Source organism: Mustela lutreola, chromosome X (genome assembly GCF_030435805.1).
Source record: "Mustela lutreola isolate mMusLut2 chromosome X, mMusLut2.pri, whole genome shotgun sequence".
Lineage (NCBI taxonomy): Eukaryota > Metazoa > Chordata > Mammalia > Carnivora > Mustelidae > Mustela > Mustela lutreola.
The window spans coordinates 54,834,902-54,938,419 of record NC_081308.1 but is presented as its reverse complement, the minus strand read 5'-3'; the positions used below and the strand labels follow the sequence as shown (position 1 = coordinate 54,938,419).

General features: G+C 41.1%; 1 protein-coding gene across 1 annotated transcript; it reads right to left on the bottom strand.

The window, feature by feature from the left end:
- Nucleotides 1-27,487: 27,487 nt before the first annotated feature.
- Nucleotides 27,488-68,208, bottom strand: LOC131820967 (conserved oligomeric Golgi complex subunit 2-like). Its single transcript, XM_059156799.1, has 5 exons — nt 67,984-68,208; nt 37,157-37,318; nt 35,962-36,024; nt 28,557-28,760; nt 27,488-27,520 (listed from the first exon to the last, which is right to left on the bottom strand). Exons 1-5 carry the CDS (start codon nt 68,053-68,055, stop codon nt 27,488-27,490), a joined length of 534 nt encoding a protein of 177 aa, XP_059012782.1. The 5' UTR covers nt 68,056-68,208.
- Between the last annotated feature and the right edge of the window lie 35,310 nt (nt 68,209-103,518).

The following is a 103,518-nucleotide window of genomic DNA, read 5'->3' as shown; positions in this document are numbered from 1 at the left end:
GACTGTTTTAATCTCCGTACTGGTTATGGGTCAGTTCAGGATTTCTATTTCTTCCTGGTTCAGTTGTGGTAGTTTATATGTTTCTAGGAATGCATCCATTTCTTCCAGTTTGTCAAATTTGTTGGCATAGAGTTGCTCATAGTGTGCTCTTATAATAGTTTGTATTTCTTTGGTGTTAGTTGTGATCTATCCTCTTTCATTCATGATTTTATTTATTCGAGTCCTTTCTCTTTTCTTTTTGATAAGTCTGGCCAGGGGCTTATCAACTTTATTAATTCTTTCAAAGAACCAGCTCCTAGTTTCGTTGATTTCTGCTCTGATCATTACGATTTCTCTTCTCCTGCTGGGCTTAGGGTTTCTTTGAAGTGTGTAAACCTGGCGATTCCTAGACCTGTACCCCTTGGGATAAAAATATATGTTTATAAAAAATAAAAAATTTTAAAAAAAGAATTATATAGGGCATCTCTTCTAGAAGCAAAATTTTCAAATGTCAAACATCTGAAAGCATATAAGGAGAAGTAAAATGTGAATTGTACTTCAATGCTCTTTTCTTTATATTCAGCAAACAGCTACCTTCACACCTTTCCAATTTTTTCAACTCTTTTGACAAAGCCTTCAGAGGAGTTACTGCTGATGACAATCATCACAGCCTAACAGGAGAAATTTTATAAAGAAAAATAATAGCATGTTTTTCCCAAATTGTTAAGGATATGGTGAAACTCTGTTGGATTCAAAGGAGGAATGTGCAATTCCATGCTCTATATAATAATAACTTATTTTAATAGTGGCTTTGCTATTTTTCAGATATATCCATTTACTGAAACCACTAACAAGTAATCAAAAACAAACAAATTAACAGGGGTTTGAGACAGGAATTATCTAATCTAAAATTAGCACATGTTCACAGATTACACAACACATATCCCAAGTACTACTATAGGTTTCAAGTAATAGTCAAAACAATAGTAAAAATTCTTCAGACCCTACCAGTCAAATCATAAATGGGACCTTAACTGTAAATCCTTATCTTTAGATCAAAGCGGGTAATTGGGTGCTGAAGATACATTATAGAACTAATATGTTATAGAACTCTGAAATGAGTCATTTATTCCACCACTTTTCCTGCACAGCTGCTGACCCATGTTTTGGTTCCTGGAAATAGCTGCTACCCTGTCATACTTCTTAAAAGCACATATATTGATAACTCGACTCATTCCTCCATTCCTCTGTGACTGTCACTGTGTTAAAATGTGGAGCCAGCTGACTCACTTGTGGTGGTAACTTGTAGAAATAATAAAGTAGAGGAGTTTGCAAAGTATTTTGTTATTTCTAAAAATGCAAAAACCAAGTTACATTGAAATCATAAGGGGTGTTTCAGGGAGAGCTGTAGGATGTGGTTTCTTGTGTAATCCACAGAGATTAGCTCCAACACATATTTAAACTCTCCTCTAGGAACAACCTTAATGGTAAAGCAAGAAGATAAACAGATGTATACACACCCTGGCACAAAATTTTCACTTATGTTTGGCTTCCTAGTCTCCTCATGTTACTTATTTATCTTAACTTCTCTCTGAAATCAGGGAACACAGAATCTCAATCAGTTGACATTTTTCTACTGAATTACCCAATAGTCTGATCACACCCCTAAGACTTTTTTAAATTAGTTCACTCATAATCCCAAATCTGCTTTGCCTCCTCAGCTCAGTACACTGTAATTTGATTTCAAAATGAGGACAGTTGTGAGTAATGCCACATTCATTAATCTATTTTACAATTCCATGTACTTAGAACTATGAAAATATGTTAATAACATCCATTCCAATAAGCCACCCTAAATTTATTATCATGAAACAAGACCTCAAGAAAGAGAATTCAAAATCATCCATGTATTTGCAATGTATTGCAATAAAGCCTTTATCAATAGACTTCCCTGTGCACATGGTGGTCAAATTGCTGGTGAAAGCCAGCCAGATCTATTACAAGCTTTCTCATGGCTTCTAGGTACCCCAAGTGAGCCTTTATTGATACTGGGAAGGAATAAAGCAGAGAAGGGATAAACAGTGATGTAAGAATTGGCTAGACAAAAGTAATGACCCTCGTTACAAAGTGAGTATTTTAAAGCAAAAGAGCCTGTTGGGAATATTGTTTTATAAAATAGTGGTATTTTTTTTACTAACTTTTTAAAATTCAATTAGTTAACATATAGTGTACCATTAGTTTCAAATGTAGATTTCAGTTATTCATCCATAGCATATAATAGCTAATGCTCAGTACTTACTCTTATAGCTTCTTGAAAGCAGAATTTTAACCCACTGAGCCACCCAGGCGCCCTTGAAAGCAGAATTTTAGATCATATTTTCTGATTACTTCCATGTAGTACAACACTTTTCTGCTAGCAACCTTCAACACATACTGTTTGTTAGAGGAATTTCTTTAATTATATATAAATAGGAATTTATTGAAATTTATAAATATATAAAGTAAATAGGAATTTATTTAAATTGATTTAAATATTGCATGCTGTTTCATTGTTCATAAATAAGGTGATGATAGTATAGCCATTAGTTGGTAGCACTGATATATCACTTTCTTTTTACTTCTCAGTGCATTCTCTTTACACAAAATAGATACATATTTTAAAAGAATCTGAATCTGTGGCAAACTTTTAAAAAAACCCTAAACAATAAAGTTTATCATTTTAAGTAATCTCAATTATCTTCCTCAATTGTGATAGTATATCCTTCTATCTAGGCCAGATATTGTATGAGGGATTTGAAGAGACATTTCCAAATTTCATTTTTCTCATCTGCAAAATGCTGATCATGATCCTACAATAAAATACACTTACAATTTTTTTATGAGAATTTATTTATTTATTTATTTATTTATTTTAAGATTTAAATTATTTATCAGAGGGAGTGGGCGAGAGCGCAAGCACAGGCAGACAGAATGGCAGGCAGAGGCAGAGGGAGAAGCAGGCTCCCGGCCGAGCAAGGAGCCCGATGCGGGACTCAATCCCAGGACGCTGGGATCATGACCTGAGCCAAAGGCAGCTGCTTAACCAACTGAGCCACCCAGGAATCCCTTTTGATGAAAATTTAATCTGTATAAACAACATATTTGCTGTAATGCGTGGTTCATGGAAAACATCTTATTTAATTATAAGCAACAACAGTATTAGAAATTAAGTAAATGTGTCTATAATATTTCAAGTTTTAACACATGATTCCAGTGCTTTGCCTTATTTTCTCAAATCCCTTTACCATTTTCACTGACAGAGTCAAATGTACTTTTTCTACTAGTAGCCAGCTCTTTGTGTTTTGTCAGATAAATGCCCTTGTGAATTATTTATAATAGAAATATTAGCAATAATAATAATAATAAATAGCAATGAAAATGTTAAAAAAAAGTATTCTTAACTAATTAGGGTTCTTAGACATCAATTAGAGGAACCACCTCTGGCAAGCAAATTAATCTGCAAAACATTCCCAGAATTAACAAGTCAATCAGATACAGGGTTGTCCGCAGACTGAAAGGTGAAGCAAAAGGACTAGGTTTGGAAAATAGGTTAGGACAGTGAAAACAATGATCAAATTTTTGGGCAAAATTAATTCTTAGGTGTCCTTTCAATGGAGTCCTGGGCATTATGTAGCAGAAACTCTGGAGATTATCTCAATCCTTTGGAGTCACACCGTTTATTAGCTTGCTATTGACAAATTATTTACAAACTGTAGAGCAACAGGTTTTAATATAGAAAACTGATGGTAATGCACAAGATTCTTGTTAACAATAATGCAAGTTAATGATTTTTCATTAGAAAACATAAATTCTATAACCCAAATTATGGGCCCAGAGCACTTTTGCTGCACAACTCTGCTTATATCCCAAAGTACCATGTGAACTAGTTTTAATATCTGATTCTCTTATTAATTTTTGAATAAAAATTCTTGACACAAGTATTTTATAATTGTGTGATAATCATGCATTTAATTTCTTGGAGAAAAAAACACACTTTAGCATAACTATGTTCATTCACAGAACCAGCCTTGATAACACACTTCTATATGTTAGAAATGATATAATAAATGTAGAATATTGGGCACTTGTTTGGTATTCTTTGCCAGGTTTTGCACTATCTAAAAAGAGATCAGTGAACTTGGACTGGAGTTAGTAGACATGGAAGAAAATAAAATATTACAGAGAAGAATACTCTGTGGTCCACAACCTAAACGGGCTGGGATTCCCATCATTTGGATCCCTGTAGCTTTACAAAAGTCAATTAAATTTTTGTATCTCCCATTAAAGTTGATTCCCCAGTACTTTTTCAAACATCTCTTGTAAAGTATTGTTTCCCAGAAAAAAGGGATTTTGCACATGTACCTGCCTTTGTCTCTGGTCATGATCTCAGTCAGGATCCTGGGATCAAGCCCCATATCGGGCTTCCTGCTCATTAGGGAGTATACTTCTCAGTCTCTCTCTGCAGCTACCTCCCCCTGCCCCACTCATGCTCTCTCTCTCTCAAATAAATAAATACAATCTTTAATTTTTTAATTAAAAATAAGATAAATAAAATAAAATAAAAAGTCTGGTCTTACTGCCCCATTTAGCTCCCTTTTTTTGAGTTGTATTTAAAGCAGCATGAGAGAACATGAGGCTCTCAAACTTAAAAAAAAAAAGGAAAAATTTGAGTTTTGTTAGGATTTAAGATCTTGTCTGCTATACAAAAACGTTAGCTTTGTTAACATGTGAAAATTAACAAAAGAGAATAAGGTAGAATTCTAATAATTTTTGTAGAAATTAAAAATTTCCTCCAACCCAATTACATACAGACCCATTAAGTAAATTCATTCCAATGTCCCAAACCAACCTTTTCTGATAGTAATGCATCTGTGTAAACAGGGTCAACCCAAGGAATGTATAAATATTATTATTTGTTTCCTGTATCTTCCACAGTCACATCTGGGTATATTGGTAGCAATATCCATCTTATAAGACATGATATCATAAGGAAGGGTATTCTGTCCATTTGGAATGACTGAAAATCATTGTAATTTTATCTTGGTGCAGTAGCTTGAGATGGCACAGTGTGGGTTATGAATATATATATATTTTTTTACTGGGAAGAAGAGATTATAGAGATATTGGTTATCCAAGAGAGACTGACAGGTGTTGATAGTTGCCAGGTCAATATCCATCTACTTTTTCCTTTAATATCAGAAAGCACTGAGGGACTGACAACAGGAAACTTAAAACAACATCAAATATTTTATTGTCTCTTTTCTAGTTACATTGTAACCATATGACAAAGTATCAGTCTTACAAGATATCATTCTCTTTTACCTCTATCTTTCTGCCAGAAATGTGGGCTTAATAGTGAGAACTCCAACAGCAATTTTTGCAACCGTGAATAAAAAGCCATGAAAACCTTTAAGACAGTTCACTGGACTTTCTTAAGACTCTGAACCAACACCAGAAAACACTCTCTGTAGTCCTCTTGTTAAATGAAAAACTATGGTTAAACCACTTTTGACAGTCTACTACATACAGCAAAATGTAAATCTTAATTGAAATATGTTCTCTCAGCTGTGCTTAAGCAACTGAGTCCTGAGCTTTTCAGGTTTTCAGTCTGAAAGAGTACACCTCTGGTGCTCTTAAAGGGAAGAGAAAGGATGCCCTGTTCTCCATATAAATTAAAGAAGAGAAATCTGTGCATTTAAGTGGGCCATATAAAATTTATCAAGCAATTATCTCCTAACTACTTCCTATCCAAATTACCTGATATGCTCTCCCTACTCCTTTATTCAATGTTACTGCCTTTTCCAGGATTCTGTATCACATCACAACATGTCTTCTGTTATTTCCTTCTTGCAAGCTAGATTTGTTTTCTCCATCTGAAAAAATCAATAATCATTGTGTATTTCAATTCCCATTTTCCTCAAATGCATTGATTCTTCTTATCTATTACTCGTTTCTCATACTCTGTGTCTTTGTCTTTATGGGGTTTGTGCTTTGCTTTTCCCCATCCTTTACTGCCATTATATAATCAAATCTAATAGCTTCTTAGAGAAAGTTAAAAATTCCTGCATAGCCACAAGTGAACACAAAGTCACTGATTTTTAGCAAACCTAAGAGATAGTCAGACATCCATTCAATTTCTTTTTTTTAAAGATTTTTTTTATTTATTTGACACAGAGAGATGACAAGCAGGCAAAGAGGCAGGCAGAGAGAGAGGAGGAAGCAGGCTCCCTGCTGAGCAGAGAGCCCGATTTGGGGCTCGATCCCAGGACCCTGGGATCATGACCTGAGTGGAAGACAGCGGCTTAACCCACTGAGGCACCCAGGCGTCCCTCCATTCAATTTCTTAACTGAGTCTCAAATGCATCCTGAGTTCTAACCTAAACCTAAGTTCTACTTCTTACACGTTGTTATATGACCAAACTCTTTCAGTTCAGTATTTTGTAACATTTAAATATTAATCAATTGATGCTTTTCTGTGAATTTCTATGAAAATAATTTGAATACAGTAGATTTATTGTTATATTTGTAGATTTATAATCAAATTTTCATCAGTTTAAGTTTTTGGAAATTTCAGATATAGTGATTAACCTAAAATGATACTGCCTCAAATACCTCTGATATCAAGGCCCAACACCTGATTATAGCCACACCTGTGGTGGATAGTTCCATGGGAAATCACAGTTATGTAACACTGATAGCATCTCATGTTCTCTCTCTCATTTTAGAATGTCTCCAACACAACCCAAAAGTGTAGGAGAATTAATGTCCTCTGAGGACAGCTCTCAGTGAAGTGGAAATAAGAACCATAGATAAAATTGTCAGTTTTCAGGTCTTCATGAGGACAACTTAAAGAAGTTTCTCAGGAACTTTCAGTAAAAGCAAGCCTTCATTTTCTATCCACAACAATTATATCAACAATGTACCTTTTTGACAAAGTTGCTTCTTCACTGTCTCACTTTCCCATTCTTTTCTACCTTGGATAATCCCCCAGATAAACTAACAGTACTCAAATCCTTTGTCCTACACTTTGCTCTCAGGATAAATGGAGCCAAAAGACTTAGATTAATATCAAGTTCTGAATGGGATCTTAGAGCTATTTCTGTCCACATTTTCATAAACATAGGGACCTTTGAATTATCAGGCTATAAATAAGTTCCAAATGGAGGGGGCAAAAGCAAAAAGTAGAAATTTTTATGTTTGATTTTTTAATCATGATTAAAATATTAACATTAAAAAGTGTGGATATTTGTAAAACAATGTCATAATGTAAGAAATAAGTTGCATAGTCCTTTTGAGAATATTAAACCAAGTGTTCAGGTGCCATCTAATTTCTTGTTTAATCCAGAACTTTGGTGTGCATTATCTTGAGGAATAGGATTTTGAAGTCCGGACAGACTAACAGAAAACTGATCCAAATGTGTGTGTTTATATTTCTGCTTTTGTTGTAAAAATCAAAGTCTGATTGCTGGTTTAAAATGGTAAAACTAATAATGTTCATGGACTCTATTATAAATTTTCTAATTGTATGGGAAGAATCCAAGAAAAATATAATTAGTTGATTTGCAAATCCTCAAAGAGCTACAGATTCAGGTAGTGGTATGTTCTGATTCAACAGCATCATAATGCTGCATTTTATATGTGTGGCTAATGGATATTTTCATGAATGTTTGCTAGCTAGTCAGCCAATACAGAGAAATATTAGGTAGGGTAATTACTCACAGTTGTGTTTAATAAAATGAGAGAAAATTATCAAATGACTCTAATAATAATAATCCTAGAGCAGGCTAAATAATTCAATGATAATTACAAGTATTAATCTAGCTTTCTTCCCTGATTATGACTCTTCTCTCCTTTATCATAATGGGAGTAGCAGATTGTCTGCAATGAGTTGTGAAAAGCCAGCAGTGACTTTGGCAGTGAAGGCCTCCCATCAATTTTGATAGGTTAAAATGATTCTGGTTGGTCTTGAGTAAATGTGTCAATTTTTTTTTCTGTGTGTGTCATAAAAGAAAGAAGCAATAGTAAATTCTTGCTGTTATTCCATCGAGCCAATAAAATCATACTGCCAACAAGAGGCTGTTGACACCGTAAGTGTAGTTAACTTTCTTGAAATACTAGGCCTGGAAATAAAATTCCAATATTTCACATAACCTCTTTTTTTTTTTAAAGAAAAAAACAAAACAACTATACTGCTTACATTTAGGGCCCCGCTGTTGTGTAACTATTTTTGAACATGGCTACTGTCAATGTGTATATATATATTTTTTTCTGTGCAATAAATTCATTTAGAGATAAATTTGGATTGCAAATTATTTTGGGGGAGGCATGGTATTTGTGGCTAGTTTTACAAGTTAAAAGGACTAAAAGAAAGAAGAAAAACATTTTTCATTACAGCATATTTACATCTGTCCAAAGTACTTATTTACTATAACACTGACTAATGTATAATACTGTACACAAAGAAAGAAGTTAAATGAGTTATAATTCATTCGAAGTATAGCTGGCCATTTTAAAACTTACCACTGCATCTTTCTGGTATGAAATGTGATATCTGGCAATCTGGTCCAGTTCATTACATCAGGTCATTTGTATGTTCTTATTACCATTTTGATAGCATAGCACATTTTGATAGCATAGACATTTTACAATGGAACTATGATGCATATATTTTCAAAAGTATAGACATACATGAAGCTATGAGGTCAAAAAAGATGAATGTCCGTAGTACCATATAGACTCAACAAATAAAAGTATCCAAGGCTCTGAATGAGATTTATGAATATTGTATAAGATTAGGCCAACATGTGGTTTTGATATAAATAATCTGTTCTTAAATTAGAATTACAATCGTTGAGTACAGTGTTGAAAATGGCAGATAGATTTTAGCACTCTTTGCTCACTAAGGGAAATGGAAAAATGTTTAGTTTGGTCAGATTTTCACTTAACTTCTGAAAAGAGAGAACCCTTCTGAAATAAGAATCCTTAAAGATATAACCCCATTGGCACAAGTTTTCAAGAAACTTGTTTGATGTTGTAGACAATTATATGGCACATGTACTGTTCTAGATGCTTCATGCCAATAATATGTAAGCCATACCAAGGCTTCATATTCATATAGAGATGTTCCTCAGCTTACAAGGGAGCTATGTACAGAGAAACACGTAAAAAATTGAAAATGCATTTAATACCCCTAAACTATGAAATATCATAGCTTACCTTAACCTTATTTAAACATACTCAGAACACTTACATTTCCCTGCATTTGGGCAAAATCATCTTAAGCAAAGCCTACTTTATAACAAGGTATCAAATATCACATGCAATTTATTAAATATTACACTTAAGAAAAGAAGAATGTTTATATATAGAATGGTTGTAAGTATATCAGGTGTTCACCCCTGTAATCTTCTAGCTGACTGGGAGCTGTGGCTCACTGCCCCTGCCCAGCATCACAAGACGGCACCATACCACATGCCACTGGCCCATAAAAAGACCCAAATTCAAAATTCAAAGTACAGTTTCTACTGAATCACTTTCACTTTCACATCATTGCAAAATATATCATAAGTTGCATCATTGTAAATCAGGAGCCATCTTATTTGAAAGTTAAATCACAGTCACCCATATACACACCAAAAAAAGGCCTTCATGTAGGGCCATCTATGTATCTCTAAACAACATAGCATGACATATCAACAGCAAAAAATGGATGTGAAGGGGACAATTGCTTTGCGTCAGTACTCTGAGCAGTAACATACATGGCCTTACTCACCTAGCAGAACTCCAGAGCTAGCTGTCGGCAAGGAATTTTACAAATGTTTGCTGAACAGATTAAGCACTATTATTTTTAAATTAGTGTGCATGTCTGTTTTCTAAAGATATGTTAATTTATTCTATTGACTTATTACAAAACCCAATAATTTCCTCTTATTTAAGTGGCAGGAAAATAGAATTCTTTTTAATTTAAATCGAATGGCTTTTTAGGGAAAATATACCGAAAATTCTGAAACTTGTATTGCTTATGAATCTTTTATTGGAATCCTTATCAAGTTGTATTTTTCAAGATTTTCCTAAATAATCTTCAATGAATTGAAAATATTTTGGGGATTTTATTGAAGGCTATTAACACACAATTTCACTTTGTTAAATATAGTGCTAAAGTTTCAACCAAAACGTTGTGTCTTTTTTTTTTTCCACTACCACATCCTCCATCTACTGACTGGATTCTCTCCCCAACTAGCACATATATACCATTGTCTATATTTAGGATAAGTAAGGGTCATCTTTTATCTTTATTCTACTCGTCGTATGCTTCTGAACTTGTTGAATTTTAATATAGTCACACCATAAGCATCACATATTTGATTCCCCTTTAAGTAGTAAACAGTGCCCAACCAGAGCATACCTTCAAAGCTATCAATATACTTACTCTGATATATTATTTTTGTAATATAGATGTCCATCAACAAATGAATGGTATATATATATATTGTATATATATATATATATATATATATATATATATATAATATATATACACACAATGGAATACTATGCAGCCATCAAAAGAAATGAAATCTAGAGGGTATTATGCTTAGCAACATAAGTCAATCAGAGAAAGACACTATCATATGATCTCTCTGATATGAGGAAATGGAGGTGCAATGTGGGGGGTTTGGGGGACAGGAAAAGAGTAAATGAAACAAGATGGGATCGGGAGGGAGACAAACCATAAGAGACTCTTATTCTCATAAAACAAATTGAGAGTTGCCGGGGTGGTGAGGAGGGTAGGGAGAGGGTGGTGGGGTTATGAACATTGAGGAGGGTATGTGCTGTGGTGAGTGCTGTGAAGTGTGTAAACCTGGCGATTCACAGACCTGTACCCTTGGGGCTAATAACACATTATATGTTAATTTAAAAAGAAGAAGAAGAAGAAGAAGAAGAAGAAGAAGAAGAAGAAGAAGAAGAAAAGACTACTATAAATCCAATGCTATCGTTTTCAGCGAAGACTGTGTAATCAGGCATATTTTATTAAAGGAACCAAGTAAAATGATGGTCGAAAATTGGAATAACAGAAAACATAAAAATCAGAGATTTAAAAAGAGATATGGGACAGTGTAGAAAATATAGTCAATGATATTATAATAGTGTTATATGGTGACAGATGGTGGCTATATTTGTAGTGATCATAGAATAATATATGGAGATATTGAAAACCTGAAACCAATGTAACACTGAATATAAACTATACTCAAATAAAAAAATAGTAAAAATAAAACATTTTAATTTAAAAAGATAAAAAGAGGGACAAGAATTTGAAAAGTGAATTTCAAAAAGAGTAAAGATGAGTCTAAGACATACTCTGAACCTTGAGGAAAACACCATTTTGAAAATTCTTCCCATTTTGAGAAAACTCAAATGAATCAATACCATAAAAGAACCCATTATAACTGAGAGACGTAATGAATTCTCAAGAAATAATTTTATGACAGGATAATTCTTCCCTATGAAACAGCATACAGAAAACAGGGGAAACACCTGGAAGCAAAATAAACTATACTGAAAATAAGAATTAGGAAAAAGATAAATGATGAAAGATAAGAAAATTAGACCTGTGACAGAGACCAAGTGAAGAGAATTTTTAGCTTGTGGTTTAATGATTTTGAGGATAATCTAGAGTTCATAACTGCCTTTAGACAGGCTGGTTGTAGGCAGTTTAGGCAGACCCCTAAGACAGGCCTACTTTGGGCAGGTGGTGTTGGAGGAGGCCATTGGGCTGGACAAAGACAAATCCAACCATTTGACTAAAGTGTCTGTGAAGATGTTGAAGTCAGATGCAACAGAGAAAGACCTGTCAAACCTAATCTCAGAAATGGAGATGATGAAGATGATTGGGAAGCACAAGGACACCATCAACCTGCTGAGTCCTGCACACAGGATGGTCCTTTGTACATTATCATGGAGTATGCCTCCAAAGACAACATACAGGAGTACCTGGAGGCCCAGAGGCCTCCTGACCTGGAGTACTGTTACAATATCAGCCACAATGCAGCAGAGCAACTCTCCTCCAAGGACCTGGTATCCTGTGCCTATCAGGTAGCCTGAGGCACGGAGTACCTTGCCTCCAAGAAGTGCATACACCAAGACCTGGCCACCAGGGAAGTGCTGGTGACAAAGGACAACATGATGAAGATCTCAGACTTCAGCCTTGCCAGAGATATCACTACATCAATTACTATAAAAAGACAACCAAAAGTGGACTGCCTGTGAAGTGGATGGTCCCTAAGGCCATGTTTGACCAGATCTACATCCACCAGAGTGACTTCTGGTCTTTTGGTGTGATCCTGTGCGAAATATTCACTCTGGAAGCCTCCCATATCCTGGAGTACCTGTGGAGGTGGTTTTCAAGCTGCTGAAGGAGTCATTTGATGGATAAGCCAATAACTGCACCAGAGAGTTATACACAATAATGAGGGGTGGCTGGCATGTGGTACCTTCAAGCTGCTGGTAGAAGACCTGGATCATCCTGTGGCCTTGACCTCCAACCAGGAGTACCTGGACCTGTCCTTGGCCCTGGAACAATACTGTCTATGCTTTCCCAACACCCAAAGCTCCACCTGATCCTCAGGGAAGAATTCCACCTTCTCTCATGAGCCGTTGTCCAGGGAGGCCTATCTGCCCTGACACCCAGCCCCGCTTGCCAATGGTCGACTCAAATGACTAGTATCCCTATTACTCCTGTCCAGATTCCGTCATAAGCCATAACCCTTACCCCCCACCCTCCATGCAAGACTCACTGCCTTCTCATTTGTCCCTTTCCTACTGGCAGGAGCCAGCTGCCTACCTGACGCCTTAACCCCTTGAATTTCACCTCTCTTCCCTTTCCTCTTCCTCCTCCTTACAACCTGCTCATGAAAGAAAGGAACAGAGAGGCAGGTACTTGCTCGTGGCTACTTCCTTCCCTCCCATATGTTGGACCAAGGCCCCTCCCTGTCATCTGGTACTGCCTGGACGTCGAGGGAGTGGGGGTGAGTCATGCCAGTGAACGCTGTTGGAGCTCTCCTGTTTTGGTTTTGTCTGCTTAGCATAACATGTAAGACTGAGTTCTGGTGGCAGGGTCCTAGTCCTTGGGGCTATAGCACTAACGAGGGGAGGTCAACTGCTCTGGGCCTGAGATGGTTGGTAGGCTGAGATGTATTTGTAACCTTTGAGGGAAACATCCTTTGGAATGATCAAAGAGAGCTTCTATGTAATACCATACATCCACAATTAAACCCCAAGGCTTTCTAATTTGGAATTTGGCTGTTTTGTGCTTGGTGGCAACCAAAACCAGCCTAGGGCTTTTCTTTTGTTTTGGCAGAAAAGTAGGAGGCAGAGGACTTGAGCATTTAGACATCTTGCTGCTCTTTGGTTTAATCATACTCTACTGAGTTGCCCGAAACTAATTAAGCTCTTGGCTCTGTAGAGGAGAGATGATGTTCATTACATGTCATTGGCCACAATGTTCCTTTTTAAAATTGTTGTTAACATTTGTGTTATTTTTCAGCATAAGAGACAAGCTTTATCTTAGTTTGGGCTGATGTAACAAGAGCACCATAAACTAGGTGCTTTAAAGACATACTTATTTCTCTCAGTTCTGGAAGCTGGGAAGTCTACGGTCAAGACCCTGGAAGATTCCGTGTCTGTTCAAGTGCCCACTTCCTGGGTCACAGATGACCATCTTCTCCCTATAACCTCCAAGGTGGAGGGGGCGAGGGATCTCTGTGGGGTCTCTCTCATGGAGACACTAATCTCGCCCATGAGGACTCCACCCTCATGACCTAAACATCTCCCAAGGACCCCATCTCCTAGTTATGTCCCTTTGGACATTGAGTTTTCAACTTATGAATCCGGGAGGGATACACTGTCTACAGTGAGCTTCATCAAACATCTTTTATGTTCAAGGCACTGTTTTTTGGCAAAATTAATCATTTCCTACACATCCTTTGAAGCAAGAGTATTTCTGCACTTTGCCTTCCTTTAGAACCTTTCTTTAGAGAGGATCCTAAAATGTTCAGAAAAGACGCAGAAGAAACCTGCTGGTTAGCTCGTTTCTCACAGTAGAGCAGAATTCATTTTGAAGCAGGTTAATCTTAGAAATCCAGGCGAAGACAATTCGCTTGAAAATCATCTCAAATGATCAGTTTTGTTAGTATGAGTAATAGTAACTATAAGATCAATAAAACAACTTTTTGTTCTACTGTGGGCCTACTGTACCTCAGAGCACCTGAGTCGAACCATCTCATGATCCTTTCAACATCCCACTGAGGGTCACAGTGTCTTCTCCTCCACGTTATGGATGAGCATGAAGTCTAGGCCAGAAATGACACAACTTTCCCAAAGCCATATTGCTACTGAGGGGCCAGCTGGGATCTACGCCCACTCTGGTGCCAGAGCCTGTGATTGCAAACGTGGGCTGCACTAGCTGTTCAGAACAAAGGACTATTCATGGGGGTGACACAGCAAACCCGTGAGACCCACCACCCTTTTCCCTAAGGTCATCCCAGTACAGCCTGCAGTGATGGCCCGAGTTAAGCATTCGAACTTGGTACTGCAGAAGGCATGTTTTAGGGACAAGATTGGTGTTAAGGGGGTCTAATGAAGCCCAGAGGGAATGGAAGGAAACAGGACTTGGGGAAATATCTGGGTCCCTGGAGCAGTGATCTCCTTTTATTACTGTGCACCTCTCTTTCACATAAATAAATACATACATACATACATACATACATACAAAAATATTTGCAGACATACCACCAATTTAAGCAAATTTTTGATAAATTATAGACTCTACTACTCTACTAAATTATTATGCACATTATAAATGACATGCAAAAGCTAAACAGTTAAATGGATGACAGGAAATATGAATAAAACTTATAATATTTTCTTCCAGCCCCTTACTGGACTATTTCTCAAACTCCCTTTGGAGAAGACTTTTTAAATTTGTTTATTTATTTATTGAGAGAGGGAGAGAGACAACACGTGTGTGCACATGTGAGTAGGGGGGTGGGGCAAAGGGAAAAGGAGAGAGGCAGACTCCCCATTGAGCGCAGAGGCCTCAGTAGGGCTCAATCCCATGACCCTGAGATCATAACTTGAGGCAAAATCTTGACTCAGACATTTAATCCACTGAGACACCCAGGTTGCCTGGAGAAGACTTTTTAAGAAAGAGATAGGACACTTGGATTTAAAGCAATAATTCCTAGAATTAATCTTTAAAAGTGGGAAGATAGAAATGTTTTTTTTTAATTTTTAAAGATTTTCTTTATTTATTCATAAGAGATGGGAGGCAGAGCAGAACCAGGTTTCCCGCAGAGCAGGAAGTCCAGAGTGGGACTTGATACCAGGACCTGGGATCGTGACCCGAGCTGGAGATAGATGCTGGAGATACTGATAAACCAAAATTTAGGGGAAAATACTGAACTTTACTAGGAAGATGAAGCAGAAAAACAGCATATTGCAGCAACATGAGTTTTAGATAGCTGTTGGTCACCCAGAAGGCTTAAGATGGAGAGAAAAACTAAAGGCTGTAGTGACCCAAAATTGTCCGAGTTGTGTAATTTGACCCAGGAACTTCCGGGTGACATAAAGATTTGTTTATTTATTACACGGACAGCGCCATGTGGGGACAGAGCAAGGGGGAATGAGAATTCCATACAAACGTGTGAGTGGCTCTTCTCCCGTCTCCAGGGGGGAAGGAAGAGATTGGGTTTACTCCAGTAAGCATGGTGATGAGTTGGTGAGGTAGGTTGACTAGATGTCTGGACACCTGAAAAAGCCAGCTAAGGGGGCTTCCTGGCCATCTTGTCAGTGTCTTATTGAAAGCTTGTCATGTGCAAGACTTTCTTTTAACAGGTTGCCAGGGGAATTGATGTACAAATCAGACTACCGGCCGCCATGTGTCATTGCTTAGGTAGTCTATGACACAATGTCCTGCAACTAAGGGGATGCACTTAGCATTGCAGAAATCGTTCTGTCTTTGTTATTTTGAAATTTAGAAAATATCTTATTAATTTGTTCACTCCAAAGAGGCAATTTATTGCTTACTATGACCGTCTTTTGGTAGAGGACACAAAATTGCTTTCTTTGTTAGGAGAATCAATGTGTTACACCAATTTTCTGAAAGATGGAAATGAAGTGCCTCCTTCCAGCTGGGTCAGGACATAAGTGTACCCTACGTATTGGTTTTTCAATAGAGTCCATTTACAGAATGTACACGTCTCTCAATACAGAAGACATTTGCTCACATTTATGTGTAGAACATTCCCAAACCTGGTCCAGGTTGCAGATGAAACCGTCACTCTGACTGGCAAGGCATAACGAAGAAGAGTTTTCCTGTAAACAATATGTGGTCATGGAAGGAATCAGCACTGCAATTCGTGGCTGATTCCAAAGGCTCTAAGAGGTGGTAGATGCACAGGCAAAGTGGTGACTTTTGCAGAGGAAGCAGGCTGGGGAGAGATAGCAAAACAGAAGTTTGAGAGGGCCCTAAAATCTCCTCCTGTGGGATTATTGGCCATTGAGCTTGAGAAAGGCTATGGTGAAAACTTGAAAGAGCATCAGATCAAACCCTTGGCCACTGGAGGTTGAAACTGACATGAGCAGCAATATCTCGATTCTTGACCCAAGGCCATAGGATGACAATCTTTGCTTTTTCAATGTGGCCTCATGTCTCTATACTGCCCTATAAAGAAATTAATACACATAAATGCTGAGAGTGTAAAGTGTAAGCAGAGCTCCCCTTGGCCATTTCCTAAGTTTTGTCCACTCCGAAGTGAGTATCACTTTGGTGAGTGCATTGCAGGAAATGGCCTTAATGATCAATGGCAGACCTCCACTCCAGAGTGACATAAAAAGCAATCTGCACCTCCTTCCTGATTTGTCTGTAATGAAACTAACTTTCCTCAGGTCCCAGCATTCGAGGCAGATAAATATGTTCCCTTTCGTTGGCTCTTACTCATACTTCAGCAAGATTTCCCATGTGCTTTCCTGGGCTGGCTGGGAAACTGGACCACAATTTATGGCATCTTAGGGGACAGGCGTGTAGAATTCCAGTGGGATCCTGGAACAGAACCTAATTGGAGATTAGAGACCATTGCGGTGCAAAGCTTTTCTTTGAGATCGAAAGAGGTGCATGTTATGCAAATATTAGCAAGTGTAAGTTCACACTGTCTATTGAAAATATATAGACTCATTATGGTCAAGAAGGCTGGAAGATAAGTAGATTTTGGGAAAGATGCAGGTAAATTCAGGGAGGTGGCAAATTACCCCAGGGAAAGTAGAATTGTGAAAGAATATGGCCCAAACTTTTAAAAAAGATTTTATTCATTTATTTGACACACAGAGAGCCAGAAAGCACAAGTGGGGGGAATGGCAGAGGGAGAAGGAGAAGCAGGCTCCCCGCTGAGCAGGGAGGCAAGTGTGTGGGACTCGATCCCGGGACCCTGGGATCATAACCTGAGCTGAAGGCAGACACTTAACCGACTGAGCCACCCAGGCGCCCCCTGGCTCCAACTTCCAAAGATGGTGTATGAGATACCTTTGGTGGGAAGGAATGAAGATCAGCAACTGTCCTTGATTCTGCTTCTCAGGAAGGCATTGTGATGTGGTGCCCAGGACTTTGGAGACAGACACATGCTTGGTGCCCTCCGGCTCTGCCGCTACAGCAACACCTTCCAGAGGGCAGCTGCAGGCACCGGGTGGCGTCACACAGGGTCAGACCAGGGAGGCACTCAGCCACATACCCCTTCCACCATCCTGCTGGGTTTGAAAGAGCACTATCAAAGTCCCTGCTGCCAAAGGACCATCCAGAGTGACATGTCCCATGGGGCACGCCGGCATTCCTTTACCCCTTCAGGTTATTGGCAGCAACGCTGGAAATTTTTTTAAATTGCCTGGGAAAATGATAGCAAAGGGCTCCAAAAAGGAGTTTCAAAACGCAGACTTCATACTATGTTTTGAGTACATTTCATTCATTTGGCAGGTACTGACAGGGTGCTTAAGTGCCAGGTGCTGCTGCATTAGAAATTGACTTTAGAAGTTAACAGGAGGGGGCTCCAGCCCTCAACCAGCACAAAGTGGATCAATGGACGCATGTGACAGACAGAGCACTGTGACGGGGAGTACTAGGTGCTCTCATAAGAAGGGTGTGCTAGGAGCTAAGGGAACACTCGGGGGGAGCCAGCACCAACACTCGGGGAGAGCTGTGGGAAACATGATGGATGCAGATGGCTCCAGGGGGAACCAGAGAACTGCTCAGATCCCTGCTTCTTAACAGCTCCAAGTGCCCGCCGCTTCAGAGTGGGGGCTGGGCGAGCAGGGAGCTGGGGTGGGCACAGCGATGCCTGAGTTCCGACCTGCAGCTCCTGTGCTGTTTCACCTGTCCCTTTAGGAGTACAATGACATAGGATGTACCAACGGAGGATCTACTCCTGCATCCTGGTACTGGGAAAACACGCGAGGGCTGCGGAGCTGAAAGCAAGAGTTGGTAGTTCCAGGAATGTGTGCAGGGTTTTAAAAAACTATACACGGGAAAATATCCGGTCTTATTTGCATGTGTTTGTATCATGCACAATTTTTAACTGCAGTCCTCCTTTTACCTTCTTCCATGTTGTTAAGACTCTCCTCGCCTCACCGCTGCCTTTGTCCCTATAATACCTGTTGACAGCCTGGTGCTCATCCATGAGCTCATTCGCCTCTATCCACGCATGCATGGGGCTCTGTCACTGTTTAACAAATATGGGCTCATTTTATCTACCTCTTGATCTAGTGATTCCCGGTTAATAATCCCTCCTGCATATCGTCCTTGTTTTTATCTTCATTTTTTATAAAGAATGGCTGCTCACCTTTTATCAGGTTCCTTTATTTTTTATCAAATGCATTTATTGCTATGGTCTTAAGAGTTTTTTCACAGTTAATTTAGTGATGAGGTAAATCTTATTGATTTTCTGGTCTTGAGCTCCCTTTATTTTCCTGGAATGAATCCAAGTTTGTCTCAGGATATAGTCTTTTGATAGATGCTTGACTTCTGATATTTGCTAACATTAGTTCAGTTTCTGTTAACTAATCTGTCCTAAGCCAGATATGTTAATAGCTTCCCCGTTCCTCCCTCTCAGGTTTGGGTATTAAAATTGTGCTCAGCTTCATCAAGTGAATTGACTTATTATTGCTTAATTGCCTGCTGCCATTTAACAGTAGAATGACAGTTATCCAGCTGCAAACCTGTCTGATCTTGGAACTCCTCTTCTGAATTTTCCATTCTTGAATCATTTGGATGATTTGGTTTTCCTAGGAAATCATCGTTTCTTCTAGGTTATCAAATTGATTAGTATAAAGTGCCTTGCAGTTTAGTGCTTCTTTTATATTATGCATTTGCTTTTATATCTCTGTTCCCAATCCTTATCTGTTTTGCAACTCTCTCTCTCCCTCTCTCTGTCCCCTCCTCCCTGAAACCCCCCTTTCCCCATCCCCCTTCCCTCCCTCCCCACCACCTCCCACACCCCATCTTTCCCCTCTCTTATCCGTAATAGGACATGTGAAGTTTTTTTTATTATTATTTCATTAGTCTTTCATAGAAACAACTTTGAGTTTATTTGCCCCTCATATTTTTTATTACTTTAAAAATTTATCTTTATTATAATTACTTCCTTTCTTTTGATTGAGCTGCCCTTTTCTGATGGGTTTAAATGAGTAGTTTCTTTTATTCAAAAAATGTTTGAAATTGAAGACATTTGACACTGAAGTCTCCTTAGAGTATAACTTCTGGTGTCTTCTGTAAGTTTTGGTATGAAATAGTCTCCTTTCCATTGCTTTCAAGATTTTCTTCAGTCGTCTTATGATTTCTTCTTTGACTGAAGACTGTATTTCTTAACTTGTATGTAGTTTCAATTATATGTTACCAGGTTATCTAATTCTGATTCTACTGGATTGTGATCAAAGAACTGTTCTTTAAATCTTTAATTTGGAAGGCTTGTAAAGGTTTCCTTTGTTGCCTAGTATGCAATTAATCTTTACAAATATGGCTTTTCTTAGGTGTAAGAAAGAAATGTTTTCCGAGAGAAATAAGGATGTCTATTTTCTTTTTTTTTTTTTTTTAAAGATTTTACTTATTGGACGCCTGGGTGGCTCAGTATGTTAAGCCGCTGCCTTCGGCTCAGGTCATGATACCAGGGTCCTGGGATTGAGTGCCACATCAGGCTCTCTGCTCAGCGGGGAGCCTGCTTCCCTCTCTCTCTGCCTGCCTCTCCATCTACTTGTGATTTCTCTCTGTCAAATAAATAAATAAAATCTTTTTTTTAAAGATTTTATTTATTTATTTGACAGACAGAGATCACAAGTAGGCAGAGAGGCAGGCAGAGAGTGAGAGAGAGGAGGAAGCAGGCTCCCCGCGGAGCAGAGAGCCCTATGTGGGGCTTGATCCTAGGACCCTGGGATCGTGACCTGAGCCGAAGGTAGAGGCTTTAAACCACTGAGCCACCCAGGCGCCCCAGGATGTCTATTTTCTGTGTGTCCTTGTTTTTCCCTCCTTCTAGTAGATACTCCCATTTGAAAAGCTAAAACTTTACCTTGTTATTGCATTTTTAGAGTCTTTAGGTATTATGTTGTTAGATGTATACCTGCTTATACCTTTTACATCTTCTTTCCAAACTCTGCCTTTAAAATGTCCCTCTTCATCTTAGTACCTATAACTTTAGACCCAACTTGTCTGCGATAAATTTTGCCATTCCGGCTTTCTCTTTTGCATGGTATCTCCTCACCTGATACATTCTCAATCCCTTTTGCATTTTAAGTATGTTTCTTGAACAGCGTGGATCTGTAATTCCCTGATAGGCGCTTTAATAGAAAAAGTCAGTCTGTACACATTTAAATTAATGATAAACAGTCATGATCTTATTCCTCCCATCTTATTTTGTTTTTATTTTCCCCATTTTTGATGTTTTTAATCAAGTTCATTCTTTTTCTACTTGATAAATATAGAAGTTCTTTGCAATTTTCGATGACAGCTTAATTGAGATATAATTCACAGGACATACCACTCACCATCTAATGTGGACATTTTAATGGCTTTCACTATAGTTAACTATACTATACTGAACTACCTACACATTTTCATCATCCTCAAAAGAAAACTTTAGCCATCACCACCAGTCTTAGGCAACTGCTAATCTACTTTCGGTCTCTGTAGATTTAGCTATTCTGGAAATTCCATATAAATCAAATTATGCAATATGTGGTCTTCTGTGACTGACTTCTCTCAATCAGCAGAATGTTCTCAAGGCTCCTCTGAGTTGTGGCAAATAGCAAAATTCTATTCCTTTTCAAGGCTGGGTAATATTCCACTGGCTGGATGGATCATATTTTATTTATCTGTTCATCAGTTGATGAACATCTGGGTTGTTCTCACCTTTTTGCTATTACAAATAAACCCTAAACCTTCATGCACAAGTTTTTGTGTGGGCATAGTTTTTTTCTTGGCTCTATACACAGGAGTGATATTGGTGTGTCATATGGCAACTCTGTGTTCAGCATTTTGAGGAGCTACTAAACCGTTTCTAATGTGGCTGCACCATTTTCCAAGCCCACCAGCAATTTACAGGTTCCAGCTCTTCACATCCTTCCAACACCTGCTTTTGGGTTTTTTGATAGTAGCCATCCACGTGGGTGGGAGGTGGTATCTCACCATGGTTGTGATTTGCATTTCCTGAATGATTAGTGATGTTGAGCATATTTTCACGTGCTTATTGTCCCATATATTTTATATATACCTTGTATGTATCTTTAAATATATATTATATATTTCATATTTTATTTATATTTAAATACATATTTAAGAATGTAAATATATTTACATAAATATGTTTATATAAATATATGATAATGTAAAATATATTTATATATACATTTATATATTAATGTATACATTTGAATATTGGAGAAATGTGTATTCAAGTTCTTTGCTCATTTTTTTAAAGATTTTATTTATTTATTTGAGAGAGATTTATTGAGAGAGATCACAAGCAGGCAGAGAGAGAGGAAGCAGGCTCCCTGCTGAGCAGAGAGCCCGATGCGGGACTCGATCCCAGGACTCCGAGTTCATGACCTGAGCCGAAGACAGCAGCTTAACCCGCTGAGCCACCCAGACACCCCTCTTTGCTCATTTCTTAACTGGGTTGTCTTTTTATTTGAGTTGTAAGAATTCTTCACACAGCCTGAATGCATGTTCCTTATATATGACCTGCAAATATTTAATCCCATTTAGTGGCTTGTCTTTTGACTTTGTCAATGGGGTCCTTGGAAACACAAAACTGGGACATTTTGGTTGAGTCCCATTTATTTGTTTACTATTTTTTTTAAGTTGCTTGTACTTTGGTGTTATGGCTGAGGAGCCATTGTTAGATTCAAGACCACTAACATTTACCTTTGTGTTTTCTTCTGAAAACATTATCATTTTATTTTATTTTTATTTTTTAAAAGATTTTATTTATTTATTTGAGAAAGAGACAATGAGAGAGAGCATGAGCGAGGAGAAGGTCAGAGGGAGAAGCAGACTCCCGGTGGAGCTGGGAGCCTGATGCAGGACTCGATCCGGGAACTCCGGGATCATGACCTGAGCAGAAGGCAGCCGTCCAACCAACTGAGCTACCCAGGCATCCCGAACTTTATCATTTTAATGCTTACATTTATGTCTTTGATGCATTTTGGGTTATTTTCTCTGTATGGTGTGAGGCAGGACTCCCGTTTCATTATTTGCATGTGGCTGCTTGGGAGTAAAATACTGTTCTTACCCCCATTGAATTGTTTGGCACCCTTGTCAAACATTAGTTGACTGTAATTTATTTTCCTTTTTTTTTTCCCCCATTCAGGCATTTCATGTGCCATGTATATTATATTTCTACGAAAAAGGAATCCCAGGATTTTCCCTCCTGCCTGGTCTTCCTTCTTCATGGTGCATGATGCCAGAAAAATTTTTCCATGCAGTGAAACCAAACTGAGGGGATGGAAATATTCTGGCACTTTTCTAGATCTTTCAGTTATACAAGTCTAGGGCTGATCATGCCACACTTGTTTAACTTGCCCGTGAGGCTCACAGCAGTTTTCCCAGCTCTGTGGTCAATAATTTCAAATTTGCCAATGTACTCATGCTTCGTCATCACAGTGAGGAAATGGGATGATGACTTTGGTGCAGGGCCTCCTAAGAACCTGGCCTTCGCCTCCCCTTTCAGCAGTGTTAATGTTCTTGAGGGCATCTGTGGGACATTTGTTCACACTGTTACTGCAGCACGAAAAGATGGCAGAAAAGCTTTTTTCCCTTTTATTAATATTTGGTCTTGTTCTCCTTCCCTTTCTCATAACCGAATGCGTATTTCCCCTCCGTCATTTGAAAACTGCATACTGTTCACCAGCTGTTTTCCCCAGAACGAGACCTTGTGTATCAAGAATCCTTATTTCACAGTTATTATACACAATCTTAAAGATTTATGACTGTCCTCTTATTTTACACATGCATACACACGAAGCACTAAATACGGACTTTATCTGAATGGCTAAATGTTGGCCAAGACAGAAGCCAGTTGTAGTGGGAACTTCTAGGATAAAGATATAGTCTGAAGTTTTTGTTCTTTAAATAAAGCCTTCATGGGGCGCCTGGGAGGCTCAGTGGGCTAAAGCCTCTTGCCTTCAGCCCAGGTCATGATCCCAAGGTCCTGGGATCAAGCCCCGCATTGGGTTATCTGTTCAGTGGGGAGCCTGCTTCCCCCTCTCTCTGCCTGCCTCTCTGCCTATTTGTGATCTCTGTCTTTCAAATAAATAAAATCTTAAAAAAAAAAAGGTCTTCATATTTTATTAAAAATTTTAGGTGTCCAAATTCAAAAGGTTAACAATATAGTACAATAATAATAATAATAATAATATCATCTAATAATAATATAATAATTTCTCCTGCATAGTCACTGCTGCACACTAGTAAAATGAGATGTTTCTTTTCTTTTCTTTTTTAAAGATTTAATTTATTTTATATATTTGACAGACAGAGATCACAAGTAGGCAGAGAGGCAGACAGAGAGAGAAGGAGGGAAGTGGGCTCCCCGCTGAGCAAAGAGCCCGACGTGGGGCTTGATCCGAAGAGCCTGAGATGACCCGAGCCAAAGGCAGAAGCTTAACCCACCCAGGCGCCCCGAGATGTTTATTTTCATTTGGGATTATGTAGGGGCAATGTGTTTTTGGCTCTCCTGTTGAAGTAGGGACTCCTATCAGTATTGTCTCCACATTTTTCCCTAATAGTAGCTCTGGAAGATGAAGACGTCCCTCCATCTCCCAGACATGAGGGTTTGACCAGAACATGGGATGGTATAAGCTCATTGACATAGTCTCATGAACTAAGCCCTGGTTTATCAGCCACAGTCATTCTCCAAGTATTTTCAGGAGTAAACTTCAGGTGTTGCCCTTACTCTAATTTTTCTTTCTGAGATTTCTGACTGCAATCGCTACTTCCTGCAGTCACTCGAGGAGAAACGAGGCATGTGGCAGCGCAACAGTGTGTTTTTCTTTCAAGATGAGAGAATCACTCTTGATTTCTATATGCATCTCAGATTTTCATATACGAACATGGATTTTGGTGTCTACCCTGAGGAGATGATACGTACGGTGTGAGGCACACCTGTATTCTCATGACACGTCACCTGGGTTACCCAGAACTTTCTGGGCCCGGCAGAAAGGCAGAAACCCGGGTGAATTCCTCATTGTTCCAGCAGGCTGTCAGCCCTCAAAGGCCTTCTGGATGTGTTTGTGCATCGCAGTGTCTGCTGTGTAAGATACAGAAAGAGCACAGTAGTTCAGGGGGAAAATATTTAGGAACACATTTTCCAGGAGGAACCAGGATTCAGTTTGGGTGACTCTTGATCATTTTTCATCTTCTGACGACTGAAAGTGGTAGTTAGTCTACAGTCATGGTTTTAACATGCATTTCGAATGTAATGTTAGTTTCCATCAACATAAAACTATAAGAACTGTCTTCCTAAAGGGCATTCGTGTAAGGCCCGTTATTTTCCAGCTTGATTAATGAAAACAAAATTTTTCTGTAATGCTTTCTTCCTACTCTGTATTAGTTTTCAGGACTGGATTGAAAGTGATTTATTGTGGATAGGGTTATACCTGCTCGTGGAATTTTTTTCTGTTCCTGGGTTTTTAAAGGCGGCAGAGTTGACTTTCTGATTTTAATTCATCTTCACAAATAGGACTTTTTCTTGAAATTTCTATGATTATTTCTTGAAATAATCATAGCCTGGGGGCGCTTGGGTGGGTCAGGTCATGATCTCAGGGTCCTGGGATCGAGTCCCACATCGGGCTTCCTGCTCAGTGGGGAGCCTGCTTCACTCTTTGCCTCCCCCTCTGCTTATGCTTTCTCTAATAAGTAAATAAATTAAGAACCTAAAAAAAAAGAAGTTGTATTTGACTGGAGCTTCATGTGGAGTGACAGATCAACAGAAAGACAAAGGGATATGAGACAGGAAGCAATGAAGGAAAACACAGAGGCGCACAGTACAGACAGATGTTCCTCAGCTTATGACGGCCTCGGCTTCTAATAAACCCATTGTTCAGCTGGAAATCTCTTTAGTTGAAAATGCATGGAAAACACCTAAGCGACTGAACATCAGAGCTTAGCCCCGCCAACCTTAAATGTGTTGAGAACACTTACAGTATTGCACAGTTGGGCAAAATCCTCTAACACAAAGCCTATTCCACAATAAAGTGTCTGGTATCTCATGTAACTTACTGAACACTGCACTGAAAGCCAGAATAGGACGGTTGACCCTTGTGATCACGTGGTTTGCCTGGGGGCTGTGCTCACTGCCCCTGCCCAGCATTACAAAAGAGGACCCTACTGTAGATCGCCAGCCTGGGAAAAGATCCAAACTAAATGCATATCACTTCTGCACTATTATAAAAAGTCAAAAAACCATAAACTGAACCAAGGTGAAGTCAGGGATCTTCTGTACCAGGTGTGTTAGGGAAGGTCAAGCGCTCCTCTCTGGCCAGGAACCATAGTGGTATGGGGGAAAGTTCCACAGTAGAAAGTTCTACAGCAGAGAACCACTAGGACTCAAGCACCAAGGGTCACAGGTTGCGCCAGGAAGACTGGATGCTCCTCTGTGGGCGATGAGAAGCCATGAGCGACTCAGAAAGGCTGCAGAGCTCTGGGCAGGTGGGACAGCTGAGGGCTGCAATGAAGAGGGACAGGTGGAGCTGGGAGACCAGGTGGGGAGAGCCCGCTACCCTCGAACAAAAGGCGACAAAGGTCTGGACTGGGATGACGGAGATGGTGGAAGGTAATGGGATATTCATGAAACAGAACATGGCTTTCCATGGAAATGAAATAAGAGAGGGAGGGAAAACCGAACATGACTTTAATTGCCATCAGTATAAAACGTGTTGAATTAAAATGAATTGGTATTTCTAGACCGATGATGACATCACAATAATGGAAGGAAACCAATTTTGATTTTGAACCTGGTTAAGGAGAAAGTATAGAAAAGAGAAAAGCAGAGGCTCTGGAGTCACACAAATGTCACCGTTGAGATTCGTCCCCACTCTTCATTCCCTTTCCCTGTAAACCCAGGCAAGCGACACCTGCCTCACAGCACTGGTAACAAATAGGGAAGAGCACACGTTCCCGGGTCAGACAGGACAGCCAGGGATCAGCGGCACATGAGGAGGTGACAGGTGGTCACTAAACTTAGCTCAGGTGCATACACAGCAGTTTACGTCACCTTGAGATGGCTCCTTCTGTGACCTCTCAAAGAAGGCGGCAGTGGTGAGGAACGAACTCCAGGAGCTTATTAGCATACATGATCTTCAGGCCGTCCGGATGAGACTCAACGATCTGCTCTACAATCACCTAGCAGAAGGAAGAGCGTTTTATTTTTATTTATTTATTTATTTGTTTCTTTGTGTTTTTGTTTGTTTTTAAAGCACCTACAAGAGAAGTATGAACTATACACTACAGAGAAAAGAATCGAGTAAACCTTAAAAATGCACTTCGTCCTTCCTCCTCCCCACTCAGTATGCTTTCTAAACAGGAGGTAAGTAACAATGGCACAAAAATCTAGGTCCAGGGATTTGGGAATACTGCTCCAACCCGGGGGGACACAGAGGCTGAGGGACAGAGACTGGCCTGAAGCTAAAACATCACACACACTCATCTGCTTCCCTTCTGAGCTTAAAAGCGAAATACTGTATCTGCAGACAACAGCTCTGTACCATCTTCACTCTGGCCTTATCCTCTACCGTCTCCAGAACAGGGAAAGGGCTGAGATGGAAAGTGATGGAAGAAAACACATCTTATTTTGCTTTAGTATTTTATTTTTTTGGTGAGGCTGAGTTGCAGGAGGTGAATGACAAGCATACAAACTTAAAATACAAACGTGGCCACAGTTCATTTAACGACACGGAAGCATAAAGTACTTCCCTAATTTAGCATATTAGATTCAGTTCAATGAAAAGGGCATAAATTAAATACCTAAAATATTTTCATTTAGTGACAAAGAATAATGTGATCTTTTTCACCCCCACAGAGAGAGCTATGAACTATAATAGGATACATACAAAGAACTGACAGATCATTTTCTTTTAGTAGTCCTAATGAAGCTGAGAAGATTACTGAAATTAATCCTTCAATTTCACTTCTATCACTGGGATACTGTCCCGTTTTAAAACTGGAAGCCTTTCATCCTGAAGTCATGGTGGGTAGCTTTATACTTACCGGACAGAAAGAACACTCGCACTGGCAGGTGACTGGAAGAAAGCCCTCAAACACTGAGACTGGCTTCATGACTTCTGTCAGCCTAAACTAGATGAAACCGACGCTGATTGCTGGCGGCCTCACACGGTGCAGCCCATACTCCGGCCGCTCAGAGGCAAGATACACTGACTCCCTGTATTTAACTGTATCCTCATAGGTCAAGAACACTGGGTAACCAAGTTCTGGACTTAAGGTACTACCCTGCTAACTCGCCCTTAAAAGCCCTTTATCTTTGAATATTCCCTCCCTCCCACCTTCCTAGCCTGGCAAACTCCCCCATGGTCTTCAAGACTTAGGCCACATCAATTCTGCGAAGATGCCTCCCCTCACGGACTTTCCCTGAGCACAGAGCTGTCTTCCACCTCCTCCAGTGGGCATGGGCGCCTTGGTGGGGTCACGCTTTTCGGCAACTTCATTGACGTATAACTTAGGGAAATGGAAATTGACCTGAAAATGTTCTGATCCGTACCTTCTTCCTAGGCAAGTCCCTCACCCCTACTAAATTAAGATGATCCCTGAGCTATGGCATCACTGGAAGAGACCAGAGCGCATGCCTGATTCCTGGCATGCTGATGGGCACCAAGCGGGACCAACCTTTTCTTACAACCAGAAGAGCAGGAACTAGGAGCATCTTCAAGGAAGAGCCCTGAGCTCTCTCGCACCCAGTCAAGAAACGAAGCCAGATTAGATGCTCTGTGTTTGCGGAATGAGGTGCATGGGGCACAACTTCATCCATGTACGGTTTCACCAGTACTTGACCGACTAACGCCTCTGCATCCCGTGTCTTGTCAATTGTAGCGTAAGTCCGGAGGCAGTGCCATATGATGTCCACATTGGAAGTCTGAAGCCCTTCTAGCAGCAGGCCTCCCAGGGACTGCTGCAGCATGGCCGTAATGTGGGCTATACGCTGCAAGAACAGAGAGACCAGGAAAGAAGGTCCAGGCACAACAGTTTCTAAAAGCTCAAATATATGTGTATAATTCATATACATATGTGTTATACATATAAAGCGAGCCTCTAATTCTACCAGAATATATGTAAGATTAAAATCCCAACATTTCCTAGAGAATAAGAATCAATCTCTTCTCCCCATGATCGCTTTCTTTCTTTCTTTCTTTCTCTCTTTCTTTTTTTTGTTTAAGGTTTTTATTTATTTATTTGTCGAGAGAGAGCACAAGCACACAAGGAGGCACAGGCAGAAAGAGAAGCAGGCTTCCTGCCAAGCAAGGAGCCCAAGGTGGGACTCAATCCCAGGACCCTGGGATCATGACCTAAGACAGAGGCAGTGGCTTAACTGACTGAGCCACTGAGGCGTCCCCTCCCTATGATTTCTTTGAAAGTAAGTCGGCTTCATCAAAGTGAAGTTTAGACAATTACTGAACGACAAAAAGTTATTTGCCTCTTAAGCTACGGAGTAAATCTGACAAACGTGCATTTAAACCCAGTCAAAGGCTTTGGATAAATGAACTCTGACTACATCATATGATGTGTCAAGTTACATGAAATTCAGAATTAATTTTACTTGCACAGTTTGGAGACTACGCTTGTGTCTTTACACAAAATCTATCTAGCGTGACATAATGGAAGCAGGGTCCCAAGCAAGAGACACTGAAAAAAAATTCAAAGCTAGCTTCAAAATCCTGTAGAGTAGCAATTATCAGGGGGCAATGCTAGGTCAAACCAAAATCATCCAGGAAATTCGCAAACAGCAAATTGAAAATCGAAACCAACACTTACTGGTCTTACTTTGTCCAGAAGAGGCAGGCCTTTGCTCTGAACAGCATGAAACTGTAACTGGTTAAATTCTGTGGCAATTCTCTCCAAAATCTCTCTAGTCCAGAGAGGGCTAGTAGAGACAATTAGAGAAGTGTAATTCCCAAAGTTAAAACCTGCCACCCCCACCGCCCCCCATGCCACCTGCACCTGCATGCCATCAATTTTCAGGACAAACTGTCTGTGCAGCAGGCCCCAGGTGCGAGGGGTGAGGAGCGGGGAGGTCGTAGAAGCCACTGACTCAGCCTGGCCCAGGCCACAGGGCCCAGGCAAGGGGATGGAGCTATTTTAGGTCAGTGTGGGTACAACTGCATGTTTCCACCACGTTCCTCGGGCTCTCCCATTCGTGCCCTTCTTCTCCCTTCTTTTCCCATTCTCTAACCCCTCCTCTCTCTTTCCCTGTCCTACCGTTCATACCCGCATCCCCCTCTTCTTCTCCGCCTGCCTCATTCTCCCTCCCAAGTACCTCCCCAGTACTAACTACTGCTGTCTCCTCAATCAGCTAAAACTGACCGCCTAGCAGCAACCTGGGAAATCGCTCAGAGCAGTGGACTCCAAGTTTACATTTACCCAACGGCAGAAAGAGCAAGCTCGGTGCTCCGGGAGCTGGTGAGAAATCACTCGCAGTGCATCTGCCATCAAGTGGACTGGATACACTTCCCTCTTGCCCCCCACATTAGAAAGCGTCAACCCCATTCAAAAAGAAGCTGAACAGTGAAAGAAAAAAAACAAAACAAAACACAACAAAGGCCCCAAAGCCCCTGCTGGGCTCTATGAGGCATCCCACATCTGAGGATGGGCAGTCAGGTAGTGAGGAAACACACTGTAAGGAAACCCAAAATGTCTGGAGACCTGCCACGGTGTGCCCCGTCCCAGAGCATCAGAACTGTTGTGGAGGGAAGGCAAGCGCTCGGCAGGACCAACGCCGAAGCCTAATCCCAACGTCTACTGATTGATCCCATGCGCATTTCCTATTTATGCTTATCTCAGCATTTCTGGGCCTGGCAGAGCATGATGGATTTACCGTGCGCTGACGCTGCTCTGGCTTTCCTGACTCTAGAGCTCAGAGCTGCTCTTCTGGAGAAAAAAGTCCTCCAAGGTAATTCTGAGCAAGAAAGCGCACAATGTCTGTTTATCAAGGACAGTGTTGCAAAGGGACAGGATTGTAGACACAGAGCTCACCGAGGTGTTTCTATCCGAGGAGCACAGCAGCAACAGCAAAGACGGGAAGAACACTGGAGGGCCAGCTCCCCAGGGGCCGAACGTGGACATGGCTGGAGGGGCTGCAGGCGCTGCCAAGGGCCGCAGCGAAGCAGAGCCGCTGGAGACACACGGGCTGCAGAAGGGCCGCATACAGACTGTCTGCTAAGTGTGGACGAACGGGGGCAGAAGCACGAGTGCTACGGGCCAGAGACACAAGCACAGTGGAGGCTGACCACTTAGTTGAATGCCTTGATGTGAAAGGGGGCAGACACCTAGGACCAGAGAATCGCTTCCTTTGGGATGTGTCCGTTCTTAATGTCCATCATGAGACATGTGGAGCATATGGTCTCTCAAGTTCCTTCCAAATCTAAAACCTTAATTCCTAAAATTTAGAAACCTAACTCCGCCTGCAGGGGGAGGGACTGTTAGCCTCACACAACAGAGCACGCAGGGCACCAGGCGAACTTGACGCAGGCAGCCCAGCTGGCATGTGCAGGACCAGCCCGGGCTACTCCCACTGCAGCACTGTGCGTCTCACGGTGCTGACAGGACCTAACTACTCATTTTCTGAGTCACTCATCTACCCTGGCTGACTGAAAATTCACACCAGGAAGGGAACAAGACAATCACAGTATAACAAAGAGAGCCATCATCTTTTTCCTATTTCATTAGCTTTTTCTTTCCTGTTTGTAAATTTCAACTGGATGTGTCCTATACTGTTTCATAATAATATAATGCTGGTGCAAAATACATCAATGGTAATACTCTGGGCATGTCTAGGAAAAAAAAATGAGATGGAGAAAAACCAAGATGAATGGTAGGTATGCCTTAAAGATCAACAGGACTTTGCTAGTCCTCAGGGAAGGTGATTCCAAATATACTTTTCCACTGCAAGCATAAGGACGTGTTGGAACTGTGGTCTATAACCAAAGGGTTTATAGGAACGTGTTATAGATTTCACCATTTCATGCTCTCCACTCTCCTGGAGCTACATTCTAGCCACAAACCTGGATTTTCTTCTTGTTCATAAATGAAATCTAACTAAGCCGTCCCAGCCTAATTAGACTAGATGTGAAGTATTAATTTATGTGCTACTTAGTTAAAAAAAAAATGCTTACCTGCTTGCTTCTAGTGCAGAGGTTTCTTTAGAACTTTGTGAATTTAAGATTTTTTCAATCTTTTCAACTGATCAAATAACTTGTATAAGCCTCAACACACACATCTATAAAAATAAAAATTAAGCAAACAAAAAACGTCACCATCTTTACTCTTAATCATCTTTATTTCCCATGCTAAATGCAGGAAAATATAAGCCCAAAAGTTAACTTCAAATATATAGGGCATGCTATATTTTGAATATTTCTATGAAACACAGAATTCTCAAGAATTCAAATCTTAGTTCTAGAATAAGCATACTTCCATATTCTATTGCAAGTTTATAGAGAAAAAAAAAAAAAAACCCGACTTTGCTTTCTCATATTCTATACTCTTATTTCTTCTTTTCCCCATCCTGAATCTTTCTATGGGCATTTCTTTCCTATTTTTTTAAAAAAGATTTGTTTATTTGAGAGAGAGAGAAACTGCATGTGCACATGCAGGGGAGGGGCAGAGGGAGAGAGAGAATCGCGAGCAGACATCCTGCTGAGCACAGAGCTCAATGCAGGGCTCAATCTCATGACCCTGAGATCATGACCTGAGCCAAAATCAAGAGTCGGACGTTTAACCAACTGAGCCACCAGGCACCCCTCCATTTGTTTTCTTATGGCCCTTTATTCATGTTTTAACTTTGGCTTCCGATCATACTGACCCTCTCAGTTTACATGTGCATATACCTATATACCCAAGCACCAAATCATTAAAGACCTTTTACACTACAAATATTATCAAAGAGGTTGAGGAACATTATGAAAACTCTCATCCTAAAAGAACAAAAAATACAAAGTCATCCATTCAATAAATAGTTACTGAACACCGCTGGGAGCTCGACATTCATTCCGACGGGGGGTGGGGGAGGAGGGGGGACACGAGAAAATAAAGCAAGAAATACACCCTGCTCTCATAAAGCTTACTGTTTTGTCTGGAAGCGCATGACAAGCATTCTTTGGATAAAAGCTGTGAGGAGATCCAGAGGCGAATTAAACAGAAGGTCCCTCAAACAGGCTTTCTCCCCACTGAGATTTTAACAAATATGCTAATAATACACATAGAAAACATTGTACAGAGCAGCAGGCGAGAGTCAGAAGCCCAGACTCCCAATGCCCGCTGTGCCCCTACATCGGGGCACATGATCATGAATGACATCGGGGACACTTGAAACTGGAGATAGCACTAAGGGGCACACTCCCGGGGTGAGCCCTCAGATGTACAGAGCCGTTGCCTGTCTCACACACCTGAAACTAAGCCAACACCGCATGCTAACTACTGGGAATCGAAAAAATTAAAGTGAACACCAGAACATAAAGAACACAGGATCAGAAAATAACAACAAACCTATGGCAGAATCCTGAGTTTGCTTTGGAAAGCCCACTTCTCCCCTAGTCTCTAATATAGGCCTATTTTCTTTACAGGGCCGCTGACAATTTATACAGTCGTTACCTGTCAAGCGCTGCACCGACAACAGTTATCACTGTTTCTTGTTCTGGAAAAAGTGGGTGATCTTGAGATCGTGTGGGTACCTCTAAAATTCTGTCTTATTATTTCAGGTAGATAACGTGACATAATGCATAAAATGCACATGCGTGAGAGCTTTGAAAAAAAGCTGAATAGTGCTGACAAGTTCGCGAAGACAAGAGGAGAAGGCTTCAACTGGCATGCAGCATAAGAAATCTACTGGAGGGTATGTTTTTCTTCCTTATGTCCTCTTGTTTACACATTCGTTCATCTACTGCCCGAATTCCTTAACTGACAGATGACCTGAGACTCTTTAAAAGAATAATAAAGAAAACGTATTACAGACATTGTTTTGTCACATTATCAAGTTCCTACATCTCATTCAATTCCACAGAACTTAATACCTGTGCACCAGTACTATGCAGATATTGACAAAAAAAAAAAAAAAGATATACCAGACACAGTTACTGTTGAGGGAACTCATTATCTGGGGGCATAATGACACGAAGGCAGGGTCGCATGGCCAGAAGAAGAATGACACATATACAGTGAAAGTTATGGGGATGAGGGGGCATAGAATGGAGAACAGATAATATGAAGCAAAGTACAGGAGAGTCAGGAAATGCGACGGGGCTCGAATCGGACACTGAAAGCCATGTGTACACAGCTGCCGAGATGGGGAGGGAATGGGGAGCAGATATAAGTGCAGACACACTCAGGGGCAGGGGCAGACAGGCACACAGCCATGTGCACTGCAGGCTTCCTTCTGGAGAGAAGCAGAAATAGGAATGGAGGGCCAACTTCACTGAGATGAGGTCTTTAGATTCTGCATATTTTGGAGAACGGGAGAATGTCAAAGCGCTGATGCATGATGATGAAATGTGGGTATGGAAATACCAGGAATCAAGAATGAAGAACAGAAGACCAGAAAAAGGCAGAGCGCAGAGGTAGAGAAACATGTCCAGAAGCTAATGAATAAAGAGATAATTAGGAATTAGGGCCAAAACAAAGGTTAACAGAAACAACTAGAATGAAGTAGGCATATCACAAAAATTCCACAGGAAGGTGAATTAATTCACTCCATCAACATTATGAAACACCTCCTGGACGTCAGTATTGTGGCAGCCCACAGGGATACAATGAAGACAGATATAGTCGTATCCCTCAGTGGTCTGAGAATCTCACAGAACAGCTTCAGAGATGGGACCAGAAAGGCAGGTCAGGCCTGTGGCTGAGCAGGACCAAAGTGGCCATAAAGACAGGCCATGGAAAAGGGAGGGGATACGGTGATGGCAGGGGGTGAGGCGGGACGGGAGCCTGTTTGAGTAGAGCAAATCTGCCTCGGGGAGAGGGTTCGAGAGAAGAGTGGGAGGCCAAAGGAAGGCTAGGCTTGGGAAACAACACCACTATGAGGCCCTGGGAGGAAGAGGCACACCAAGGAGGCAGTGGGAGAGCCCCTCAGCGTCTGGTGTGGAATCCAACAGCAGACCACGAAAATCCCTTCCATTCCAAGGAAAAGTACCTTTAACAAGATTTTGTAAAATTCAAATGAGACATAAACCATGGAAAGTATTGGCTACCTCAAGGCACAACTCAAGATTTTTACCTCTTTCACGAACTCTTTCCTGCCTGCCCCTCCCCTAGGCTTCTCAGCACTGATATTTCCGTTACTCTGCATTTTTCTTGGTTCTAACCATGTATTGTGTCTTCCCTTAAATTATGGTCTCCTTATATTCTCTCTAGGATGCAGGCACTGTCTTAGGGGAGGGATGCACGAGGCCACTCAAGCTAGAGGAGACACACAAGGAAGGATGGTGTCGTTTATGACAAGTTTACGACAGGGCATCAGAACGGACAGAGGCCGGAAGTCAGGGCACCAGACACAGACGGGGGGGGGGGGGAGACAGGGCAGCACAGATTTCTGTTAGAAGTGATGCCACAACTCCTCCTCCACTGTTCACCCAGGTGGAGTTCCTATTCCCAATGGCTTAGAGGTGGGGAGTCCCATTCCCACAACAGAGATTTTTCTGAGAGAACATGCAAATGTAACATTTATTAAGTATTACATTTTATTTATATTATCCTTCAGTTCCATTAGGGATTACACAGTTTTTGTAGATCAGCCCAGGAACCTAACCACATGTAGATTACGTGGGGGGGGGGGGATATTTACAAGATTACAAACTGTTAAAATACAAGTCATTCGTAAGTTAGAAACCACTTACATATGACCAAAGTGGCATTAATACGTTGAATTTGGAAATACGCTTCTTCTCCCCTGACATTTTAAGGTTGTCTACTCTGAGAATATGTCTTCTTCAAATCGAACATTTTTTTTAGGTTTTTAGCATATGCAAAAACAAGATCATTTACAACTCTTCTGAAGGTGAATATTATAATCATGAACCGTTAAAATACAACCACCAGTACCACCAAACTAACAGATGAATAGAATTCTTAGAGAAAAGCCGACGAGGACAACAGGCGTCACAGCAGACTGTTTTCATTAATTTGGGACTTACCAGAACTTCTCGTAACTGTCCCAAAGGCACAGAAAGTTGATTGAGGGCTTTGTCCATGCCAACCTAAAGCAAAACCAGGTTGGCACAAACACATCACGATAAGGAGTAATAATGACGTATCTATTTAACAATCAAAGCAGTACCAGATTTAAATTATTTTTTTTGGCCCAACCGTATTTTGCTATATAACTAGCTAAACAACAGAAGTGTTATTTGGCCATTAATGTTCTTCATAGAATATGAAAAAATCTGTTGAAATACATGAAACTATAAAAATAAGGGAAGTCATGAGAAACGAAAGTTTCCTTAAGAACAATTTGCCTTTAGATGACATTTTAAATGAATGTGAAAAATTTTCACAGAAGGTGATGATACTCAGCCAGCTGATGTGAAAGTCTGACGGGCTACGTTTCTCTTAAACATTATTATAAGCCTTGAGAAAAATAGAAATTAAACAGAAGTAAAATTTTCTAGGTTTTTAATCCTATTGGGATATTTATCTTAGTGGTATATTTCCCAAAAGCAAATGTGCATCATTAATTTTAATGCTTCTTGAAATTCCCACGGAGCTGCAACTTTCTGTGCTTCTCTGGACAACAGATTTAAAACAAAATGAAGCATCAACAAGGAGACTTTTCTGCCAAGTAACAAAATCCAACATTTCTAAACGGCTTTTACAAACAATTGATAAGCTCACTGCAAATCATTCTTATATTGTTATAAAACCAAACTTTTAAAATATCAATATTGGCCAATGTTCCCTCAACCTAGCTCTGGCTAACATATACCTGGGAGTAAATTAAACATTGCAAGAGTGGTGGACATTTGCTCCTACAAATTAGTCTAAATCAAGGAAGACTTCAGGGTAATCACTTAGCAACTAATAAAACAACCCCTTGGGTATTATCATCCTTTACTTTTCACTGTTGACTAATGAATTTGAAACATAATCTAACTAGAGCAACCTTAAATGAATAAAAACTAAAACAAACAAAAAAATGTATTCCAAAAAGTTTAGTTCTTTTATTAATGAAATTGGTAATTTCTTCAAGTTTCTGGTGGGGTTGGTGGGGTAATCAACTGAAAGGTTTCTAAAAACTCTGCCCTTTTAATAAATATGAAGGAGAGAGAAAGTGTGTGTGTGTGTGTGTGTGTGTGTGTGTGTGTGTGTAGGACTTGTGAATTTCAGGTTTACCAAGTTTGTGGAAAGGTTGACAAAATCTGCATAATCCTTGTTGATGAGCTCCACCATGGCTATTTTAAGAAGTTTATAGTAGAGTTCCAGATCTCCTCTTAGTTCCTCCAGCTGGACATGCTTCCTATAGTCAGACACAAAGTGATCGACGTCAAAATCTTCCTGAAAATCAAACCAGAAAGAAAAAAATGATTGCAATGATACCACATTTTACATAGAAAAATAAGATCAGAGAAAGAATAAGAGGACGTTTACTGCAGGGGAACACACACAGGGACATCAGGGGGTCTGCTCACTTCCTAAGATTATGGGAAAGGGGGCCCCTCACCAAGACCATTCTCTCCTGTTGCCTAACTCTACAGGTATTTTATTTCTTTTAATTATACATTTCAAAGAGGCTCTTCTTAAAATAGAAACAGCTTTTTCTTCTTAATTTTAAAAGTAACAAATGTTCACTGTCAAACTTTCAACCAACCAAGAAATACTTATGTAAGAGAGAAAAAAAAATCACCCACTCTCTAATGCTCTGCAGTTAAGCACTGTTAATGTTTATTTTTCTTCACTATTTAGCACAGCGATTCACATTCTTCCAGACTTTGTTTTGGTCTTTCCCTTTACTTTTTTTTTTTTAAGATTTTATTTATTTGAGAGAGAGAGACTGAGAGAACAAGTGGGAGAAGGGGCAGAGGGAGAAGTCGGCTCTCTGCTGAGCTGGGAGCCTGATGCCAGGGTTCATTCCAAGACCCTGAAATCAAGACCTCAACCGAAGGCAGACGCTTAACTGACTAAGCCACCCAGGTGCCCTAGTCTTTCTCTTTAAAACATAAATTACTTTTGGGGTGCCTGGCTGGTTCAGTGGGTTAAGGCCTCTGTCTTTAGCTCAGGTCATGATCCCAGGGTTATGGGTTCAAACCCCGCATTGGGCTTTCTACTCAGCAGGGAGCCTGCTTCCCTGTCTCTCTCTCTGCCTGCCTCTCTGCCTACTTGTGATCTCTGACAAATAAGTAAATAATTTTTAAAAAAATAAATATCAATTACTTTTTAAAGAAACTGACATATAATGGACACATGTTAGTTTCAGGCGTACAACATAAAAATTCCATATTTTTATCTGTTGTGAAATGATCACCCTAAGACTAGTTAACATCCATCACCAAACATACACATTTTTTTCTTGTGCTAAGAACTCTTAAGCTTTAGCAACTTTAAATATATAATAATATAGGGCACCTGGGTAGCTCAGTGAGTTAAGGCCTCTGCCTTTGGCTCAGGTCATGATTCCAGGGTCCTGGGATCGAGCCCCACATCAGGTTCTCTCCTCAGCAGGGAGCCTGTTTCCTCCTCTCTCTCTGCCTGCCTCTCTTCCTACTTGTGATCTCTGTCAAATAAATAAATAAAATCTTAAAATATACATATATATATATATATATATATATATATATATATATAATATACTATGCAGCCATCAAAAGAAATGAAATCTTGCCATGTGCAGTGATGTGGATGGAACTAGAGAGTATGCTGAGTGAAATAATCAGAGAAAGATAATTATCAGACCATCTCCCTGATATGAGGAATTTGAGAGGCACAGTGGGAGGTGTGGGGGTAGGGAAGGAAAAAAAATGAAACAAGATTGGATTGGGAGGGGGGCACCTGGGTGGCTCAGTGGGTTAAAGCCTCTGCCTTTGGCTCAGGTCATGATCCCAGGGTCCTGGGATGGAGCCCCACATCAGGCTCTCTGCTCAGCGGGGAGCCTGCTTCCTCCTCTCTCTCTGCCTGCCTCTATGCCTACTTGTGATCTCTGTCTGTCCAATAAATAAATAAAATCTTTAAAAAAAAAGATTGGATTGGGAGGGAGACAAACCATAAGAGACTCTTAATCTCACAAAACAAACTGAGGGTTGCTGGGGGGAGGGGTGTAGGGAGAGCGTGGTGGGGTTGTGGACATTGGGGAAGGTATGTACTATGGTGAGTGCTGGGAAGTGTGTAAGCCTGACAATCCACAGACCTGTAACCCTGGGGCTAATAATACATATTTCTAATAAAAAATAATAAAATAAATATACAATAATACACAGTATTATTTACTACAGTCACTATGATGTACATTACATCCCCAGGGCTTATATTATTAACTGGAAGTTTATACCACTGGACCCTTCATCTATTTCCTCCACAACCTCGCCTCTGGCAACCACCAATCTGTTCTCTATGACTTCATTTTGTTTTGTTTTTTAGATTCCACATGTGAGGGAGATCATACAGTATTTCTCTTTCTCTGTCTGACTTATTTCACTCAGCACAATATCCTCAAGGTCCATCCATGTTGTTGCAAATGGCAAGACTTCCTTCTTTTTATGGTTGAGTAATATTCCATCGTATACACACACATTTTCTTTATCCATTCACCCCGTTGGTGGACACTTTAGTTATTTCCAAGTCTTGGTTGTTGTAAATACTGTGATACTCACTACTGTGAGTGTGAGTCTTGCTGGCCGCTAGAGCCAGGTGATCTAGAGGTATACCCTGGGTAGCAACTGCAAACCTCGGGGCATCATACGAGCATTCAAGCTCCTTTCCAGGAGATACCAGAAAGCAGAAGCGAGGCAGAGGGACAGCGCAAAGATGGTACCCATCAGCTCCATCTTTGGAGAATACCTTACTAGGCTCCTAGATCCATGTTAAATGAGATGCCTGCCCCTCAGGGCTTTAAGATAAGCAAATGGGCCTCTTTCACAGAAATCTGAACGCATTTCAGTCTGCTGCTTCTGTGCTGAGTTCCAGGGTGGGTCAGTCTACTCGCGCGACTGCTTTAAGAACTCTTTCTCAGTTTGCTATAGCCTTGTGGGTCTCATGGGTGCAAGCTCTGATGGCTTTCAAAGCTGGATGTTTTGGAGTCTTGTCTCTTAGATGTACATCTTGAAAGTTGGGGTGCCAGAAGTGGGGCTCAAAGCCTTTACTCCTCAGGGAGAAGCCTGGGGTTGTGAGTACCCTCTCAATTCCAGGTCGCTGTACCAGGGGTGGGGTTTATGGCAAGAGTGATTCTTAATTCAACATAGGTTTTTTTCCTTACTCACCTAATGTGTAGGAGTCACTCAGCTAGTTGTAGGGTTTTTTCCACAGGAAATTTTTCCATATGGAGCTATAGATTCAGTGTGTATTTCATAGAAGAGATGAGTTCAAGATCCTCCTATGCCACCATCTTGAATGGAAACCCCAGACCTTCTCTATGTATGTGTGTAAACATACACACACACACAAATATTCATGCTCTTCTAAACTATTTCCCATCTACGGGCACCTGGGTGGCTCAGTGGGTTAAGCCTCTGCCTTCGGCTCAGGTCATATCTCAGGGCCCTGAGATTAAGCCTCACATCAGGCTCTCTGCTCCGCCGGGAGCCTACTTTTCCCCTACTTTTCCCCCTCTCTCTGCCTGACCTCTCTCTCTCTCTGTCAAATAAATAAATAAAATCTTAAAAAAAATTAAAAAATAAAAAATAAAAAACCATTCTATTAAAAAAAATTTCCCATCTAAAAATATAACTTGAATGTCTTTACGTAAAACACATACATTTCTATTAATATTTTATGTGCATGCTGAGTGTCCCATTGAACAGATGTTCCAAATCTTTCATAACCTATTTCCAAGTATTGGTCTCACAGGATTAGCTATCCTGTGTTTCCCCTTTACAATACTGTGATACCCCGGTAGGCTTATATGCTTAGAGGCAATAAATTACTATCTACTTCCCCTGTGACTCTGCTACTCCATGACCTGTTTAGTCAGCAAGAATCAAATGTGATGATTCCCAAACTAGTTAAGGACACCTACACTTACTTCGTAATTATATAGCTTCATTAAACACTATGTAAACCAACAAAATATGACTGCAAAAAAAAATCACTATTCTTTTGAAAACTAACAGAGCTATTTTGGAAAGATTTGATACAAAGAAATCAATAAGAAAATTTTTGCTAAGTTAGGTATGGGTGAGATGACCACGTACCAGGCAGGAAGGGAGTGATCACAGGATTCTCACTCAATTCAGTTAAAGAAACTGAAACTGAATGCAAAAAAAGACAACATAGAAAGCTTTTTTTAAAAAGATTCTTTTTATTTATTTGAGACACAGACAGACAGTATGAGCAGGGAAAGGGGCAATGGGAGAAGGAGATTCCCTGCTGAACAGGGAGCCCAATGCGGGACTCTATCCCAGGACCCTGAGGTCATGACCTGAACCGAAGGTAGATGCCTAACCTATTAAGCGACCCAAGTGCTGTGATAACTCAGAAATCTAATCTGCAGGCCAGTTTCCAAAGAAAAGATCTGGCACTGTTTCAATGGAGAATAAATGTACATATATTTTTTCCAAATAAAATGCTAAAAACTGTATATACCATTCCCTAAGAGTACTTGTTTAAACTGACTTTCTTAGTTAATCAACCAAAGACTGACCCTGCTAGTGTCAGAGAGAAGGACTTCATACCAAACCGTAATTTCACAGTCATCTACAGAAAGCCACCTGCTTCTTACACTGGTGACCAAATTAGCCTGGACCTTTCTCTCCTGAGACCATCTCAGACCTTACATCATAGTTAGGTAGTACATCACGGAAGGGGGTCTTTGTTCATAATCCTGGCCATCCTACTCACCAACTGTATACCTTTAGGTCGATCACTTTCCCTGCCTCAGTTACACATTGTTGAAGTTCTTGAACTTCATGATGGCATTCTAAATTGTATAACTGGGGTGCCTATGTGGCTCAGTTGGTTAAGCATCTGCCTTTGGCTCAGGTCATGATCCCAGTCTCTTGGGTTTGAGTTCCACATCAGGCGCTCTGCTGAGCAAGGAGCCTGCTTCTCCCTCTGTCCCTTCCTCCTGCTCCCGCACTCTCTCACTCTCAAATAAAATCTTAAATAAATAAATAAATAAATAAATCATATAACTTAGCCTCAGTGAACAAATGCTATTAGGTAATATTAGTACTCAACTCACCATTTATGCATTTGTTCTCAGATAAACAAAAGTTGCATAACACATGACTAAATAACTCAGAACATCTGTGAATACTGGGTTAGGCAGCGTTTGCTGTGAAAAGCAAACCCAAACTCACAGTGCCATAATAGAGACCCATTTCACTTAACCAAGAATGGTTTTACTACTTTAGGAATGGTTTTACTTTATAGTGTAGATTTCCCAAGTATTCAAAAAGAAAGTATTTACAACCCATACATTTATGGTCAACTGATTTTTCACAAGGATGCCAAGACCATTTAATGGGGGGAAAAACAGTCTTTTTGAGTGCCTACTACTGGGACAAATGAATATCTACATGCAAAAGGATGAACTTGGAACAGCAACGTCACACATACACAAAAATATAACTCAAAATGGATCAAAGATTTAAATGTAAGAGTAAAAACTGTAACACTCAGAGAAAACAGGTGAAAATCTGTATGACTTGGGATCGGGCAAAGCTTTTTTAGACATGATACACAAAGCAATAAGAAATATTAGATAAGCTGAACTTGATCAAAATAAAAACTTTCGTGTGTCAAAGGACACTACGGAGAACGTGAAAAGACAACCCACAGAATGGGAGAGAGTATCTGCAAATCATTTGTCTGACAAGGACCTAATAACCAGAATATGCAAATATACTCTTAGAACTCAACAACAAAAAGACAAATAACCTAATTTAAAAACAAGCCAAAGACTTTTGAATAGACATTTCTCCAAAGATGATACACAGATGGTCAAGAGCACATGTCGGGATGTTCGACATCCTTAGTCATTGGGGAAATGCGAATCAAAAGCACATGCAGATGCCACGTCACACCCACTAGGACAACTATGGTAAAATAAGAAAAAGAAAAAGAAAAAAAAAAGAAGAAGAAAAGTGCTGGCAAGAAGGCGGAGAAGCTGGAAACCTCCTGTATTGTTGGTGAGAATGTAAAATAGTGTGGCTAAGGCAGCAAACAGCTCGGTAGCTCCTCAAGAAGTTACACACGTACAATTACCCAGCAGTTCTACGTCTAGGGGTATGACACCGACAGAACTGACAACAGATGTTCCTGCCACAAACTGTACATGAATGGGCACAGCAGCGCTGCTCGTAACAGCCAAATGAGTATATACCCAACGTCCATCAACTGATGAATGGATACATAAAATGTGGAAGAGCCTCTTACACAACCATAAAAAGGAATAAACTGTTACATGCTACAACACGAGTGAAGTCTGAAAACATTCTACTCTCAGGTTAAAGGAAGCCAGACACAAAAGGTCACGTGTTATACAATTCCACTGATAGGAGATGTTCCAGAAAAGGCAAATCCATAAAAACAGAAAGTAGATTCATGATTGCCAGGGAATAAGGGGAGGGGAGAATTGGAACCAAGAGGTTTATTTTTCGGGTGATGGAAGCATTCTGGAATTAGACAGAAGTGACGTATGTACCATATACTTAGTAAATATACTAAAAACCAGAGAAGAGTACACTTTCAAATGGCAACTATTATGCTTTGTGAATTATATTTTGATGAAAAATGAAACAACTTAAATATCAACAAGTTAAATGCTAGAATACATTAAAAAAAATCCAAAGTAACACTAATCACAGGAACAATGGAGTAGCTACATGAATTTCAGACAAAGCAGATTTCAGAGAAGGAAAATTATCAGGCATAAAGAGCAGCATTACATAATGATAAAGAAATCGACTGACCAAGAAGACACAATTATCCTTAACGTATGTGTGCCTGATCAACACAGGTGAGACACAACCTAACAGAACTGCAGGGAGAAATAAACAATTGCATTATCACAGCTGGTGACTTCAACACTTCTCCATCAGTAATGGGCCGATCCAGCAGCAGGGCAACAAGGATCTGACAGATGTGGTCATTCAGTCCAGACATGGCACACTCAACACCACCATCAATTACCGTACAACAGACGTACACAGACAATTTCGCCCAGTAATAGTGCAACACACATTCTTCTTAAGCTCATATGGAACACTCATCAAGACAGAATAATTCTGGGCCACAAAAGACAACAAATTTTTAAAAATAAAAATTATACCAAGTATGTTCTCAGACCACAATGGAATTAAAAATCAGTAACAGAAGATAGCTGAAGAAGTCCAAAATACATGGAGATTAAATGACACACTTCTAAATGACAGGAGACCAGTCTCAACAAAATACAATGTAGCAAAATGTGTGGAATGCTGCTTAAAGGGAAAATATAGTACTGAATGCAAATATTAGAAAAAAAAAGATTAAAGACAATAATCTAAGCTTCCATTTTAGGCAACAACAACAAAATCAAATCTAAAGTAAGGAGGGGCTCCTGGGTGGTTCAGTTGGTTAATCATCTGCCTTTGGCTCAGGACATGGTCCTAGGGTCCTGGGACAGAGCCCTGCATCAGAGCTTCCTGCTCAGGGAGGCTGCTTCTCCCTCTCCCATTCCTCCTGCCTTTATTCCCTCTCTCACTGACTCTCTCTGTGTCAAATAAAATCATAAAAAAAACCCTAAAGGAAGTAGAAAAAAATAAAAATTAGAGCAGAAATCAATGTAATTAAAACCAGGAATTTTTTTTTTAATCAATAAACCCCAAGTCTGTTTCTTTGAAAACATCAATAAAACAGATACACCCTTAGCCAGGCAAACAAAGAAAAAAAGGTAGAAGACATAAATTACTAATATCAGATGAAAGAAGGGAGGGCTACTGCTAACAATCCCAATCACTGTAAATTCAACCAAACATTTATGGAATACTACACAATTCTCTAAAATCTCTTCCAGAAAGTAAAACTACAAGGAATACTTTCTAAATCATTCTAGGAGATCATGATTACCCTGACACCAAAACCAATACTACAAGAAAAGAAACTACAAACTAGTATCTCTCATGAACACAGACACAAAAATCTTCAACAAAAATTAGCAAATAAAAGCAAACACTATATTAAAAAATTATACACCAGGATCATGTAGGATTTATTCTAGGTATGCAACATTAGAAAATGTTCAACATTAGAAAATCAATGTGATCCATCATATCAACAGAAAAAAAATCACATGATCATATCAATGAAGGGAGGAAAAAAAGCATTTAACAAAATCCACACCTCTTCATTATTAACCCTCAGGGAACTAGGAATAGGAGGACTTCCTCAACTTGATAAGAATGTCTCCAAAAATCCACAGCTAACATGATATTAATACTGAGAAAATAGAAGACAGGGAATCAAGGCAAGGATGTCCCTCCTACTACTACTATTCAATACTATACTGGAAGGCAAAACTAATGAAATAAGGTAAGAAAAGGAAACAAAAGGTATACAACCTGGGAAAGAATAAAACTTTGTTCACAGATGACATGACTGTCTACAGAAATTACAAAGACTTCACACCCCACACCCATACCCTCCTGAAACTAGTCAAGTGATTATAGCAAGATTGCATGATACACAGTTAAAATACAGAAGTCAATTGCTTTCCAATGATGTATCAGACAAAGGGCCAGTATTCAAAATTTATAAAGAATTTATTAAACTCAACATCCAAAAAACAAAAAAATCCAGTCAAGAAATGGACAGAAGATATGAACAGACCAAAGAAGACATCCAAATGGCCAACAGACACATGAAAAAGGGCTCCACATCACTCAGCATCAGGGAAATACAAATCAAAACCACAATGAGGGGTGCCTGGGTGGCTCAGTGGGTTAGGCCGCTGCCTTCAGCTCGGGTTATGATCTCAGGGTCCTGGGATCGAGTCCCGCATCGGGCTCTCTGCTCGGCAGAGAGCCTGCTTCCCTCTCTCTCTCTCTCTGCCTGCCTCTCCATCTACCTGTGATTTCTTTCTGTCAAATAAATAAATAAATAAATAAAACCACAATGAGACACCACCTTACATCAGTCAAAATGGCTAAAATTAACAAGTCAGGAAACAACAGATGTTGGCAAGGATGTGAAGAAAGGGGAATCCTCCTACACTGTTGGTGGGAACGCAACTCTGGAAAACAGTATGGATGCTCCTCAAAAAGTTAAAAATGTAACAACCAAACGACTTAGCAATTGCCCTATTAGATGTTTATCCAAAGTACACAAAGTGATTTGAAGGGGCAAAAGCACCCCAATGTTTATAGTCAAACTATAAGAGCCCAGATGTCCATCAACAGATGAATGGATAAAGAAGATGTGGTGTACACACACACACACATTACTCAGCCATCAAAAAGAACAAAATCTTGCCATTTGCAAGGAAATGGATGGAACTAGAGGAAGACAAATACCATATAGTTTCAGTCACATGTGGAACTTAAGAAACAACAGATGAATATAGGGGAAGAGAAGGAAAAATAGAAACAGACAGGGAGGCAAATCACAAGAAAGTTAACTACAGGAAACAAACTGAGGGTTACTGGAGAGGGGAAAGTTGGGGTAACTGGGTGAGGGGTATTAAAGAGGGCACTTGTTGCGATGAGTTCTGGGTGTTGTATGCAACCAATGAATCACGAAATTCTAACCATGAAACTAAAAGTACACTATATGTTAACGAGATTGAATTTTAATTAAAAAATTTAAAAAGTCAATTGCTTTCGTATATACCAGCAATGTACAAGTGGAATTTGAAGTTAAAAACACAAGACCATTTACATTAGCATACCAAAAAAAAATTAATACTTAGGTGCAAATCTAATGAAATATGCACAAGATCTATGTGAGAAAAAGTATAAAATTCTGATGAAAGACAACAAGCAAGGTAAGATGTGAAGTGGAAAGAAAGTCCATAATCTTGAGGAAGAACATTCAATACTGTTAAGAGGTCAGTTCTTCCCAAACTGATCGACAGACTCAATGCAATCCCAATCAAAATGCCAGGAAGTTATTCTGTGGATACCAACATGTTGACTCTAAAATTTGGATGGAAAACTGGAAAACCAAGAGTCCCAGAGTAGTCAACAAAATATTAAAGAGCGGGGAAAAAAAGGAAATTGAGGATTGCCACCACCCATCTCTAGACTTATTATTCAAGCTATAGTGATTAAGACAGAAGGTGCCTGGCAAAAGAGACAGGTGCTTGGAACAGAGTGGAGAGCCCAGAAAAACATCCACACACACAGGCAAAGGCAACTCAATGGCAAGGACAGTCTTCAACAAATGGAACCGAACAATGGCACATTGATAAGAAAAAACAAACAAATGAAAAGAATAAAAACAAACTTTTCACACCTTTCACAAAACCTAAACGTAAAATGCAAAACTTCTTAAAGATGACATAAGAAAAATGTAGGGATCCTTGGATTTGGCAATGATTTTTCAGATATAAAACCAAAAGCATGATCTACGAAAGAAAAAATTGATGAGAGGGACTTTGCTAAAATTAAACTTCTCTGTAAGACACTGTTAAGAGAATGAAAAGACGGGACACCGGGGTGGCTCAGTTGGTTAAGCAGCTGCCTTCGGCTCAGGTCATGATCCCAGCGTCCTGGGATCGAGTCCCACATCGGGATCCTTGCTCCGCAGGGAGCCTGCTTCTCCCTCTGACTCTGCCTTACACTCTGACTGCCTGTGCTCGCTCTCGCTCGCTCGCTCTCTGACAAATAAATAAATAAAATCTTAAAAAAAAAATAGAGAGAGAGAATGAAAAGACCAGTCACAGAGTAAATATCTGCAAAACACATCCATGGTAAAGGACTTAAAATAAGAAATATAATATAAAGAAGAACTAATTCCTATTCTCCTGAAACTGTTCCAAAAAATAGAAATGGAAGGAAAACTTCCAAACTCATTTTATGAGGCCAGCATCACCTTGATCCCAAAACCAGACAAGGATCCCACCAAAAAAGAGAGCTATAGACCGATATCCTTGATGAACACAGATGCGAAAATACTCAACAAAATACTAGCCAATAGGATTCAACAGTACATTAAAAAGATCATTCACCACGACCAAGTGGGATTTATTCCAGGGCTGCAAGGTTGGTTCAACATCCGCAAATCAGTCAATGTGATACAACACATCAATAAAAGAAAGAACCAGAACCATATGATACTCTCAATAGATGCTGAAAAAGCATTTGACAAAGTACAGCATCCCTTCCTGATCAAAACTCTTCAAAGTGTAGGGATAGAGGGCACATACCTCAATATCATCAAAGCCATCTATGAAAAACCCACCGCAAATATCATTCTCAATGGAGAAAAACTGAAAGCTTTTCCGCTAAGGTCAGGAACACGGCAGGGATGTCCATTATCACCACTGCTATTCAACATAGTACTAGAGGTCCTAGCCTCAGCAATCAGACAACAAAAGGAAATTAAAGGCATCCAAATCGGCAAAGAAGAAGTCAAATTATCACTCTTCGCAGATGATATGATACTCTATGTGGAAAACCCAAAAGACTCCACTCCAAAACTGCTAGAACTTATACAGGAATTCAGTAAAGTGTCAGGATATAAAATCAATGCACAGAAATCAGTTGCATTTCTCTACACCAACAGCAAGACAGAAGAAAGAGATATTAAGGAGTCAATCCCATTTACAATTGCATCCAAAACCATAAGATACCTAGGAATAAACCTAACCAAAGAGACACAGAATCTATACTCAGAAAACTATAAAGTACTCATGAAAGAAATTGAGGAAGACACAAAGAAATGGAAAAATGTTCCATGCTCCTGGATTGGAAGAATAAATATTGTGAAAATGTCTATGCTACCTAAAGCAATCTACACATTTAATGCAATTCCTATCAAAGTACCATCCATCTTTTTCAAAGAAATGGAACAAATAATGCTAAAATTTATATGGAACCAGAAAAGACCTCGAATAGCCAAAGGGATATTGAAAAAGAAAGCCAACGTTGGTGGCATCACAATTCCGGATTTCAAGCTCTATTACAAAGCTGTCATCATCAAGACAGCATGGTACTGGCACAAAAACAGACACATAGATCAATGGAACAGAATAGAGAGCCCAGAAATAGACCCTCAAATCTATGGTCAACTAATCTTCGACAAAGCAGGAAAGAATGTCCAATGGAAAAAAGACAGCCTCTTCAATAAATGGTGCTGGGAAAATTGGACAGCCACATGCAGAAAAATGAAATTGGACCATTTCCTTACACCACACACAAAAATAGACTCAAAATGGATGAAGGACCTCAATGTGCGAAAGGAATCCATCAAAATCCTTGAGGAGAACACGGGCAGCAACCTCTTCGACCTCTGCCACAGCAACATCTTCCTAGGAACAACGCAAAAGGCAAGGGAAGCAAGGGCAAAAATGAACTATTGGGATTTCATCAAGATCAAAAGCTTTTGCACAGCAAAGGAAACAGTGAACAAAATCAAAAGACAACTGACAGAATGGGAGAAGATATTTGCAAACAACATATCAGATAAAGGACTAGTGTCCAGAATCTATAAAGAACTTAGCAAACTCAACACCCAAAGAATAAATAATCCAATCAAGAAATGGGCAGAGGACATGAACAGACATTTCTGCAAAGAAGACATCCAGATGGCCAACAGACACATGAAAAAGTGCTCCATATCACTCGGCATCAGGGAAATACAAATCAAAACCACAATGAGATATCACCTCACACCAGTCAGAATGGCTAAAATCAACAAGTCAGGAAATGACAGATGCTGGCGAGGATGCGGAGAAAGGGGAACCCTCCTACACTGTTGGTGGGAATGCAAGCTGGTGCAGCCACTCTGGAAAACAGTATGGAGGTTCCTCAAAATGTTGAAAATAGAACTGCCGTATGACCCAGCAATTGCACTATTGGGTATTTACCCTAAAGATACAAACGTAGTGATCCAAAGGGGCACGTGCACCCGAATGTTTATAGCAGCAATGTCCACAATAGCCAAACTATGGAAAGAACCTAGATGGCCATCAACAGATGAATGGATCAAGAAGATGTGGTATATATACACAATGGAATACTATGCAGCCATCAAAAGAAATGAAATCTTGCCATTTGCGACAACATGGATGGAACTAGAGCGTATCATGCTTAGCGAAATAAGTCAAGCAGAGAAAGACAACTATCATATGATCTCCCTGATATGAGGAAGTGGTGATGCAACATGGGGGCTTAAGTGGGTAGGAGAAGAATCAATGAAACAAGATGGGATTGGGAGGGAGACAAACCATAAGTGACTCTTAATCTCACAAAACAAACTGAGGGTTGCTGGGGGGAGGGGGTTAGGGAGAAGGGGGTGGGACTATGGACATTGGGGAGGGTATGTGCTTTGGTGAGTGCTGTGAAGTGTGTAAACCTGGTGATTCACAGACCTGTACCCCTGGGGATAAAAATATATGTTTATAAAAAATAAAAAATTTATAAAAAAAAAAGAAATATAATATAAAGATGTCTTAGTAGCAACAAGAAATCAAACCTAATTTAAAAATGTGAAAAGAGCGGTGGCTTGGAAACCCAGTCAGTTAAGCATCTGCCTTTAGCTCAGATCCTGGGACTGAACCCCACATTGGGCCCCCGGCTCAGCGAGGAGCCTGCTTTTTTCCCTCTCCCGCTGCCTGCTGTTACCTCTTCCTGTGCTTGTGCTGTTAATAAATAAATAGAATCTTTAAAAAAGAAAAAAAAGGATCTGAAAAGATGCTCAACTTTGTATGTCACTAAGAAATTGCAAATTTAAACAAGGTACTATTACATATCACGTAGAATATAAAAAATCCAAAGCACTAGTAATACCAAATGCTAGCAAGGATGTGGGACAACTGAACTCTCATTCACTGTTTGGTCAGAATGCAAAATAGGAGGCACTGTGTGAGACAGCTTGGCAGTTTCTCACAGAACTACACACATTCTCACTGTAAGATCAGTAATTGTGCTCCTTTGTATTTACCCAAAAGAGCTTAAAACTAGTGTCCACACAAAAACCTGCACACGGATGTTTACAGCAGCTTTATTCTCTGAAGTGCCAAAACTTGGAAGCAATCCAAATCTCCTTCAGTAGGTGAACAGGTACACTGTGCCACACCCACACAATGGATTATTCGACAATTAAAAGATGAATTATTAAGCCACAAGACTTCGAAGAACCTTAAATGCATATTGCTAAGTGAAAGACCAGTCTCAAAGGCTAAATACTATATGATTCCAACTCTATGGCATTCTGGAAAAGGTAAAAATTAACCAACATTTTAATTTTTATTTATTTTTTAGGTCATCTCTATACCCAATGTGGTGGCTAGAACTCACAACCCCGAGATCAAGAGTCAGATGCCCTAGCAACTAAGCCAGCCAGGTGCAAATGAAAGACCCGCGGATCCCCTTACCCAAGAATTCAACACTGCCACAGGATTCAAACAGCAAGAGGTTCTTTATTGTTACGCAGGCACCTGCGGGTGGTCAGCGCGCACCTGCGGGTGGTCAGCAGCTCCTGCTAGCTGAGCACACCTGGCTGGGGTGGTGCAGGATTTTTATAGACAGGTACAAACAAGTCCCGGATGGGACGGGGCCGATTGGCTGACAATTTGAACATTTGAAAAAAGGCATACTTGGTGTTAGCGGATTGGCCTTGGAAGACCCCCTCGCGCGAAGAGAAAGGCGGGAAGGGGAAACAAAGAGGGGAAGTTTGACCTTATTACTCAGCAGAAAGACATCCTGTCTACGTGACTATGCAGCCCCCCCCCCCGTCTACGTGACCTACGTGACCATGCAGCCCCCTTGCCTATGTGACCATGCCTCGGCTATTAGGAGAAGGTATCTTGTTCAAACAGGAGACAAGTGTCATGCCCCAAAAGCCAAGCAGCCACAGAAAGGCAAAAGAGCAGCCACACTGAATTCAACTCTGGGGGAAGGGTCCCTTCACTGCAAGGGGAGGAGGGGCACTTCCACACAACAAAAGAGCAGTTAATTAGTTAACGACGGAGGGTGGGTCTTTCATTCCCCCCTTTTTCTTCATCATGGATAGAATCTTATATCCATTTATCCTTTTCTTGCACTAAGTGGGGTGCAAGGCGCCAGGTTTTGCTTTCTCCTCAGCCAGCCTCCTGCTCCTTCATTTCCCCCTGAACAATCTTGACCCTGAAATCTTTAAGGGGGTTGAAGGTGGAAGGTCTCATCTTCTGTAACTTCTTCGTGCTGAATAGGGGTGCAGAGCTGTCCCTACCTACTGGGGTCAATATTGATCAGGGTAGGAATGTATAAGGGAGTTAGGAAAGGTGGAGGCAGCTGAATCCAGCGCTGACAGTGAAGAGGCGTCCTCTCGCGCGATAAGGATCGTCTGTCGTGGTGTAGTCATTGTAGCAATGGAGTCTCGGCACCAAGTAGGGAAACAGTGAACAAAGCAACATATTAAAATTAATAAGGCAATAAGAATGAGAAGCCCGAAAGGGAGATTCGGCCATAGTCCTCCTTCAAATTAGGAACTTAACCATTTACTGAGAGAGAGAAGGATCTTGTAGGGCCTTAATCTGTGCATTTATATCCTTTATTAGTTCTGTGATACTTTTGTGATAGTCTGGGATATATACACAACATTCTGTCTTGATAATTGCACATGTGCCACCCTGGGCTGCTGTCAGGACATCCAAGGCCATCCTATTTTGTAGGACTGCCTTGCATATCTGTGACACTTCGGTATTAAGCTGGGAGATGCTATTTAGTGAATCATTGAGTGCCTTTGTAGTATATTTATTAAGGGCTTCTACATGCCACCTGACATCCTCTAGTCCCGCAGATGGAACAAAGATGGATGCTAAGTGATCATACCATTTAAAAACAGATTGCGTCCATCTTTGTTTCAAGTTGGGGAGATTAGCTGGTGTTGTAATGGTTTTAGTAATGCGCCCATGGATCCAGGCAAATCCTAAAGTACAGCGACCTATCCACCCTAGAGGAAGCCAGGGCCACAGGTTGGTTCCACATATCCAGTGGGTTCCGTTTGGAGCTGGCCATCTGATGCCAGGTCGCCTTGCCCAATCAGTAGCAAACCAGTCAGTAGCCTGGAGTACTATTACTTGGGAACACATTTCTAAAGACAGCCATCCTAGATGTCGTGTGTTATTTGCCCAAGTATCATACATATGATTTCTTTGTTCCCAGCATAAAACTGTCTTCTGACTGAGCCATCCAATCGTGTGTGTAAGCCACAGATATGTATCCCAGATTTGATATATGCCATCCTTAGTATAGCGATAAGGAGGGTTTTGTAACTTAGGCCCTAGCCGGTGAGTATCATCTTGTGAGCCTGTAAAGCCAGTTAGAATTTTAATAGTTTGAGAATATGAAAAACTTTGATTATGTCCTGGTGAATCCCATGTTTTACTGATCATGGGCCAGGAAGAAACATTTTGATTAGTAATAGATTTATCCCGGAATGTGCTGCCTCCATCTACCATCTCTGAGATATAATTTTGTAGAGAATGCCAATCAGTGCCCTGTAAAGGAAAAACCCACCAGGGTAATCCAGATGTACTTGAAATAGGCAAACTTCCGCAGATCCAGCAATCTGTCTGATTATGCCGATATGGACCTTTCCATCTTGGATGTAAGTTTTCAGTTATATCTGACTTCCAATTTTTTAAGTAAACCATATCTCCGGGATTTACATGGGGTGGGCTTTCAGTTATAGTTAAATCAGGTTTGGGAAGAATACGATTAGTATACTCATTAAGTGACTTATGAATTAACCCAGCTTCCAGCGAATAATTTAGTAATGCATTATAATCTCCATCTAATAGCAGATCTACAGAAAGAAATGGTCTTCCATATATTAACTCAAAAGGGCTGAGTCCTATAGGTTGTTTTGAAGCAGTTCTCATCCTAAGAAGTCCTATTGGTAGGAGAGTAACCCAATTTTCCTGGGTTTCTAGACTAAGTTTAGTAAGATGACGTTTTAAAGTATGATTAGCTTTCTCCACCTTCCCGGAGGACTGTGGATGCCAGGCTGAATGTAAGAAATATTTAATTTTTAAGGCTTGAGCTATCTGCTGAGTTATCTGAGCAGTAAAAGAAGGACCATTATCACTTTGAAGAGATTGAGGAAGGCCAAATCTAGGGATAATTTCTCGCAACAAAACCTTAGTTACTTCTACGGCCCTTTCAGTTTTACATGGAAAGGCTTCAACCCATCCGGTGAAGGTATCAACAAATACTAATAGATATTTATAGCCTTTGCAAGGTGGCATTTGTGTGAAATCAAGTTGCCAGTCCTCTCCTGGATAGGATCCACGCCTCTGGACTGGTTTTAAGAGAGGTGGGGGGCGAGCCGCACCCTCCGGATTTACTTGGGCACAGATGCTACAGGATCGACACACTTGTTTTATTGTGGTTGTTAAATTCACTCCATCAAATATATTTTTGATTAAATGTTTTAAGGCGTCTTTGCCCAAATGAGTAGCCTGGTGCAAGCCCTGTATTATTTTCCATTGACTAATCTTAGGCATAAAGAATTTTCCCTCATCGTTAACAAGCCAGTCTTGTGCATTTTTAGTATACCCTCGCTCCTGAGCAATATGAATTTCTTGCTCTGAATAGACTGGAGTCATGGACTCCATTGGAGTCAAGACTGGTATAAGGCTTAATATCTGCTTACCCTTTGCTGCCTCTTTGGCTGCATGGTCTGCTAGATTGTTTCCTTTAGATTCCAAGGTCATATCCTTCTGATGTCCTTTGATGTGAATCACCGCTACCTCCTTAGGCAAGTGTACAGCCTCAAGAAGGGCTATGATCTCAGGACCATATTTGATTGGGGAGTTATGGCTTGATAGCAATCCCCTTTCCTTCCAAATAGCTCCATGGGCATGTAGTACCAGGAAGGCATATTTGGAGTCAGTATAAATGTTAATTCTTAGGCTTTGGCAATTGCAAAGTGCTAGTGAGCACTATGGCATACCTAGCTTATCTTATTTTTTCTATGAAAACTACTGTTAACAGAAATCCAACTGTCATTCGTATTTTTAACAGGGGCATCTTAAATCTGGACCAATAGAGTAAGCAAGATCAATAACCTCTGAACATTTTTGCTCTATAGAGAAAGAAGTACAGTGGTCAGGTTCAGGCATACAGGTAACTAAGTTTAAAGTTTGACAAGTTTTAAGTATTAATTCTGGCATATCTATAAGTATAGTCCAATACTTAATTAGTTGGTTTCTATCATCCACTGATTGCCTTTGAATTCTAAGACAAATCTGGACCTGATGTGAAGTCATTACAGTCAGGGACTGTCCCATAGTGAGCTTTGAGGCTCCTTTTATGAGGGCTGTTCTATGCTTAGCTAAAGCATCTATTTGCAATTGCACCTCAACAGAGGTGGCCTCTAGGATAAATATGACTAAGGGATGAAACCAATAAGAAGACCTTTGAGTGGTCCAGCCTTAACAATATCCTGATTACAGAGGATCATTGGCAAGTGAGAAAACTTGTCAAGAGATAAGGGGAGTTCCCCATGCATCATTCAATCCACTCATAAAGAAAATGGGGTCATCCACGGTGCCTCCAAGTCCATAGTTAATCCTATGGAGTGTGACAGGTTGGCTTTTAGGCAATTTCATTATCCCCGCCACACACAAGGTGTTAGTTAAGTTATATAATTGTAGGGAATTAATCCCATTTTCCAGTTGTTTAATCATGTGCCGTGGGGTCTGCGAATATCCCCACAAAACAGTAAGATCGACTAAAGGAGCTATTGTACAACTTCTCTGAAGTTTACCTCAAATTGTTTAGCTTAGGTAAACAAACATTTAAAGACAATCAAATCTAGAATTTAACATCCATAAAGGTGTGTTACTAAAACATAATTTTTCTCTCTAAAATAACCCTCATTTACAGAGATAGCCAAATCAGGACTAATTCACTTGTGAAACAAGTCCAGTTTTAACAAACTTGGCCTAATTATTTAGATAAGCTCAGCAAGAACCATTGAGTGTGATCAATAGATCTTTTAGCATCTGCTTTGCTGGAACTTTTTATAAGGAATCTCTAGGTTAAACTTTTAGTAGCCTCTCCGGGCCAGAAGCCAAGCCCTGTACTTGCCATCAGGCATGCCTGCAATACCTGTCGATTTGGGTGAATTCCTCTTCTGAGACTGCACCTACCAAGGAGTGACATTCTTTACTCACCTGGTGAGGCTGCTGGGAACTCTGTAAGCAAGGTATCAGGCCAACAGTCCCAAGGGGCTTTATGGCTCCAGGTTTCATAAAGTCAACCTTAGTTCCTTTAAACTGTCTGGTCATATCTGAGTCTTTTCAAATATGACATCCCAGTCAAAGCCTTTGTAAAATAAACAGTTTCCAATGGTGTCCTGTTACAAGGAGAACAGATTCTTATTGAACTTATGCAAATGACTGATTGCCATGGAAGAATGCTTCCTGAGACCTTTTGGTTTCAGAGGGTTCATATAGAGAGAAAAGCTTGAATGCTTTGAGCACTTTTACAAATGAGCACTTATACAACTCTATAAGTTACAGATAACTAGGAGGAAGTATCCCTAGTCTGGAAGAGCGAACATTATAGAGAACCAGCAATGTTTAAAGTAAGACAAAACATTAAGAGACACAACATTATAATCTTTTAGTTCATTTAGTCCCATGTTACTAAATCTGGTGAATGCGGCTTTAGTCAGTTTTGGAAATTCTTACCCATTTCAGTTTTAGGATTTTCAAGTATATCAAATATCTGTATTTGTCCTGAAAGTCCTTTATAGGAATCTCCTTGAAGATAAAACTCATTTTACAAGAAAATTAAAACAATTATAAATGACAAAAACTCAGAATGGAATGGTTAGAGCTAAAGAGACACGGGAGTTTACAATTTAGCTGCAAGGAAATCAGGTTATTTCTGTGATACATAACATTTCCATAATTACAGTATCAAGCGATGATCTCTCAAAACATTAAAACTTTAAGAAGTGCATAGAATCTCTAGAATAGTTATAGCATTTTCCCAAATGTAATCCAAGGTTTATCATTGGTTCAGTAGTACTTCATGAGCAACTTCATATACCAAGGAAAAGCCTGAGTTAAAGAGATTTACAATTTAAATCCTGTCAACATTTCCTAAAATCTTAGAAAGTGTTGAAGCACATGCCTAAATATAACTAGGGATGTTAAACACCTGATAAACAAAACATAGAAACTGGTTTTTCTGGGCAGGCAAAGAGAAAACCATTTACATTTTCTTAACAGCAGATCAATTGATCTAAGTAAACATTGTCCTTTTGAACAGAGACAATTTCAGTCTTGTACCAATGTACCTTTAAAACCCATTCATTTCAATCTTAGTTCATTCTTGATCATAGCTAAAATTCCTTTTCTTCAGATTTCCCTTCACAAACCTTCTACAACTTTCCTTTGCATTCAGGTTTTGTCCCAAGCCATTTCCTTCCAAACAACCATCTCATTTAGGACAAAATTACCTTCCCTTACCTTCAACAAAATGTATTCCCATTCCTTAAATCTTTCTTACATATCTCCTACTTTCCTACATACAGTTTCCCTTTATTTCCATCAGTCTTAGTTACACTAAGCAGAACTTTGTATTCTTAGAAACACCTTTAGTTATTAACCAATTGTGAACTGTTACAACAGAATTCTTCAGGTGGCAATTTATCAATCAGTTAAGTGGCAAACAAGTTTACCAACAGATTTAAATACTCTTAGTTTCCTTGCAATAAGAAGTCAAAAGCACAAACCTACATCCAGTAATTAACGACTTAGCTTTATATGCTGTTTGGTTAAGATATAGATGTCCACAATTTAATTCCATTGTCATCCAAGCAAAACTTTAAAACTTTCAGGTTACCAAAGACTTTTAAAGTTACTTCAGCAATTACCCATTAGAACTTTGAGACAGACAATTAACCATCAGTTTAGTCATTTCTTTGCTAACATATTTTAATAACACAAGCTTATCTGACCTTCAGTAAACTTTGATAGAATAAAAGTTTCACATTTACTGCTGTAACTTCAAAGACACATCTTATCTTAATTAAACCAACAAACTCAACTTAGTTCCAACTCTGATTTATGTTCCACCTGGACCCACTCCACTTTGAATGTTTACGTTTACCTGAGACATGCGTGGGAAGATCTGGAGTGGGGAGGTGTTAGGTCCAGGAGGTGTTGTTCTTGCTCTTTGACAGTGAAGAGAGAAGGAGCTGTGGTGCATGATCTAGAGGCCAGTCATGCAGCCTGCACACACGTTGGTACAGAAACACGTAAGGGGGAAAGAGAAGACACAAAATGCCGCCAGGAGGCAGAGAAAAGATTCCTGGTTTTAGAGCTCATAAAGCCCAACAGAGGAGCAGACACCATGTTTTCCCCTCAGCCAGAGGGGAGGGGTTAGGCAGTCCAAGTCAGGCCAGAGAACACAGGGAAACTTCCCCGAAACAAAGAGAGTTTCGGCAGCTGCTTGGGAATATTCCTTATAGTCTCTGTCTTGAGTTAGACTAACCCCAGTTGGCTCCAGTTAACCTTAATCAAGGGAAACACAAAGGGCGACGAGAAAGACACATAAAACAATTAACAAGCCGGCAAAGGAAAACGCTGCGTGATTTCGGTGCAACACCGAAAGTACAGATTCAGAAGGCCGCGAGGAACTGCAAGTTTCCTCTGAGGCCTACAGACAGACGTATCCCTCGGATACTTGTGGGGCCCCAAAAAACCGGGCCCCTCTGATCCCTGGGGCGTCCCCCAGGGTGGCAGGGGAGAAGTCCGAGTTCGTCAACTCCTTCTCAAGCTGCCCAGAATACAGAGCTACTACGCGTAGTACTACAGTCCTATACAGGCGTATAGGCAGGACAGAGGACAAACAAGAACACGAGACAGGAGACAAGAACACAGTTATTAAAATTTAAATGCTGGCCAGCTTACCTCCCAGTGGGAGTTGGTTGGATCCTTGGGCAGGAGTCCAATGATCTCCGTGGGACCTCCAAATGAAAGACCCGCGGATCCCCTTACCCAAGAATTCAACACTGCCACAGGATGCAAACAGCAAGAGGTTCTTTATTGTAGCGCAGGCGCCTGCGGGTGGTCAGCAGCTCCTGCTAGCTGAGCACACCTGGCTGGGGTGGTGCAGGATTTTTATAGACAGGTACAAACAAGTCCCGGATGGGACGGGGCCGATTGGCTGACAATTTGAACATTTGAAAAAAGGCATACTTGGTGTTAGCGGATTGGCCTTGGAAGACCCCCTCCCGTGAAGAGAAAGGCTGGAAGGGGAAACAAAGAGGGGAAGTTTGACCTTATTACTCAGCAGAAAGACATCCTGTCTACTTGACTATGCAGCCCCCCCCCCCCCCCGTCTACGTGACCTACGTGACCATGCAGCCCCCTTGCCTATGTGACCATGCCTCGGCTATTAGGAGAAGGTATCTTGTTCAAACAGGAGACAAGTGTCATGCCCCCAAAGCCAAGCAGCCACAGAAAGGCCAAAGAGCAGCCACACTGAATTCAACCCTGGGGGAAGGGTCCCTTCACTGCAAGGGGAGGAGGGGCACTTCCACACAACAAAAGAGCAGTTAATTAGTTAACGACGCGGGGGGGGGTCTTTCAACTCTGAAAAGGTAAAAGCCTAGACAGTAAAAAGATCCTGGGCTGAGGGGTGAGGGAGGAGGGTGCAGAGAGAGGAGAAGAAACAAAAAGATGAGGAACAGGGGTTTTCAAGGCAATGAAACTAGGCTGTAAGATACCAACAGTAGGTAAATAACATTATACATTTTTCAAAACCCACAGAACTATAGAAAGAGGAGTGAACCTTAATGTAAACCATGGATTTTAATTAATACTGTATCAATGCTGGTGGTTCATCAGTTGTAACACATGTACCACAACAATGTAATACATTAATAATAGGAGATAGTGAAGTTAGAAGAAAAATAACTTCTCTTTGTACTCAGGGGTATTTCCTATCTGAACCCAGTTAAAGTACAAATCCCCCAAAAGGCCAGAAGTTGGGAGATCACAAGAGGTGTTGGAACACAGGAAAATAAATGAGCAAACCAGACAAGCTGCAGGTAATTAAGAACCATTAACCATCAGAGAAGCAGTGACATCACTCAAAATTAAAACCAAGTAGAGTTTAAAAGTTTAGCTACTTTACTAACTAGCTGCAATCAGGGATGGCAAACAAAGACTAATTCAAAGTAACCTGGGAATTAATCATTTAAAACTTACCAATAATCTGAAATTAGTAGCTTTAATGCTATGAAAATTACATGGAATGTGGAAAGATTGAAGTTCTCTAAGCTGCCAAGAAGTAAAACACTCCTTCCCAGATACATGGACTTATAAAATCACTATATACTATCTCCACGAGAAGCAGAATCCCCCAGAACCATCACTCTGTAATGATGAGAAGTACTAAGAGGGCATATGAAATTTATGAGCTCTGCCCTGAAACATGTCCCATTTCATCGAGACAAAAAACCAAAATAGTTAAGCACTAATCTGCACACTACATAGGGGTTGAAAGACATAGAAAGTTTGTGTGAGCTCACGTATGTGTGTATTTCCAACCATTCTTGAAAACAATGGACAACAGAGATGAATAAATGTCCCTGTATATCCCATAAATATTCCTCAAATATTTATCATGCAACTCCAGCTCTGCTCTAAGACCTGGGGACACAGTCATGAAAAGAAAAGACAAGGTCTCTGCTTTTAAGGAGCAGATATTCTAATGCAGAAATGAGAAAATAAATATGTAAACAAACATTATATTAATGAACAGTGATCAAATAGTGATTAATGAATAGTGATCACAGCTAAAAAGAAATGAGGACACAGTAAAGGTCTGAGTGACAAATGGGATGTATTTAAACTTGGATGAACCCGGAAATATAGAACAATGAGTTGAGATCCAAATGACACAAAGGAGCTAGCCACAGGAAGTGTGGGAAGAGTGTTCCCGCCCAAGGTATCAGCATGTATACAAAAATGTCCTTGGAGCTCCTCCCTCCAGCCCCTGCTCTCAAATCTCTGCCCCAGCTAGGTGGGGACATAATCTAGGACTTGTGTCTCCCAAAACTCATTCTAAATGTTTGTTCAGTGACTAAATTATTCAAGCTTGAGAAATTAAAAACATATGCTAACAAGATCTTCCCACCATCTACAGAGAGATCATCTTAAAAGCATCATGAAATAGTAACACTAAAATTCTAAAAAACTTCTGTTCTAACATTTTAATCAATTTTATATCAAACTCCTTTGTTGAATTTATATACCCATTTGACATATTTATGAAGAGACAAAAAAAAAAAAAACCCTACATTCCGTAAATGTATTTATCCATCTAACAAATATTTGAGTACCTAATTACACTCTGTTCCAGCTGATTTCTTCTCTTTATCTCTTTTTTCCCCTCAATTTAACACCAATCATAAATTATGTAGGCTTTTAGTTCGCTTTTCAAAATTAATTTCTTGAGCTATTTAAAGGAATTATCCAGTGCTAGAGTTCTCAACACTGGTCACACATTACAATCACTTAAGGAACTTTTTTTTTTAAGATTTTATTTATTTATTTGACACAGAGAGAGAGATCACAAGTAGGCAGAGAGGGAGGGAATCATGCTCCATGCTGAGCAGAGTGTCCCATGCAGGGCTCGATCCCAGGACCCTGAGACCATGACCTGAGCTGAAGGCAGAAGCTTAACTCTCTGAGCCACTAAGGCACCCCCTCACCTGAGGAACTTAAAAACAAAAAGCCCAAAGGGCACCTGGCTCGTTCAGTCACTGGAGCGTGCAGGTCTTGATCTCAGGGTTGTGGGTTCAAGTCCCCTGTTGGGTGTAGAGATTACTTTAAAAAAAAAAAAAAGAAAAAGCCCAAGCCCAAGTTTGTGATTAATTTGTTTAAATGTTTCAAGAAATTTGATGCTAAATGTTGTAAAACTAGTTAAATAACAAAAAGATATCTTTACATAATACTTCTTGCTCTCAAATTTTGAACAAAGAACTTACTAATAATCAATAACTTAGTAGGCCAACATTTTATTTAAATAAGTTTTATGGTACTACAAAGAATGAATTATAAAATCAAAAGCAAGGAGAAATGGGCATGGTGTGAACATGGGGAAGCAAGAGAAAGCAAGCAAGTATGCTTAGCTTTGAGAATGCTTAGCTCTGAGATCCTTCTCTGAGAGAAGGACAGATTAAAACCTAAAAAGAAAGAAAAGAAGGATCCCATGCACTCAAGGAAAGAGAAGTCCCCCAACACCCCTCCTGCTTTTTCCAATATAAACACACAGCTGGGCCGACTTACCACATCCTGGTTGGTACCGACTTTATCAACTTTTCTATTTAGGCCAAACTTGACCGGTCAATGATGGACGGGCTGTGTGCCAAGTGTACCAGTTGTACAACTGACTGTGTAATGGCTGAAACCGGGGTGAAAGTATCAAGAGGCTCTAAGGATTGCGAAAGAGCCAAGATTCAAACAATTACCACGTACACAAAAGACAAACTATGCAGATGACTGCTCAGTACGGAAGCAATTCAGAGTGTTACACTGTGGCATCAGCTGACCCAGACCCAGAAGATTGCTGGAGTTCCCATCATGGACATCTCTAACCATATAGACGACACTGAGCGAATGTCAGATGATGACAGAGCCCCTCACTCCTATGTCTTAATAGAGTTCCTCAGCTCTCCTTTACCAACTTTTCCTGTTGCCAGTTCATACAAGCAATTCTCCTTACCCAGTTCCTCTGTTCTGAGCTATGGCTGAAGACACTCACTTTTTTATGTTTTGAAACTGATTATCTTGTACCATTTTACTTTTTGTTGCATCTTTTTATAAATCAGATGACCGCTCACAAGACAAAAAAAAAAAATAATAATAATAATGGAAAGGAAAGATCAAAAGGGAGGACAACAACAACAGAAAAAACAGTTCTTTTTTGCCGGGAACCCTTCTTACAAGTGCCAATCAGATAAACTTTATCTGATGTTACATCGTCACAACTCCTCTATCATCAGGGAAAGTAGTTCACATAAGAAAATTTCTCTATAAAATGAGTTGCAGGCTTACATTCCATATTTGGCTAATTAGAATTTCATTAAGATATCTGTCTCAAACTGATGCGGAAGAGAATGGAATCTTGTCATCAAGCCGTGACATCGAACTAAGAACCCACAGGGTAAGGACTCAGCTCCTGTGATACGAAGACGGCTCCTGGGGATGGGCGAGCCTGGGCAACAGTGGCTGACCTGCGGGCCTGCGGCTATCTGCTGTCTGTCACTCTTCCCTCTTCCTCCTCTGTCAGCTGCTATCCCCAGCCACCTCAAAGTCCACCTCAAACAGCCATCACTTCCCTCTGGTCCCGTTTACCGTAGCTAAGCTCCAGGCCAGGCATCCAGATCACCAGCCCTGTGGGAACTTCTTCTAAGGTAAGAGGTGGCCCTATTGGTGAAATGCAGGTGCCAAGGCATGCGGACATTGTGCCATCTTCTGCGCTATTCTTAATGTTCTGATTGTCCCACTTCCTTCAGTTCCCACCTGTGGCCTCTGGAAAGGAACATATTACAGTAGGATTTCCAAGGACTGATGTGTGGGGGTCAGGAGATCTGGCCTGTGATTGGCCCCAACTAGCTGTGTGGCTTTAAAGGAAGTCATCACACCTCAGGCCTCAGTTTCCTTATCTGCAAGCCAGGTTGGATGAGTCTTTTCAGAGGATCTGGCAAAGATCACATAGATAAGCACCACCTCATTATACTAACAAGCAAACAGAAGGCCGGAGGCGAGTGATTTGCCCCAAGTCAGACATAAGCAGGCAGAGAGCAGAGCCGAGGATGGGACCCACATCTGCAGGTCACAGCTAATCAGCCAGCACAGTAAAAACAGATCTGAGCAGCTGCTCATTCTTCCCCTTTTCCGTTTCGTCCATCAGAATGCATGCTCCCTGCAAACAAGGACACACATGACCTGCTTCCTGTCTCAAAATTCCCAGTTCACCCAATTAGAACGGGGAGGAGCCTCAAGGACTTATCCCCCCCACCCACATACACGGTTCTTTTACCTATGGAACATGAGGGTACATACATTCACCATCCAGAGGGCTCCTGCCTTTACTTCTCATGGAAAAGGTCATCATGTGCCTACCCGGGGTGCCAACGAAGCCACAGGTTCCAGAGAGGAACTGACACAGAGAAGTTCGAAGGAGGCAGACTGGCACAGCGCAGAAACAAACTGTCTACCAAGGAAAACTACCCCATGGGGGACTGATTCTCTTTGAAATACGTTCGAGTGCGTGGGAAAATGGTTTTTCAAGAGCCGGTGGACTGACCAGTCACCTGGTACATACAAGATCACATCCGCATTCTGACAAGAGTGGCTAGCCTGCAGTGTAGACCAGGGGTCAGAAAGACAAGGAAGGCGCATGGAGACTGGGTGAGAAGCTTCTACGGTGTGATGGCAAGGGCGCACTGCAAAGGTATGAGAAGAGATGGAAAGAAGTATATGGGTTCAAGAGGTTTAGGAAGCGAAATCCACAGGACTTGGTGTGACAGATTAGATTTTGGAAAGGTGACAGAGTAGGAGTTGACTTCTGGTTTCCCGACTCCAGGCTAAACGGATGAAGTGTTTACCGAGAGAGGCAATAGAATAAGAAAGGTGGCTTTTAGTGGAGGAGGTGCTCATGAATTCCGTCTTGAACCTGATGAGTCTGAGGGGCCACAGACACATCCGAGAAGAAAGGTCAGCAAGTCCGATACACAGAACTGGTGCTCAGGAGGCGTGTGGGCCAGAGACAGGAATCTACCTTACCTGCTGATAGGTGGTCATGAAGCTGCACAAAAGGTCATCTAGGGAAAGAAAGCAACACGGGGCTGAGCCCATAATGAGCATTCAGTGGCTACCAGGAGCATGACTTTGCACAGGAGACACATCAGAGAGGTCGAAGAAAGACAGGAAGCAATGCAGAGCATTTGGTCTACTGCGATGTCGAGTAAGGAGACAGAGAAAGGTCAGGTGCGCTGACTTAGAAACAGTTTTGGTAAGAACTCTTTAGTGGAACGACAGGGCCTGAAGGGTGGAAGGTGGGAAAGTCAAGTCAACCCCTGAGCACTGGCTGTGATGTGCGACACTGACAGGGCAATACCTAGAGCTGGGGCATTCAAATGGGAGAGGATCAAACAGGAGCACGTGATGGGAAGGAGTGCAGGGGAGAGGATCCTCGCAGGCTCCTGGAAGGGCGGGAGGGCATGGACTCCGAGCCAGAGTGGAGACTGAACCCGAGGAGGAAGGAGAGCCCCTCCCCGTACCAGGCGAGGAGGAGAGGGGACAAATACAAGAATGGGATCATGATCAGCAGGATGGAGGAGGTCCCGTGGGATGGCTGCTAATTTTTCTGTACGACTGGAGATGAAGTCATATGTTGAGATGGAAGAGGAAGGCTACATGTGATGTCAATAGCACACCCATGTAAATGGTCTAATTTATCTGTTATGCCACTTTCTCCCCCTACTACCAATACCTTATGTCCTGCTCATCTATTAGTTGGCTGTCAACCCAAAGGATTTTCGTATTTCTAAGCCGACAAAGTATGATGTTGCCAGTGCCTCTGCCCCAGGTGACCCTTCCCCATCTGCCATTCCTGCACTTTGATCACCTACCTCTTTTGCATACCTTTCCCATTCTATTTCTCATTAGATCTCATAAACATGACTTTTTTTTTAAAGATTTTATTTATTTATTTGACAGAGAGAAATCACAAGTAGATGGAGAGGCAGGCAGAGAGAGAGAGAGAGAGAGAGAGAGGGAAGCAGGCTCCCTGCTGAGCAGAGAGCCCGATGCGGGACTCGATCCCAGGACCCTGAGATCATGACCTGAGCCGAAGGCAGAGGCTTAACCCACTGAGCCACCCAGGCGCCCCTAAACATGACTTTTTAAGTAGTCTCCTGCCACCAGTCCACTCGAACTCAACAGATATGACCATGCAACTTCCTGCTGTAAACCTGACTGCAGCTCTACCGTGAAGACTGCATCAATGTGGACCCCTCAATGTATGCAGTGTCCAAGGTGCAACCCGCAGCCCCACCCCATCTCCCTTTCTACCATCCCAGTCTCATTCCAAAATGTGCCAAACAAGACACCTATGTAGAAATACAACCCCGACAGCAAGCTCTCCACTCATTTCTGCCTCGGAACTGTAACTTAACAAAACATCTCTCTGACGGAAACACAGATTGCAAATAACCTTTATCTCCAGCTCCCACATAGAAGATCAATACCACTTTACACAGAACAGCTGTTCCATGTATTTTTCTTCTATGTATGAAGGGGTCACGTTCATTAACACTACAAATTGTACATTATATTCAGAAATTTCAGAGCCTTGAAAGAATATGGAATTGCTGGCATTCTAGCCACTTTCCCAGTTTGCTCTCTCCCTACCTCTAAGTCCTACTTTAGAACTGCTATTTTGAGATTTCTATTTTCCGAAGCTGCTTTGACCAAAGGCATTCTGTCAGCTCAGAGTGAGAAAGATGGCGGGGCGAGGAAGTGTGAGAAAATGCTAGTGTTAGGCCCAAAGAAAGCCTGACGAAGTCCAAAGACAGACAAGCTAAAGAGACTTCCGTGCTTTGAGATTCTTTAAGTCTGTGTGTGTGCTTTTCTTCTTCCAATGACCTCTCTCCTCATCACGTGTCCTTCGTTAAAAAAAGGTTTCTGGATCAGAGAATTCACTCTGTGCTCTCCTTCAGACACTCCATTCAATTTACACCTTTTATTACAGTGGCTTAACATCACCATACAAGAACAAGAGTACAATATACCTTCATCTAGACATCCCTACATATTAAAAATGATATGGCCACACCGCAGAGGATCCAGACATAAGCACTTTTAAAACCAGAGTTTGGGAGATGTGATCTGAATGCAAGTATCAAAAAGGAACTAGCTGGTTAACCCAAAAAAGAAAAAAACATATTATGACTTGAAGCCATAAAAAAGTAAGAAATTCAAACTCTTTTCAGAATTCTAGGTACCTACAGAGCCAAAACTTTTTAACACTGAACCCAGCTACTAAATCCCAATCCTTAGAAATTAAACATATACGTTTTGATAGTTTAAGACAGACCCAGAGGGATACAGAAAACAGATAAAGCTCCTCCTGGCTCTGATTCAAACCTTGGGACATTTTCAATGCTATGTCTGATGAACCTTTCCTGTCAGTAAAGTCTTTTCAGTTTAAATTTCTATTCTGTAAGTTTATGTCCTACAGTTATCTGCTGCCAGCTTCAGGCTGACCTCACCAAGAGAAGTAGGGCAACTTTAGAAAAGGAGCTTGGTATGCTTTGTAGTACTGGACCAGAACCAGTAAGGACAGTACAGTCTTTCAGATTTCTCATTCCGGGAGCTTAAGACGAAAGTCAGGCATAAACGTTAGGTTAAGTGCCTTTTTGACCCGATTTCTGGTAAGTACGTGCGTTCAGAGATGTGTTCAACGCACAGTCGCTGAGCTTCTAGGCACAAGGCACTGGGAGACTTCTGTCAGGCCGGGGGAGCGGCGGTCTGACTGTGCCGCACGGTACCAGAGGCGGATCCTACGGGTCCGGGGCTTTTACGTTTAGCTCAAAACCACTTGCCCTGAACTTTCAGGCCTTTTCATTCAATGTGTACGATTTCACAGGAGTGCTTTCTTCAGGCTGCACCTAGCCCACCCGAGGCCAAGAGACTCACTGCGAAGTGCAGTGAGGTCCCGGCCGAGGACCCCTCCGGGGCGGGGACGGCCCAGGAAGCCCGCAGGAGAAGCCCGAGGAGAGGCCCCGGAGGGCCAAGGAGGGCAGGCCACACACGGCCGGGCTCCGGGGAGCAGAGACCAGGCGCGCACCTTCATGAACTCGTCCTTGTCGAAGCAGAGCGTGTCCGGCCCCTTGGGCAGGTTCATCCTACTTCTCTCCATCCCGCCGGCCGCCGCCTCTCAGCACCAACACTCCAGCGAGAAGGAAAGGTAGGAGGCTGCGCTCCCCAACGCTATGGGTGAAGCCACGGCGTTTCCACCTCACAGAAGGCACCGCTTCCTCCAACATGGCAGCGCCCTCGCCGCGGCCAATGAAAGAGGACGCCGCAGGCGCGCCTCCGCCTGCCTCCACCAAGAGAGGAGCCCGGACCGATGCCGCCGAGCCAGCAGGTGATCCAGCCCCGTGTGGCGGAGGGCGACACTACAACCCCGAGTACGTTTCTTCGGAACAGTCCTGTCGCCTGTGCGGCCGGGTGAGCGGGAGAGGGGAGGGCGGGGAGGGTCATGGGCGCTCCCTCCCCACCTCGCCGTTTCCCTCGGAAAACCGGCCTGCGAGCCTCTTCCAGGACCTTCTCCCGAGATTGTCCCGCGGGAAGCATAGCTGTGGCGGGATGCTGGCCCTTTACTTCTGCGGCCGGTTGTCCAGAGTGGGGGGCGCATCCCGGTGTCAGGCCTCCGGTCCCCCGGCGCCGCCGCTGCAGCCGCCTGGGCGCGGAGGCCTCTGTGGGAACCCGGCTTCCGCCCTTAGCCCCGGCACCCACCCGCGAGCGTGGCTTCTCCCCCGCTGAGCTTGGCTCCAGCGATCTGTAGGGAGGAAGGTGGTCAGCTGGCAGCCTCAGGTCGTCTGGGCAGCTCCCAGCTCCACTTCGGCTCAGCTGCGGGGCGGCCACAAGTTTGGGTTCTCAGAGCTCTTAAAGAATCACCTCGCTACCGGCAGACAAAACGCAGCCGACAAGTAGATGTGCGAGCATGTTTATGTCCAGTCCACTCTAGAATGGGCGGAATCGTGTGTTTGTGACTAGCGTTGGTTCGATCGCCACACCTGTCCCCAATTTCCGAGACCCCCTCCTCCTCCTGCCATCCACCCCATATTTATTTTGAGATTTTTCTTTCCTCTTCCCTTGCTCTTTCTCCCGCTGTCCTCCCCTTTAGTGGGAATGTCATGGTCAAATGATGATTCATTTCTCTTTTTTTTTCTCCGTGAGACTCTGACAGCTCAAACCACAGATCTCACGCGCGCCCTTCAGGCTGCAGCTTAGCTGTAATAGCCCAGGCCTGGGCTGCCCCTCCCAATGCTGTGATCTCACAGAGATAGCACAAGCAGTCCTTAGAAAGGGGTGGGACACAGCAAGACAAGGGCTTAGAGTGAGTCTTGCATTCGAGTCACTCCAAACGGAAAACTGGTCACTTTTTTTTTTTTAGGACGTGAGTACAGGGACGCCTGGGTGGCTCACTTGGTTAAGCAGCTGCCTTCTGCTCAGGTCATGATACCAGCGTCCTCGGATCGAGTCCCACATCGGGCTCCTTGCTCAGCAGGGAGCCTGTTTCTTCCTCTGCCTCTGCCTGCCATTCTGTCTGCCTGTGCTCGCTCTCTCCCCCTCTCTCTCTCTGATAAATAAATTAAAAAGAATCTTTAAAACGTGAGTACAGAATCTGAAACAATACATTCCCTAGCAGTGGGCCTGGCAAGGCCTTGTTGAGGAAAACGTTGCCAGTCAATATCCAGAGACTATGACAGGTAGGACGAGAGTTGGAATCTTATTTGGAGAATCAGAATAAATTGCCAGGGGAGCAACTATGAAAGTGCATTCTATGCCCTGTTGTGGTCATTTGGATATAGGGAATGAAAGCCTCATTATTTGGTCTTTGTTTGTTTACTCTTATTATGAAAATTCTCAAGCATACACCAAAGTGTGTAGAGCAGAAGGATCGCAGCCCTTCCCAGTACTTATCACTCTGCTTCCCCAACTGTTTCTTAGGCCCTCCTCCTTCTACTGCCCCCGAAGTGCCTGTATTTTTGTTTTGGGGGGAGGGGGGAGGTCTGGAATATATTTTAAAGTAAATCCCAAACATCACATCATTCCCTGCTCCCCAAATACCTTGGTTTACACATCAAAGAAGGAGGAGGAAGAGGTGGAGGAGGGGAAGACTGAGAAGGAGGAGGGATGAAGAAGAGAGATTTCTGCACAGGCCCACTATGTCAGAATCAATAGTTCTAATAAGCTATTCCGATTGGCTCTGAGAGGCATGACTTTTAGCCCAGGGCCACAGTGCTAATAAGCAACAAGGGCAAATTCAAGCAGCACAAACAGCAAGGCCCACACTCATCACCAAGGCACCGAGAGGGGGGGCAAGGGTGCCAGACCGACGGAACAAAGTTGTCTGGGAACCCCACCTGCCCTAGAAGTCCAGATGAGCGAGTAGTTGAACTGTTTTTTTACCTTCATTGTCATTCCTTTCTGAAATTATTGCCGGCCTTTGGTAAAGACATGAACCTGAGCTTGTGCAGCCTGGGGTACTGATCTTGGGGTTGCTGAAGAGAGTAGGTGCCAACAAAGAATGAAAATCCCTGCTGCCTGTTTTCCTTCCGAGAGTCAGGAGGGAACAGTCAAGACCCCATACAGTGCACTGCCACTTGGAGCCCTGGCTGTGGCAGTGGCGTGGCCCACCAAAGCCAGGAGCAACAGGCAAGACCCCAGACCCCAAATGCTAATGGAACACCCTGGGGAAGACGAAGGAAAGGCAGAGAGTCAGCGGAAACCTTCCCAAAGGACATTTCCCTCAGTTTCATCTGGGAGCTGACATTCAGCTGGTACACACACCCCTTCAGCCACACAAAGTTTGGTGACTAGCCTCTGGCCAGAACCTGCTGTATGTCTCCCTACCCTGAACCCTTCCCAAGATCCCTACCATGGCCTCGCGATCCAGGCACTGGGCGTGTAACACTTGACTCTGCAGGGGTCCCCGGGCCAGGTTTTGGTTAGTTAGTTGTCCGCGCTGTTAAAGATTTGACTACTGTTACATGTTTGACTCTCGTCTTTGGTGATGGTACCTATTTCATAGGAAATAGAAGCTGGAATCCAGGAAACAGGCTGCAAGATGAAATGAAAAAGTGGATACAAATCAGAGCCAGACACAATTGGCGATCAACTATATCCCAGTCTCTCCCCTCTTCTCTGATCTGTACTTTCCTTAATGAGGAATGAGACTTTAAGTTGACTTCTTTTTATCTTCAAGTCTCTCTCTCTCTCTCGATTCCCTAACTTGCCTCTCTTTCCTTCATTTCATCCTAGAGCTTGTGCCCATGACTTCTTTTCTAAGTAAATATTAAACCCTTTGACTCTGAATCTCTGGAAGTTTCTCAGTTCCCTATTTTTGCTGACACTGTGACAGGTCCTCATTTCTCCTTCCTACTCCTCTATATTTATAGTTTTCACATTTTTTTGGCAGGTTGGCTACAGAAAACTCAAAAATTGCAAAGAGAAATATTGTGTTCTGGAAATTCGTCCGAGCATTTTTTCCCAATATCGTCCTTATGCTCTTCTGATCCTCTCTTGAACTGTTGGACTAAAGCAGCTGACGCTTCCACCAGAAACCAGAGTCATCCTGTTCACCACTGTGGGAACAGAGGGTTTCCATTTGGAACTGCAGACTGAGCCTAAAGTGTGGTGCCCCTGTGGTGCCAGGATAGCAGGTATGGGACGGGTGGGACATAGAGGACAAGCATCATGGTAGAGGTCTCCATTCAACCAGGAAAGCTCACAATGAGCCAACAGGTCCATTTCAACATCTTCTGTATTTTCCTTATAATCCGTTTCATTCCAGAGTGGATTTGAGATCATTTAGTTTGATTCTTAAATGTTTCCCATTCCAACCAGAAACAGACTCATCCTAGGGGCTCCCAAATTCTGCCTCATCTTCCTAATCAGTTAGTACCCCAAATTGGGTATGATAGTGCCAGAACATTCTTCCATGTGTATTTTATAACAGACTAGTATTTTATTAGTTTTTTTCAAACTAATAAGAATGATAAGGGTAACTTTTTTTTCTTTTAAAGCATAGGCAAAATCACGAAAGACATTGAAATGAACCTAAAAGATTATAGTGTCTTCCAAGGGAAAACAGGTGTTGTCTCATGTACCCTTCTGGGCTGACCAATTCTATGGGATATTCTGTGCCTTTCTTGTCTTTGAGCTATTTTGTAATTCTATAGACTGTACATAATTGATGTGGATGCAGATGATCTTGTCTAGCTATATGTAAATGAATTTTGTCCACTGGAAGTACAGTTGACCCCCTTTCTTTTGGTAGAAGGCAGTTTTGCATCCATTTGCATTCTACTTGCATATCTATTTGCATCTATCAAAGCAAATTCGTTTAAGTATTACTGATTGTATATGTGTCTGCCTTGAGATTCTTGCTTGAAGTGGTGGTAACCTCTTAGTGGTTCTCGAGCTAATGAATGAATTAAACAAAATCCCTCAGGCGTTCATCTCATATTTGTAAAATGGTCCTTATTTAATCTTTTCGAGAAAATGATACACTAGCAAACCATGACAAGATTCTGGTAAATGAAAAGTGCAATGAAATCAAATCGGAATGAATTTTAAAATTACCATCAATGTGGCCCAGGCTATGCCAGAGGCAGAGAATGAATGAATCTCAAAGACATGGCTTCTGGCCCCCAGGAGTTACAATAATCTGTGTCAACATTGGCATGCCTGAGAAATGCATGTGACTTTCCCATCAGGGTTTCCCCAGGGGTTCAGTTAACCTTTCTCTTCCAAGCTACCCGCTCTTGTAGTGATATCAACTGTGCCCTTGGTTTCAGCTCCCATTCCCTAGCCAACATCTCTCCCACTGATACACGACCATCTGTTTCTTTCCTACCCACCAGGCCCGTGTAACTGACTACCTACTCATGCTATATCACTGATGTCCCACCTGTGCCTCAAAACCCAGCATGTTCAAAACTTGATTCATCATCGTTTCTCAAAGAACGGCTTATCCTCTTTTGTTTTGTTTCTTTAGAAATGATTCTACCAATGCCAGCGGCATGCACCAGAAACCAGGAAGGAATCATACAGCTGAGCCAACCTGCTGTCCTTTAAAACACTTGACCACAATTCTCCAGTGGATACTCAACTCTGGCTTCAAACTCCCTTGTCTCTCCGGTGAGTTTGCTTTCCCTCTAATGGATGACCGTTTCACACCTTCAAGACTTGCCTCAACAATCCCTACCCCCACCTCTTCTGAACTATGTCACCTCACTCTCAGCTCCTGTCCTATGGATGAGGGAGCAGAAGGCAAACTGAGGACAAAGCAGAAACTGGCAGCCTACACCCTCTCCCCATGCCATATGTGTAACATTCCTCATGCACTCCCGGCTGCCCTAAAGGAAAAACGATGCTTAACTGATAGAGATCCCAGTCCTGCAGGACAGGAGTCTCCCTCCATCTACAAATGTCCTAGCGACTTACAAGGAAGGAAGAAGCTTTCTCATCAATAGCCTGACTTCCAGAGACGCATACCTCAGTTTCCGGAAGCCCTAACATCACCCTCCCCTCCATAAAATTGAGGGAGGCTAAGGGGAAGGGAAGTGTAATAAAACTGAATTTCTTCTAAGCCCAAAGCCCACTGACAAGGATGTGTGATAGGAGGAATGTAACATATCTCCAGGAAACTCTCAACTGTCTTCATGCTTTCCCTCATTGGAGGCAAAAACAGCCTTGACTTGACAATAACCAGGTCTCACTCATCCTGAAATTCTTCTTTAGCATATGACAGTCCTTCTGGACACCCACTTTGTCCTCACCTTCCTCAGCTCCCAGTCAACCATGCCTCTGTCTGAGCAGCTCTTTCTGCCCCTGGGTCCTGTCCCTGTGTTTTAATAAAACCACCATTTGCACCTAAGACGTCTCAAGAATCCTTTCTTGGTCATCGGCTCTGGACCTCACCCCACCAAACCTCACCTGTGTTCCAAAACTTCATCACTAGTGTCACACTTCAAGAAAATAAAAGCCCCTTGTGCAGGAATTCCCTTATCTTACCACCACCCAATCAAATCTATACCTACATTTGTATCCATTTTTAATTTTTTTTAGACATTTACTCAACAAATATTTAGTCAGTACCTACTGTGTGCTACACACTGCCCTGAGTGTTTGTAAATCTGTGGTGAACGACACAGAAAAGTCCCTGGCATCATGGAATTTACATGGTAATTGGAGAAGTGTACAAGAAACACAGAAAGAGTTGAAGACAGCGCAGGTTTATTGAGAAGAGCAGACATCCCCAGCTGGGGTTTGTTCTTCCTTATGCCTGGGATTTGTTCCCTCCAGCCCTCTCCAGGACTTCACTCCAGGGTCAATATCAAGTTCTTGTTCCAATGGATCCTTCCAGTCAGAAGACAAATGACCTTTTTCTTAAAAACAAAAGGAAAAAACGCAAAACAAAGACTTCCTTTAACCTTCTATCTTCCTATAACAACCTCCATATTTCTCTCCCCACCTCATTCCCAGCATAGCTTGTAAAATATTTGTCTACACCTGTGGGTGTAGGGTACCATGTCCCCAAGGGTAGTTGAAAAATCTCTATAAAGAATCCTTATGTGCAGATCATTTTAAGGGAGTCCATTTCCAGATCCAAACTCCATGTATGCTCTGTAGGATAGGTGATATGCCCATTCTTGGGTCTGATATCAGGATACTCCTCTCCTTCCTGGAAGATCAAGACACTCCTCTCAGATCTTATTAGAGTGTAGGACTTGGGCTGATACCAAAGTTGAAATACCAGTTTTGTTTCAAATAATGCCCTTCTGTGGGCAGTCCTGGGGCTCTGCCTTTAGGGCTTCCTCTCCTTATTAGGGTAAAGGTTAACATCGGAAAGGGGATTTGGGCAGATGTTGGAAGTGCTCTGACATCAGAATAACAATCAGTTTTGGTTAATGACACTCATTCCTTCATATTTAAATTAAACAACATATTTTTAGGGACATAATAGGAAAAAGCACAAGTAAGGATTTTAATGGTTTCATTCCATTCCAGTGTGGTTTGGGAAATAAAAAAACAGAAAATGAGACTGTTCTGCTTTTAAAAAAAAAAAATCAACTTGGAGCAGCAAATGTTATTCCAATGAAGTCGATCCTTTCCTATCTCATTTTCTTTTTCAAGATTTATTTATTTATTTGGTAGAGACACACACACACACAGAACACAAGTAGGGAGAGCAGGGGAGGGAGAAGGAGGCTTCCTGCTGATCGGGAATGTGGGCCTTTGCCCCTGGGATCATGACCTGAGCCAAAGGCAGCTGCTTAGTGACTGAGCCACCCAGGTTCCCTCTATCTCATTTTTTAAATGTTTAATATTTTCAACACCGAGTTAATAAAATATACATATATTGTGATGAAAATTTTATGATTAAAAAGTTTCAGATGTCCACTTAAAAATGTGCAAGGTGTGTGAATTCTCATAGGCGGTCCATGCACCATACACGCCTATTACTAGCAAACGTGGATGTACTCAGTGTCTCCAGGTTCCCGCTTCCTTAGTGCCCTCTTAATCACATGGTTTCTCTTCCTACCATCCTGGATCTGTATTCTCAATTTGCTTTTCTATTTCATCTCCGCCCCTTTGAAGAGCTTGATTCTGGGTCTTCTGTAGCTATGAGTTCACTCTCTCTCTCCCTCGATCAGGCTTTCTCAACCTAGCACTATTGATACCTGGTGGGTGATTCTCTGCTGTGGGGCTGTCCTGTGCCCTGCAGGACAGTTAGCAGCATCTGTGGTCTCTAGCTACTAGATGCCAGCAGCACCCCCCCGCCAAGTGGTGACCAACAAAAATGTCGCCAGATATTGTTCAATCGGCCCTGGGAGCAAAACTCCTTGCCTCCCAGCCCCAGTTTAAAAACCACTGCTTTAGCCGATTCCATTCAACATCATTGATTTAAGTTCTTTGTAGAAGCTGAAGGCTCTGAAGTTAACGTCTTTAATTCTAACCCGCCCTTGGAGCTGAGAATCACATGGCCAGCTGCCTGCAGCATATTTCTCCATGAATATGTAACAGGAGTCTTATTTTCACCATGATTTCTATCCTGCTCCCTCCTCAACCTGATCCTGTCCCAGTCTCCCCATCTTAGTAAACAGCATCCCCACCACCTACTGGCTAAAGCCTCAGCCCCTGGGATAAATTCCCCCTTTCCCTTTTCTCGTATCTAATCCATCAGCAAAACCAACTGATTTGACCTCCAAAACAGAAGTCAGACTTGCTCACTGCTCTTTATATCCACTGCTCCCATTTGAATCCAAACCCTGAAATTTTTTTTGCACTTCAGACACTGTTAACAGTCATTGGTCCCACGACTACACCTACACAGATATTTTACAAGATAGCTAATCACCACCAAGTTGCCAAACCCAATGGTTAACCCTCAGATCCAAATGACTCAACCTGTCAGTCCTATAGACATAGAAGTCCCTCCACTTCTCTGGAAATATTCTATCTTTTTCATCGTGATGTTGGCTCTCCCTTCCTCTTCCACACTGGTCAGTGATGATGGCTCCTTTCCTGGCTGGGTTTTTTTGAGCTTCCTGACCTTTAGACATCAGTCCTGTGCTCTGGGACTCGGACCTTCTGCTTGAGTTTTCTGTTGTGTTAAAAAAAAATAAAAATTCAGCTGAGTACATTTTAAAGAACCTATTGCCTTTATTCAATGATTCACGAAATGGGCAGCATCCTGCTTGCAGACTGAAAGGAGCTCGGAGGAGCAGTACAAAATGAAATACTTTTATAGGCAGAAGAGAGGAGGAGCAAGGAATTCACATCAGGCAAACAAGGCAGGTTGGTTATGTCCAGGTGACTTGGCTTCTGGGGATGGCAGGGGTCCGAGGGAGTAGGGATCAGGTGGTGTCTGCTTGCCTGGGCTCAGATTCCATTTCTGGGACAGCTGAAATCATAATTAAGTCTGGTTTGGGGGACATGGGGCTTAGCATAAGCAACTCCATTTTGGGCCTCTTGTTTTGTTTTTAATAGTTACTTCATAACAAATAATAACAAGTTTAGTAACTTTAAACAGCTCAGTTTACTATCCTACCATCTCTAGCTGTCAGGAGGCCAGACACAGCTAAACCAGGGTCCTCGGCTCTGCGTCTCACTCAAAGGAGGAGAGAAGGCGCCCACCAAGCTGTGTTCTCACGTGCAGGTTCCACTAGGGAAGGCTCTGCTTCCAAAGTCACTCGGGTTGTTGGCAGAACTCATTTCCTTGTAGCTGTGTGATTTGGGGGGCAACCCATGCTGGGGCGGGCCAGGGAGATTCTCCAGGCTGTTAACTGGAAACCATCCTCAGCCCCCAGAGGCTGCTTGCGGTTTCCTGCCATATAACTCTCTCCACAGGTGATTCTGAACTTGGCTCTTTGCTTCTTCAAGTCCAGGACAGCCTCTCACTCCAATCAGTAAAACAGTCTGATTTAATATAATGAGATTATAATAGTGACATCTTCTTTCCTTGCCAAATTCTATTGGTTAAAAGCAAGTCCCACGTCCCATACACACTCCAATCCATACTCACAGGACAAATACCAGGGGACAGATATCATGAAGCTGCCTTATCATGTTGCCAAACACACCTCTGTCCATACTCACTGCATAGGTAAGCCCACTTCTTCTCAGAGCTTGAACCCTATGTCCTAACGGTGCTCATATTTGTGCCTCAAGCCTAGACCTCACCCATGAATGCCAGACTCGTGTGTTCAGCTGCTGGTTGGGCATCCCCATGTGGATTCAGCCACCATCTCCAGAACCAAACACCTGTTGCCTATCAAACTTGCTTCTCCCGTCGTCTTTCCCATCTTAGCAAGTGGGAACGTCACTGTTCCAGGGCCTCAGGCTCCCAAAATTGTAAAATCATCCCAACTCTTGTCTTTTCCGCACACTCCACACTTAATATATTTATAAATCCTGCGTGTTTTGTCTTCAATATACACCCAGAATCTCCCCCCTTCTCCCCACCCCTGCATCTACTGCTCTGGTCTGGGCCAATACCCCCTCTCACCCAGATCAGTGGTCCTCAACCAGGAGAGTTTTGTGCACCTGCTCCCCCCCCAGGGGATTTTGACAGGGTCTGGACACACTTTTCGTTGTCACAACTTGGGAGTTGGGAAAGGGCGCTCCTGTGATCTAGTGGTCAGTGCACAGGACAGCTCCCCATAGCAAAAATTAATATGGCCCCAAATGCCAGCAGTATAGAAATCTCAGTCTACATTAATGCAAGTAGCATCCCCACTTCACAACCCCGCAAGTCCGTTCTGCACACAGCAGCCTGAGTGATTCTTTTCTTTTCTCTTTAAGATTTTATTTATTTATTTGACAGAGTGCGAGAGAGACCCATGTAGGCAGAGAGGCAGGCAGTGGGAAAGGGAGAATCAGGCTCCCTGATGATCAGAGAGCCTAATGCGGGGCTCGATGCCAGGACCCCGAGACAATGACCTGAGCTGAAGGCAGAGGCTTAACCCACTGAGCCACCCAGGCGCCCTGATCCTTTTCTAATCTAAATCAAGTCAAGCCTCTGAAAGACCCTCGATCCGCACCCAAGAAGCAGACACCAAGCCTCCACTGGATGCAAGTTGCAAGAGGTTTATTGGTTACACAGGCGCCTGCGGACGCATCAGCCTTTGTGGGCTGAGCGCGCCGGGCTAAGTTGGGGAGCAGATTATAAAGGGCAAGGTTGGGGTGGCGGGAAGCGTGCTTACAGAAGCAGATGCTTGGTTACAGGGATCTGATTGGTTAACTTAAATCAAGCATTGTCAGGCACTGGGTTTAAGGCAAGGACACAACGGTTTGCTCTGGTGGGCCTTGGCTCAGCACTCTGGAAAGTCCCAGGTATACTCTATTCCTCATCTGTCTTTTCTTTTGACAGACCGGGTGATCACAGACAATAGACATCCTGGTATGTGTTGCCATCCGGCTATGGGAACAATCAAGCCTTCAGCAAGGGGATAGGGGGTGCTTTGGGGACATCAGGTTACTTAAACAAGCCTTTAGCAAGGGGAGAGGGGTCTTTCACCTCTTCAAAACCATCCAAGCTCTTCTCATCTGGCACAAAGTTAAAGGCAAATCTTTACAATGGCCTTCAAGACTTTATGTGATCTGACCCCACTACCTTACTTACCTACCTCCTACCACTTGCCATCTTGCTCATTTTTTGCCCAGCATTATTGGTCGCTGTGTCATTCTTTTAACACACCAGATGTGCTCCCACTTTGGGCTTACTGTTTGCTTTGTGTGGGATGCTCTTCTCCAAACAGCACAACTGCTCGTTCCTTAATTTCCTCCAGGTCTTTCCTCAAATGAGGGAGACTTCCCTGACACAGTCCCATAGAAAATACCAACCTGCTCCCCTAAACCCCCACACCCCATGTCCACTCATTCAGCTTAGTTTCCTTCCTACCCCACATCAACCCCTGATATGTATGTATATTTATTTGCTTCATTTCTCACTCAACAACTAAAATGAAAACTCCAAGAGGACATCAAATTTATTTTGTCTCTTGTTAACCATTCTGTCTTTAGGGTTTAGAACAGTACCTGACACATAGTAGATGTTCCGTAAACATTGGAGAATGATTTGTTTCTATTTTTGCCTTTTCTATATCCATTCTTTACACAGCAGCCAAAAATGACATTTTAAAAATGCAAAAGGAATCCCATGACCACCCTCCACCCGCCAGTGTAAAACCCTTCAATGGCTTTTCGTTGTGCTCAAGCCGCAGCTGACATTCTACAGCCCAGGCCAGATTAAGATTTCAGAGTTCTTAATCACTGGAAAGACGATGGTGTTGTTACCACCAGAGATATTTAAATATTTTTGAAGATTAGGTCCCAAAGTAAGTGTGCTAAAAGCCTAGCAATATCCGATTTCACAAACTCAGATTTCATAAAGTCTCATTAGTCTTCTCACCTTGTGTAAGTTTAATCTTTCCTCAGCCCCCTTTTCTCTTCTGTTTCAGGCACTCACCATACTTTGCCAGAATGACCATAACGGCCTTCCAACCTGTCTTCTCATCTTCAGGAATATGCCCCTTTCCCTCCCCTCCTCACACCAATTCATCCTCTAAACTTATTCTAAGATGATCACTCTAAAATGTGCATCTCATTGTGTCCTTCCCCCTACAGGAACTTACTCAATAGCTCCTAAGGATGTGTGAATTTCCTTGGTGTGGTATTTTTACAAGACCCTTTGCTTGCAAGTGGCAGCAATCCAAAGAAAACTGGAGGAACCAAAAGGGAAAAGCAAGCAGACAAACAAAAAACAAAGGAATGTCCAGGTTCCTGTAGGGGTGGATACCACAGAAGTTCATACAAATCCAAAAGAAGACGGGGCACCTGGGTGGCTCAGTGGGTTAAGCCTCTGCCTTCGGCTCAGGTCATGATCCCAGGGTCCTGGGATCGAGCCCCACATCGGGCTTTCTGCTCTGCACGTAGCCTGCTTCCTCCTCTCTCTCTGCCTGCCTCTCTGCCTACTTGTGATCTCTGTCAGATAAATAAAGAAAAAATCTTTTTAAAAAGTCAAAAGAAGAGCTGCAGAACTAAAATTTCAGAATCAAGAACTAGGGACTGGAAACCGGCAAAACACTTTTCTCTTTGTCCATGTCTCATGTTTACTTGTCTCCATATGGCTGCTTTCTTCTCTGGTCGGACTCTTCAAGTGTCCAGGAAGATTGCTATTGCCAGCTCCTGAATCCCATCCAGCAAGGCCAGTCACTCGCCTAAAGAGAGAACCTTGTCTTCCTGTCATTTACATATCAATCCCAGGGAGACTCAGATTGGTCCTATTGGTGTCAGGTGGACCAATCACTATATGGGTTTATATGTGTGCCCATCCTCCCTCAGACTGCATAAAGCACAGGTGAAATTTTTTTAAATTAACTTATAATGTATTATTTGCCCCCAAGGGTACAGGTCCGTGATTCATCTGTGTTACACATTTCACAGAACTCATCATATCATATACCCTGCCCAATGTTCATAACCTAGCCACCCTCTCCATACCCCCTCCATCCCCGCAAACCTCAGTTTGTTTTGTGAGATTAAGTCTGTTATGGTTTGTCTCTCTCCCCATCCCATCTTGTTTCATTTTTTCCTTCCCTACCTCCCATGATCCCCTACCCTGCATTTCAAATTCCTCATATCAGAGAGATCATATGATAATTGCCTTTCTCTGATTGACTTACTTCACTTAGCATAATACCCTCTAGTTCCATCCAAGTCATTGAAAATGGCAAGATTTCATTTTTGATGGCTGCATAGTATTCCTGTGTGTGTGTGTGTGTGTGTGTGTGTGTGTGTGTGTGTGTGTGTGTATTACATCTTCTTTATCCATTCCTCTGTTGATGAACATCTAGGTTCTTTCCATAGTTTGGCTATTGTGGACATTGCTGCTGTAAACATTCAGGTTCACATGCCCCTTTGGATCACTACATTTGTATCTTTAGGTAAATACCCAGTAGTGGGATTGCTGGGTCCTAGGGTAATTCTATTTACCTCTTTGAGGAACCTTCATACTGTGAAGCACAGGGGAAATTATCCAGAGTGAACGGCGTTGTGTACCCAGAAAGAGGAAGATGAGAAAGTACAGCGGTCAGGCACAACACATAGCCCACAGTTTCCACCATTTACATGATCTCCTCGATTCCACTTTTCCCTGCTCCTTCCGCAGGTTCTGTGCTTGAACCACAGTGAGCCCCTGTGAATTCGTGGATGGCTTTGGCTCTCTCTTACCTGCATCTGGTCACACCTGCTGCTCTCTGTGCCTAAAACCCTGTTTTCTGGCTTGTTATACAAAGATAATACTTCCAGACATTCTTCACACATCGTACACCTCATACATCACCTCCTCCAGGAAGTCTTTGTTTGGACTTAGGGGTTTTATTGTCATTTAGGGATAGCAAGGCCAACAGACCAGGAGATCACTGCTGTTGAAAAGACAATTGGTTACTCACAGATCCCAGAAGGAGGGGGCTGGCGCAGCCACCAGGGAGGGGTGGGGGAGGACAAAGGGGAGCACCGGGTTCCGTCAGGATGGGACTGAGGATAAGAGCCTTTATTGTGGTTTCTGTAGGAAGGAATGGGGGAAGTAGGGATGGTAGGTTGGGACTGGCTGATTTGGACACTTTCAGCAGGAGCTGGGGTATAACGGCTGTCCCTGGTTGTCTGGTACTTGGCCCTGGGGTGATTCGGACCCTGAGTAACAGTTCCACAGAGAAGGTGGTCAGGAATTCAGACTCTAGATTCATTGCTTTGCATTTAAAAACCTCACTCCCAGCTGAGGGGTAACTCTCTCTAGGAGCTGACCAACCCTGGAGGGGCAGTCCTTCCAGCTTCAGCAAGCACTCATGATGGTCAAAGTATCAAAATATGGAAAATAAAGGACGGTTACTCATCTTCCCTGATTTTTTTTTCTTTTTAAACTTCTTTTATTTAAATTCAATGAGTTAACGTAGACTGTATCAATAGTTTCTAATGCAGAGTTCAATTATTCTTCCCTGATATTTTTTTCACCCTCTTCCCCTAAATCAGGTTTCTGTGACTCTTCCTTCTGATCCCATAATAACCAGTGCATATTTCTGTCCTTGCAAGGTGACAGCGCCAACAATGGCATCCCAAGTGACAGCATAGCAATGTTCAACCTTCAGATTCCTTTGAGGGAAGAGGGTGAGAACTTGAAGCCATTTTAATTTCGATGTAATGGATGTGTGACCTCATTTGATGTGGGTAGCCTGTAAGGACTGCACTTCTAGTCTTTACTCACGTGTCTTAAAAATATTTTTATTCATATTTTTTTATTAAAATGATGACAGCAAAACTCGAGGTGTGCTATATATCCTGAATTTCCACCATCACATTCACTTATAAAGCCATTGTTCATTCATCCTCATACTGATTATTGAATACGTTTTTTTCTCTGCATTATTGTGCCTATCTTCGACCTTCCAAATACGCAATTAACCAGGAAAATTTAAACTCTGACTGCTCTTTTAAGAAATTCAGGCTTGTAAATATCCGTGCATAGAAAATCAAAACAATATGCCTGATTACACAAGGACCCCTCCCACTGCTGAATGTATGGTGTCTTATTATCTTTGTATGGTGCTTGGGTGTGGATTAGGAAAAGAAGCACCTTCCTTTGCATGGTTGCAGCTGTGTGCTGTGGAGACTGCTTAGGGAGCAAAGCACAGGTTGGTTTTTAGCCCAAAGTGTCTCCTTCTGGTAACCCTTAAAACGTCAGGCGAAGATGCTGAATGTGCACTATTTTGCCCCAATGGGCGTAGCTCAATTCATGTTCCTCCCTGGAATTTCCTCCGGGACCGGATAGTGTTATACAATAGCAAGTGAGGGACTAACCCATCACTGTGTAAATTTCTGCTGCCATAATAAAATGTGCATGTTTCTGTTTAGGAATCTGAACACGTATTTGACCTTCTTAGTGATTCAACTTTGAAGCAAAGGCTTTTTTCATCTTTTCTTCAAGACTTTGGGTTAAATTAAGGGGTGCTCTGAGATTTTAAGGCAAATTGTCATGAGCCAGCCTTTATCTACAGTTACTTATCTCTGTAATCAGATTATTCTCAAGACACAAAATACACGTACACACAAAATAAAACACAGATACAGTTTAGATGCCAACTCAAATTGTCAGGCAGGGCTGTTGAATCCACATTTTTTAATCATCCCAGGTGATTGATTATATTAAGTGAATATTAGCAGTTACAAAATAAATCTACAGTAATACAATGTACTTTTATCATTTTTTTTACATTAATGGTTTTTGGTTAATTATTCCTGTTTCTTAAAAAATAATTTAAAAAATATAGCTCCTCTATAGTCCGAATGTTTGTGTCCCCTCTCAAAAGTCATATGTTGGAGGGACGCCTGGGTTGCTCAGTGGGCTAAGCCTCTGCCTTTGGCTCAGGTCATGATCCCAGGGTCCTGGGATCGAGCACTGTATCAGGCTTTTTGCTCAGCAGGGAGCCTGCTTCCCTCCCTCTATCTGCTTGCCTCTCTCCCTACTTGTGATCTCTGTCTGTCAAATAAATAAATAAAATATTAAAAAAAAAAGTCATATGTTGGAACCCTAATCCAAGTGTAATGACATTTACAGATAAGGCCTTTAAGAGATTATTAGGTCATGGTGGTGGGGCCCTAACAATGGGATTAGTGCCCTTATGGGAAGAGACGGGAGAGAGCCAATGATATGATATACTACATATAATATATGAAATATTATCATAATGTTATATTATTATATCAATAAATGAAATGCAATAAATAAATAAAATTGCGATGCAATAAATAAATAAATTACAATGGAAGATTATTCAGCTTAACAAAGGAAGGAGTGTGGGTGATGTCCCTGGTGGGCCACGCTGTCTCTTGGCTCGGACCTAAGCCAGGACTGGACTGAAAACCTGCATCGTCCAACCAACTTGGTGCTTCCTGATATCTGCCCCCCAAAGGACAAGTGTCCAGTGTCGGAGCGTGGGGACAGAAATAGCCTCAGTTAGTTCCTACTCTAAGAGTAGCTTTGGAAACTTCTGAAAACCCAACTCATCATCCATCTGGCTATGAAGGGACGTCTACAACATTAATCCCATGACCCATGTTTTACTTTGTAGAATTCCAAACATTCAACAAGCTTGTGAGTGGCCTATTTATTTGCAAGCTTAGGTTGCTGCTTCTTGCCTTTAAAAGCCAAGCACTGTAGTTGCTACCATAGATTGGTACAGTCTTTTACAGTTTTCAAAGCACTTATGAGTTCTTCCCCTATTCTTTACTTCTGAAAAGCAAAATGTGTATCAGTCAATGATGTAATTAGTTTGAACAGAAAAGAACTTTATTGAACATTATCAAGGGCCTTGAAGATGCCCGGAGTGCCAATGCCAGGTTCTGGGGCTGTACCACCGTAGGACTGCCCAGGGGAGATAGTGCAGTGATACCCCAACAGTTGACCCCTGGATGGAACCGTGGGCATGGCTGCTCAGAGAACTCCAGTCTTTTGCATACATCCTTAGAAACAGATCCTACCTACTTGGTGCTTGCTTCTTCTTCTCCCATCAGAGCCTCCTGTGGGTGCATCTGATGGGCAGACCTTGTATCATTTGCAAAGTAATTTCTGGCTTCTCTTGGGGTAGAAAGTCAACATGGGAAAATTCCTCAGAGGTAGGAAGAGTGTCCAAAGGATGCTGGCTGTTGCAAATTACAACAAACATGACAAACAATACCACTGACCATCAGAAGTGGGGTTTTCATGTCTTGAAACAGTTATTATTGGGTTTTAATGTTACTGGGAATCATTTACTGTAGGTTCATATGATATCTCATAAGAGAGCACCTTTTAGATTTCTCTAACCAATAATGTCTGCATTCTGATCCTGCAGAAAAAAGGTCTCTGAAAGTGCTGGCCAGTTTTGATTGCAATACAATTTCTCAGCTGATTCTTTTCATATCCTATTTGAAGCAGAGCTCAAAGCTCTGTACTCAGTGGGTGGTTGTATAATTGTTTTAATTCATTTGTTAAACATAATTATCTTTCCTCACTTCTGTCCTATTCCTTTGATATATGCTCAGCAACTAGGTCCCTAATGGATGTGATTAGAGCTTCCCATGGTGTGCAGCATGTGAGGGAAGGGGTGTTACATCGTTAAGGTGGGGACACATCTTCATTTTATGTTTCAGGGACTTAAGCTGTTTCTTTTGACACCTGGGGGCTAAGTTAATGAGAGAGTTCTTTGATAGCTTTATGTGAGCTAATTCTGCTTGTCACATGCTATAGGGATCCTGGAGAAGAGGGAGGAAGTCAGAGAGCAGAAGATAGGTGGGGTGCCTTTGTTCAGTGACCATCCCCTCATGCCAACCACCAACCCAATCATTAACTGTGCGTTTAAACACAGACATCCTGAGACAGATCAAAGACAGGTTCCTGACAACAGGTCAGTCCTCCTTTTGCTGTTCTCATCAATAGGATTTTCAAGCTTTGTTTGTATGTCCCAGGAGTGCATTGAATTTTCCTGAATTTTTAACTTCTATCTGATGACGTGGAGGAATTTACTTCCTGATTCTCATACTTTGTCCATTCTCTTAGAATATGTTTCTATACACATTTCACTCTTTGTTTTTTATCCAGTTGTTGTACCTTCAGTGTTTCCCCCGTCCCTGCTTATACTCGCTATGATGTCCCCTTCTCGGTTGGTAGAAATCTTGTTCAATTTTAGGTTTTCAGTACTTCCGAATTTTGTTTCTGCCTTCGTGAGCTGATTCTGTCCCTCCTCGAAGCAGCACAGCGTTCTGTGTGGATGTGGGTATTGATGCAATCTAACCAAGTTCATCTTTTCATTAGAGTAGAAAAACCATTGACATTTCATGAAACGACTGAGCCCCTCAAATGATGCCCATGGTCTCGCATTTTCTTTGCTTCATCCCTTCGTACATCCCCATTTATTTATTTATTATTTTATTTCAATTATTTTTTTAAATAAATATAGATTATATTTTTATCTCCAGGGGTACAGGTCTGTGATTCACCAGGTTTACACAACTTAAAGCCCTCATAGATCTTTTTTTAAAAATCTGTTTTTTTCTTTAAATGTTTTTATATATGTTTTTTTTTCATTTTTCTCTTTTGTTTTTAATTTTTATTTCAGCATACCAGTATTCCTTGGTTTACACCAAATCCAGTGCTCCATGATGCAATCTGGGCCTTTTCTAATAACCACACCTGGTTCCCCCTACCTCCCACCCCTCGCCCCATCAAAGCCCTCATGTTGATTTTCAGAGTCCTTAGTCTCTCAGAGGTCTTAGTCTCCCCTCCCCTTCCAATGCATTTAATTTATATTTTTAATTGTAAATTTTCATTTGTATTTTCAAGTTTCAATTGAATTAAATATATTTAATTTAACTTCATTTAAATTAAATTTAATTTTTTTAAAGGCTGATACATGCTGTCAGCTGCCAAATCTGTGGTCTCATAAAGTACACAGAAAATGGGGAAAGGGAATGTAGACTTACAAAGAAGAACCATTTCACTTTTCTAGGTCCTTCTTTTTAAAGAGTAGAAAATATACTTTCCCAGAAAAAAACAAACTCAGAAGGAAAGAGTAGGATGAAAGTTACCTTTATCAGCCTATAAACAGATACTCAAACCAAAAACACTGGAAACTGCAAAAAGATGCCAACTGTTTTTAAAGAAATGGCGGAAGACTTTAGGTAAGAATAACTTTCATGCAAATTGAAGTTGTAGACGTGGTCGAATTGTTCAGGAGGCACCAAAAGAATGAGAATAACATTCTACTGGAAGGAAGGAAGACTGAGGAAGGAAGACTGAGATTCTGAACAAAAATGTTTTATTAGGTAAAAGAATGGATAATATATATATATTATATATATTATAAATATTATATATACATATATACATATATATTATGTATATATTATGTATATATATACATATATACATATATGTAATATATATTATATATATTATAAATATATATATTATAAATATTATATATACATATATACATATATATTATGTATATATTATGTATATATTATATATTATGTATATATTATATATTATGTATATATTATGTATATATATACATATATACATATATGTATATATATATTATATATATTATAAATATATATAAATATATATAATATATATTATATATATTATAAATATTATATATACATATATACATATATATACATATATATATACATATATACATATACATATATATACATACATACATATATACATACATACATATACATATATATATACATATACATATATATGTATATATGTATATATAATATATATAATATATATAATATATATATATTATACATTCTTTTACCTAATATTATTCTTATTCTAATATTACCTAATATACATTCTTTTACCTATATATATATAATGGTTTTTCTATGGCTGCTATTACAAGATACCAGAAGCCTGGAGGCTGAAACCACAGAAGTGGACAGTGTTACATTTCTAGAGGCTACAATGTTGGTAGGACATGCTACTTTTGTAAGTATTGTGGATGGATCTGTTCCAGGCCCCTTTTCCAGCTTGAAGTATTGCTCTGGCTTTGGACGTCTTCACTGGGCCTTCTCCCTCAGTGCATATCTGTGTATCCACACTCTCTCTTCTTAGTAGCACACAAGTCCTCCTGAATTAGGGGCCCAGTCTACTCAAATATGACCTCATCCTAGATAGTTACATCTTCAGGGACCCTGTTTCCAAAAAAGGACATGTTCCCAGGTGCTGGAGTTTAGGACTGGGATAGTTTATATGCATAAACACACACACACACACACACACACATACACACACACACACACACGTGTGTGTGTGTGTATATGTATTACTATATATATCTATGTGTATAGATAGAAAGGTAGGAAGGAATAGATAGGAAAAAGAAAATACGCCTAGCGAGTTAGTAGACTTCACCTTTAACTTTTCAACAATGACCTGCAGAATGAAGGACTGAAATTCTATTGAAAGAAAAGACCTGGATAGGTCAGTGAAAAATAAACTCTACATAGGCGGATGCAGAGGGTAGTATAGATTTTGTGGAAAGAGAAAAGATGAAAAGGGCTAGACCGTACCCAAAGGAATCCTCAAAGGCTGATTTTCTGAGGTCTTGAGAAGAGACAATGGAAAGACACCCGATCCGTGAACAGAGAAAGAAACCATGGCAGAACAACAAGGGATCCTTTTAGAAAGACATGGCTATCCTCAAGGTGTCTGCATGCGATGAGAAAACTCACTGAGATCCACCACATTCAAGCCCATCCAACAAGGCTCCAGACACTTTTTGGAAAGCTTGTCTTTCTTTCATGGAGCGAGAATGAGTGAGAGAGAGCATGAGAGAGGAGAAGGTCAGTGGGAGAAGCCGACTCCCCCAGGAGCTGGGAGCCCGAGGCGGGACAAGATCCTGCCAGTCCGGGGTCATGACCTGAGCCCAAGGCAGTCGCTGAACTAACCGAGCCACACAGGCGCCCGTCTCCAGAAACGGGTCAACAACAGCTGAGGAGCACCTGGGCGGCACCCTCAGTGAAGTGCCCAACTCTGGGTTCTGGCTCATGTGGTGACCTCAGGCTATTGAGATTGATCCCTGAGGCTAGCTCTGGGCTCAGGGAAGAGTCCACAAGTCTCTCTTCAGGTCATGCCCTTTCCCCTTTCCCCATGAAGAGTGCTCTTGCCCTGAAACAAACTAGGAAAAGCCTTCACAGAAATAAACAATGGTTGAGAGGGGAGGGGTGGGTAGAAAAGCGACTGGCCTGGTCCCCTAAAAATTAATGGCACTAGAGAAGATGAGCTTTGGGAACTATAGCTTAATGGATACAACGTGTAAAAAGCTTCAGTGAGTCATGGTGGGAACAAGCCATGAGGGCAGCAAATACAATCTTAGATGATGTTATTAGTAGCACTACAGGCTCTAGATTTCCTGTGGTGGTGTTCTTGGCACGACCGGCCCCACCAAAGTGCATATGGACAACCTGGAACAGAGGGTCTTGGAGATCCCAGCACGTGAGGTATGATGAGAGGGTAAAATGATAGGAGGTGTCCTTTGGAAGGACTGTCTCCTTGACTTTAAAAGGGAGAACCCAAATCTGTAGGTGAAATCTTTTTGGCTACAAAGAGGGCCGAGGGCTCCTAAGGTCAAGGTCTCCTCGTCACTTGCAAAGATATTGAAGAACATATTCAGACATTTCAAAGTTGTCCTCATGTCCATCCGTTCCCACTCTGGAATTCTATCAATGAGGTGAGAGTTCCTCTAGTTGGAAAAAAGATCTAAAATGACTTCCCTTTCTCATGTAATTTCTGTAACCTCCAGGACACACCCACCTACCCCTTCCAGTGCTGTAATGAAGCCACAGCTGGTGCCAATTTGCGGAACTCGTTAAAGGCTATTTTCCCTTATATACCCCCGGACCAAGTTCCCATGCTCCCTCACCTGATTCCCTGCACTCACCTCCCACCTGGTGTGTTCACACCTGCACGTGCCTTTTACCAACCGCTTTGCCAAAAGGTAGCCAGAGTGACCTTTCAAAGACCTATCAGTTCCTGGCATTTGTCTCCATAGAAATCTGCACTGATCTTCTAACAAATTCTATGGATTCTCATCCATAATCCTCCCATCCGTCTCTTCCTACCCCTCCAACTGACTGATGCCTGTTCTGCCCTGTCTCTCTGCCCTTCAACCACGCTGCCTCCCTCTTCCTGTGAAGACCCCTCATGGCACCTGCCTCCAAGCACAGGTGATTCCCATTGATGGGAAGACCCTCTTCCTCTCCCCTGTCTCCCCACTCCAGGTACTCCCACTTATTCGTGAGCTCACAAGCCCCATGGTACACACTCTCCATGAAGCCTGCTCTCTCTTTTCTACCACTGGCCTCCGTTTCTAGCTGTGGTTGTGTCATGGATGTCCCTCCCCTGCCAGCCTTCAAGCTCTCCGTCCATTTAGCTCCAACACCTGAACACAGTGCCTGGCATGTAGTAAGCCCTGGCTAGCTTCTAAGAGCCTCACTGAGGGACTGAAAGCGTTTTAATAATGTCACCATGTAGGCTTCAAACTGTAGGCAGAAAAAGCTTTGCCTGGATTGACATTTTAGAGACTTATTCGTCAAGTTAGATGTGTTCATTGACTTTACCTTGTAAAATTTTAAAAAAGGACCTCTGTATCGCTTTGCATGTAACGAAGGCACATGTATACTATTAGACCACGTTATGAGCTTAATGGAAGGAGACAAGAGTTTTTCGCTAAGAAAATGTATAAGACTGTTGAGGTCACGTGGGAGGAAATAGTCCGTTTGTTGGAGCATTGCTGTCTTACTCTATCACAGCCACTAATAAAAATCTGACACGGGGTGAGTCAGAATTGTCTGTCAGAGATGAGTTAGATCTGGCTCATGTTCGTACAGACATGAAAGCCAGGAACGAAGAAGGAGGCTTTGGAAGCCTGGGTGGAGGAGGCGGTGTGGTTCACTGCGATGAGCTAAGTGCCCAGGGCCACTGGCAGACATGCGGGCCTGTGTCCTTCCTTTGTTCTGGGGTCCCTCTTGCACCATGTGGTGAGGCTGGCAGCTGGGAGCAGCTCAGGACAGGACCCGGTGGCATCTTACCTCTCCCACCCTCCTGTGGGCTCCAGTGGGCTCCAGTGGGTCCCAGGGGACAGCCTGCCTTCCTTGCAAATCCCAGTAGCACTGGGAGCAGAAACTGGGACCAAGGAGTGAGCACCCTGTTTGACCAGCCACCTCTTCTTCAGATGCAGGGGGAGCCCTGGCATGCTGACCCTTCCCTTCTCCCTTTCCCCTTTCCTCTCTTCCTTCCTCTTCCCTTCCCCTCTCTCCTTCCCTGGTGGTGCCCTTTCCCAATGCCCACTTCCTCCCTTTTCCTTTCTTACATGCCTGTCTTCTAGATTTTCTTCTCTGTCCTCCCAATTACTTTCACTCGTCTGAATCTCCTCTTTGGTTCCACTGTCCCCGCTCTCTGCTCCTCCTCCCGTTCCCTGGCCCCTGTTCAGCTCCATCCCGACTGCAGGCAGAGCTGGACTAACACGCTCACTCGCTAGCTCAGCCACCCTCCAGAGAAGTCACTCTTCGGTGGCCACCTTCCTGACCCCCTGGTCCTTTCTCCACTTGTTCAGCTATTGCTCTGAAGTCTGAGGAGGACAGAGCGGGGCTGCCGCAGAATCAGGCCAGAGGAGAAACCAAACCATGTGTCCACACTGTCCCCCAGCACTGCTGCTCTGAGAGCTTTCGGAGTCCTCAACAGGGTTAGGATTTAGGGGCTTCTTCAGAACCGGGAGTGAAAACAGCCATAGGTCAAAAGAAAAGCTATGGCCCCCACACAAAAATAATAATCACAAATGAAAACTAAGTTAACTCTGAAGTCCCAAATTCGAAGAATTGCCTTGAATCGGTCACTAGAAAGCACCCGAGGCCTCACTCTCTGGGTTCTGGGTGCCCTGGGAATGGCAGGAGGCTCTGACCCCCTTCCCTCTTCATTCACTCCCAAAGAACGTCCTCTGAGGTGGTCTTCAAACTTCCTCTGAGAAACTGTCTCGGGGAACTGTAGGCCCTCGGCTTCTGGGACTAATGAGGGTGATGTCAGGACCTGATGGGCAGCTTTACAAGGAGATTGTGGCTTTTGGATGCAGTCCTCAGGTCCCATGGCCTGGGTGAGATCTGGGTCTTTGAGTGGAGGAGGACGGATGAGATTTCAGATTTTGAGTTGATTCTGGAATGATTAGTGCTTTGGGGGGCATTGGGTGAAGGCATTTTGCACATGGGAAGGACACGAATTTGGGGTGCCAGAGAGTGGACTGTTAAGAGCTGACCTGCATTTCCCCCAGAAACCTTGCTGCTGTCCTCATCTCTGGTACCACAGAACGTGACCTTATTTGGAACTAGAGTCCTTACAGATGCAATCACATTACAATGAGGTCGTTAGAGTGGGCCCTAATCTCCTGTAACTGACCTCCTTATGTAAAGGGAAAATCTGGACAGAGAGATGCCCCTACTGTCAGTGGTGGGCAGTGCGTGAACTTCTAGAACCCTGACAGTAGTGGAAAACAGACACAGGCTGGGCACTTTGTCAATAGCAAGCTAATAAACGGTGTGACTCCAATGGATTGAGATAATCTCCAGAGTTTCTGCTACATAATGCCCAGGACTCCATTGAAAGGACACCTAAGAATTTATTTTGCCCAAAAATTTGATCATTTTTTTCACTGTCCTACCTATTTTCCAAACCTAGTCCTTTTGCTTCAACTTTCAGTCTACGGACAACCCTGTATCAGATTGATTGTTAATTCTGGAAATGTTTTGCAGATTAATTTGCTTGCCAGAGGTGGTTCCTCTAATTGATGCCTAAGAACCCTAATTAGTTAAGAATACTTTTTTTAACATTTTCATTGCTATTTATTATTATTATTATTATTATTGCTAATATCTCTATTATAAATAATTCACAAGGGCATTTATCTGACAAAAGACAAAGAGCTGGCTACTAGTAGAAAAAGTACATTTGACTCTGTCAGTGAAAATGGTAAAGGGATTTGAGAAAATAAGGCAAAGCACTGGAATCATGTGTTAAAACTTGAAATATTATAGACACATTTACTTAATTTCTAATACTGTTGTTGCTTATAATTAAATAAGATGGTTTCCATGAACCACGCATTACAGCAAATATATTGTTTATACAGATTAAATTTTCATCAAAAGGGACGCCTGGGTGGCTCAGTTGGTTAAGCAGCTGCCTTTGGCTCAGGTCATGATCCCAGCGTCCTGGGACTGAGTCCCGCATCGGGCTCCTTGCTCGGCCGGGAGCCTGCTTCTCCCTCTGCCTCTGCCTGCCATCTACTTTATTATTTCTACAAGTTACCACCACAAGTGAGTCAGCTGGCTCCACATTTTAACACAGTGACAGTCACAGAAGGATGGAGGAATGAGTAGAGTTATCAATATATGTGCTTTTAAGAAGTATGACAGGGTAGCAGCTATTTCCAGGAACCAAAACATGGGTCAGCAGCTGTGAAGGAAAAGTGATGGAATAAATGACTCATTTCAGAGGAATTCTATAACATATTAGTTCTATAATGTATCTTCAGCACCCAATTACTCGCTTTGAACTAAAGATAAGGATTTACAATTAAGGTCCCATTTATGATTTGACTGGTAGGGTCTGAATCATTTTTACTATTGTTTTGACTATTACTTGAAACCTATAGTAGTACTTGGGATATGTGTTGTGTATTCTGTGAACATGTGCTATTTTAGATTAGATAATTCCTGTCTCGAACCCCTGTTAATTTTTAAATTTTTGATTATTTGTTAGCGGTTTCAGTAAATGGATATATCTAAAAAATTGCAAAGTCACTATTAAGATAAGTTATTATTATATAGAGCATGGAATTGCACATTCCTCCTTTGAATCCGACAGAGTTTCACCATATCCTTAACAATTTGGGAAAAACATGCTATTATTTTTCTTTATAAAATTTCTCCTGTTAGGCTGTGATGGTTTTCATCAGCAATAACCCCTCTGAAGGCTTTGTCAAAAGAGTTGAAAAAATTGGAAAGGTGTGAATGGAGCTGTTTGCTGAATATAAAGAAAAGAGCATTGAAGTACAATTCACACTCTTACTTCTCCTTCTATGCTTTCAGATGTTTGAAATTTGAAAATTTTGCTTCTAGAAGAGATGCCCTATATAATTCTTTTTTAAAAATTTTTTTATAAACATATTTTTTTATCCCCAGGGGTACAGGTATGTGAATCTCCAGGTTTACACACTTCAAAGAAGCCTTAACTCCAGCAGGAGAAGAGAAATAATAAAGATCAGAGCAGAAATCAATGAAATAGAAACCAAAAAAACAATAGAGCAATCAACGAAGCTAGGAGCTGGTTCTTTGAAAGAATTAATAAAATTGATAAGCCCCTGTCCAGACTTATCAAAAAGAAAAGAGAAAGGACTCAAATAAAATCATGAATGAAAGAGGAGAGATCACAACTAACACCAAAGAAATACAAACTATTATAAGAACATACTATGAGCAACCCTACGCCAACAAATTTGACAATCTGGAAGAAATGGATGCATTCCTAGAAACATATAAACTACCACAACTGAACCGGGAAGAAATAGAAATCCTGAACTGACCCATAACCAGTAAGGAGATTGAAACAGTCGTTAAAAATCTGCAAACAAACCAAAGCCCAGGGCCAGACGGCTTCCCAGGGAATCCTACCAAACATTTAAAGAAGAACTAATTCCTATTCTGCTGAAACTGTTCCCAAAAAATAGAAATGGAAGGAAAACTTCCAAACTCATTTTATGAGGCCAGCATCACCTTGATCCCCAAACCAGACAAGGATCCCATCAAAAAAGAGAGCTATAGACCAATATCCTTGATGAACACAGATGCGAAAATTCTCACCAAAATACTAGCCAATCGGATTCAACAGTACATTTAAAGGATTCTTCACCACGACCAAGTGGGATTTATTCCAGGGCTGCAAGGTTGGTTCCACATCTGCAAATCAGTCAATGTGATACAACACATCAATAAAAGAAAGAACCAGAACCATATGATACTCTCAATAGATGCTGAAAAAGCATTTGACAAAGTACAGCACCCCTTCCTGATCAAAACACTTCAGATTGTAGGGATAGAGGGCATATACCTCAATATCATCAAAGCCATCTAAGAAAAACACACCGCAAATATCATTCTCAATGTGGAGAAAAACTGAAAGCTTTTCCGTTAAGGTCAGGAACACGGCAGGAATGTCCATTATCACCACTGCTATTCAACATAGTACTAGAAGTCCTAGCCTCAGCAATCAGACAAAAGGAAATTAAAGCATCCAAATCGGCAAAGAAGAAGTTAAACTATCACTCTTCGCAGATGATATGATACTATATGTGGAAAACCCAAAAGACTCCAATCCAAAACTGCTAGAACTTGTACAGGAATTCAGTAAAGTGTCAGGATATAAAATCAATGCACAGAAATCAGTTGCATTTCTCTACACCAACAACAAGACAGAAGAAAGAGAAATTAAGGAGTCCATTCCATTTACAATTGCACCCCAAACCATAAGATACCTAGGAATAAACCTAACCAAAGAGGCTAAGAATCTATATTCAGAAAGCTATAAAGTACTCATGAAAGAAATCGAGGAAGACAAAAAGAAATGGAAAAATGTTCCATGCTCCTGGATTGGAAGAATAAATATTGTGAAAATGTGTATGCTACTGAAAGCAAGTCCTATATAATTCTTACTTTAAGGAACAAGTTCCTTTTATAATTTTTTTATTATTCTACCATTCAAGTATTTCCATTTAAATTAAATTCAATATCATTTAAAAAATAATCAAAAGTGCAGTCAGTATTCAATTCCTGGGCTAAATAATTTTAGAAAGCTTTGTGTTATTGAACCTACAGGGTTTTTCTGTAGTTTTAACTCTTTCTTTCTGTGATTTTTCCCATTAGTCACGTAAGTGACTGCAATATAACAGACATTGAGGATAAAGAAGGACTGAATAGAACAATCTTTGGCCTCATGAAGTTGAGAATCTAGCAAGGGAGTCAAACAATTCAATCATTCAGAGACAATTTATTGAGTGCCTGGCCTAAGATGAGCACAACAAAACCCCAGCCCAGAGGAATCATTTTAATTTTTTATTTTTTTATAAACATATATTTTTATCCCCAGGGGTACAGGTCTGTGAATCACCAGGTTTACACACTTCACAGCACTCACCAAAGCACATACCCTCCCCAATGTCCATAATCCCACCCCCTTCTCCCAACCTCCCTCCCCCCAGCAACCCTCAGTTTGTTTTGTGAGATTAAGAGTCACTTATGGTTTGTCTCCCTCCCAATTCCATCTTGTTTCATTGATTCTTCTTCTACCCACTTAAACCCCCATGTTGCATCACCACTTCCTCATATCAGGGAGATCATATGATAGTTGTCTTTCTCTGATTGACTTATTTCGCTAAGCATGATATGCTCTAGTTCCATCCATGTTGTCCCAAATGGCAAGATTTCATTTCTTTTGATGGCTTCATAGTATTACATTGTGTATATATACCACATCTTCTTGATCAATGAATATGCTACCTAAAGCAATCTACAGAATGCAATTCCTATCAAAGTACCATCCATCTTTTTCAAAGAAATGGAGCAAATAATTCTAAAATTTATATGGAACCAGAAAAGACCTCGAATATCCAAAGGGATATTGAAAAAGAAAGCCAAAGTTGGTGGCATCACAATTCCGGACTTAAAGCTCTATTACACAGCTGTCATCATCAAGACAGCATGGCACTGGCACAAAAACAGACACATAGATCAATGGAACAGAATACAGAGCCCAGAAATAGACCCTCAACTCTATGGTCAACTCATCTTCGACAAAGCAGGAAAGAATGTCCAATGGAAAAAGACAGCCTCTTCAATAAATGGTGCTGGGAAAATTGGACAGCCACATGCAGAAAAATGAAATTGGACCATTTCCTTACACCACACACGAAAATAGACTCAAAATGGATGAAGGACCTCAATGTGCGAAAGGAATCCATCAAAATCCTTGAGGAGAACACAGGCAGCAACCTCTTCGACCTCAGCCGCAGCAACATCTTCCTAGGAACAACGCCAAAGGCAAGGGAAGCAAGGGCAAAATTGAACTATTGGGATTTCATCAAGATCAAAAGCTTTTGCACAGCAAAGGAAACTGTTAACAAAATCAAAAGACAACTGACAGAATGGGAGAAGATATTTGCAAATGACATATCAGATAAAGGACTAGTGTCCAAAATCTATAAAGAACTTAGCAAACTCAACACCCAAAGAACAAATAATCCAATCAAGAAATGGGCAGAAGACATGAACAGACATTTCTGCAAAGAAGACATCCAGATGGCGAACAGACACATGAAAAAGTGCTCCATATCACTCGGCATCAGGGAAATACAAATCAAAACCACAATGAGATATCACCTCACACCAGTCAGAATGGCTAAAATCAACAAATCAGGAAATGACAGATGCTGGCGAGGATGCGGAGAAAGGGGAACCCTCCTACACTGTTGGTGGGAATGCAAGCTGGTGCAGCCACTCTGGAAAACAGCATGGAGGTTCCTCAAAATGTTGAAAATAGAACTGCCCTATGACCCAGCAATTGCACTATTGGGTATTTACCCTAAAGATACAAATGTAGTGATCCAAAGGGGCACATGCACCCGAATGTTTATAGCAGCAATGTCCACAATAGCCAAACTATGGAAAGAACCTAGATGTCCATCAACAGATGAATGGATCAAGAAGATGTGGTATATATACACAATGGAATACTATGCAGCCATCAAAAGAAATGAAATCTTGCCATTTGCAACAACATGGATGGAACTAGAGCGTATCATGCTTAGCGAAATAAGTCAAGCAGAGAAAGACAACTATCATATGATCTCCCTGATATGAGGAAGTGGTGATACAACATGGAGGCTTAAGTGGGTAGAAGAAGAATAAATGAAACAAGATGGGATTGGGAGGGAGACAAACCATAAGTGACTCTTAATCTCACGAAACAAACTGAGGGTTGCCGGGGGGAGGGGGTTTGGGAGAAGGGGGTGGGATTATGGACATTGGGGAGGGTATGTGATTTGGTGAGTGCTGTGAAGTGTGTAAACCTGGTGATTCACAGACCTGTACCCCTGGGGATAAAAATATATGTTTATAAAAAATTAAAAAAAAAAAAAAAAAAGAAATGGACAGAGGACATGAACAGACATTTCTGCAAAGAAGACATCCAGATGGCCCACAGACACATGAAAAAGTGCTCCATATCACTGGGCATCAGGGAAATACAGATCAAAACCGCAATGAGGTATCACCTCACACCAGTCAGAATGGCTAAAATCAACAAGTCAGGAAATAACAGATGCTGGCGAGGATGCGGAGAAAGGGGAACCCTCCTACACTGTTGGTGGGAATGCAAGCTGGTGCAGCCACTCTGGAAAACAGCATGGAGGTTCCTCAAAATGGTGAAAATAGAACTGCCCTATGACCCAGCAATAGCACTACTGGGTATTTACCCTAAAGATACAGACGTAGTGATCCAAAGGGGCACGTGCACCCGAATGTTTATAGCAGCAATATCCACAATAGCCAAACTATGGAAAGAACCTAGATGCCCATCGACAGAGGAATCATTTTAATGGGAGAGATAGATAATAGGTAAGCCAACTTAAAAAAAATTGTACTGGTTTTTTCTTTAATAGTAATGCATATTTGAACAAAATAAGCACATTTTAAAAAGAGCAGTGATTGAGAAGAGGTTTTTTAACTGAGTGGTCCAAAAAGGACTCCCTTAAAAAGTCTGTTTAGAACAGATTTCTGAATAATATCAGCTATGAAGCTGCATAAAGATCTCAGGGGTGGGTGATTTTTCCAGTCAAAAAACTGTAAAGGCTCCAAAGTCACAATACAGCTGTAAGTTTCTCTAATAAAGTAACTTCTGACAAAGGATGAGAAGAAATAACTAACCCAGGTTTGAAAGAAAAGGGACAGACTTTCTATGGAATTAATATTTAATTAAAGCTCTAAAGGACAAAAATACACTAGAGCAAAATCCTGGTGATGCTGATATACCTAATGAAAGATCATAAACAAGGTGTGGGTAGCAAAGAGTGTGTGGGAATGTTAGTAAGAACAGTGGGGAAGAGTCATCCCTGAACATGTTCTTAAATGAAGCAATTCTTGTGTTGTTTTAAAAGGTAAATTGGAGTTTGTCTAAGTGATTAGAGAAGGATGCCTCAGCTTATGGAAGTTCATTGCCATAAAGATGTGATAAACTTCTGCAGATATTTTCATGTATATTTGTTGTTGCTTCTAGTAATGGTGATCTAAAAACTCCTACTTAAGACAACTAAAAATCCAGACAAAATAGCTTTTAAAGTTAAAAATATCAGAATGATTATAAAAACAAGTGAGGGATTACTGGGCCAAAATACGAAATACAGTGAGTGTCTAGAGATATATGCCCTGAAGCCATTTTATCTATGAGAGCATTTGAAACTGCTAAAACACACTGAGCTGTGTTTTTCATAGACTCTTGATACCAGAGAAACAAAATTCAAAATCCAGCAACAATCAAGTTTGAGGACTTTGGTACAACCCAAATTTAAGTTGAGATCCCCAAAGCACAAGGAGAAGCAGAAATAAGACTAGAGCCTACCTTACCTTCTGTGTAAACTGAGAAAGTCAGCCACTGAATTTGGAGTATGATTGTCTTGTAGAGTCTCAGATATAAGAGAAAATCCTGCCAAGGAGGACCATACCATTATGATAGCTCTTAATTATCCCTACTCAATAAGAGTTTCAAATATAATGTCTTGAACATAGCAAAATGTAACAAAGCATGCAAAGAAAAACCATTAACAAGATTTGATAGACAAAATGGGATTAAGTAGGATATTAAAATGATCAATAAAGATTGTAAAATGGCTTGATTACTCTGCTCAAAGAAATGAGAGGGGAAGCAAATTGAACAGAAAACTGAAACTAAAAATGATATTGAGAAAGATTTTATAAATGAACCAAATGAATACTCTAGAACATTAAAGATATGACAGCTAATTTAAGATACCACAGTGGTGCCTGGGTGGTTCGCTTAATTAAACCTCCAATTCTTTTTCCTTTTTTTTTAACACCTTAATTTTATTTTATTTCTTTCATTTTGGCTCAGATCATGATGTCAGGGTTGTGAAATAGAGCCTAGAGTTGGGCTCTGTGCTGAGCCTGGAGCCTGCTTAAGATTCTTTTCTCTTCTTTTTCTATCCCTCCCTGCGCTCTCGCTCGTTCGCTCGCGCTCCCTTGCTTGCTAATCATTACATAAATATATAAATATATAGATAATAGACAAAGCAAAATAAAAGCAGATTATGGAAATAAATATAAAGATTTTGAAATGAAAACAAGTTCAAAATAAAATAGAGAAGACCTACACCGCTAAAAGTTCATTCAGAAAATCTGCTATTAAAGAAGTCAGTATGACACAATGTTAAGATATCAAAAGATTTGAGCATGTACTTTACAGAAAGTGTAATCCAAATGGCCGCTCATATATAAAAACTGCTTATCTTTATTATGAATCTGGAATTAAATTAAATTAAATTAAAATTAAATTAAAACCTAGAATGGCATACTATTACACACTTACCATATTGGGCAACAGTAAAAATGTCTTGCAAGAATGTGAAAGAATGACAGTGCCCATAATAAAAACATTTGAGGTAAGTTGGACAATATTTAGTAAACTTAACAATAAAAATAAAAAAAAATTGGTCCATTCCTAGAAATACAACATGGAACTAAATGAATATTTTCACCAGGATATGCAAACAGATGATTATAGTTATTTCATTCATAACGGCAGATCAGTAGTGGTGTATTTGCACAATGTTACATTAAATAAGAGAATATTAACAAACTGGGAGTAGGAGCTAGGTTGTTGACATAAAGAGATCTTCTATGGTGCTGATTATGTTCTATTTCTCAAAATCTTAAATTAAAAAAGTTTTCAAATTTATATCTAGTTAGATAGATAGTTAGATTGATGATAGATAGATATCCCAGAAGCTGCAATGCTAGGCTAAGACCAGGCTTTAAAGGGCTTTTCTATACTCTACTAAATACTTTAAACCTTTCATTATATCATAGCTCAGTGTTCAAATCTCCATTGGTTTCCTCAGTTTCCTAATATTTCTCTTAAGGCGACCTGATCTAGACTTTTGATCACCTTTGTCTAAATATTTCTATTTTAACAAAGTCCTTTGTAACACTCAGAGACTAAAACTTAGAAAAATACTCTGTTATCTCACTAGAGTGGAAAATATATAGTTACCCATTAACTAATGATATCCATGTCTACATTAGATCCATGACATTTTTAATTCTTGGGAGCTTTTGGTTAAATGAATTTTTTAAGCTTCCTTTAAATGAAGCTTTAAGCCATCACCACACGAATAAAATTGAAGAACTAAATGAAAACAAGCCAAGTATTTACAGAGTAATAGAATGTGCAGTGGAAAGAGTACAATTCTGAAATCATAAAGCCTAAATTAGTGTGATGCATCTTTACTAGCCATGTAATCATAAACCAGTTATCTAAATTGTGTTAGCCTCAGTTTTTTCACCCATGAGATGGTGATAATAATACTTATTATGCAGAGTTGTTGTGTGGCTGTAATGAAGCATGGAGCATGAGAGTCTCATATTCCATGCTAAAATGATAGCTATTTTTATACTTATAATAATTCTAATAATAGTAATTAAATTGTTCAAAATGATAATATTCATTTATATTGAGGTATTGTATTGACTATTCATAGACACATTTACCAAAATAAATTTCATTTTACTTTACCCCCCCCGAGGATATATATTCCCTAATTCAATATGAATCTCATTAGGAATAATAATTATCATGATAAATATGCTGATTTTTCTTCTATTTTTTTTTAGGGAAGTATCCTTTACTGTTGACCGTAAAGAAACTTAAGCAAGTCTGTCTTATTCAAAATTTGCATGCTGCTTTCTTATGAAACTAGATTATAGAGTTGTATGAAATAAATTCATGCAGTTAAGACATTTATGTTTGGAAAACTGGGTGGTCAGTTTAGTATTTCAAAAGAAGATTTTAAATTTAAACCTTAAAAATGAGCTCTTTCAGCCTTATTTATAGACCATCCTTCATGCTTCATAAGTATTCCTTCATTGTAAACTAAGTAATAGATATTGTCACAGTGTATATAACTAAAATGGATTTTATATTCTATTATTTCAGAGTTAGTTGCAGTTTCTACTTCCTTACTTCCTTTTTTGAAAAATAGATTAATTCTACAAAAAGTTTTTTCCAGCTTTATTGAAAAATAATCGACATATTATAATTTGTAAATTTAAGAAATGATTTCTTATAACACTGCAAACTTAACATTGTGTAAATTTTGTACAATTTGATAAATTGGTATACATCTGTATTGCAATATAATCTACATAAAAATGTTAATACATCTACTATCTCATATAGTTGCCACTGTTTTTATGCATGTATCGTAAGGAATTTTAATATCTACTCTCTTAGCAACTTTTATGTATATAGTACAGTAGAGATAAACTTCAGAGGTCTTGTGGGTTTTGTTCCATAGCACCTCAATAAAGCGATTATCTCAATAAACTAAGTCAAATTATTATTATTTTTTGGTTTCCCAGTGCGTATAAAAAATAAACACTATACTGTACTGTTCAAAAGCATTATGTCTTTAAATAAAATCAATGCATATACCTTAAGTAAACTAATTCTGAGTTTTTAGTGGGTCATAATTACTGATCACAGATCACCATAACAAATACAATAATAATGAAAAAACTTGAAATATTGCAAGAATTACCAACATGTGACAGAGAGACACAAAATGAACAAATGTTATTAGAAAAATGGAGGCAGCAGACCTATTTTATACAAGATTGCTATAAACTTTCAACTTGTAAGAATGTGATATATACAAAGTTTAATAAAGGGAAGCACAATAAAAAAGTATGTATATATTATTATCTATGATCATCATGTTGTACATTAGATTCCCAGAACTTTTTCATATTATAGTTGCAAGTTTGTACACTTTGACCACCTTACTCCACCCCAGGTTCACCCCTTGTCAACTCAACTCTAAGTTTCCATTAGTTTGCCTTTTCTTCAGATTCTGTGTGTAAGGGATATCATAATACATAAATTAAAAATATATATATATATAATCTTTGAAATATTTCACTTAGTATAATACCTTCAAGATCCATCCATGCTGTTGTAAATGGCAGTATTTCTTAATTTTTCATGGTTAAGTAGTATTCCATAGTACATATTTACCATTCTTATTTTATTCATTCATCCATTAATGGATACTGAAGTTATTTCCATCTCTAGCTTAGAGTTAATAATTTTATAATGAACATAAGAGTGCAGATATGGGGGCGCCTGGGTGGC

Excerpts from the sequence above, each read along its gene's own strand:
- LOC131820967 (XM_059156799.1), bottom strand. The coding sequence starts at position 68,055 with ATGGAGAGAAGTAGGATGAACCTGCCCAAGGGGCCGGACACGCTCTGC. Across the intron at positions 37,319-67,983 it reads ACAAGGACGAGTTCATGAAG|GAAGATTTTGACGTCGATCA; the intron begins GTGCGCGCCTGG and ends TTTGATTTTCAG. Across the intron at positions 36,025-37,156 it reads TCAACCTTTCCACAAACTTG|GTTGGCATGGACAAAGCCCT; the intron begins GTAAACCTGAAA and ends GTTTTGCTTTAG.